General features: G+C 52.5%; 5 protein-coding genes across 18 annotated transcripts in view; 3 read left to right on the top strand and 2 right to left on the bottom strand.

Annotated features, from left to right (window-relative positions):
- The first annotated feature begins 10,576 nt into the window (after window positions 1–10,576).
- On the top strand, window positions 10,577–15,561 carry LOC146337384 (uncharacterized). 4 transcript variants are annotated; one of them, XM_084814540.1, is made up of 4 exons: window positions 10,577–11,085; window positions 11,985–12,201; window positions 13,546–13,724; window positions 14,431–15,561. In XM_084814540.1, the coding sequence occupies exons 1-4, from the start codon at window positions 11,056–11,058 to the stop codon at window positions 14,521–14,523; spliced, it is 519 nt and encodes a 172-aa protein (XP_084670666.1). In that variant the 5' UTR covers window positions 10,577–11,055; the 3' UTR covers window positions 14,524–15,561. The 4 variants fall into 4 exon arrangements, with proteins under 4 accessions (XP_084670666.1, XP_084670665.1, XP_084670668.1 ...); XM_084814542.1 differs by lacking the exon at window positions 10,577–11,085 and adding an exon at window positions 11,507–11,694; XM_084814539.1 differs by lacking the exon at window positions 10,577–11,085 and having other exon boundaries at window positions 11,202–12,201.
- On the bottom strand, window positions 12,966–39,330 carry SAE1 (SUMO1 activating enzyme subunit 1). 9 transcript variants are annotated; one of them, XR_014784957.1, is made up of 9 exons: window positions 39,089–39,330; window positions 29,663–29,774; window positions 27,515–27,688; window positions 27,048–27,190; window positions 26,638–26,731; window positions 24,632–24,737; window positions 18,497–18,672; window positions 17,205–17,274; window positions 12,966–16,112 (listed from the first exon to the last, which is right to left on the bottom strand). XR_014784957.1 is itself a non-coding variant. In XM_084814529.1 (9 exons), the coding sequence occupies exons 1-9, from the start codon at window positions 39,214–39,216 to the stop codon at window positions 16,077–16,079; spliced, it is 1,008 nt and encodes a 335-aa protein (XP_084670655.1). In that variant the 5' UTR covers window positions 39,217–39,330; the 3' UTR covers window positions 12,966–16,076. The 9 variants fall into 9 exon arrangements, 4 of the variants coding, with proteins under 4 accessions (XP_084670655.1, XP_084670654.1, XP_084670657.1 ...); XR_014784956.1 differs by having other exon boundaries at window positions 12,966–16,169; XR_014784954.1 differs by having other exon boundaries at window positions 12,966–16,169; window positions 18,497–18,641; window positions 26,396–26,731.
- Window positions 39,331–39,483: 153 nt separating this feature from the next.
- On the top strand, window positions 39,484–77,212 carry ZC3H4 (zinc finger CCCH-type containing 4). The gene is made up of 14 exons (XM_084814519.1): window positions 39,484–39,945; window positions 50,132–50,348; window positions 50,996–51,106; window positions 51,478–51,694; window positions 53,760–53,902; window positions 53,989–54,085; window positions 54,297–54,433; window positions 64,204–64,320; window positions 69,073–69,184; window positions 69,750–69,859; window positions 70,003–70,370; window positions 70,754–71,028; window positions 71,280–71,531; window positions 72,405–77,212. Exons 1-14 carry the CDS (start codon window positions 39,761–39,763, stop codon window positions 73,898–73,900), a joined length of 3,837 nt encoding a protein of 1,278 aa, XP_084670645.1. The 5' UTR covers window positions 39,484–39,760; the 3' UTR covers window positions 73,901–77,212.
- Window positions 77,213–110,261: 33,049 nt separating this feature from the next.
- PPP1R14A (protein phosphatase 1 regulatory inhibitor subunit 14A) lies at window positions 110,262–125,436 on the bottom strand. 3 transcript variants are annotated; one of them, XM_084814471.1, is made up of 5 exons: window positions 124,981–125,436; window positions 124,099–124,274; window positions 112,841–112,921; window positions 111,720–111,752; window positions 110,262–111,097 (listed from the first exon to the last, which is right to left on the bottom strand). In XM_084814471.1, the coding sequence occupies exons 1-5, from the start codon at window positions 124,985–124,987 to the stop codon at window positions 110,975–110,977; spliced, it is 420 nt and encodes a 139-aa protein (XP_084670597.1). In that variant the 5' UTR covers window positions 124,988–125,436; the 3' UTR covers window positions 110,262–110,974. The 3 variants fall into 3 exon arrangements, with proteins under 3 accessions (XP_084670597.1, XP_084670598.1, XP_084670596.1); XM_084814472.1 differs by lacking the exon at window positions 124,099–124,274; XM_084814470.1 differs by lacking the exons at window positions 124,099–124,274; window positions 124,981–125,436 and adding an exon at window positions 116,276–116,512.
- Window positions 125,437–125,501: 65 nt separating this feature from the next.
- Window positions 125,502–131,048, top strand: part of SPINT2 (serine peptidase inhibitor, Kunitz type 2) — a 16,086-nt gene continuing 10,539 nt past the window's right edge. The window contains exon 1 of the mRNA XM_084814469.1: window positions 125,502–125,689. Coding sequence (XP_084670595.1) covers window positions 125,599–125,689 — 91 coding nt within the window. The 5' untranslated portion in view covers window positions 125,502–125,598. The remainder of the gene's footprint in view (window positions 125,690–131,048) is intronic.

Genomic DNA, 131,048 nt, shown 5'->3' on the forward strand with positions numbered 1-131,048 from the left:
CATCGAGTCCAACCTCCTGCCCAATGCAGGAATCCAAGTCAGATTCTCAGGGTGAGGGACATCCCTGTTGTATGGCAATATACAGCTGGAAGCCATTTATGACAGGCTTTGGCGATGTATTGGTGCGGATTTCTGGTGGTTTTGCCCCTGCCCCTTGGCATATCAGCCCTTCGCGTGAGTGTTCAAGGCCTCCTTTGGGATGGTGGGCCAGGCTGCTACTTCCCACCGCAGGAGGTGCTGGCCTGCTGCCACCTAGTCCTGTGGCTGGAGTGTCACGGCAGTGGGCTGGCATGCACAGCCTGCTTCCAGATCCCTCCCCTGCCACTATCTCTCCCTGTTGCCTTTGCAGCGGGTGCAGTTCCCATCTGCAAAAGGCAGACGAGCAGTGGCCCACCTTGCAGGGTTGTCTCTGGAATTAAAAGGAGTGATCGGAAGAGGGAACTCGCTGCCACAGGAGCGTCAGGCGGCCAGTAGCTTCAACGTCTCTCATGAGAGTTCAGTGCATTCCTGGAAGATGAGGAGCGTGTCCACGAGCACATGCTGTGACGGCTCTAGCGACCCCCAGCTACAGGGGCTGCAGGGTACCTTTGAATACCAGCTGCTGGAGGGCAACAGGGGTGGGGGGCGATTGCTTCATCCCATTTGTGGGCTCCCAGAGGCATCCAGCTGTCCCAGGGTGGAGAACAGGATGCCAAGCTAGATCGACCATGCGTCTGATCAGCAGCCAGGCTCTCCTTATGAGGACCACTTCCCTAGAGAAATGATTAACTGCAGCAGCAAAATACCGGATCTGGGAAAATTGGCTTTATGGCTCCTGTCTTAACTTTTCCATGTCAAAATCAGCCATGTGCAGGTGTTGGGCTGAGAAAGAGGGAGGAACAGAGGAAGCGTCCTTATATCAAGCCAGCGCCCCCTTGGCCTATCTAGGCCAAGGAGGGAGCATGGCCAGGCTGGGGTCCTTCCAGCCCTACCTGGAAGTGCCGCCAAGGATTGAGCCGGGGAGCTTCTGCATGCCAAGCAGAGGCTCTGCCACTGAGCCACGGCCCCTCCCTGTGAGCTGGGCAGGGATCTGACCCTGAGTCTGGCAGCCAGTGAGGGCTGCGCTCAGCGGGGATTTGCCCTGCCCCCCTCAGGTCTTCAGTGCCCAACCCTGGCCATGCACTATGGGAAGCACAAGAAAGGCCTGGGGCCTGTGGGCTTGGGCAGGGTGTCCACGCTAGCCCAGCCTACACAGCAGGGATCTGGGAGATGGTTCCAGGCCAGCTTCTGCCCAGCACCCAGCACTGATTGGAACCAAGCTGAGGCCCTCGTGGTGGTTGCTGAGCCCCTGAAAAGTTTTGCAGGCTCTGACAGAGCACCACGTGTGCCCCCCCCCGCCCCCGGGCTGGTGCAGCTGCCAGGGACTGAGTGCCCAGATGAGCCCCCGCCAGCCTTCTGGGCACTTGCTTGGCGCAGAGGCGGCGGCGAAGGCGGTGCTGGTTGCCTGCACCCTGAGTCAGTGATGCTGTTTCCATGGCAGTTGCTTTTCCTGCTGGGACTGCGAGCCCGGATTGGCTGTGGCTGCTGGAGCGGAAGAGATGGTTGGAGGGGCCGTGCCCAAACACTGCAGCGCGTCTGCTGTCGCTGCAATGGGGCGAAGGCAAAAGAGCGTCTTTGGGGCGGGCTCCTGTGCTCGCTCTCGCTCATGAAATGTGTTTTTCTGGAGCTTTTATTTATTTATTTGCATCTAGGAGGAGAAAACTTTACTTTTGGCTCTTTGTGGGTACCGTCAGTCTGCTGAGGAGGGAAAGCAGAGGACAGGCTGGCTGGGGGCACAGATAAGAGGAATCCCCTGGCTGAGATCAGGGAATTTCCCTCTGGCCCCCTGAATGGATCGTAATCCCTTGGGTCCATCCCCCCGCCTGCCCCCAGCCTGCTGCACTGGGCCCATCTGGGGGGTGAGACCAAAGGAGGCCCCACCTCCCCCACATACACACACGCACAGTTCCGAGTGACAGTCCCAGTGCCCCAATCCCTTGGGGGTGCTGCACCCCCAGGGCCGCCTGGACACCAGCCAACCTGGAGGGGCAGCACTGGGCTCTCTTGAAGCCACACTCTACCCCCACCAGCAGCTGCAGGGATAGAGGAGCCTGCTGTGTCCCCAGGCCTGGCACAGGAGTGGCTGCCCAGAGGCATGCAGCCTCCAGCCAAGGGAATGCTGGAGAGAGGTGCTGAGCAGGAGCTGGAACCCAGGCAGTCCAAAGAGTCTCCAGGGGAGGGAGGGTCCCTTTGCATGAAGCCTGGCTCCCACCCGTCCTGGGCTGGGGCCTCTGGCTCAGGGGCTGATCCTGCAAACTCCCAAAGCTGGAGGGAGCTTGGGGGCCCACACCGAGTAGCCTATGCATGAAGTCGAGAGCCGGAGCATCCCACAAGATGGTTGTCCAGCCTCTGCTTGAAGACGCCCCCTCTGCTCTCTCAGAGCTCCTCCCCAGGGCTCAGCTTGGGGACAGTGGACATTTCCGTCTCAGCCTGCCCTACACAACAAGTGGGCAGCCATTCCCCATTCATTTGTCTCATTTCTATGCTGCCCAACAGCCAAGGCTCTCTGGGCAGTTCACAGCATCATAAAACAGAATGTAAAACCTTTAACATTCAAGAATTTGAAACAGTTTACAAGCAGTTTAATACATTAGCAATAAAACTACCAGGACCCAATAAAAAAACTAAAAAGTCCCATCATATCCTGTGATGTGCCTGGGAGTAGAGGAAAGTCCTAATCTAGCACTGAAAAGATGACAATGTTGGTGCCAGATGGACCTTGCTGGGGGAGCGTTCCACAGTCGGGGGGGCGCGCCACTGAGAAGGCCCTCTTGCTGCCATCCTCTGAAGCTCTCTTGGAGGAGACACTCAGCGTGCCTCTAGTGTGCAGGGAGGTTATTTAGTATTTACTTCTTAGCAATACTTACATACCACTTCTCATTTGAAACAAATCCCCAAAGGACATACTGGAAGAGGAGCTCCGTCAGGCATCTTGGTCCCAAGCCGTGTAAGGCTTTATACGCCACGATCAGCACCATGAAGATAAGAAGAGCTGGGCTGGATCAGACCAAGGGTCCATCTAGTCCAGCATGCTGTTCGCGCAGTGGCCAACCAGCTGTCGACCAGGGACCCACAAGCAGGACACGAGTGCAACAGCACCCTCCCACCCATGTTCCCCAGCATCTGGGGTTCATAGGCTCGCTGCCTCTGGTACTGGAGGGAGAACAGAGCGTTCAAGCCTAGTAGCCACCGATACCTTCTCCAGGAATTTGTCCACCCCCCTTCTAAAGCCATCCAAGTTGGTGGCCATCACTACATCTTGAGGTAGCAAATTCCATAGTTTGACTATGCGCTGTGTGAAGACGTCCTTCCTTTTATCTATCCCGAATCTCATAGAATCATAGAATAGTAGGGTTGGAAGAGGCCTACAAGGCCATCGCATCCAACCCCCTGCTTAATGCAGGAATCCAAGTCAGAGCATCCCTGACAGATGGCTGTCCAGCCTCGTCTTGAACACCTCCAGTGTGGGAGAGCCCACCGCCTCCCTAGGGAATGGGTCCCATTGTCGTATTGCTCTTACAGTCAGGAAGTTTTTCCTGATGTTCAGCCGGAATCTGGCTTCCTGTCACTTGAGTCCATGATTCCGTGTCCTGCACTCTGGGATGATCAAGAAGAGATCCTGGCCTTCCTGTCTGTGACAACCTTTCAAGTACTTGAAGAGCGTATCATATCTCCCCTCAGTCTTCTCTTCTCAAGGCTAAACATGCCCAGTGCTTTCAGTCTCTCCTCATAGGGCTTTGTTTCCATCCCCTGATCATCCTTGTTGCCCTCCTCTGAACCCTCTCCAGTTTGTCTGCATCCTTCTTAAAGTGTGGTGCCCAGAACTGGACACAGTACTCCATCTCCCACCAATCAGCTTCACAGGGTGACCCCACTGGGTTCTAGTATTTTGAGAGAAGGAGAAAAATGTCTCCCTGTCCACTTTCTCCACACCAGGCATAACGTTGTACACCTCCATCATGTCTCCCCTGACCCCCCTTTTTCCCAAGCTAAACAATCCCAGCTGTTGTAGCCTTCTCTCATAGAGGAGAGGCTCCAGCCCCTTGATCATTTTAGTTGCCCTGTTCTGCACCTTTTCCAGTGCTACAATATCTTTTTTTAAAGTATTGTGACCAGAACTGGCCACAGTATTCCAAGTGTGGCCACACCATAGATTTGCATAGGGGAAGTAAGGTGTTGGCAGTTTTATTCTCAATCCCTTTTCTAATCATGCCTAACATGGAGTTTGCCTTTTTTACAGCGGCCACACACTGGCTTGACATCTTCAGTGACCTGTCCACCACAACTCCAAGATCTTTTCTTGGTCAGTCACTGCTAGCTCAGATCCCATCAGGCTATACTTGAAGTTGGGATTTTTTGCCCCAATGTGCATCACTTTACTTTCCACTGGGCTTGGAAACATACAGGCAGGCAGTGCAATTGGGCGAGATATGGTGTTCTAGGCTCAGACCTGGTCTCTGTTATCAATCTGGCTGCTGCGTTTCGGACAAGCTGCAGCTGGGCCATGTAGTACTCTGGACATCTCCGCTGGTGGCCTTGCTGGGCATCTGTTTGGTTGCCCTTCCCCCCACTCCCTCCTCCCTGCCAAACAGGTTCCATAGACATATCTGTGGCGCAGTGGAATGGGAGGCAGTGCGGTGCAGAGGTTAGAGCACAGGATTTGCCCCCACGGAGCCTTGGGCTCCAGTCCCTGTTCAGCTAGAAACTCACCTGTTGGACTAGAATTACAGAATAGTAGGGTTGGGAGGGGCCTGAGCCCATCGCGTCCAGCCCCCTGCTCAGTGCAGGAATCCCGGTCAGAGCATCCCCGACAGAGGGCTGTCCAGCCTCGTCCTGAACGCCTCCACGGGCGACTTCCGCGCGCTCTGCCTCGGTCCACCATGTAAAATGGAACAAGTCAGCTGCCCCGTGGGAAGGGCCGCAGAACTGCCTGGTCCAGCTCCCCCTGTCCTCCCCCGCCCCGCCTTCCTCTCGGCCCAGAGAAGCCGCTTCCCGGGAGGGCGGCTGCGGCAGGCCAAGGAGGAGGCGCCTGGGCCTGGGCCACCAGGGGAGCCGCTGCGGCCAGCCCAGCCCGCCCCTCCTCCTGCAGCGCTGCGCTGCGCTGCGCTGCGCTGCCTGCCCTGCCCTTGACCGCGCAGGCCGCCGCAGGGGCTGCGGACACCGCGCCCGCCCGCGGCGTTGCCGCGGCTCCGGCCAGCGCGGCTGGCGCGTTCCTCTGGAAACAGGCGCCTGCCGGCCGCTGAGTGGCTGCGCGCCGCCCCCGGAGCCAATGGCAGCGCCGCATGCCCGCCGCGGGGAGGGGAGGGGAGCGGAGCGGAGCGGAGGGGCCCAGGCGGCCGCGCGCGGCGCGCCGCTGCGCCTCGCCACGCTGCGCCGCCCGCTGCCGAAGCCGCGCGGAGGACGAGCGCGAGGACGCCCCCGCGCCGGGCTGGGTGCCGCCGGGGGCCACCCTCCCAAGGGCCCCGCTCGCCGGGGCCGCGGCTGCCGGGCTCGCCTGCTGGCCTGCGGCGGGGGGCAGGAAGCAGCCTCCCGCCTCCCCGCGCCTGCCCGCTGCAGCGGGCCTGGAGACGGGCGCGCCGTGTTTCCGGGCGCGAAAAGCAGCCCAGCCTCCTCGTTGCTGCTGCCCGGTCAGCCGGTGGGGCCTGGCCCCGGGGGGCTGCGGGCCCGAGAAGGGAATCTCTGCGCCCCTTTCTCCAGGGAGGCGGCGGCGGCTATTCCCCCCATTTCCCCGACGGAGGACGGAGGCCGAGAGACAGCTAGGGGCGCGCTCCAGGCGACACGGGCTCCTGAAGGCAGGAGAGGAGGCGGCTCGACCAGGCAGATCTTGGGCCGACCCCCTGCCCACGCTGGCCGGCTGTCGCTCCGCTGCCCGGGGCGAAGATCGCAAAGCTCGTCGCTGCCTGAACGCGCTCTGGGAAAGAGCAACTCCGATGGTCGGAGATGTTCCGGTGGGGCGAGCGGGGACGGCTGCCCAGTATCAGTTCTGTAGTGCTGGAGCCTGTGGTGGCTTCTCACCTCCTGGCAGTGTTGGATGATGCTGATGATTATTTGGCCCCATCCCTGTCTAGGTTCAGGCTTGGCTTTGGGATGGAAACAGCCTTGGTTGCCTTAACAGATGGCTTATGCCAGGGAATGGACCAGGGAGCACCACCCTGTTGGTTCCCGTGGACAAATCAGGGGCTTTCATAGAATCATGGAATAGCAGGGTTGGGAGGGGCCCACAAGGCCATCGAGTCCAGCCCCCTGCTCAGGGCAGGAATCCAGGTCAGAGCACCCCTGGCAGGCAGCTGTCCAGCCTCGCCTTTCTATGCCATAGGCTATGGTCTCCTTCTGCATAGGGTGCTACAGTGTGCTACAGTGTCTCCAGCCCTTCCTGGATGAGCCATCCCAGAAGGTGGTGCTGGGAGGTGTATGATCCACCCCATGGCCATTGGTCTATGGGGCACCACAAGGTTACATCCCGTCCTCCATGCTCTTCAACATCAACATAAAACCTCTGGGGGAAGCTATGCAGAGGTTGAGGCTGAAATGCCATCAACATGCAGATGATGCTTAAAGCTTCCATGTAACGATCCTGGGGAGGCTGTTGAATGCTGAAAGCCATGCTTGGAGGGGTGTGTGTGTGGAATAGATGAGGGCAAACAAGCTGAGATGTAATCCAGACAAGATGGAGGGAAAGTTGGGAAACTGACCACTACAGCTGGATAGAGAAATACATCTGGCCTTAGATGGGGCTGTACTCCCCAGAAGGACCAAGTGGGCAGTTTGGACTCGGCACGAATGGGGGAGGCTCAGGTGGCGTGGGTGGCAAGGGGCACTTTTACCAGCTTAGGGTGATTCACCAACTGCCCTGTCTGGAGAGGGAAGGTCTTGCCTTGGTCATTCATGCTCTGGTGACATCCAGGCTACTGTCATGTGCACTACACGGGGCTGCCTTTGGAGACAGTTTGGAAACTGCAGTTGGTGCAGGATGCAGCTGCCCAGATACTGGTGCGGACGGGGCAGTCAGATCATATGACACTGTTACTGCGCCAGCGGCATTAGTTGCCAGTGTGTTTCCAAGCCCAATTTAAAGTGTTGGTTTTAATCTTTAAACCCTTAAATGGCTTGGGCCCAATGTACATGAAGGACCCGCCTGCCTGCACTCTCAGGTCACCAGCAGAGGCCTTTCTCATTTGCCAGGGGCAGTTAGGCTGTGAGTACAAAGGAGGGGTCTTCTTGGCACTGCCCTAACACCTCTGGAATCGGCTCCCATCGGGTTCCTCAGGCCCCTTCTTTGCATAAGAACATCAGACAAGCCCTGAGGCCGGATCACACCCAGGGCCCACCTCATCCAGAATTCTGTTCACGCAGTGGCCAACCAGCTGCCCACAGGAAACCCACAAGCAGGACACAAGCATAGCAGCACCCTCCTGCCCATGTTCCCCAGTGTGTACGTAGGCTCACTGCCTCTGGTACTGGAGGGAGCACATGGCTATCAGTACTGGTAGCCACTGACAGCCTTCTCCAGGAATTGGCTCAATCCCCTTCTGAAGCCACCCAAAGTGGTGGTGATTACTATACCTGGTGGTAGCGAATTCCATAGTTTAACCGGCCTTCCCATAATCTCTGGACTGCAGCTTTTATTGACGTAATGTTTTTATAGCATTTTATTGGATGTTTACTTGTGGCCTATTTATGCACGGCTGTACGGTGTTTTATCCCGCAGGCCACCATGGGAGGGTTCGGCCCTTGAAGGCGGCCCAAAAGTCGCGTTACGAGCTTGAGCCCGCTCCAGCACGCCCCGGGAGAGCGCGCAGGGCAGGGGCCTGGCGGGCTGCGGTCGGGGGGTCCCGAAGAGGCGGACACGACGGGACAAAACGTCACGTCAGACAAACAAGTAAGGCCGAGCCCTGGCTACCCGGGCTTCCCAGAGCTCCGGGCGGAACGGCGGGGCGCCTGACCCGCCGAGCGAGGCTCCCTGGCCCGCCGGCCGACGCTCTGCGCTCGCCCGCCGCGCGGCTGAGCGAGCGGCCGGAGCCCGCGGCAAGCACGGCGCCTGCCGGGAGAGGCGAAGCCAGGGGACCCGGGCCGCGGCTCCTCCGCGCCAGCCAGGCGGCGCCGGGACTTCGGGCGGCCGCCGGGGCGAGCCCGGCCGCCGCCTCTCCCGCGACCGGCCTCGGAAGGCGGGCCCAGCGGCGGCCGCCTCGGCTGGACGCGCGGCGCCCCGCGGCGCCTGCGCGGGCCGCCCGCGGACCCCTCGCTCGGCCTCCCGCCTCGGCGCCCCGCCCCGCCCCGCCCCGCGGTGACATCATCGCGAGGCGGGCAGGTGCGGGGCGGCTGTCGCCGGGCAAACTCGCCTCGCGCCGCCGCGCCCCGCGCAGCGTTGCTCACGCCGCGCCGGGCGCATGTGCCGCCCCGCCCCGCCCGGGAGGGATCAGCAGCCAGTGACGTCAGCGCGGGGCGCTCGCGGCCCCTCCGCCTCGCGCTGCCATTGGCCGCGGCCGGCCTGCCGGTCCCGGCGACGGAGCGCTCGTTGGCTCGGCGGCGCCGCTGCTCAGCCAGCCACGCGGCGGCCGCCCCCCATCCGCCGGGGGCGCGGGCGGGGCGCGCGCGCGAGCAGCCGCAGCGCGGAAAGGCGCCGGCGCCCGGGCTGCGCGAGGGGCCGGCCGACAGCGCCCCATCGGCGCCTGCTCGTTCTCCCCAGCGAGGCGGATGCCTTGCGGGCGGCCAGCCCGGTCTCTCCTCCGAGTGGTTGCGCTTATTCGGCGGGCGGAACAGACGCTCTCCACACGCTCAAAAGCACTGTCTTCATCGTGATGCGAATGCAGTATATTGCCTTGTGCGCGGCAACATAACAGAAAGCACTCCGGCCCCGGGGAGCTTACAGTGGGGAAGGGGGAGGCGGGAGCGGAGGGAGAGGCGAAACTCCCAAGGACACGAATGCGAGCGCGTGCAGCTGCAGCTACGTAGGCTTCCTTGCAGCGGGGGGGGGTCGTCACCACTGCCCACCCCTGCTGCATCCCCCTCCCCCAGCAGCCAGGGAGTGGGGGCTGTGGGCAGGATCAAGCTAGGCTGGCACAAACAGCCCTCCCGCACGCACAGTGGCCAACAAGAGCCACGGGAATGTTGGGGCACCAATGTCCGGGCAAAGGCCACTGGACTGAGGACAGCTAGCCCTCAAGCCTCCTCCGGGAAGGTGTGCACACCCAGGTGGGCGCATGCAGCGCTGCCAAGCCAGGCGCCCGCGCGTTGGCCACCAGGGCAAAAGGGGCAGCAACACCCCAGCCTCCTCCCGCCCACCCGCTGACCCAGAGCCAGGCGCCGAGGCCCTTCGACGGGGAAGAGGCCCCGCACCAGAGCAACGCCGCTGGAAATCCCCCACTGGCTTGGCTCAGCAAAGGCTGCCCCAGCTCAGCCTGCCCATAAGCCCTCGTCCCGCCCCCGCCCCACCTGGTGGACCGGGGCTTGGGCAGCCTCGAGGCGTTGCCAAGTTCCTGCTCCGGCTCTGTCCCGGGTAGCTGACTCTGAAGGGAGGGCTCTGATGCAGGTGGTTGGGGGCTATTTGCTCAACTTGCCCGTGTGCAGAGGCAGTCGTGTGCAGGGAGGCTAATGGTACACGCAGAACTCTGGTGATCGTGCGGGAAGTGCTCAGCCTGTTCTCACTGGGGCCGTGTGACCCCCCCCCCCCAAGCATCAGGCCCACAGCTTCTTGTGGTCGCGCAGGCAGCTGCAGTGCCCAGGAGTGCCTTTTGCCAATTCCATCTGGTTTACCAACTGTGCTCTTTCTGAGAGAAATCAGACCTCGTCTCAGTAGTTCATGCCCTCATCACTTCCAGGCTGGATTACTATAATGCTCTCTACATAGGGCTGCCCTTGAAGACAGCCAAGAAATGCCAATTGGTTCAGAATGCTGCAGCCAGACTTCCGCCTGGGGTTGTCCACAAGATGGGCCATATTAGCCCAAATCTCTTGCAGCGTCATTGGCTTCCAATTTCCTCCTCAGCTGAGAGGTGCTGGCTTTAGCTGTTAAAGCCCTCAATGGCCTGGGACTCAGGAATTGCCCCTCATAGGAGACTGCTTAAAATGTGCACTCTGCACCTACTGAGGCCCTCCTGGCCCTCAGTGGTACCATTACAGCCACAGAGTCCGCCCCCCCACCCCCGCAGAGACCCATCATCAGCACTTGGCGTGGCATCCTGGCGCTGCAGCCTCCACAACATCCCTTAAAAAGAGAGAGGGAGAAAATGAGGGGGGGGGAATGAAGTGCTGCCTTAAAGCAGCTCCGCTGCCCACCACATTCCTTTCCCAGAATGCCCCTGGGCCCACTGAGGCAGCCTTGGCCAGCACTTGGCTGAGCAGTGCCCCATCCACCACTCCCTGTAACATGCAAAGGGGCTCCCTTCCTGCCTGCTAAGCTCAGGGGTGGGGTAGGGAGAGCACAGCGACCATAGCAGCACAGGGGAGAAAGTGGGGTGATGGGAGGCTGAGGAGAGGAAGTGGTGGGGTGGGGTGGGGTGCAGAGCAGCTGGGGGTGCAGCTGCTTGACCAGGCCACTCTGCAACCCTGGCTACCCTCCCTTTGCTGTTGGTGGGATGTCAGGAGCTACCTGACCCCTAGCCAGACAATAGGCCCATTGAGCACAGCACTGTCTGCTGGGGGAGGGCAGGAGGGGACCTGCGGCCCTCCAGATGCTGCTGGACTCCAGCTCCCCCAACCCTGACCATTGGTCCTGCTGGTTGAGGCTGACGGGAGTTGCAGTCCAACAATATCTGGAGGACCATACATTCCCCACCCCTGGTCTCCACAGGTTGGCACCAGCTCCCCCCGCCCCCGGCCTTGGGCAGAGAAGGGGCCTTTCTGGCCCTAGGCCTGCACCTGCCAGCCCTGTGTGGCTGCGATGGGAGAAGGGGGCGAGAAGAGCGGGGTCCCCGCAGTGGTGGCTCGACTGGCCCACGGGACATTCCAGCTGTCACCTTTTCCTTGCTGCCTCTCAGGATGTTCCTGGTTGCTGAAATAACTCTCGCGGTGTGTATTTGCTTCTATCGTTCAGAACGTTTTCCATTTTGTGTACTGTATATTGTCGTTCGCAGGCCAGCTGGATTTTCGCCTACAAAGGTGGCTAAACAAACAAGACCCGAGCAAGGAGCCGCCGCCGCGCAGGACCAAATCGGGTCCGGGACGCGCTTCGCCCCTCCGGCTGCTGCAGCCAGAACCACCGCGGCAGCGACGCGCCCAGAGGGGGTCAGCGCGGTGGTAGCGAGACCCGCCCCCCAGGCCTCAGTGGGTCGCGCCGCCCGCGGGACGGGGATCCCCGCGTGGCCCCGAAGCGCCGCCGCCCGGGGGAGAGGGGGCCGCGCGCCGGCGGGGCCCCCGGGGGGAGGCCGGAGCGCCCCTCCCGCGGGGGATCCCCGGCCCCGCACAAGCCCGAACTTGCCTGCGGAGGGGCGGGGCCGGTGACGTCACGGAGGGCGGGGCTCGCCGGGGCTCGGCAGCCGCCCGGCCGCGCGCGCCGGCCCGCCCGGCTCCAGCGAGGTTGTTGCCGCGCTCCAGCTCGCTCGCGACCCGCCGTCCCGTCGGAGCCTCCGCGCTGCCCAGCGACCCCCGAGCCGCCCCCGGAGGGTTCATGCAGCTGCAGTAAGTGCGGCGGCGGCGGCGGCGGCGGCGGCGGCGGGTCCGCTTGGAGGGACCGCGTCCCGGGGGGGTGGAAGGGGGCAGCCGGGAGCACGTGGGTGCAGCGCAGCCGGGGCGAGCGGGCGGGATCGGGGCGGGGCGACCCCGGCGAGGCGCGGCGCGGCGCGGCGGGCCGGCTGGCACTGCTGGGTTTGTTTACAAACACGGCGCCCGCCCCTCGGCCGTGTCGCGGAGCTCCCGGGCGCCCGGCGGGCTGCGTCTTCCGGCGCCTTGACCGCCTCCTCGCCCGGCAGATCCCCCCGAGCGCCATGGCCAGACCACTGCAGGACCGGAGCCGCGCCGAGCCGCCAGCAGCTGTGTCTGGGAGCCCAGCCTGCCCTGTGGGGGGGACGGTGGCCCTGCCGCCCCCCGTCTGCCGGCCCCCGCTCGCCTGGCCTCCCGGGGTGAACTGCATCTATCGCTGCGGGCGGGGGCCGGAGCCCCCCAGGAGCCGCTCCAGCGGCGCGCGCGGTGAGTGGCGCTCCGCGTGCGGGTGGGCTGGACGCAACAGCGGTCGCCGCGGTCTCCTCGGCCCCGGAACGGGAGGAACCCCCGAGTGCTTCTGACCATGCACAGAGGGCCCTTCCCTCGAACTGGGAGTAGGCGTAGAAAGCGCCGCCGCGGATGGCGCGATTTGTCCCCGGGAAGGCTTGAGCCCGGCAGCGCAGCGCAGCGCAGCGCGCTTGCAGGCGCTCCCCACAGCTCTTCTCGAGTCCTAACGCCGCCGTGGATCGGGCCCTTATTCCCGGGTCTCTCCGCGCGATCGCGGTTGGTAGCAGCAGCTTTTCCGCAAGGAAAGGTTGAGCTAGTCCGGGTGGCGAGAGGAGGGCAGAGCGCCGCGCCCCGCGACAGGTGCCCGCGGCAGGGTGGCCCTGATCGCAGCCCACCTGCCAAACGGGCGAGCAGGAGCCTTTGTGTTTTAGGGGCCGGCCTGCCGGCCGCGTCCTCCCCCCCTCCGGAGCGCCGCGACTCGCGGGAACCCACAGCGGCCGAGGCTGGGCGCTGGGCGCAAGAGCCCGTTCTGGTGAGGCCCGGCCCCTGCAGCCCGGGCCAGTCCCTTCCCGCGCTCATGCTGGCCCCACCCGCGCCGTGCAGCGCCCAGCATCTTCCTCCCGTGCTGAAGGCCCAGGGCGAGCACATGTGCGGCGAGGCAGGGCACCGGTGGCGCTGGCCACCTTCGGGGGTGGGGTGGGGTGGGGGCAGGAATCTGCAGGGACTAGTTTTTCCCCCCTGCCCCACTGCCCTTTGTGCTGCTCACCCAGTGTGCGTGCATGTGGTGGGGGGGACACCTCTCAGTGCAGTGTGGGACACCCCTCCCTTCTGCCCTTTCTCTCATAGGGCAGCCCTTGTAAATGATGAGTCAAATGGGGTGGTGGGGTGGGGAAAACAGCTAGGCTGGACACCAGCCAGCCCATCCCCAGCGAAAGGCTGCACGTGAGCAACATGACGGATGCTCCTACAAAATGGCAGCAAGCCAGGCCTCTGTTGGCAGTTAAGGGGAGCTGGGGCAATGTTGCCCCAAATATACACATCGTGCAGTGTGTGGGGCTAAAACATGGGGGGAGGGAGGAGAACCCAGAGAGTGAGGCGGGCTGAGCTGCAAGTGGGAGAGAGCGGGGAAGCTGTGCGGCGACAGAGGGGCTGTGTCCTGAAATGATCTTTCAGCTGCAACAGGCAGCAGTTGCCAAGGATACAGGAAATGGCGCTCTCATGCTCCCCCCCCTCGCATCTCCTGCTGCTCCGTCCCCAACCTGTCATCTCTGGGGAGAGGACCATTTGCCTCTTTGCACTGACCTCCCTTCCCTTCCTTTGCAGGGAACGTGCAGCCTGCAACCGCCAGCGGCGAGAGGGAGGCAGCCCCAGTGCAGCCTGAGCAGGGGGCAGCACAGTCCAACGGGCACCTTCTTCGCGGGAGCCCGCCCAGCCTGGAGCAGGCCATCGGGGCCCGCCTCCGGCACATGGGGGACCAGTTCCACCACGACCACGAGCAAAGGGTGAGCCTCCTGGGGCAGCTGCAAGGAGGGATTCGGAGCAGTGAGCATGAAACCAGACGCAAGGGGCCTCTCTGGTCCTGCAACCTGGGGCCAACGGCCACCCGGATACCCATAAGCCAGATATGAGGGCAAGAGCACCCTCTTGTGCACGCTCCCCAGCAACTGGTAGCGAGAGGCATGCTGCCTTGGAGCCTAGAAGCAGAATATAGCCTGGTAGCTATAGCCAATGATTGGTAGCCATTGATAGCCATCTCCTCCATGAAGTAAAGAGCATGGGAGGGAGAGGAGCCTTCTCGCTGCCTGCTGCACAAAGGCCTACTGGAGCCCCATGTTACTCGGCTGCATGCAGGACTCCCTCCATGGGGGGCCAGAAGCCCTCTCCTGCCTCCCCCTAGCCCACAAAGACCCCAGCTGGGCCCCCTCGCCCTCCAACGTGTTTGCTCAGCGAGCTGGGCAGGGCCCAGCCGCTGACTCATGGCCTATAAATAGCCCTGGGATATAAGGCAGGGCACAGCGTGTGGAGCGGGCGGCAGGCGGAGCAGGGCTGTGGAGGCTGCAGTGTGGGACCAGCAGCTCTGGCGGAGTCCTCCTGCTTAGTCAAGCAGTGAAACGGGGGGTGGAAGTGGCGACGGAGAGGCATGGACGGGATTTCAGTGCCATGAGCCCCACTTCTCAGTCACCCCCCTCCTTCTCCCCCTCCCTGCAGGAACTCAGGCTGCATGGTGTCCTTTGGGGCCACTTCTACCACTTCGTCTTCCATCTGCTGGGCATCCTGTACAACCTGCCTGCAAGAGGGTAGCAGGTCTTGCGCTGGGCGGTCGCCTGCGGCGGGGCTGGCGTTCTCTTCCTGCTGGCCAGGAGGAAGACTAGCCACACCTGGACTGGAGACACGCCTTGGAGCAGCCAGCACCAACGCTGCTCCCGCCCCAGCCTGCTGGGTCCTTGGACTGCCTGCTCTGGGTGGGCGTGTGGCATACTGCAAGAGGGGCGGGCGGGCGGGCATTGCTCTGCTCTGCCCCCAGCCCAGCAGTGCCTTATGGAGAGCTGCTCACTGGGGTGGGGGTGAGGGGCACGCTAGCACTATGTGAATACTGTTAATTGAGCCTGTATAGGTGGGATGGGGTGGGGGAGAAAATTGCACATGGGACCTGTTGGCTGTTGGGGCAGGCCAAGCAGCGTCCGCTGTAAATAGGGATGTGACTGGGCCTTGGGGGGAAGGGCAGGCGAGAGCTGCACAGTGGTGGTGCAGCAGCTGCTGTATGTATGTATACTGGGATCTCTGTGCTTGTACATAGGACAACTTGGTGCTGCCTGTACATACTTGAGGGGATCGGTTGCTTGTACCTTGGGGGTGGGGGAGAGAGGGAAAGGATTTTGTATGTTTCCTTTTCAATAAAAACTGGACTAAGGCAGCAACCGCTATTCACTCATGTATGACTGGGCAGAGGAATAGAGGAGGCTGCCAGCTGAGGAGCCTGGCTTCTGCCACAGAGCCATCCGATGCGATGGTCAAAAGGCGCCTCTGCAGCTGGCGGGGGGAGCTGGAATAGGACCCAGCGGCCCAGAGCCTTTCAGGCAGCAGCCCATGCTGCGTGAAGCCAGGCTGCCCCGAACAGGCCATGTAGCTCCACCCATGGTGGGGTCAGCCAAAGCCAAATGCCTTCAAGCTGTGTGCCGTGATCCCCGCCACACAGCTGCATCTCTCTCCAAAGGGCTCGTGCTGTGGAGGGGCCCAGGTAGGCCTGCCTTGCTCCCCAAAGGCTCTCCACGCAGGGAGAGACGCTTCCCTGGGAGACTGTCCAACCCTCAGCTGCTGAGGCATGCAGGAGGGGCCCGCAGGCTCACGCCGGCCTCCCCGGCACTCCCAACAGCTGCAGGGCAGGCTCTGCACTGACCCTCCGTTGGGCCACGGGCCACACAACTACAGAAGCAGGCAGCCAAGGAGGCACCGGGCAGGGCTGCAGCACTCTCCTCCAACAAGCCACGGAGCGGCAGTGACAGCCCCAGCAGCTGCTGGACCTTGCCCATTCCCTCGTCCCACCAATCTCCTACTTCCAGGCAAGCAAGAAGGGCCCACGGCGCCCTGGGCAACAACAAGCGGATATGATGTTCCACCCCTTCACATAGGACCCCACAGCCGAGACTCACTGCAGGAGAGGCACATTACTAAAAGAGGATTTTATTGAGTGCTAAGGAAAGGGGGAGGGTTGACTGCTCAGCCTCCACACGCTCGCCTGGGCTTGCTCGCCTGGACCCAAGCCCGTGTGCCAGGCCATGGGATGCCGCAGAGGGAGTTTGACAAAAGGCCACTTGGCTGCAGGCTGTCCAGGGACTGACAGTCATGGCCCAAGCTCAGCTGGGGGCCAGGCGCTCCACGATCCCGTTGCCCTTCAGGCCATCAAAGAAGAAGAAATTGTTGAGGGGAGGATCTCGCTGAGACAGGGCCTAGAAACAGGAGGGGGGGGGTGAGCAGAGATGCACACCCCTGGGAGGAAGGAAGGGATAGGCAACTTCCCCCACTTGCAAGTAGGAGGCAGAAGAGGACCCTTTTAACACTTGCACTGCCAGCCACTCAGGACAGGGCAAGGAGGCATTTTGTTTATCACCACCACCACCCTGCCTTTTTCCCTGTCCTGGGACACAAGGCGGCTTACAAACATTAAAACATATACAATTAAAACATATGAAAATACACAAAAGCTAAAACATAATTAAACAATAGTTAAAATTATATTAAACCATTATTTTAAAACAGCATTTTAGCAGCTTACCCCCAGGTTCCAACTATGTCCCAAAGGCCTGCTGAAATAAGAATGTTTTGGCCTGCCTCCAGAAACACATCAAAGAGGGAGCCATCCTAGCCTCCCTGGAAAGGGCATTCTACAGCTGTGGGGCAGCCACTGAGAAGGCCCTCTCCCAGGTTCCCACCAAACATGCCTGTGACAGTGGTGGGACTGAGAGAAGGGCCTCCTCAGAGGATCTCGGGACATGGGCAGGTTCATAAGGGAGGATTCGGTCTTTCAGATAACCTGGACTGGTGCCGTATAGGGCTTTATAGGTCATAGCCAGCACTTTGAATTGTGCCCGGAAACAGACTGGAAGCCAGTGAAGCTGTCTTAACAAGGGAGTTGCATACTCCCTGTGGCCAGCCCCAGTCAACAGTCTGGCAGCAGCTCTTTGGACCAGCTGCAGTTTCTGAACACTCTTCATAGGCAGCCCCTTCTCTAGAGGCCAAGATCCCCCACACCCTTCCCCAGGAATGCTCAGCTTGTGTGTGTGTGTGTGTGTGTGTGTGTGTGTGTGTAGGGGGAGATGAGATACAAGATATAGCTTGCAGCTGTGCTGATGGGTGGACCACAAACAAGAACCACACTCTGTAGAAACTCACCATCCACAGAAAAGAGCCCCCATCATCCCTCAAATCCAGTTCCAGGCCTTAACCCAGGGAGACATACTTAGGACAAGGAGAACACTCCTTACCTTGACAACCTCCTGGCTGAGCACTCCTCCAACCACAGCACAGACAGGAGCCATTTCTGAGAAGCAGCAGCTAAGTGACATAAAGAAGGAACTGTCAGAAATTGCGCACACTGGGGACGGGGGGGGGGGGGTATTGACAGCTAAGGGAATTGCCTCTTTGTGGAGCCAGCAGAAACACAGAAGGGTGCCCTGCATAAGGATGCACCCCGTATCCTGGTCCAGAGGACCAATATAGGGACACCTTGAGTGGGGAGGCAGGGCCAGGAGCATCCTTGATCCACTGTAGCCTGGGCAACAAAAGCCTGTCTGGTGTTATCCACCGTGCACCTGCCTAGCAGGCATTCCACACAGTCCAGTGTGGCCTGGACAGGGTGCCCCCACATGCTCCAGACAGCTTTGCTAAACATAGCCCCCAGCCGCTCAGCCCCATGGCAGGCCCACATTCCCTCCCCCCCCACACACCCTGTCCAGGCCCCAGCTGAGTGATGTACAGCAACATGCCAACAGAAGGGGCTGTCAAGTCTAGCCAGTCCCCAGATGGGCACAGGAGGGCCTGCTGCCACACACCTACACGCCCCTGCTCCCTCCAGGAAGGGAGCAGCAGCAGCTGCCCCTCCACCCTCCCTGAAGCAAGGCTTTCCAAGGGCAAGGAGCTGCCGCTGGCACTCCCCCAGGAAGCTTCTGCACAAGACTGAGTGCTGCACAACACAACTCCTGGGTTCCTCAGCGAGTGCCAAAGATTAAGTATTAATGCCTGACCTTGGGGCAGTGGGTGGGGGAAGGGGGCTGAGCTCTTGCCAGCAGACAAGCTGCCCACATCGTGATCGGAAGCGGAACAGCCAGCACACAGGAGAGCAGCTTGGCCAGGCAGACTGAGGCAGGACAGGTAGAGAGATCACTAGCCATGCAGAAATCCCTCCTGCCTGCTTCTTCAGCGTCTCCAGCCCAGGCTCCGAGAGGGGGATGCAGTCCTGTCAGTTCACTCCGACACCTTCCCACCTTGGTACCCTGAGCCAGCTTCCTTCCCCAAATACTGGCACCTCAAGTCTCCCCAGCTGAAAAAGGCCCACTGCAGCCTTGACACACAAGGACTCAAAAGCCCAGAGAGCCTCTTGGCACACGACTGACTAGGTGTGCCATGGCACTATGGGCCAACCCAGCATGTGCTGAAGACAAGGCAGCAAAGCCTAGCAGCGGCCTGGAATGCTGGGCTTGGCCCAAGCAGGCAGAGGCTGTCCCCGCCGGAGTGAAGAGACATGCCTCTGAGGAACAGAACCAAAGCAGGCACCCACCTGACGAAGTCATCAGGCAGCAGGTCACTCCCAGCACCCAGGGAGGCCAGCACATCGGTGCGCATCTGCAGGAGCCTCTCTGCGTCCTCTGCGTAGCTCTGCAGGGAAGGTTCTCGACCCTTTTCGGCCCGGAATTTCAGAAGCACTGCAGGAGAAGGTGGCAGCGACAGGATGAGCTGCACAAAAAGGAGCAGACCATACCAAGACCCCTGGACTGATGTGGCCTCCAAGATGGCCCAACCCAGATCATACTCATATCTGGCAGTCTGCTGGTGCTCCGGGTGCGCTGGGCCCTTGAACCTGTTGAGGACTCCTGGAAGTGGGTTGCGGAGTTCTCACTGCCTGCCACTGGCTCCCATGGGCAACAGGAGCTTCTCCCAGACGTCCCCCAGTGCTCTCCACACTGCGCAGCACATATCCGCAGCCGCGCACTGCTCTCCATCATACACGCGCAGACATGAAGGCGCAAAGGAGACAAATGCTCTTGGGGCGGATCTCATCTGTACAGGCTGGCTCATGCACGCGCACAAGTGGACTTGCCCAGCTGCCCCCTGCGGTTAAGCCCCTTCTGCCTGAGCCAGCTGCTGAAGAGAGCCCCCAAGCAGGGCTGGTTTCCGCAGGGCTCATTTCTAACACCCAAGAACTGATGGGGCTCACAGGATCGGGGAAGAGAACGCAATAAAAGACAGCAGTCCCTTTCAAAATGGCTTCCAACCTTCAGATGGTCTCCTGTGGTTCAGGCATCAGCCTGTGTGGGGGAGGGGAGGGATGGCAAGGCCGATCCCAGCCTCCTCTTCTAGGCCCACCCACAGGCAACCTTTTCTGCAAGAATCCACTACACCCCAAGCCCTCCTTCTCCAGCATGCCCCCTGATCAAACAAACCAACACACCTGCAAATTACCTCACTGGCTCGCAGCAAAATTCGGTGGTCATAAAAGATTTTTTTCTTGAAACTCTTTTGACACTGTGCTTGCAGTCACTGCTTTGGGCGAGAGTCTGGAAGCAGGACCAGCTGTTTCAGTTAGACCTGGTCTCAGAGAAGGCCTCACCCTCTGGCAACCAGCCTCCTTGCCCAGCCCCACTTGCCTTCCCAGAACTAGAATCCCCCAGCACTGACAGGTCAAAAGAAGCTGCATGATGGCACCAATTATGTCTTGGGTCCAGAACATGATAAACACCCGAGACCCAAGTATGTCGCGAAGACCCGTGGACTCGCCAGGTATGTTGTCTCCCGGGAGGACGGATTAGAGACGTGACTGAAAGGTTGCCTGCACTCATAAAGCCCACTGACAGGTATCCCTTTCCTCTCATCCATGTGGGAACAAATGATACTGCCAAGCGGAGCTATGAAGAAATCACGTCTGACTTTGAAGCTTTGGGAAGGAAACTCAAGAAATTTGGAGCCAGATAGTTTTCTCATCCATACCAGTAGTTAGAAGAGGGACAGAAAGGGAACAAAAAATACTCCGGGTGAATGACTGGCTACGAAGGTGGTGCCGACGAGAGAGATTTGGATTCTGGGACCACGGGCTATACTTCCTGGAAGATGGGCTGTTGGCTAGGGATGGGTTGCACCTCACAAAGGAGGGGAAGAATGTGTTTGGCCACAGCATGAAGAACTTCTTCAGGAGGGCTTTAAACTGAATCCTACGGGGAAGGGAGATGTAAAGTTGGGGGTAACAATGGATGTAGGCGCATGCACTCCAACGGAGAGAACAGCTCGGATAGCGTCCAATAATAGTCTTCAGACACATGTAGGAAGAAAGCCAGACTATGAAGCATGTGGTCTTCGATATCTATATACTAATGCCCAGAGTATGGGAAACAAACAGAACGAACTTGAACTCTTAATACACGAGGGAAATTATGACTTGCTAGGTATAACTGAGACTTGGTGGGATGACTCTCATGACTGGAATACAGCAATTGAAGGATATAACTTGTTCCAAAAGAACAGGAGGAACAGAAAGGGAGGTGGGGTTGCACTGTATGTGAAAAATACATATCTCTGCACAGAAATACAGGAGGAGGAGCTTGGTAGCCCCATCGAGAGCATCTGGATCAAAATAAATGGAGCGAAGAATAAAAGGAACCTGGTGGTCGGAGTCTACTACCAGCCACCCAATCAAGGAGAAGACAAGGATGACACTTTGGAAAAACAAATAGCCAAAGTTTCAAGGAAGCATGATGTAGTAGTAATGGGGGACTTCAATTTCCCCGATATTTGTTGGGAGACAAATTCTGCAAAACATGGCCCCTCCAGGAAATTCCTGACTTGTGTGGCGGATAACTTCCTCCTACAGAAAGTAGAGGAAGGAACTAGAGGATCGGCTATCCTTGACTTGATCCTAACCAACAGAGATGACTTAGTGGATAAAGTAGCAGTTACAGGAACTCTGGGGGAAAGCGACCATGTTGTACTTGAGTTCTTGGTTCTAAGGGAAGCAAAAGCCGAGTGTACTCAAACGCGTACCCTGGATTTTAGGAAAGCTGATTTTAATAAACTCAGAACAATGATCAGTAAGGTCCCATGGCAAGCAATGCTAGCGAGAAAAGGAGTCCAAGATGGGTGGGAACTTTTAAAAAAGGAAATTCTCAAGGCACAATCACAAACAATTCCAACAAGAAGAAAAGGTGGAAGACAACAGAAGAAGCCAATGTGGCTTCACAAAAAGCTTAGGGATGACCTGAAAACAAAAAAGGACACATATAGGAAGTGGAAAGAAGGCCAAGTAACAAAGGAAGAGTACAGGCAGGTAGCACAGAATTGCAGGGATGGCGTCAGGAAGGCTAAAGCGGAGAACGAGGTGAGGTTAGCGAGGGATGCTAAAAACAACAAAAAGGCTTTCTTCAGCTACGTGCATAGTAAAAGGCAGAGGAAAGAAATGGTTGTTCAGCTATTAAATAAGGATGGCAAAATGATAACAGAGGACAAAGAAAAGGCAGAGGTGCTCAATTCCTACTTTGGCTCAGTCTTCTCCCAAAAGAGGGTCTATGACCCCCCTGGCAAAGGCGAAGTACAGGCTGAAGGGGCAGGATTGCAGCTTGAGATCGACAGGCATATGGTCAAGGAACACCTCATTACTTTGAATGAGTTCAAATCTCCAGGGCCAGATGAACTGCATCCTAGAGTCATAAAGGAACTGGCAGAAGAACTCTCAGAACCTCTGTCTGTTCTCTTTGAGAAATCATGGAGGACGGGGGAAGTGCCAGATGACTGGAGGAGGGCTAATGTTGTCCCTATCTTCAAAAAGGGAAAAAAGGAGGAACCTGGGAACTACAGACCAGTCAGTCTGACATCAGTCCCTGGGAAAAGTCTGGAGCAGATTCTAAAGCAATCCATCTGGGGGCACCTTGAAAACAATGCAGTGATTACTCAAAGCCAACATGGATTTGTCAAAAACAAGTCCTGCCAGACAAATCTGATCTCATTTTTTGATCAAGTAACCTCCCTTGTGGACCGTGGGAATGCTGTAGACATCATATACCTCGACTTCAGCAAAGCTTTCGACAAAGTGCCCCATGATCTCCTGATGAGCAAACTAGCTCAAAGTGGGCTAGATGAAACAATGATCTGGTGGATCCACAGTTGGCTACAGAATCGGACTCAAAGAGTGCTTCTCAATGGGACCTTCTCAAGCTGGGGAGAGGTAACGAGTGGGGTACCGCAGGGCTCAGTCCTGGGCCCAGTGCTCTTCAACATTTTTATGAATGACTTGGAGGAGGAGGTGCAGGGAATGCTGATCAGATTTGCAGATGACACCAAATTGGGCGGGATAGCTAAGACTTTGGAAGACAGAAACAAAATTCAAATTGATCTGGATAGACTGGAGCGCTGGGCAGAAAACAACAGAATGACATTTCATAGGGATAAATGCCAACTTCTGCACCTAGGAAAAAGAAACCAAATGCAGAGTTACAAGATGGGGGATATGTGGCTCAACAACACTACAAGCGAGAAGGATCTTGGAATTGTTGTCGATCACAAGCTGAATATGAGTCAACAATGTGATGTGGCTGCAAAAAAGGCCAATGCTGTTTTGGGCTGCATTCATAGAAAGCATAGCTTCCAAATCCTGGGAAGTACTAGTCCCCCTCTACTCAGCACTGCTTAGGCCTCATCTGGAGTACTGTGTCCAGTTCTGGGCACCACAGTTGAAGAAGGATGCAGACAAGCTGGAGAGGGTTCAGAGGAGGGCAACAAAGAGGATCAGGGGACTGGAAACAAAGCCCTATGAAGAGAGTCTGAATGAACTGGGCATGTTTAGCCTTGAGAAGAGAAGACTGAGGGGAGATATGATAGCGCTCTTCAAATACTTGAAAGGTTGTCACAGAGAGGAAGGCCAGCATCTCTTCTCGATCATCCCAGAGTGCAGAACACGGAATAATGGGCTCAAGTTACAGGAAGCCAGATTCCGGCTGAACACCAGGAAAAACTTCCTGACTGTTAGAGCAATACGACTATGGAACCAATTACCTAAGGAGGTAATGGGCTCTCCCACACTGGTGGAGTTCAAGACGAGGCTGGACAGCCATCTATCAGGGATGCTCTGACTTGGATTCCTGCAATGAACAGGGGGTTGGATTCGATGGCCTTGTAGGCCCCTTCCAACCCTACTATTCCATGATTCTATGACCCCCCAACACAAGCACCAGGGAGAAAGAAGCTGACAGATGCAACAGAAAACACACACACCCAGCCACTCTGCATGGCACCCCAGAAACAGAAGCCACATTCCACACTGGCACAGGGTGGACACAGCTGCCCCAAAGGGCATTTTTAGCCAGCTGCTGCTATCCTCAATTTTCTCAAGCCTAAAAACAAGGAAAGGTTGGAGCCAGCATCCATCGCCCAGCATAGGAAGTGGTCTGCCTGTGGACTCCCTGTCCCTCATGCTCTGCCCAGGTGCACAGGTGAGCAGGCAGCAGCACCTCCCAGCCCAAAGGAGACGGCAGCACAGTCCATGCAAGCAGCCAACGGAGTGCTTCCTGGGCTCAGCTTAGGCTAATCTCTCAGCTGCTCTGTGAGCAGCAGCAAATATTGCCTTCAACCCTTGTGGGGCTCCATCCCTGTTACCAGACCCCACAGAATCATTCAGAATTCAGCACCTCCATGAAGGTGTACACCAGGAGCCAGGAAGTGCAATGCACTGAAGCCAGACAGTAATGAAACCGCCTGAGGAACAGTCAGAGGGCACCACAGAAGTTAGGTCCAGCATGCCCAGTCTTCTCAATGTAGCTCTTGCCAAAACATCCAAGACTTGCCATCTCAGGAGCCCTCTTGCAAAAACCCCTATTGAGGAACTTTCTTTCATGGTGATATTGTTGGCAACCCTTTCCCTGGAAGTGTCCATGCAGTTCCATCCTCCCCCTTTGTGAAAGCTGATGGGAAAAAATCTCCAAGGTTGATTTCTCGCTCCTGCGCACAGACACACAGGCTTTAACTCTCTTCCCATGGGATGGGAAAGGAGGAATAACCAACTAGGAAGAAGGAGAAAGTTGAGCTCCCAGAGTTACTATGATCTGCACAAGATCAAGATATAAACGTTATATTATAAAGCATCTGCTCGCTTTCTACAGGCCACAGTTGCACTTGAACTGGACTCCTGTCATCAAGAAGAAAACGCATGATGTGAACCCTCTTGTTGGCCAGTGGTGCATCTCTTCATTAAAAGAATGGAACAATTCTGCCTTGGAGACCCAAATTCTGGCAATGTGCCTGCTGCTTTGCAGCCCTGCAGCTTTGCCATGGATTAGGGAAACTGGCACATATCAGGTACAGCCCACCCTCCTCATGCTAGGCCCACGTGCACACATGCACACCACCCACCCGTATCCAGGGAAGAGAGCTGGGTCCTTGTGTCACCAAGCAGAAGCATCTGAGGGATGAATGCCTGGCCTGTTCCACGGACAGTCCCACAAGCCCCTTTGCCTGCCTCAGCTGCGCCTGTACAGAACTGCCCTGCTGCTTCTTGGGCCCGCAAGGAGCTCACGTGCTTGCCAGCTGGACACAGCTCCATTGTCCGCTATGGTCAGGAGTCAGATGATCCTAAGAGCTGTGTCATGTGACACACTGCAGCATTGCCCTCCTGCTCCCAGCACATGCTCACTCGGGCCTCCAAGTGGTGTCTTACCTTGGAGCAGAAAGTAATCTGGTGCGGTGCGCTTCAGGGCCACCTTGGCCTTCTCACTGCTCCAGCTGACCGCCAGGGCCTCTTTCAGGAGGCAGAAAGCCACACGCTGGGGAAGGAAAGGACAAGGAATGAATGGAAGCATGTGGGCTCAGACCTAGGCCAGCTGCCCTCTGTGTGAACTGACAACTGCCCTCCCATTCCAAGCAAGAAACGACAGCACAAGAGCTCATGAGCAACCATCTTTCCAGGGAACCACTGCAAGGGGGAACTTCAGGCCTGGTCAAACTGTGGACCCCCCACACACTTGGAATGAGTCCAGATGTGTTGTTTTCATCTTTTGGGGTAAACTTTACTTGCTATCTTTCTGACCAGAGGTACAACACAGCTGCTCAGGGGTGACTCTGAATAAAATGCACACCTGGGAGTGGGGGAAGTTTTGAAGGCCAGGCGGGGCTGGGTTGGCCACATTTGGGGAGCATTATTACCCCATCTGCACTGTCCCAGTGCAAGCCATGCAAGACCAGATGTCTCAGCCAAGAATCCAGGGCTGCAAACAAATCAAGCAGCATTCTCATCCACGTGAAGACACCCTCTCCAAGGCAGGACACAAACATTAACTGGAACCATTACTACCCAGTGGAATCCAATTGCCAGGAATGAGCCAATTCCTATTTTTCATCCCAATAGGAAACAGGGACAATTTTTCTAAAGCTTTATCAGAGGCATGCCCATTCTTTTTTTTTTTTAAAAAAAAGAACACTTAACTGGTTGACTTAGCTACTGGCACCTGGCAGCCTACACGGTAGTGGCCAATTGCATGGCTGGTGGTTTGTCAAACAAGCACAGAAACTGGCATCCAAAAAGGTTGCAGTCTCCATTATTTTAAAAAATAGAGAACCAGTCAGCTGGTTTCTAGTTCTCTCAGTTGAAAAAATAAAGCCCAGGAATTCAAGGCTCAGATACTAGGAATGGGGCATCCAGTGACTGATAGTCCCCATGCCCAGACACTGTCCACATGTTCCTGAGCTTACTTTTTTTTACTAACAGAAAGCTATAAATAAAACAAATAAATCTCCCAATTCTTTAGATGCAAACTTGTACATCCACTGCAGCTCTATCCCTCTCATGCAACCTCCATTTTCTGTTGTCACATCCTATCCTCAACCAGTAACGGCCAACATAAGCCAGTTTCCGTGGCCTGCCCTCCTCCCTCTGTCCCCACAGCTCCTTGAGGAAGAATCCCAAAGGTCCTTGAAGACACTGAACTCTGAAAGCACAACCATATAGGACAGACAGGTCCACTCTGCACGTGTTCTCTGTTCCAGTCTGGGGATCCTTGGCACAGGATCTCTGCAGCCTTAACAGAAATGCAGTTTCTCATAGCAACTAGTCCTTATATGGCGATTAGTGTTCAGAAGACCCTTGCTCTTGTCCACCTAAAGAACAAGCCTACAAGCACAGCCTTGAGGTCTTGGCCTTTGTTTTACAGAAGCGAAGAGACAGATCAGCTCAAAGCAGGGCTCAGCTGATGTTACAGTGGAGGTCATCTCACCACTCTGAATGGGTTGAACTGTTCCTTCTCACTTCTGCATCATTTAGTGTTCTGAGGCATGCCATGGAGCCATAACCCAACTCTTATATGAAAGGGAAGGGCCAGGTCTGCAGATGGGTCTAGAGGCTAAGCACAGGATGAGACACATGTGACTGATGCTGCTGCTACTGCGCTGGGGGAGGGGGGCTCCAGGAGGACAAGGGCAGACTTGCCTGACGGCAGGAGGAGGAAGGTGCAGCTCAAGGGCATACTTGAGATGAAGACCAGGAAACAGCACACTGCTGTATGTGCCTAATGCGGAAGAGAGGGAAGGGAAGAGGGGAAGCCGCCTCCGACAGAAGCGGCCTAGCACCGCCTTCTCCTTGAGCAGCGAAGCCTTGCCGGTGCAGGCACAGATCCTCGTGCTTCTGTTCCAAAGGGCCACTGGGCTCCTCAGAGGCAGCCTCCCACGCACCTTCTTCACCAGGGTGGTCTCCATGAAATCCAGCTTGGCCTTCTTGGCGTCAGGTCCGTCCCCCACGCCCTGGCTGGCAATCTTCATCTTCTCTCTGCAAGACACAGAGAGATTAACACCAGAGCACGCGCCCTTCCCTGCAGCCTGTCGCGGGCTCTTTTACAACAACACCCTCACGTTCACCAGGGCAAGAGCAGGCAGGAGGAGCGACGAAGAACACAGACAGGCAGGATGGCTCTCCAGCTCCCTCCAGTGGCCACGCTCCAGAGAGGCGGTTTGGTGAGTTTGCTCTCAAAGCACCTGCTTCCAGACCTAGAAGCCCTGTGTGTGGAAGCCTCGGAGCCAATTCAGGCGTGTTTTCCAGCAAGCCCCCAATTCCAGCCTCACTCCCCAACCCCAGACAGACTCACTCCACAAATTCATGCTCGCCTAGGTTGGCAAACATGTAGCCATGGTAACCAAAGACATCTCCCATGAAGAACTTGATGTGGTTCTTGTGGCAAATTTGGTCGACCTTCACAAGGATCTCCCGGGAGCAGCATGTCAGGCACACCTGCAAGGCAAGAGCCACCCAGGCCAGACATCAACTCCCTGCAAGCTGTGGAAGCACAGAGCGGTCAAACAGTCTCCCCACCAACACACCCAGGGGGGCGCGGACCTTCTATTAAAGAAGGCACTTCATTGCCCCTTGCCTCCCCTCTGACTTGTTGGATGGACAATCAGAAGCGGAGGCAGCTCTCAGGCACTAGAGCGAGCAACCTGGAGTCACAGCCATGGTGGGAATGTTGGGCTCTTTTCCCTCCTACAACTCTCAGCAAGGTTTGTGGGAGATGGCATGCAAGGCAGAGTCTCCCGTTATGCTCCTGTTGGAACTCACCACATCAAAATGAGTGAAGAATTCTTCTGCCTTCTGCTCAACATTCTCAGGGTCTGCTTTCACATCGACCATGGGATTGAGGTCCTGAGCACGCTCCAGCGAGGCTTCCGCCCTGTTCTTTCCCGATGAACCTACAGGGATCAGGAACTGTGCTTGCGTATCTTCTGGCAATACCTAGGTAGCAGAGAGGGAGCCATCTCACACCTTTTCCTTGGAACAGGATCACACTTGGGGACAGGGATGAAATCAGAGCTGGAGAAAATCCCAGGTACCCAGACAGAAAAATAATAGCACCAGGACAGCTGGTAGGTCTGGCATTTTATTCCTGGTGAACAGAAGCATGCAAGAGAGGGGCCAATGAGGGTTCTGTGTCCAACCCCTCAACACTTTGCCTGACACACCTTGCTGCAAATACAGAGGAAATACATATTTCCAAAGGAAACCGTTGCTCTGCTTGGTCACTCATTTCGGCTACAAAATTTTGCTTTCAATTTATCATGTAAGGCATGTTTATCCTACCCTTTCTTCAAGGAACTCAGGGTGGCATGTAGGGTTCCCATCTCCATTTTATCCTCAGAACAGTCCTGTGAGGTAGATTACACTGAGAGACGGTAACTAGTCCAAGGTCCCCCAATAGACTTCATGGAAAAGCAGGGATTTGGACCCAGGCCTCCCTGACTGTAATTTGGCATTCCAGCCCTTCACCACGTTTACATACTTGCATGCTGCTTTTATGTCAAAGTACTCAGGTAGTGGTTTATATTTTATAATAATGGCTTACAATCTAAGAGACATACAACATAAAAGCAAAAAGGAATAGAGAAAGTTTAGTTTAGCTCAGTTCACTAGGTCCACAGAACAGAGATCCAATTAAAATATCACCAAATACAGCTGGGCTGTTTGGGTATAAGCCTGCCAGGAATCCCACTAGTACTACTTAAATTATTCTAAATTAAAGTAGTTTAGGAACATTAGAAGCTGCCTGAGACCAAGTCAGACCATTTGGTTCATCTAGCCCAGTACTGTCAACACTGACTGGCAGCAGCGGCTCTCTAGGGTTTCAGGCAAGTGTTTTTCCAGCCCCACCTGGAGATGCTGGGGATCAAACCTGGGACCTTCTGCATGCAAAGCAGGGGCTCTGCCACAGAGCCACAGCCTCTAGTTTAAGAGCATGTGAAAGCAATGATCAACTTGAGGTAGTTGTTTTTCTGCCAGGGCTCTTCTGTGCCTTTAACAGTTGCTTGACATGCAGAAAGGCAACAGATTTAGCTTTCATATGGAGATGTAATGGGGAAACATCAGGCTGCTGAGAATTCTATCAGGCAGCTGTCAAAATAACAGGAGCCCAGCCTAAAAAAAAGTTGGCAACATTGCACAGGTGTGAGCCAACTAAAGGGCAATAATAAATTTATCATTGCCTAAGCAATAGAAGGAGCAGGCACGCTCTTTTGCTTCTTTCTCTGAGAAAGCACACATGGGCTGTACGTCTTTGCTCTCCCACCCAGATCCTCCTGCATTCCCTTTCTTGCAAACTCTTGCTCATCTCCTCACTATAAGGCCTGCTGTAAGCTCAAGAAAGAAAAGAAAAAGATCCACCTTGTGGCCCAAAAGCCACATGCTGCAGTGCAGTCAGAAAATTAAACCTGCTTTCCTCTTTCCACATCTAACTCTTATCTAAATAAAATACGATTCCCCTCCCCCGTACTACTTCTATCTGAGCAAGAACACCCACAAGGGAAGATCAGCTTAGCCTCAACTAGATATGCCTGTTTACAACGTGCCACATTGTCAAACTGATCTGCCTCCTCTACCTTTTCCCTCGACTCCCCTTCTCTTGTTTTCCTTGCATTAAGCCTGACAGCAGGGCAGGTGTCATTTTCATTTACATACGGTGCCTGACACCAGCACCATGCTGAATTCTTGACAGATGCAAGACATTTTTTTGCCTGAAAAGTAGGATAAAATAAATAAGTAGGATTGTCTGGGCCAGTAGGCGGATGCACCCCCACGAACTAGCTTGATGTTGCCCTCATATGACCAAGTCCGCCACTCCAGGATCAGAGGATGCTCAGGTACGCAATGTGAACGGATTCTCATAACTACAGGAAGCCCGCTAGGACTTGCTCTGCATGACAGAAGAACACCCACCTGCTGATGGTCAAGCATAGTCAGGGCTTTGACTCCTGCCAGGATGAGGTTCTTAGCCACTTCCGCTCCCAGACCCTTCATGCCCACCAGCAGCACCCGAGACGCCCGGAGGCTGCAGAGCAAAAGAGGCAGACATCAATGCCCTGATCTCAGTACCTGAGCCAATGACAGGCGGCATCTATGCAATTCAATCTAGAAAAGAACTGCCAACAAAAAACAATTGGTCACAAATGTGAGTGCCAGGGTGTTATCTGGGGTCAGCAGACCAGATCGTATACCAACGTAGTATTAACCAGTAAAGCTAGTAATCTGCTCAACTCAATTTAGGGTGCCACTCTTGACCTTTCAAGCCCTAAAAAGGCCTGAGATTTAAAGCAGTCTCTCAAGAATTACTTCTTTCCATGCAAACCTGCCCAAGACCTTTGTTCAGTTTCTAAGGTCTTTCTCTCCCTGCCCACCCAGCCCAGGTAAATTTGCAGTGGGCATGAGACAGGGTCTCTTCAGTTGTGGTGCCCAGAATGTAGAACACATGGCCCTTTCACTGCCTGCTTTTAGACAAGGAGTTCAAGATTAGCCTGTTTTTTATTTCAGTGGGCATTTTTCAAGATATTGTCTATTTGCTTTTAACCTACAGTGGTGAGAAAAAGTTTGTTAACCCCTTAGGATTGTCACATATTTCCAACCTAAAATGTTAGTAGATCTTAATCTAACCCCATAATCCTAAATAAAGAATAGATAACCTGAGTAAACAAATGACACACAAACATGATGCCTTTTCAACATTTATTTATCCACAACTGATTCAACATTCAATAGCTATGTGTGAAAATGTGAACCTTTAGATTCAGTACCTGGTGGCACCTCCTTGAACAGCACTGACTGCAAGTAAACGTTTCCTGTAGCTGTCTGTCAGTCTCTCACATCGGTTTTGAGAAATTTTGGCCCATTCCTCCTTACAGAATTGCTTCATCTCAGTGGCATTTGAGGGCTTCCTTGCATGAACAGCTCGCTTCAGGTCCTGCCACATTTCAATGGGGTTTAGCTCTGGACTTTGACTAGGCCATTCTAAAACATGGAATTCCTTCTTCCGCAGCCATTCTGTCATAGATCTGCTTGTATGTTAAGGATCACTGTCATGTTGCACGACCCACTTTGGGTTCAGCTTCAGCTCACAGATGGATGGCCTGATATTCTCCTCTAGAAACTTCTGATACACTGCAAAATTCACAGTGGTATCAAAGATGGCAAGTCGTCCAGGTCCTGATGCAGCAAAGCAGGCCCAAACCATCACACTATGCTTGATGGTTGGGATGAGGTTCTTCTGTTGGAACTCAGTGTTTTTCACTAAACATGATGTTTCTCACTGAGGGCAAAAAGTTTTACATTTAACTCGTCTGTCCAGAGAACATTCTTCCAGAAGTCTTGGGGATCATCTATGTGATCTTTAGCGAACTTCAGATGGGCAGCAATGTTCAGAGAACATTGTTTTCCTCCTGGCTATCCTCCCGTGAACACCATTCTTGTTCCAAATTTTTCTGATTGTTGAGTCATGAACACTCACATTAGTCAAGGCGAGAGCGGCCTGCGGATCCTTGGATGTTACTCTGGGGTTCTTTTTGACTTCCTGGATGATGTGCCAGTTTGTTCTTGGAGAGATTTTGGTAGGACTACTGCTCCTGGGTAGAGCGACTGTGGTCTTGAACCTTCTTTATTTGTAGACTGTCTGTCTGACAGAGGATTGGTGGAACGCCGAATCCTTAGAAATGGTTTCTAGACTGATAAGCACCAATAACTGCTTTCCTGAGGTCCTCAGAGATGTCTTTTTATTGTGGCATGACGTGTTTCCACATAACCATATGGTGAAGACCAAACTCAAGTTTCTGATACTTTTTAGGGTGGGGTTCCCTTTAACTGAGCTGATACAACTAGGGGTTTGTTTACTTTTGCACATACTCTGACTCTTAAGTACTCATTGTTTACATAATTTATACATAATTTTATTTCACAAGACACAGAATTGGTTAATATAAACCCTATTGGATATTTAGAAAAGGACTGGTTTTGACTCATGAAGGCTATCATGGTAAAACTATGGAATTTCCATAATTATCATTAGGGTTCACAAACTTTTTTCTCACCATTGTATTTCTACTTTTTCAAAGACTTTTTAAAATTGTTTCAGATTTGATGTTTTTACTGTTTGTTGTGGCGAAGGGGCTTGCGTAACTCAGTGAAGCCATAAGCTATGCCGTGCAGGGCCACCCAAGACGGACAGGTCATGGCAGAGAGTTCTGACAAAATGTGGTCCACTGGAGAAGGAAATGGCAACCCACTCCAGTATTCTTGCCAAGAAAACCCCATGGAACGTATCACAAGGCTAAAAGATATGATGCCGGAAGATGAGCCCCTCAGGTCGGAAGGTGTCCAATATGCTACTGGGGAAGAGCAGAGGGTATTTCCAAGTAGCGCCAGAAAGAGTGAAGCAGCTGGGCCAAACCCGAAAGGACACTCAGCTGTGGATGTGTCTGGTGGTGAAAAGAAAATCCGATGCTGTAAAGAACAATATTGTTTAGGAACCTGGAATGTCAGATCAATGAATCAAGGTAAGCTGGAGGTGGTCAAACATGAGATGGCAAGATTGAACATCGACATCTTGGGAATCAGCGAACTAAAATGGACAGGCGTGGGCGAATTTAATTCAGGTGACCATCATATCTACTATTGTGGGCAAGAATCCCTTAGAAGAAATGGAGTAGCACTCATAGTCAACAAAAGGGTGGGAAAAGCAGTACTGGGGTACAATCTTAAAAATGATAGAATGATCTCAGTACGAATCCAAGGCAAACCATTCAACATCACAGTAATTCAAGTCTATGCCCCAACCACTGAGGCCGAAGAAGCTGAGGTTGATCGGTTCTATGAAGACCTACAACACCTTCTAGAACTAACACCAAAAAAAGATGTCCTCTTCATCATAGGGGATTGGAATGCTAAAGTAGGAAGTCAAGAAATCACCGGGATAACAGGCAGGCATGGCCTTGGTGTACAAAATGAAGCAGGACAAAAGCTAATAGAGTTTTGCCAAGAGAACATGCTGATCATAGCAAACACTCTTTTCCAACAGCACAAGAGGCGACTCTACACATGGACGTCACCAGATGGTCAATATCGAAATCAGATTGATTATCTCCTTTGCAGCCAAAGATGGAGAAGCTCCATAGAGTCAGTAAAAACAAGACCTGGAGCTGACTGTGGCTCAGATCATGAGCTGCTTCTTGCAAAATTTCGGCTTAAATTGAAGAACGTCGGGAAAACCACTAAACCGTTCAGGTATGACCTAAATCATATCCCTGATGAATATACAGTGGAGGTGAGGAATAGATTTCAGGGATTAGACCTGATAGACAGAGTGCCTGAGGAACTATGGACGGAGGTCCGTAACATTGTTCAGGAGGCAGCAACTCAATCCATCCCAAAGAAAAAGAAATGCAAGAAAGCCAAGTGGCTGTCTGATGACGCTTTACAAGTAGCTGAGGAAAGAAGGGAAGCGAAAAGCAAGGGAGAAAGGGGAAGATATAGCCAACTGAATGCAGAGTTCCAGAGAATAGCAAGGAGAGACAAGAAGGCCTTCTTAAATGAACAATGCAGAGAAATCGAGGAAAACAACAGAATGGGAAAGACTAGAGATCTCTTCAAGAAAATTGGAGATCTCAAGGGAACGTTTTGTGCAAAGACGGGCATGATAAAGGACAAAGAAGGCAGGGACCTAACAGAAGCAGATGAGATTAAGAAGAGGTGGCAAGAATACACAGAAGAACTATACAGGAAAGATCTGAATGTCCCTGATAGCCATGATAGTGCGGTCACTGAACTTGAGCCGGACATCCTCGAGAGTGAAGTCAAGTGGGCCTTAGGAAGCATTAGTAACAACAAAGCTAGCGGAGATGACAGTATTCCAGCCGAGCTATTTAAAATCCTAAAAGATGATGCTGTTAAAGTGCTGCATTCAATATGCCAACAAATCTGGAACACTCAACAGTGGCCACAAGACTGGAAAAGGTCAGTTTACATTCCAATTCCAAAGAAGGGCAATGCCAAAGAGTGTTCAAACTACTGTACAATTGCGCTCATTTCACATGCCAGCAAGGTGATGCTCAAAATCCTACAAGCTAGGCTTCTGCAGTATGCGAACCGAGAACTACCGGAAGTACAAGCTGGGTTTCGAAGAGGCAGAGGAACTAGAGATCAAATCGCCAACATTCGCTGCATCATGGAGAAAGCAAGAGAATTCCAGAAAAACGTCTATTTCTGCTTCATTGACTACGCTAAAGCCTTTGATTGTGTGGATCACAACAAACTGTGGCAAATTCTTAAAGTGATGGGAGTACCAGACCACCTTACCTGTCTCCTGAGAAACCTGTACGAGGGTCAAGAAGCAACAGTAAGAACCAGACATGGAACAACCGATTGGTTCAAAATTGGGAAAGGAGTACGACAAGGCTGCATATTGTCACCCTGCTTATTTAACTTATATGCAGAGTACATCATGAGAAATGCCGGGTTGGATGAATCACAGGTCGGAATTGAGATTGCTGGGAGAATTATCAACAACCTCCGATATGCAGACGATACCACCCTAATGGCAGAAAGCGAAGAGGATCTCAAGAGCCTCTTGTTGAGGGTGAAAGAGGAGAGTGCAAAAGCTGGGTTGAAACTCAACATTAAAAAAACGAAGATCATGGCATCTGGCCCCATCACTTCCTGGCATATAGATGGGGAAGAAATGGAAGCAGTGACAGATTTTACTTTCTTGGGCTCCAAGATCACCGCAGACGGTGACTGTAGCCATGAAATTAAAAGACGCTTGCTCCTTGGGAGGAAAGCTATGGCCAACCTAGACAGCATAGTAAGAAGCAGAGACATCACCTTGCCGACAAAGGTCCGTCTAATCAAAGCTATGGTTTTCCCAGTAGTAATGTATGGCTGTGAGAGCTGGACTATAAGGAAGGCTGAGCACCGAAGAATTGATGCTTTCGAACTGTGGTGCTGGAGAAGACTCTTACGAGTCCCCTGGACTGCAAGGAGGTCAAATCAGTCCATCCTAAAGGAAATCAACCCTGAGTGCTCATTGGAAGGACAGATACTGAAGCTGAAGCTCCAATATTTTGGCCACCTAATGCGAAGAGAAAACTCCCTGGAAAAGACCCTGATGCTGGGAAAGACTGAAGGCAAAAGGAGAAGGGGACGGCAGAGGATGAGATGGCTAGATAGCATCACGGATGCAATGAATATGAACTTGAGCACGCTCCGGGAGAGAGCGCAGGACAGGAAGGCCTGGCGTGCTATGGTCCATGGGGTCACGAAGAGTCGGACACGACTGAACAACAACAATGCTGAAGTCAGTTACAGAAATAAATATTTATTTAAAGTATTTCTAACCTACCTTGCAGGGTGCCCTGCCCTCATAAGGCAGCTTACAATATAAAAACATGTACAAATTACAATGAAACACACACACACCCCAGTACAGCTAATGAGTTTTAAGCACCAAACACAGACTGGAATAAATGTGTCTTCAGGTTCTTGTTTTTAAAAAGCCAGCCATGATGAGGCCATATGTGTTTCCCTAGGAAGGGTGATCCAAAGGTGTGGGGCAACTTCTGAGAAATATGAAGATTTTCCAGGGGATTAGTTGATGCATCAGTGAATCCCACAATTTCCCGTCTGCCTATATGAAACTGTCTGTTAAGATCCAAGACAGAGGCCCTGATCTCTGTGCTGCCACTTTCAGAGAAGTAGGTGGCAACCACAGAGGAGGCGCCCCAATCATGGGCACTCAACTGCAACTTATTTGTTGTCTTGAACTGGTGCCAGAAAGCCAGTTTTATTCTCCCAGGCTTTTAAGGGAGAATTTTATTTCTGCTACTCCTTATTTTTCTTGCAGCTTTTATATCTGTCTTTGGCTAGCTTTTATTGCTGGTGGGGATTTTAAGATGTTTTAATGTTAGATCTTTTACATGTTATTATCATTAGCTGCCTAGAAATCTTCAGCTCAAAGGCAGCCTAGAAATCTTTTCAATAAATAATTTTCTATTATGCTTTACTCTCCAGAGTAAAATAGCGGCATTTTCAACCCTTTCCATGCATACTTTGGATTGAAATGTAGATTCTATCCAAATTAATAGTTTTCTGTGTGAAAGCTGGGCATGTGTTGCTTACTACAGGTATTATTTATTGTTGTTGTTCAGTCGTTAAGTCGTGTCCGACTCTTCGTGACCCCATGGACCACAGCACGCCAGGCCTTCCTGTCCTCCGCTCTCTCCCAGAGTGTGCTCAAGTTCATATTCATTGCATCCGTGATGCTATCTAGCCATCTCATCCTCTGCTGTCCCCTTCTCCTTTTGCCTTCAATCTTTCCCAGCATCAGGGTCTTTTCCAGAGTTTTCTCTTCGCATTAGGTGGCCAAAATATTTGAGCTTCAGCTTCAGTATCTGTCTTTCCAATGAGCAGTCAGGGCTGATTTCCTTTAGGATAGACTGATCTGACCTCCTTGCAGTCCAGGGGAGTCGTAAGAGTCTTCTCCAGCACCACAGTTCGAAAGCATCAATTCTTCGGTGCTCAGCCTTCCTTATAGTCCAGCTCCCACAGCCATACGTTGCTACTGGGAAAACCATAGCTTTGATTAGACGGACCTTTGTCGGCAAGGTGATGTCTCTGCTTCTGACCATGCTGTCTAGGTTTGCCACAGCTTTCCTCCCAAGGAGCAAGCATCTTTTAATTTCATGGCTAGTCACCGTTTGTGGTGATCCTGGAGCCCAAGAAAGTAAAATCTGTCACTGCTTCCATTTCTTCCCCTTCTATATGCCAGGAAGTGATGGGGCCAGATGCCATGATCTTCGTTTTTTTAATGTTGAGTTTCAAACCAGCTTTTGCACTTTCCTCTTTCACCCTCAACAAGAGGCTCTTGAGATCCTCTTCGCTTTCTGCCATTAGGGTGGTATCATCTGCGTATCTGAGGTTGTTGATAATTCTCCCAGCAATCTTAATTCCGACCTGTGATTCATCCAACCCGGCGTTTCTCATGATGTACTCTGCATATAAGTTAAATAAGCAGGGTGACAATATGCAGCCTTGTCGTACTCCTTTCCCAATTTTGAACCACTCGGTTGTTCCATGTCCGGTTCTTACTGTTGCTTCTTGGCCCTTGTACAGGTTTCTCAGGAGACAGGTAAGGTGGTCTGGTACCCCCATCTCTTTCAGAATTTGCCAGTTTGTTGTGATCCACACAATCAAAGGCTTTAGCGTAGTCAATGAAGCAGAAATAGACGTTTTTCTGGAATTCTCTTGCTTTCTTCATGATCCAGCGAATGTTGGCGATTTGATCTCTAGTTCCTCTGCCTCTTTGAAACCCAGCTTGTACTTCCGGTAGTTCTTGGTTCACATACTGCTGAAGCCTAGCTTGTAGGATTTTGAGCATAACCATGCTGGCATGTGAAATGAGCGCAATTGTACGGTAGTTCGAACACTCTTTGGCATTGCCCTTCTTATTTATTAGCAATATTTATATGCAGCTTCTCATTTGAAACAAATCCTGGAGCAGTTTACAAAAGAATAAAACAAACAAAACCATCCACCCACAAAATAATATCATGAGGCTGGTTCAGATAGTTCACAGCTGGGGGAGAAAGCCAAAGTAAACAGCCATATTCTCACGAAACATCTAAAAGACGCCAGTGCTGAGGCTTGACAGACCTCAGTGGGGAGATCATTCCACAGGGCAGGCACCACTGCAGAGAAGGCCCATCTCCATGTCACCACCAAAGGCTGGTGGTGCCCAGGTGGGAGCCTATACCAGGCTCCGACCTGGGAGCTTGGTATAGGGGGAGGCTTCCTTGAGGTAACCTAGTCCTGACTTGTATACGTCACATTTATCATTAAGTATCTAAACGACTGCGTTCATAAGCCCCACAAGAAAGCCATCTTGCTTATGTGGCATTGGAATAATTGTGGTGAGGTATTGTGGGGCAGACAGCGAGGGAGCGAAATGGGAGCCCTGGCAAGGTGAGGCAGCTCCAAGCTGGCCCCCAAAGACTCTGAGGCAACTGTAAGCTGGAAGGGGGAGAGGCAGCTGACTGAGGCCCAGAAGGGGAGGGGGTAGCCCTTGTGGGGCTTAGGAGAGAGGGAGCCTTGGGCACCACTGGAGGCAGCGGCTGTGGGCCAGCTTTGGTGGCCCTTGCTGAGGAGACGGCATGTTGGGCCTGGAAGGTTCCATGGCAGTTGGCCAGTAGCAGCTGGGGGTCTCTGGGACAGACGGGGCAGCCATTGGCATCGGGGGAGGATTGGGACAGTGGCTGAAGGACTAGAAGGCAGGGAGGGCTCCTCGTAAGGGCAGGTGTTTTCCGGCAAGGGCGCAGCGATGGCCCTTCTGAGAGGACCACTGGGAACTTGGCGGGGGGGGGGGGCTGCTGTGAGGTACCCTCCCTGCTGAGGGCCAAGGACCTTCCAGGGCCGTCATCCATCTCTGCCTATGGTGGCAAAATATTGGGGAACATGGGAGACAGCAGCTTTGGGGGGGAGAGGGGAGAAAAGAGGGCAGTCTGAACGGGCACACGCGGGTGGAGAACTCAGAACCATCCCAGGATAGCCCGGAGCCCAGGGAGGCTGTAGCTGCCCCGGGCCCTAGGGCGGGCGGGCGGCCGGTCCAGCCGCCAGCGGGCGGGGGGGAGCGGCAGAGTCAAGCTGCCATCAAGCGCCTGCGCCACTGCGGGCAGCCTGCACGCGCACAGGGGGAGGCACGCCGGGCCTGGCGGGGGCTCGCGGCAAAGGCCGCTTGAGCTGGGGGGCGCCCCGGCCAGCCTCAGAGGTCCAGGCGGGCACGGCGGAAGCGGGGAAGGGCACGGGGGCCTCCGCGGGCGGGCGGGCGGCGGCGACACTCCGCCACCAGCCCCAGCCCCTCGCCGCCCCGCCCCGCCCCAGCCTGCCTGCGGGGCGAGGGGCGCCCTGGGGCAGGCGGGGCCGCGGCGGAGGAGCCTGGCGGCTGCGCGCCGCCCGCCCGCCCGCGGAGGCCCCCGTGGCCTTCCCCGCTTCCGCCGCGCCTGTCGGCTGCCCCCGGCCCGCGCGGGGCTTTCTGGGTCCCCAGCAGGGCCTGGCGCCCTAGTGGCGGCGACGGCGGCCTCCCGGGCTGCCCCCCAGGGGCCTCCCGCCCGGCCGTCGTGGCCCGGAGGACGGGCGGGCGCCTCACGCCCTGCAGCGGCGGCTCGGCCTCTCCGCCGGCGCCCCGCGGAGGCGGGAGCGCGCCAGCAGCCCTGCGAGGGAGGCCAGGCCAGGCCGGGAAAGCGAGACCCGGGGCGCGGCGCGCTCTCCGCGGGGGCCTTCGCCCGCGCAGGCCGGCCGGCCGGCGCGTGGGCTCGCCGCGCTCCTCGTTACCGTTTCTGCGCTTCCAGCCCCCAGAGGCGGATCTGGCGGTCATACTGTGCCGCTTCCTCCTCGCTGATGGCGGCGGCGGCGGCGGCGCCGCCGGCGGGCGCGGGCGCCGCCGCCTCCTTCTCCACCATGCTGGCCGGCCGGCGCCCCCCCGCTGCCGGGCGTCGGGCTTTGAATCGCGGCCCGGGGCGGGCGGGCCGGCCGGCCGTCCGCTCGCTCGCTCGCTCCCTCCCCCGCGACGCAGCGGCGCTCTCCCGCGCGGCGCCCTGACGTCGCGTCCGCCCCCGCCCGGCTCGGCAGTTTCCGCCGGCGCTCGGGCGCTTCCGCCGCCGCGGCCTGCCCTCCTCGCTGGCTGCCTCTCGGGTGTGGCCGCGTGCGCCGCGCGCTGGCTGGCTGGCGGAGCGCGAGAGAGCGGCGCGAGCGCGCGGGCCGAGTGTCGCTATCAGGCGGGCGGCGGGCGCCATTTTGTGTGGTGCAGCCTCGGAGCCAGCCAGCCAGCCGGCGAGCGGAGCGCGGCGCCTCAGGCCCGCCCTGTACAGTGACTGTGCCCCGTCCCGTCCGCCTCTCCCGCCGCCGCCGCCTCCTACTCCTGCTCCGCTCGCTCTCCCCCGCCCCGCCCCAGGCAGCCCCGCTCCCCTTCTCCGCCCGCCTGGCCCGGCCCGGCCCTCGACCCCCATGGCCGTGGAGAGCCCGAGCGTGCCCCCGCCCCGTAGCCCGCACTCGAGCCCCCCGTCCCCTTCTCCGGCCGCCGCCGCCCTCCACGGCCACCACCACCACCACCACCACGGCAGCCTGGGCCTCGGCGGCGCCAGCGCCCGGCCGCTCCAACAACACCACCACGGGCCCGGCCCGGACGAAAGGTCCAGTACCCGCCTCTCTCTCTCTCTCTCTCTCTCTCTTCCTCTTATGGCGGGGGGGGGGGCAGGAGGGTAGCGCGAGGGGGGAGGCAGGCAGGCAGGTAGACCAAGGCCGGGGGGGGGGAGGGGAGGGGAGGTGCCACCCCCTCCCCGCGACGGCTGTGCCTGGAACAAGCCCCGGCCGGGGCTGGGGGGGAGATAGGGATAGTGGCTGTGCACGTGCGAAGTGGGGGAGGAGGAGGAGGAAGGGGCCTTAGAGAGGGATCTGCGTATCTCCCCCCCATCTCTCCATCAGCCCTTTGTCTTTAGGCCCTGCGCTTGGCAAGCAAGGTGAGTGGGTCCCCCTCTGTCCGTCCTTCCTTCCCTTCCTATGGGGAGGCAGAATGTTCTCCCCCCTCCCCCGCAGCACTGCTGAGACTAGCCTAAGCCCGCTAAGAGGGAGAGCGGGGGGGGGGGCTGCTGCGTGTATCAGAGAGGGCGAGAGTCACCTGGTCCCGTCCCCTCTTCTCCCCCCCACTCCCTTGGGCACAGGTGGGCAGTGCAGAGTGGCTGCTGATACACCTTTAGTGTTGTGTGTGTGGGCGGCCTCACTCCCTGAGGAGTTCTCTCTTTCATGTGATGCGGGGGTTGGGTTGGTAAGTAATCTCTTTTATTGAATAATTCAGTTTGTACCTTGTTCCTTTCTTTCCCTGCCACAAACAAAGGCCAGAAGTCAGTAAGCATTTCATTTAAGGAAACAAGCAGAATTGTGTCCCTTTCTGTTGAGCTGATTGGTGCGCCTTCCTTCTATGTGTGACATTAACTTAAGGAAGTACTCACAAAAGCACACACTCATCTATCTATCTGTATATATATGTATATATGTGTGTGTGTGTGTGTGTGTGTGTGTATAATCCCAAATTTCTGCTGTAAAGTTTGCAGGGTGAACCCCCCTATACAGCTCCAGCTTGGATTCCACATAGACACTTTGCCTACGAACTCCATCGTCACTCCATTACATGGAAAGTGGACACATACTACTGCACTTGGTGCAGGTTTGCTCAGAAAAACAGCAAAGTTGTTTCCAAAAAACGATAAGCAGTTCCAAAGTGTAACAAATCACGGTGCCCCCAAAGTCATCACACACTCTTCTGCCCTCTCCCTCAATTATGGGTTTCTTTGGTGAGCAGTAGACATGTACAGTGCAAGCACTTTATTAGCAACCTTTTTCTTCCTGTTTTCATTGTCCTTTGGTTAGTCACATGTACTGTGAAAAGTTCATGTTTGTTCTTCACACAAAATAAGTGAATCCAACTTAGAATACCTTCCTGTTGTGTACATTAGACTGCTTCCCGGCCCCCAACCTAGTCAAATCCTATCACTCCTGTTCCTTGTGTAAAACAAGGATATGCACTTTGGCCCATAGTGCAGTATTCTCTTTATTCTGAACTGGTCGGGGGGACAGGACAGTTTATAAAGGCCGGACATTCATTTATGTGGAATAATTTTGGCTTGTTCCTCTCTCACTGTGCTTTCCTCTGCTACCAGAATACTAATTTTGTATACATGTGCTAGAAAACATGATTTACAAAACAAGGAAATGTACGCTTGGGGAATTTAAAAAAAAAAATTCAACATACTAGCACCCACACCCTGTGTTATGCCATTACTCATATACTTTTTCTTTACCGGCCTGCATGGTTTGGCTATATTCACACTGCAGAAACAGTGGCAAAGTTATTATTGTTAATAGTTTGGCTGGAATTTCCCAGATTCCGTTTTTAGTCACCAGCCCAGCTCTGGTGGCCAGAATAGGTTCAGTCATCTGGCCAATATGTTTTTAGCCCTGAGAGAAGATAGAATTTATTGCACCCAGAGAATTCATTTTTTATAATAAAATTAATTTTAAAGCAGAATTCATCCATAACTATTATAAAAGCCCACCCTTCCACAAATTAAAAACTGGGCAGTTTTATGTTTGCTTCTACTGATCTTCCAGCAAACTCTGAGTTTACTTTTTGCTAATATTGTCATGAGCAGCCTGAATCCATGAGGTTAAGATGGCTGAGTGAAACAGAGAAAAGGTAGCAGTACTGCATGCAGGTCTGATATGATACCAAAAGTTGCAGGGGATTTGAATAAACGCTCATGTAAACTTCACTGCTGAGACTTCATCATCCTCAATAATCATAAGTATCTATATAGAACTTTCCTTCAGTGCTTAAAGTGCTTCACCCACATTATGTCTGCTTTTGGGGTAGGAAGGCAGGCTGTCAAGTCAGTGCTTTCTAAGGTCTTCTAGAGTTGTGAAGTGGGGCTTGTAAGATTTTAGATTCTTCCTCCAGGCAGCTGTTGACAGAATTAGGCAGGGAGTTGCAGAGAGAGAGAGAGAGAGACACACACACACACACACACACACACACACGATGAGAACATGTACAAAGCTGCCTTCAGTGTTTCACAAAAGAGGGCAAACTACTTGGAAAGTACATGTTCTTTATACCCTAGGCGCTGACCATTTGTCTGGCAACTATGTATGATACTAATTGAAAAGTAATTAGAATATGAATCCCAAATCAGCATCTTATGCTGGTATGCTTGACAAATTCAATACAGAACATGCTCTTGAGCCTTCAGTAGTTCTCCAGAAAGAAAGGGAGAGTATAGCAGGCAGAGTGTCTTATCCCAGGCAAAGACCGAGCGGGCACCTGCTTTATTGCCAGTTCTGTTGGAGACCTAGGAGTCCTGTCCCCTGTTGAATCTGGGAAGTGCATTCTTGGGTTAATGACATCAGCTTAGAATACCATGAGTCAGCGTTATGACCAGCAGGAAGGATGGGGAAAAGCTAGCTGTTCAAATACAAATGACTTAATTAGCTGGCAGTTTAAAGACAACCATTACAAAGCTAGATGGTATACTAAATCCTTTGTAAAAGTAGAGCCCAGCCCCAGGAATGCTGCTTTATCTTAAATATGCAGCAATTGCATGGTGCTTAACATGACTGGTGGTAGAGAGAGCAAGATTCAAATGAGGAGAGGGTTGTTGACTGCTGTCTCTTGAGATTTTCTGCTGGGTGCGTGTGCTAAAAAGTAGTTTGGGTAGCAGGAGAAAGTAGCTGGATTACTTGTGGAGTTCTTCAGAAGGGATGTCTTGTATTTGTCAGTGGTTGCTCTCTTGAAGCAGAATCTTTTTAATAGCAAAGCAGGTTCCACCTTCTGTGGTACTCCCTTGTACTTCAGTCGGTTCATCATTGTGTAGCAACAGGCTGTGTTGGATATTGTGTTTCCTAAGCGGGTGCAAAGATAACTCAGAGATAAAAGGGCTATTTTTGCATTAGGGAAGGACATTGTAGTTGTTCCACCAACTGGTTTCTCCCCAGTAATAACTGCTAGTTGGGGTTTTCAGAGAGGGCCAAGAGAACTACGTGACTGAATCCCAACCATAGTTGGTTCTTGGCCTTATGGTGGATGCTTCCAACATTAAGGAAATTAAGGTAATGTTATAGGCGCCAATGATGTGGTATATCTGCACGTGAAATTCTCTGTAAAAGGCTTCAGGTGTCCTCGCCATGATGCCATGGTAAAGGAACTCCTGCTAAAACTATGTCATGATATGCAGTTATGATGGAGTGTAAGCGCCACTGAATTCGGTGGGGCTAAGTCCTACCCTGCTACCCCCTTACGTACAGGAGACGCCCCACTAATTTGTTTCAGTGGTGATTAACTGCTTAGCTTAGTGTTCTTCATGAGCAGCCTTTCCATTTTTCAGGTGTCCAGATTCTTTAGTGAGATCCTCGCGAGTTAGTAATTTTGCCAGCCTTAAAGATGCATCATAGTTTTATACAATGCCAGAGATTATGCTTTTGCCTGTTGCATAAAGTGCATTTATAATGTAAGGTGGGGGAAAGTATGATTTTGCTTTTGTGGCATAATCTCTTCAGGAAATGTCATGATTCAATTTGAATAGAGCAGGCCAGTTCCTCTGTGGCTGTGACCCAGCCGCCTTCTTATATAATTTTCATTCCCTGGATAATTATAACCCAGTGTTCTCTGCACCAGAGTCTTGTGGACCAGTGTCTCAGGCCTGGCTGGGTCATTGTTTCGCTGTGGATCAGCAGTCTGTACAGATCTTAGTAGATGCCGTAGGATGCTTCTTTAATCCCAGGTTCTAACTGTAAGATATCTCTCACTCATGGGCATGCACAAAGGCAGTGCAGGAGGAGAGAAATCCCTTCTCCATTTCATTTCATTGCAACACAGGCTAGTCCAGCAGGGTGGAGTTTCCTTGGCTTTTGCCTTTTGCCCCATCAGAGGGCAGCAGAGATCTCTTGATTTTCCACAAAAAAGCTCTTTGTGTTAAGTTTCAGGCACAAAGTTGAAAGGTAGAAACTATTCTCACAAAGATAGCATATATATTTTGACTGCTGTGATTAAATACGAGCTTGATTCTTGCACATTCAATCAAGTCAAGTAAAACCACAAGCATTCACCACTTGCCTGGTGGCCTTTTCTCCTTCCTCGATCAGTTCAAAACATTATGCTAAAATGATCTTCCTTTCCCATTGTCATGATAGTGTTGCCCCTCTCATTCAGCCTGTGCACTGGATCCCTATGATTTTCATTCAAAATTATATTTAAAGCTTGTGTCTTCCTTTTAGTTTCTATCTTGTTTTCTCTTCAAGTTCACTACTTGTTCCCTTTTCCTGTTCCCCCCTTTTGGCCTTTCCCTGTGCAGCTCCCTATGCCTGGAGGAGCTCCCTGCACCCCATGGCTGTTGAGCCACCTCTCACTCTTTCCCTAGACATCCATAACATGACTTCTTGTGCTGACCTCTGCCACCGCTTAACCAATCTTCATTGTTTGCCCTGGCTGTCTTCTTTGTCTTGTGTTCTTGGCCCTAACCACATGTCATAGTAGTTATTCCTTGCAGTCAGCATGCATGGCTCCCTATATTGGCCTCCAGTGGGAGAGGTCTTTCTGCTCCTCTGCTCCAGGTCTTGGAGAGTTCCATTCCCTTGCATGCTTGCTACAACATGCATGTGATCATGTGATCTGTGAGGTCATAGCAGGTGACTGTGAAGTCATATTTTGCATGAAGCTCAGCATTCTGCAGAGTTAGCAAGAGGGCTGGGTACTGTGGTGAGCCAGCCACAAGGCTAGTGATTCCCCCCAGTATCAGTGTTATCCTCTGAAAGTCTCATACCCCCATGGCAACCACGCCGCTTTGCTCTATAGCCAGAGTGAACACGTATGGCAAGCTCTACGATGAAGTTGGCCTCCAACTTTCAGTAATAATAATTTTACTCAGAATTGCTGATTAATAACTTGTCACACAGCCTTAGGCCACCAGGCTTTAGATCACCTTCATGTTTTCATTTTGACTTGTGTCAAGAGCCAGCATAATAAGGCTGCAATCCTAAAAACACTTACTAGAGAGTAAGCCCCAGTGAACACAGTAGAACTTACCTCTGAGTAAGCATGTATAGGAGTGTGCTGTAAGTCTGCAGTGCCTTCCAAGCAGAAGCTTTCAGGGCATTTTTTATTACCAAATGCTTGTGAAGGCAGAATGTGTGTATTTATGCCCAAGTGGAGATGTTTAGGTGAAGGGACTGGTGCTACCACAGGAAAGAAGGGGGAGGCAGTGACACGATCCAGCAGACTGAAACTCATGGATTATTCTTCTCTACCCTAAAACACCTTAATGCTGTTCAGATTCCCTCTCTCCAAAGCATTCATTCATAGGGATATGAAGTGTTGGATGTTCTTTTTGAATTGTTTCAAGAGTTGAACAGTTAGAGCTGTTAAATTGTCTTACAAGATTCGGTTCTGTTTAGGTGTTAGAAATTACAGTTGCACACTTTTCCATTTGTGGGAGGTTTCTACCAGCTTTAACCCATTCCCTGTCTGAAGTGGAACATGCCCTCTGGAAATGGTGGCGACACATCACAGCCCATAGGCAGCATACTGTGTCTTGAGAGGTGTTTGTGTGAGGACAGCAGAGGAACTGAATTCTGTGCAGGGCTCCAGCAACACGCTGGCAAGCTCTTTGGGAGAAAGCCAGTGGCACCCCTTGAGCCAAACAGCTCCTGTGTTGTGGGGCAGCCTGTGGAGGATTTGCAGTACAGCACCAAGTCTTTAAAAGTGTGAGCAGGAGAGTAGATGCTGTAGTAGTGAGGCATGAGACATTAATACACCTGAAGGGCAACCAAACCTCATCTGAGTCTCAGCTTGGCTTCCTCCTCACGCCCCCCCGCTCAAAAAAACAATTCCATCAGTAACATAATAGGGCCATTTCTGTGGTGGCCCCCACTCTGTGGAACTCCCTCCCTAGGGAACCCCGTCATGCCCCCTCTTTAATGAGCTTCCGTCGTGCGTTAAAAACGTGGTTGTTCAGGCAGGCATTTGGGGTGGGTTAGGGTATTTTAGAAAATGTTTTTATGGTAGAATTTTATTGTTTTAAACTGTTTTATTGTATGTTGTACATCGCCCAGAGTGGCTGGGTGACCAGCCAGATGGGCGATTAATAAATTTAATAATAAATAAATAATAAATAAATAATAGCAGGAGAGCAGATCTCGGCTCTTGCAATACTACGGTAGTTCCAGTGACTACCTGCAAGTATGTTGTGTTACACCAGAAAGGATGTGGGCATGTGTGGGTGTGCTACCCTTGGTACATCTCCATTTTATGGAGCTGGGCATTTCCTCAAGTGCCTATTGTAAACACAGGAAGCCAGATTGAAAAGCCAAGCTCAAGATCCACTGGGCTCAGTGTATTAGCACAACCCGCCCAGCAACTATTGACTGTTGTAGGATAAGCAGATGAGGCTGGTTCCTCATGTGAAATACCCCAATGTGAAATTTAGCAGCCACCTGATAGTATTCTGTTTTTAATGGAAAGTGCCTGGCACAGGGGTGTGGAGATGGTAAGGCCAAACCTCTGAAGCTTCCAGACTGGTAATAGTGGCATGGGGCATTGCTATAATTTCCACAGGTGGCTGCCTGTGCAGGTATGCGCTTCGGAGCATAGGAAGCTACCTTAGACTGAGGCAGACCCTTGGTCCATCTAGCCCAATATTGTTGACACTGACTGGCAGTGATGTGGGTTTTCCTGAAAATTTTGAATCTGAAAATTTTCCAATGCAAAATAAAGTCATTTGCATATGCATCAGAACATTTTCAGTTTGCATCAGAAGATGTTCTGATGCCCTAGATGAGGAATGGGCCAGTTGTGACCCTCCAGACATTTTGGCCTACAATTCCCTTCATCCCTCACCATTGGCTATGCTGGCTAGAGCTGATGGGAGCTGTAGGCCAAAACCTCTGGAAGGTCATAAGTTGCACATCCCTGCCCTAGAGAGATCAAACTTTGCATGTGTATTTGACTTGTGCTTAGTTAACAAAACATTAAAGAAGTACTCCATGTTAATTTTTTGTCCCAACACACCCAAGTATTTGAGTTGAAATATTTGAGAGAAAAAATTAAAGCATGCTTAATATGATCTAAATGTTCTATTATATAGAGATTTTTATTGAAATACTTGTAAAAATTTAAAGACAATAGCATGTGCTTCTCTTAGGTTGTTTAAATTTAAGGCAAAAACGAAAGGTGCTGAAAACTATTGACACCCTAATTAATTTTAGCAACTGAAAGATATGTGCATGATATGTTGACAACCATTCATCTATTTGGAGGGAGTTCAGTTCTATTTCAGTAAGGTTGTTGGGGCACCTTCAGTTTTGCTATCACTGTTTATTAGTTCCATTTTACACTGAGACATACATGTATTACAGTGACATAGATGTATTCTCTCACATATGTGTTGAAGATAATCACCTGAAAAACATTAATTTCAACTATGAAACTGCCAAGCTTGCCTCATATTGTATTTGCAATTGACATACGTTTATTATTATTATTATTTATTAGATTTCTATACCGCCCAATAGCTGGAGCTCTCTGGGCGGTTTATAAAGATTAATTGTTACTAATCATTGTTACTAATGAACTAATGAAACGGAAAATTCTCCATGGAAACGCTAGAATTTTCTGTCCCACATCACTGCTGACTGGCTGCAGCTCTCCATGGTTTCAGGCAGAAGTCTCCCCCAGCCCGACCCGGAGTTGCCGGAGATTGAACTTGGGACCATCTGCTTGCAAAGCAGGGGCCCTGCCACTGAGCTGCAGTCCTTCCCCGTGCTTCTTTGCTTGTACAGAGGTTCACCTCTGTTAAAAATGTCATGTGTGAAGCAGTCCCAGTGTCATCTTTGTATCTTGTGCTGGAGTTTAGCTGCCTCGGAGCTCAGTTTCTTTGGGTTTCACCGTTGTGCCGTTCGGCTCAAAAGTACTGGAACACCACATGTTATTTTGCCACAGTTTTTAAAACGTGATCCACTTGCTGCTGGCCTTTCAGAACTCCGTAATTGTGCAGACCTTGGGTTGAATTTAGACTTAGTCATACTTCGAGTAGACCCATTGAAATCAAAGGGATTTAAGTTGGTCATAACTAACTAATGTCCCATTGCTTGTTGTCAAAAATGATGCCAGGCTTGGATTCTAAGAGAGTATATCAGGGTACATTCTTGGACGAATAATAGCTGATGCCATCTGTTCTTTATGGACACCTAAGGCTGCAGTCCTAGTCACACTTACTAGGGAGTAAATCCCTTTGAACTCAATGGGATTTATATCTGAGTAGGATTGTGCTGCAAGAAGCTTCTTGTGCCTCTTTGCATTTAGGCTGCTGTCCTTGAGAGATGCCTTGTGGCAGAGCAGAAGTGAGTGCCTGTGCCAGCCTTTAGCAGGAGCCCCACAATGAAGCAGATTTCCTTTCCATGAATATTTGACTCTCTAGCCTGCATTGGTTGTCCCATAGGTTTGTAGGCCAGCAAAACCTCAAGTGGCTGAGAGGGTCAGCCTATTAGTTTCACTTTCAGAGGAGAAATCAGCGAATTTCTCCTCTGGTGCCTGTTGTGTGTATCTGTTGTCGTGGGATAACAACAGTGGGCAGAGTGGTGGACTGAGACATCTGCTGGCCTTTTCCCATTAAGGAAAACAGGCCTTTTCCCTGTTGTGGTCATCTGTGGGAGAACACCAGGACGCAGTGAGTGAAGAAGGGACTGTGTGTGCTTCTAGGCCCACTTCGCCAAACCTGTGTAGGAGACAGTCCCACTCGTTTTCCCAATGAAGGGCTCGGGCATATGCCTGCTGTGAGCAAATGTTCAGAAGATTTTAGATTAACTTTAAAAACAAAATTCTGATGCTATGTTTGTCACCATGTAGAGAAAGACTGAGCTACTGTAGCAGAGCGATGGTGAACATGAGTGGAATCCTTTAGCCAGGGGCTCAGTGTCAGGCCTTGTTTGCTTTCCTGGCTTTTCCTCCTCCCCAGTGTCTGTAAGATGGCGATAATGAAAATGTCAAATCTTTTACAACTAAAAGGGTGAGCTGCTTCCTCAGTAAATGCTTTTCTGGCTTTGGATTGAGGATGGAAGTGCTGGGCAGTTCTAGTACTTACTATGTTTAGAAGGCACAGAGAGGAAATGGTAGTTCAGCCGTAGCCTAAAGCAACCTTCCCCAACCTGGTGCCCCTTGGATGTGTTGGCCTACAACTCCCATCATCCTCGGCCAGCATGGGCTGTGTTGATGGGGTGATGGGAGCTGTAGTACCAACACATCTGGAGACATCAGTTTGGGGAAGGCTGGGCTAAAAGAAAGGCTTTTTCTCTCCTAGCACACCACTTTTCTGTTTGCTCTTGAAGGCGTCCCTTTAAAACTTATTCTGTGGTGGCAACCAAAGGATTATAATGAAGGTAAACCCCAATTTCTATTTAGATAATTAACTGTTGAAGAGGACACTGTCTCAAATTGCTTTAACACAGATACTTCCAATCACAGATGTGTTTACACAGTCAGAGAAGCAGCATTTGATGGCTGCATTTGTTGGTATGTCTGTGCGCATGTGTTTGTGTCCTCTCCCAGGAATATAGTCTTGGGGCTAGAGCCATATTCTTTTTAATGTGTGTCCAGCAGAGTGGGGACCTGTTCTGGGAAGTGGCCCTGGTTAATTCTTTTCCAGTGATCTGCTCAGATTGTAAGATTTGAAAAGCAAGTGACGCTTGGTATTTAACATAGTTTTCAACTTTGAAACTTACCTGGGTTGCCTGACTTGCTTCTTTCTGCCGAGTAATTCTGATTGTGTGTCTTTTCAGGGAGGATGGGGAGCTGGAAGAAGGGGAACTGGAAGATGATGGAGGCGAGGAGCCCCACGATGCTTCAGAGTCACATGAGAAAAGTCGGAAGGAAAAAAATGAGAAGCATCACACTGACTCAGATGAAGAAAAGACTCACCGGAGGAAAAGGAAGCGTCGGAAAGAGCGAGAGAAAGAGAAGCGGAGATCAAAAAAGAAAAGGAAATCCAAGCATAAGGTGAGCGCGGTAAAGTGAGCATCAAGAGTACTGAGTTTAGCCTCTGCTTTGTCCTGTCCTTTCATGCTTGCTCAGATCTGGGGGCACTCGGGGAAGGCCAAGCACAGGCTGCCGTCCTGCGTTAAGCCTCTGCGAGGATTTCAGGGGTCCCAACATCTGCTGTGCAAACGGAATCCTGGTCATAGAAATCACGACAAAGGGGAGTAGTGCATGTGCTCTAGGAAGGTCCAGGAGCAGTGGAGGCACATGAATAAGGTGGAGCTGTTGAACTAGAAAGAAATACTGCAGAGAGTGACTAAAAGGTATATGATACTAGAAGAGAACTTCCTTGATTAGAAACAACTACTAATTCACACTTGGCCCTGGAGAAAATGTACAGATGATATGAGGAGCCAAAAGTGTTCGTCAGATTTTCATGTAGAAAAACCAAATGGTTTGTAAAACTGTGGAAACTATTCTAGGAGTCCCAATTTCCAGTAGCATTTTTTGCCTGAGTGCTGTTGAAATCTGCCTGTTTTCCTCCTGTGGCTCTGGGATCTGATAGTTGCTCAGAGGGACTGGAGCAACTTCCAAGCCTTAACCGGAACTGTATAAATAAAATGGGGGTGGAGTATGATGGTCTGTAACAGCCTTTCCCTTCCTTGCAGCGCCATGCCTCTTCAAGTGAAGATTTCTCAGACTACAGCGAGGACTCAGATTTCAGCCCAAGTGAAAAGGGGCACCGGAAGTACAGGGAGTACAGCCCCATCTACTCGTCTGTAAGTACCGGGTGCCAGAAATACATTTGACTGTGGCTAAGGAATCCGGCCTAGTACAGGCTGTGGTGCCACAGGCACTGTGTCTCTGGCTGTGGACGCCACTCCCTCCCCGTAGCTAGGCAAAGGTTCCTACACAACAGGAGCCAGAGTTTAATGTGTTGGAGATGATGCTGTTTGGGCCTCTGTGTTGGAGCGAAAAAGGTGCCAGAGTGATTGTGCCTGGTCTTGCTAATTGCTTGAAACGGATGGTTTGGGAGAGGATGTTGGTTTATAAGGTATATCGGGGGCCTGTTTGTACTTCAGAGGCTCATGTTCAGCTTATGCACCATCGTTCATTCATTCTACATAACCACTTGTGTGTTTGCCTGCAGTCCCACCAACAGTACTCATCATCTCACAGTGCCCCAAAGAAAGGATATTCCAAAATGGAGAGCAAGAACTACCCCATGTACGAGGAATATGAGAATGAGGGTTACTGTGACTATGAGGGAGAGGATGATGAAGACATGGGGAAAGAAGAGTATGATGACTTCACGAAGGAGCTGAACCAATACCGGCGGGCAAAGGAGGGATCGCACAGGGGGCGAGGTATAGCTGTCTTCCATAACTCGCAACCCAGGTTTTACAGGGCACCCAAAATGCTGCTTGGTGGCTATTTGGCACAGAGGTTGAAGCAGTATTTATGGAGTGTCTGTACTCTGTTAATTCAGTTTGACCCCAGAACAAAAATAGATACACATCCAGAAAGTCAGCAGTCATCTGCCATTCAGAGGAATTAGACTTTCCTTTTTAAATGTTATTCATTTATTCATTTATTAAATTTCTTAATCGCCCATCTGGCCAGTCACCTGGCCACTCTGGGTGATGTACAATAATACAACAGTTTAAACCAATAAAATTCCACATTAAAATATATTTCTGAAAATACCCTAACCCACCCCAAATGCCTGCCTGAACAACCACATTTTTAATGCGTGGTGGAAGCTCATCAAAGAGGGAGCATGGTGGAGTTCCCTAGGGAGGGAGTTCCACAGAGTGGGGGCCACCACAGAGTAGGGCCCTCTCCCACATCCTCACCAGCCTAGCTGTCCTGGCTGATGGGACGGAGAGAAGGCCATCCGAGGCTGATCTTGTTGAGCAGCCTCTCTGGTGTTGCTGGAGGTGCTCCTTGAGATAGGCTGGGCTGGAACCATATAGGGTTTTAAAGGTCAAAACCAACACCTTGAATTTGGCCTGGAAAACAACTGGTAACCAGTGCAACTCCTTCAGCACCAGAGTGATGTGATCACACCGCCAGCTGCCTTTAATCAGGCAAGCCTCCGCATTCTGCACCAGCTGCAGCTTCCAAACCATCTTCAAGGGTAACTCCATGTATGGCGCATTAAAGTAGTCTAGATGAGAGGAGACCAGGGCATGTACTACCGATGGGAGCAGATGGTCAGGAAAGTAGGGTCGCAGCCGCCATATCAGATGGAGTTGGTACAGCGCTGTCCGGCTCACAGCTGACACCTGAGCCTCCATGGACAGCTGGGAGTCTAAAATGACCCCCAGGCTGCAGACCTGGTCTTCCAAGGGTAGCCGTACCCCATTCAACACCAGGTCAGCATCCCCCAACCTCCTCTTGTCTCCCACCAAAAGAACCTCGGTCTTGTCAGGATTCAGCTTCAGCTTATTCCTCCCCATCCAGCCACTCACCGTCTCCAGACATTTGGGCAGGGATTCTACGGCCAACCTTGGTGAAGATTTGAACGAGAGGTGGAGCTGCGTGTCATCCTCGTATTGATGACACCGCACCCCAAACCTCCTGATGGTAGCCCCCAGCGGTTTCACATAGCTGTTAAATAGCATCACGGAGAGGATGGAACCCTGTGGCCATGGGTCCGAATCCTCCTCTCCCGGTGCTACCCTCTGGTACCTGCTGGAGAGGAAGGACCAGAACCACCATAATACAGTGTCTCCAACGCCCAACCCCTCCACGCGGTCCAGGAGGGTACCGTGGTCGACGATATCAAAAGCTGCTGAGAGGTTGAGGAGAACAAGGAAGGAGCACCCACCTGTATCCAAAGCCCTTTTTAAATGGCCAGCAGCACTGACTTTCAGGATGAGTGCAGGTTCTGGGGCAAAAAAACCCAGAGTGCAGAGGGCTGGGCTGGGCTGGGCTGGAATCAGGTTTGTAGTCCTGCTTCCTTCCATCATGAGTGAGGAATTGTGTGGCTGCTGCCTGTCGGGCTCCTATTGAGCTGCCTCCAGAAGAGCCCTTGGATGCTCGTTTTGGTGCATCTAGATTCAGATTGGCTTTGGTACCAAAGGTGCATTAGCCTCTTGAGTCCCCAGTATTCTCAATGGAGGTCCATTGTCACAGCAGTGCTGCTTTTATTTCCTTTTCCTTTGAAAGCTTAGTCCTAGGAAGACAGGCGTACACATCCCTCTTGTATTGTGTCTACTGGTTCATGGAGCCCAGACTCGTGGAGACATGCCCGTGTGCCATTGCAGGACAGTTTTTCTGTTCTCAGTAGATAGAAAGAGATGCAAAATGCTTTTGTGATATTTCCTGTGTGTAGCAAGCCCTGTTAGTGTGTTTCACACAATATCTAGTTATGTGCTGGGGTCTCATCTGTTTTTGTTTTCCACCTTGTTTGATTTGTGTCAACAGGGGGTCGTGGCCGAGGGCGAGGCTACCGTGGGCGTGGAAGAGGAGGGATGAGAGGAAGAGGCATGGGTCGAGGTGGCCGTGGCAGGGGAAGAGGAGAGCACCCTGAGGAGGAGGAGGAAGAAATGTATGAAGAGGAAATGGAGGTGAGCTGAAACATTGGGCCCTTGCACCCAGCCCAGTTTCCTGTTGTGATCCGGCCATGTTGATTTCTCCTCTTTCTGAATGGCAGTACTGTGAAGGAGAAGAGCCCGTGGGTGAGGAGGAATACGATGATTATTCCAAAGAGCTGAACCAGTATCGCAGAAGCAAGGAAGGGAGGGGCAGAGGTATGTGGTCGTGACAGGCTGAGGCTCCAGCCATGTCAGGTGAGCCATAGGCTTCCCAGATGTGGGTTGCTCTGTGGGGTGTCCTGGCCCTGTGTGTAGACTCAGCTTTTGTTTATGCCACCACAGTTGGGTTCAGCAGCATAGTGGCCTGTCTGGGCCTAAACGCACTATGCACCACCAGTTCTCATGTAAGAAAATGGCCTTGTTTCAGGCATGGGTCGTGGCCGAGGTCGTGGTTCTAGGGGGCGAGGAGGCAAGGGCATGGGCCGAGGAAGAGGCCACCGAGGAAGAGGAGGCAAAGGAGGTGGAATGAACGAAGAGGACGACTACTATGAGGACGACATGGGGGTGAGTAGAATCATAGAATACTAGGGTTGGAAGGGGCCTCCAAGGCCATCGAGTCCAGCCCCCTGCTCAATGCAGGAATCCAAGTCAGAGCATCCCCAACAGATGGCTGTCCAGCCTCGTCTGGAACGCCTCCAGTGTGGGAGAGCCCACCGCCTCCCTAGGGAATTGGTTCCATTGTTGTATTGCTGAGTGACAGCCTTCAGCCTTCCTAGTCTCATTGTATGCCTAACTTGAGCCCTGTGGGGTAGGTGCTCCTCTTGTTTCTTTGCTGCCTGAGAACTAGCAAACGGACCCAGCTTCGCACAGGTTGGGAAGAGCCCTCAGTCTGATACAACAAAGCCTTACACACTTCTCGGAGTTGAAGACATTGTGCCTGCCCCATCTGAGTGAAGCCACACCCACTGGCACTTCTAGGCATGGCCTGTGCTGCGGAGCACCCCAGATGACATTCAGTTATGGCATTAGCAGAAAAGAAAAGAAAAACTTGTATAGAAAGCTCCAAGTGGAACATCTCAATCAAGAAAAGAGACTGAGGGAAGAGGATGAAATGTGCCGATGGCAGGGGGCAGAATGTAATAATGGGTGGAGTTAGTGTCAATTGGGAACGTCAGTTAATGAGTAGGAGCTGAGGCAGTTGCTTGGATAGAAGAGAAAGCGAATTAGTTGAGTTAGAGGTGGGAGCTGACAGGGATAGCTGTTAGTGAGATCACAAAAGTTAGGTGAGGCTAGTGGGAACCATTGGTTTTTATTCTTTTTCAGATGACTACTTGCTCTGGATGTAGTTTGATACAGCAAAGCCTTCAGGCAAAGTTACACGGAGTTACTGCCAGAGTTGGACACATTATGCCTGGCCTGGCCACTAGGCATAGCCCCTGCCATGGTGAACTCCATAGCCCCTTGAGGGAGGGGTCTGTCCATTTCATTCCCCTGAAGAGGGGGGGCTGCCCAGCAGAAGAAGGGAGTGGGCAGCCATATAACTCTTTCCCTCAGACTTCTCCCTCCTGCCTTCAAACTGTCTGAACTGCAGAACTATGTTCTGGTGAAGAAAGTCTGTCATGTACTGCCTGAATATGGTACCGCAGGCTTCAATCTCACAGACACATTTAAATTAATTATAAATAATGTGTTTTAAGAAACAAAAAAACCCTGAGGTGTACACCCATAAGGTCCCCTTAGTCTGCATGGCAAGTTTCAGGTGTCTCGGTTTCATGGTTTTGGAGCTTCAGGTTTCTAGGTTTCATGGTCTTGGAGGACATACAAACAGTTACATTTAAGCAATACATCTTTAAAAATTTTGATTGATGGCCATTTTGTTTCAAGATGGCAGTCAAAATGTTCACTATGCCTAAAGCCATCCCAGATAGAGATAGAACAAATCCTGAAAGTTTCATAGCAATCGGACATAAGGTTTTCAAGTCCACTGAGGACATACAAACACTTCCTTTTATATACAGATATATAAGATATAAGATAAGAAGAACAGATGAGGGCTTAGTCCCCACAAGGCAGAGAATGCTGTCAGTAGATGGTTTATCTCGGGTGAGCAGAAGGTAGATTTTTGGACTTCAACTCCCAGAAGCCCCTGCCAGCTTGGACAGTGGTCAGGAATGCTGGGAGTTGAAGTCCAAAACATCTAGAGATCTGCCTTCTACCTTCCTCTGATTTATCTGACCCAGGAGGTAGTGGCTGGCCTATTGGGGTTGGGATTGCAGTCACCCTTGAAAGATCAGATACGCATTCTGAGGGTGGTTATAGATTCAGTCCTATTTTTGAAGGCCCGTGCAGCTCCTCTCACCTGCTAAGCCACTGTGTCAGCTACAAGCCTGGCTGCTTTTATAAATGTTCTGGTAACCTCTGATCTGGATTACTGCAGTGCATTATGCCAGGGGCTGCCTTTGAATATGATTCAGAAATGTCAGGTAGTGCAAAATGCATCTACCAGCTGGGCCCAGGAACATATTCTCCCCCTCTCATAATACTAGAACCCAGGGCATCCCATGAAGCTGATTGTTGGGACAGGTAAAAGGAAGTAGTTCTTCACACAGCACATAGTTAAACTGTTGCAGAACCCAGAGTCAGAGAGACCACGGAGTGAAGGAAAAAGAGATTCTTTATTTAACGCGTGGGCTTAAGGCTGGAATCTTTCCCAAAGAGCCAGAAGCCCCGCAATACATCAGCAAATTGTTTTTATAGACATTGTGACACATATGAAACGGCTCCTCCTCCCCCTCCCGTGTGGGGTTGCAGTCCTCAACATTTCTTCTCCTAGCACCATTGTTTATAATACAAGAACTGGGTTATAGGGTAGCCATGATAAGGAGAGAACAGAAGAGAACAGCAGAGAACAAGATATACAATTGTATGACCTTTGACAAGATAAGGAATTCCTGTGTCTCGTCAGCTTACAACAATATATTCAAGGGAGAAAGAGCTCAGCAAGAACATGAAGCATGAGACTGCATGAGGCTACTTAGTCTGACCCCCGATATGGCTGCTACATTCCCCCCTTAAATGCATAATTTCATTACAATTATAGCATTTCTGATAACTATACAAAGCTTTTTGTGACATACATATTACTTAGCCTCTTGTTGGGCTATTAGAGCGCAGAGGGCAGCAGTTTTACTAGCTGAGACATAAAACAGATTGGTTAAACAGCGCATAAGACAAGGAACGCAGAGACATAACAGTATCTCTATGAACAACACTGGTAGAATTAGGATGAACAATGCTTTTAAGCCAGCTAAGATTTGGAAGCCAAGGGGTTAACTAATTGAGCTAATTGTTTTGTCTTATTGTTTTGTTAGCTACTATATTATTGTGCAGCTTGTTGATCTGTTCATCTACAGCATTGCCATTATCAGTTAAGTTAAAACAACAGAGCTTTTGGTGTGTCTTACAACTTAAATGATGAAGAAGGAAGAGGTAATCTATACCAGCTCTATTTTCTAGAACTGCACCTCTTAGATCACGCAACTCTTTATTTAACAATGACAATGCTCGTGAGGTGGCATGTATGCTTTTGGCTAAGCTGCAAGCTAACCGGTTGATCTTTAGACCATTAGCCAAGGCTAAACCTGGAACCCCAACCAGTGACATTGCTAAGGCCAATTTTTCCGAGTCAGAATATAACTGCACATGACTATTACAATTTTTAGTTAGTTGGAGTGCTCGAGGCCGCCGTCGACGGATTTTCTCGGGCCACAGGGGAAGAATTGGCACCAGTTCAATTGGCGGCTGAGGCAACATGGGTGGTTATTAGACAAGTTGGCAGGAATGAATGACCAAGTGCGGGAACTACATGTCTAAAACCATCTATGAGGCAAAAGTATGTGGGCATCATTAAAAGATATGTTTTGAATTTTATTACAGTGGAAGGGGGCCAGGGATAGCTTTATATTTTCTGGAAAACTTTTGACAATTAAGCATTCGTGCACACGTAGCATTTGTTTCAGCAATGATGGGGGTGTGTAGAGTGAACTCTGTAGGGGTAGGATCTTTGCAACCACGCCCCAATTAGCATTTTGGGAATAAGTTAAACTTACACCATAAACTCTTAACATTGTATCTTTTTGAATTTTCCCAGGATGTCTACAGACAGGTATTAGGCAAAAGCTAATAAGCCTGTTTGCAGGTATACCTCTTGGCAAACAAAAATGTTTTACTCTCGTGATGTTAGCCAGGTGAAGCCAGTAATTATCAGCAAATCACTGGGACAAACTTCTTCCAGGGGCAGACCCCCCTTTTTGCACCTTATTAAGGAGACACAATGCAACACTACTAACACTACAACACGCATGTTTGATCTTCTTTGGGATCTGACCGTACGCCGGGCAGCTATTCACCTGGCAAGCTGCAGTAGGGTCTAGTCCCCTTCTTCAATTCTCCAGTTGCAAGTCTGACCGTACACAGGGGGACAGTCTCCCGGTGTGTCCACAGTAAGGTCTAGCCTGAGTCTTCTTACTGCTTTTTCAGAATGATTTTTAAAGGATTTTCAGGATTTCTGTTTACAGTCTACTCTCCCCCTCTCGCTTTCTTGACTTGTGTCTAATGTATCCAGGGTTTAACTCCAGCTGCTTTCATAGCTGCGGGGGTGGAAAGTATGAGAGTTTTCAGTCCTCTCCATCTGGGAGTCAAAGGGTTATTTTTCTCTCTTTAACTCATACTTTAACTCTTGGTTGGAAAGGATGAATTTCTGTGATGGGAATGGCTTATTTTCTAAGACAAAGCGACGCTGGGCTTGAAGAACTGTGCTCAGTGTTTGGACTTCTTGTTTAAGGCTAAGGTTTGCTTGCTTTTGATGCCGCTCCAGTGTCAATCATGAAGTCAATGTCACGGCCCCTCTCAAGCTGTCTCCCTCTTCGCCCATTCTGGCCCCTTTGGTTTTCTCCTTTGTGTATTTGATTTATTTTATTTGGGCATTCATGCCACTAATGTCCATCTTGTCCACACTGGGCACACTGGTTCTTTGTTAAGAATTTTTTGCCTCTGCCGGGTCTTCTTCTTTTCTTCTTTCGTCCACGTCTTCTTGGGCCTCTGGGTTGAGGGGGGTATACTGGCGATAGGCATTTGAAAGACGCTCCATGTACGCTCTGGGGCCTCGGTGGCACCTTGCAGCACTTTAGACACTTTGGTCATATTAATTGACTTCTTCATACCTGCTTTCATGGCTTCTAACAGCAGGGTTTGATAAAGGGTGAGGCGCTGTAGCCCCACTTGTGTTTTGGGATTCCAGCGGGGGTGGGGGGGTTTACTTACAAGGAGACTTTATTGGGTAACTTACAGCACACAGGCGTACTTAATGGCTGGATCAGACAGCTTCTCTGAACCACGAGCTATTGGGCTAAATGGGTTTTTATACCATACATGTTACCCATGAGGCAGCACAACACTAGCAAGCATTTTCAGCATAGGCTAGAAGTGTTTGGTTCTCAGGAACAGCTTCCTGTAAACAACTTCGCTTCCCAAAGTGCTTGATAACACTTCTATTCATTAGTATGGGAAGACAAATTTTTTCTCTTTCTTTTGCTTTCTTTTTCTTTGCTGATCTGTCTGTATTGCAGATCATGTTTCAAACTTTTTATATAAAACTTTCTGCTCCATGCACCAGCCTTGTCTCTTTATTTGTCTTTTTCAAGTTAAACTCACTTACTTAAACCTTTCTGCCTTACACTAGTCCCAATGACACACATTTGGGATAGGCTCTTCTTCTCTTTCTAGTTACATTTTCTTCATCTTAAAGAACTATTACATTATTGTGGCTACTTTACCCCAGGTAATAAGCTCCAGGCACAATCAGCTGCTTTTAATTTACCCTGGGTGCAACTATGGCCACGCTTCTTCTCTACAAATGTTTTTTTTCTTTGCCTCTTGCCTTTTCTTTCTTTTTTTTCCTCCCTTCTCTATCTGTCTTCTACTTTCTCTATTCCTTTTCTACTTGCTTTTGTCTTTTTTTCTTGTCATCCATTGGGAACCACACTTAGTATCATTTGGAGTTGCAACTAACACTAATCTGCAAATATCACATATATTTTATGATATTTAAGAAATCATAAAATATACACAACAAACTTTTTCTGCAATTTAACACAATGAATGGAAAGCACTTTTAGCATGGTAAGGCATGATGGAGCAGATCCAGCAATCATACTGCTCTTCTGGCTGAAAGCTCAGGGCCCATTAAAATCAAGGGACGGGCATACTTACACATGCAAAGAGTTCTAGGTCACCATTTTTGCATCGGCAACTCTATGCTGCATGAGTTCTGGCAGAAGGAAATCTAAAAGTCATAGATCAAACTCAGCCTGCTATACACTGAGCTGACTACAAACACAGACACACGGTCCACAGCGATGAGAGTTCAAGTTTATCCAAAGCTTCACAGCACTGTCCATGGCAAGTCGTTGACAATTTAAAATTTTAGTCCATGTGCAGAGTGTCTCTAAAAATTGATGGAGACATTGATGGAGGCAAACAGAGAAGGCTCTGGGCAATGAAGATGCGATGTTTCCAGCAAAGGCTCTCCACTTTTGCATCAGTTTAAAAAGGGAAAGTGTGGCCCTACACCCCTTCTGACAGACAAGGGCCTTTAACTTTTTAGCAAAGCCTCTGTCTAAACAGAGCGGCACAGCTCAGCTCTCTAGCCGTGACGCTTTAACTTGGGCAACTCTTCTGTAAATTTTATTCTACTTCTGTCAGGTTCTCACAGACATTTTAAAAACTTACTCTTTTTTTTTTCTTCTAACCTGGTACACGAAAGCACTGAAACACTGAGTGCCGAAACTCAGGACGCTGGGGGGTGATGGGCATCGCCTTATACTTGCATTTTTCAGGCAGCCATTAATCTTCGGGGAGGCGGTGGGGTGATTTGCAGGACTTCAAAGGCAAGCTTCTCAGTTTGTTTGTATTTGTAAATCCCAAGCTCAAAACAGGACACGATGAGGTACAGGGCAGCCAAATTCTTGCTTTGGCACGGGCAACAAATAACTCGGGTCAGCTTTCTTCGCTGGGGTCTCTTCAGCACACACACTTAGGCAGTGTAACACTGGACAGTGAGATTTCTTCATTGCAGGGAATCCCACGGCAAAAGCTTAATGGTTACGCTCTTCAGAAATCATATAGCCGATGGTCAGTAGCTACAGGCTCTATGCAATTCTAACACAGTTCAAAGCTAAACACGGTTACCTTGACAGAGATCTTCAACATGGTCTCTCCGCTTCATTCTGCTTTGGGACAGTCTTATGGCACACTTTTCATTCGAAGAGGGGTCTAGCCTGTGCTCTGGGGGCTGATTCTTCATCTTTATTTTCTATTTTGCCTTCATCTTCTGGGTCTTCATTTTCAGTTTCCATTTCTTAGGGATTTCATCTCAATTAGGTGAGGTGATGATGTTGCACAACTCAGAACGTTGTGGGCAATTTTCCTGCCCCCCCTCTCTCGGCGCGCTAGGCTAACAGCTACTTCTTCGGCCTTACACTCTCATGCTCCCACGCTTTGTTAAAAGCCAGACTGTCCTGCAACATTTCTCTAATTAACAGCCTCAGATCTTGTTTTTTTTCCCCTCTCAGCTCGACCTTGAGCTTTTTGCTGTTTTCTCTTTCTATTCTGAATCTTTTTAAAAAAACCTTTTTCCTTCTTTGTTTGACATACATCTCGACGGGGTGCAAGTCTTGAGCAGTAGACGAGCTCGCCTCCTCTTTTTTTTTTTTTTTGTGAGAACACATCTTTTTAAGGGTCACTGCCGATTTTATTAAATCTTCTGCCCAACACTTCAATTTTTCAGTTTCTTTTATTAATGCTGATTGAGGTGTAAGAGGGGAACCTCCCGATTCCGTAGAGATGAAAGTCTCGGCAGACAATATCTGGGAGTTGAGGACCATAGCTGAAATCGGCGAATTACTGCCGGTGGGGCTTGAAACTGATGGCGACAGTTAAGTCAAAGCAAGGGGCAATGCCTCTGTAGGGGGGATGGCAGGGGCTCAGGAGCCACAGGATCTGGATCTCGACGGGGCGGTCTCACAGTAACATGGGCCCGTGGTGGAAGCCGGGCATAAGCAGGTGGAAACGCCGTTAGCTCTGCCAGATCTTCACACGGGGCTTCTAACACTGGTTGTAATTTCTTTTTGGCCAATTTTTCTTTTCTGAGCACCAAAACTTTTGCCTGGGATTCTAGGCATTTCTTTAGCCATGGAGGAGAAGCGCGGACTATGGAATCTCACGAGTTTATGTAGGGAAATTGGTCGGGGTGCCCAGGTCTCCCAACCACAATGGCATATACACGGCTGATTTTGCTGGGCTCTAAAGAGCCTTTAGTAGGCCATCCTACACCAAAAGACGGCCACTCTATTTCACACAAAGTCTGCAACCGTTGAGGATTCATGGGGGGGTCCCCATAATCTCTACTAAAACCTTTCTTAAAAGTTGCTAGCATACATCCTAAGGGGGTGCAAGGTTTGCTTCTCCCACCACCCATAGCCTCCCTCCTAAATTGAAGACAGACACAATTAGGGAATGGGATTTGGTCAGTGAGTAAGGGGTCTCACTGGCCGACACAAGAGGATTTTATACACCACGCACTTTGCTACTCGCCTGGGCACCCGGAGGGTCAACGGTATGCGTCAGAAACCGCAGTAGCCACTCACACAATCATCAATCTCTCCACTGCATCCATATGTCCCTGCCACCCACTTTTCCCACTTTTTACCAGAGCGGAAAGCGGCTTCCCCAGCTTCCTCAGCTTCCTACTGAGTACTGGCGTGCTGGGTACTGGCGCCCACTCGGGGGTGTGATCAGGCCCCCCTTCTACCCGCAAGGAGTAGGTTCTTTTTGTATACGTATACCACCAACACTGACCTTCTTCACAAGGCGGGGCCCTCTTTTTTTCTTCCCAGTGGCCTTTCTCCCTAAAGGCGGGGCCCTCTTTTTCCCATATACTTGCCTTTCTCCTGAAGGCTTCCAATGTGGGTTTCAACTCAATTGCAGCTGCGATACAGGCAGGGCTCAAGTTCCTTCCTCCGCTTCCCAAGGTTCTCTTGCCGCTCGCTGCCGTTTGGGCGATCCCAGTGCAGGCATTCTCCCATTCACTCGACAAAAAGGTCGGTGGCGCCAAGAAAGGGAGGCATGCGCCGAGCTCGTCTTCCCGGTGCGGCGATCAAGAGCAGGCAGATGCCACCTGTCTGGCTCAGAGCCTGCCACATCTGAGTCACGGCACCATTTATGTTGCAGAACCCAGAGTCAGAGAGACCACGGAGTGAAGGAAAAAGAGATGCTTTATTTAACGCGCGGGCTTAAGGCTGGAATCTTTCCCAAAGAGCCAGAAGCCCCGCAATACATCAGCACATTGTTTTTATAGACATTGTGACACATATGAAACGGCTCCTCCTCTCCCTCCCGTGTGGGGTTGCAGTCCTCAACATTTCTTCTCCTAGCACCATTGTTTATAATACAAGAACTGGGTTATAGGGTAGCCATGATAAGGAGAGAACAGAAGAGAACAGCAGAGAACAAGATATACAATTGTATGACCTTTGACAAGATAAGGAATTCCTGTGTCTCGTCAGCTTACAACAATATATTCAAGGGAGAAAGAGCTCAGCAAGAACATGAAGCATGAGACTGCATGAGGCTACTTAGTCTGACCCCCGATATGGCTGCTACAAAACTATGGAATTCACTCACAAAATGTGGGGATGGTCACTAATTTGGATGGCTTCAAAAGGGGGTTAGACAAATTCATGGAGGAGAAGGCTACCAATGGCTACTAGTCCTGATGGCTCTATGCTTCCTCCAGTATCAGAGGTGGTATGCCTATTGCTGGGGAACATGGACAGGAGGGTGCTGTTGCACCCATGTCTTGCTATGGGTCTTCCGTCAACAGCTGGTTGGCCACTGTGTGAATATAATGCTGGACTAGATGGACCCTTGGTCTGATCCAGCATGGCTTTTCTTACGTTCTTATGATCACATTTCATCAGTCATAAAATAATTAAATTGGCTCCCAGTTTGGGCCCAATTCTAGGTGCTGATCTTAATCTTTTAAGCTCTAACTGGCTAGAGTCCAGGGTACCTCAAGGACAGCCTCCTCCCACATAAGCCTGCCTGGCTACTAGGTTCTGCCTCAGAAGTCCTTCAGTGGGCCCCTCTGCTCTCCATGGTGAGGCAGGTAACCTGTGATAGGGCCTTTTCAGTTGTAGCATCCCAGCTTTGGCCTGCTTAGAAACCAGCGATATATGAATAACATAGATAAATAAAATCTCTTGTGATTCCCACAGGATGGAGGTGGCGGCAGTGGGAATTACAGGCGGAATGACCATGATAAGTCTCACCAGCAATCGGATAAGAAAGGGAAAGTCATCTGCAAATACTTTGTGGAGGGAAGGTGCACCTGGGTAAGTGTCCAGCTGGTTTTCCTTTATTGTTGTTAAATGATGTGGTGAATGAAATGCACAAGATATGGAATGTAATGGTGGGATGGAGAGCAGGCTCCCAGTCCAGTAAGAGCCTTGGTTTAGGAATTGGAAGAGAAATGGGCAGCACCCCAAACGGCAGCAGCTGGCTTGCCGCTGCAGGTTTTGCTGTGGGCCTTGCTTGTTGCCTACATTGCCCTGGGTGTGGAGAACTCATTTGCCTTTGCATCTGTTAGAGGACTGCCAGGTTGGCCATGGCTACAGCCAAGAGAGACATGGGGATAGTCATGAGTAGGGCTGTGCATGGACCCCCCAATCTGACTCAGAAGCTGCTTCGGTGGTGGGCTTCATTCGGCTTGGGCTGATTTCGGGGGGCCCGACCTACCTCAGCCTACGAAGCCAAAGTGGGATTCAGACCTCCAAATCATGCTTCGGCCCAGCCCCCAGCTCCTTACCTAGGCCCTTGTTCCGGGGGTGGGGGGCATCGCCAGGGGAGCCGCCACTGCTGCTGGTGCCACCAAGGAAGCTGCTGCTGCTCCTGCCAGGGAAGGTGCTGCCGGGAAAAACGCTGCCCATCACAGCCCTCCAACCGCCAACAGGCATGAGGGCAGAAATCGCCCTCCAACTGTGCTCTCTCCCTTCCTTGGAAGGAGGGAAGGGCGCCCGGTTGGAGGATGACTCTTGCCTCTGCTCAAGCCTTCATGGGTTCCTTGCTTGTGAGGAGCCTGTGAAGGCCTGAGTCAGGCGGCGGAGGCAGGAGTTGCCCTCCAACTGTACTCTCCCTTCCTTGGGAGGGTGCCCAGTTGGAGGTTGACTCCTGCCAATGAGGGCAGGCCTCTGCCGCCACCAGCTACCAGCCATCTTGTTCCAGGGAATGGGGGGAGCCCTTTTTCCCTGTTCTTGCGCCATGGCTGCAGCCACACGTGGCAGATCCATGATTTTTCTAGTTTAGTCCATGGCTGCAGATGTGCTCTGTGATTGGATGGTGGTTTGGGGGATTTGCTCTACAAAAATCATATGAAATCAAGAGGATCCCTGCCAAGGATCCATGTTTTTGTGCTGTGGCTGCACCCATGAGTGGCAGATCCGTGATTTTTCTGGTTCAGTCAATGGAGGCAGATATACTTTGTGATTGGATGGTGGTTTGGGGGGCTCTCCCCTTTAAAAATAACATGAAATCATGAAGCTCCGTCTTTGATTTTATGGATCCTCGTTTTACCTAGTCCCCATAGCACACGCTTTCTTCTTGGCTTTGTTCTGCCAAAGAAGAGTGGGAAGGGTTAAGGCTTCCTGTGCCATGCCTGGTAGAGACTGGGGTAGTTGCTCCCAGCGGCTAGGATTGGAGCGGAGAGAGAAATGCCATGGAGCTTCCCTCCCATCTCCCATCCTATCCTGCTGCCACCACTGCCACCATCATTGTATGCAATGGCAGCTTGTCAGGTGTCTTGCACACTCTGATGGATCGTCTTGTGTGTCCCCTGGGGTATGTGCACCCCAGTCTGGAGACCACTGCTCTAACCAAATAACTTTCAGACAGTCCTCTCCTCCCCAGTAACACCACCTCTCACAATGAGCAAACGGAGGCTGACTCACAGCAAAGCTCACATCCTCTTCCTCCTCCCTCTCCTCTCCCGTTCCCCCACCTCTCCCAGTGGCCGGATCCCTGTGATATATATTTGGCACCTCCGCATCCTCTCGCCTTCCCCCATCCCTCCTCCTGCCCCTCCACATGATCTTGCAGAAGTTGTTACGCTTTGGAGACAGCCTGTCTAGGCTGCTCAGAAGGTATAAGCTCTGAATATAAGAGCCGGACAAAGTGCCTCATGGAGGAGCTGCTTCACTTTGGGGCATCTTGGTACCGGTCTGATCCACTTTGTATCACAACGAGGCACCTCCAAATCAGCCCGCCCCGCCTCGTTATTCGGGCTTTGAGCTAAGGTGGTGCACAGCCCTAGTAAATGGCAGCAGTTGGAAATAGTCCCTGCGCCTCAGTGTTCAGTAGATTATGCATGTTACTAGTTAGGTATTGTCCCAGTCCTCACACCTCAGCCCCACTCACCCACTTGGTTGTGCCCCTAATGTCCACGTGTGGTCATGGCATAGGGTAGAGTTGGCGTGAAGGCTATGCTCATCCACTGCATGTATGCAGTTGCCCTGGATCCCTGTCTCAGCAGCTGTGTGGCCTGGTCTTTGCCCTGGCTCTGATCCTGTAAGGAAAAGGGGGCCACAAGTGTTTGGCCAGCAGTAGCAGCAGCTGGAGTGGAGTGCCTGCTGTGCTCCCCACAGCCTTCACTAGTGCATTGTGGGAGCTTTCCTGTATTGGGTTGGGGGGTGGGGGCTTCTGCATAATGCCTCTAGTAGCTTGGTGTGTGCGAGACACGGGTACTAACTGCTGAGGGAGGGAAAATTGTTCCACCGGTACATTGTTCTCCCTATATTTTGCAAGGGGTGAGAGAGTGTGTCAGATTGGACTATCGGAGTCCTGCTTTGAGGCACAGACTCCCCCTTTCGGCAGGTCAGACTTGCCAGAAGCTTTGCCCTTACAACCCCAGTGACAGCACTGGATAGGAAGTTCTTTTTGGACATTTGTATCTTCAGATAGAATACTTGCCCAAGGGTTCTGAAAAGACAAGGCATATTCATCAAACCTTCCTGCTCGTTTTGTGATTGGTCCTGGATGTTTCCACAAAGCGCCCCTGCACCAGGGTTGTTTGTTTGTTTATTGATTAAGGCTGCAATCCTATATACGCTGATGAGGGAGAAAGGCACATTGAACTCAGTGAGGCTTACTTCTGAGTAAACATGCATAGGGTTGAGCTGCAAGTGCTTTAAACTATTTTATTTATTTATTAATTATCTATCTAGCATATTTATTTACCACTTCTTAGACAACTCCACGATGCAGTTTACATGAAATATAAAAATAGTAAAGATGAATAAACCAATATAATTAACGGTAAAGACAAGCTACAGAAAAGGGCTATTCTCCCCTCAAAGCAAGATGGTCCTTGAATAGCCTTGTGATGGCAGTGAGGGGAGGGGCCAACCCAGCTGGAAGGAACATTGGGAATTAGACAGCAGCCCCTCCCTTGTCAGGCTCTTCTATAGCAGAAATACAGAGGGGAGCTAAAGCACATGGCTGATTCAGTATCACATCAGTCACTGAAACAAGTTACGGGTTTCATAAAATCATAGAATAATAGGGTTGGAAGGGGCCTACAAGGCCATCAAGTCCAACCCCCTGCTCAATGCAGGAATCCAAGTCAGAGCATCCCTGACAGATGGCTGTCCAGCCTCGTCTTGAAGGCCTCCAGTGTGGGAGAGCCCACCACCTCCCCAGGTAATTGGTTCCATTGTCGTATTGCTCTAACAGTCAGGAAGTTTTTCCTGATGTTCAGCTGGAATCTGACTTCCTGTAACTTGAGCCCATTATTCCGTGTCCTGCACTCTGGGATGATCGAGAAGAGATCCTGGGATGATCGAGAAGAGAATCATATTCTATGATTCTATGATCCTGGCCTTCCTCTCTGTGACAACCTGTCAAATACTTGAAGAGCGCTATCGTATCTCCCCTCAGTCTTCTCTTCTCAAGGTTTCCCTTGCCTTTTTCCTCTACAGGAAAAAAAGTGTTTATTTTCAGTCTTACAACACGTCTTTACCATCAACAGACTTCACACATGGATGCCCTAAGTTCTCTAGGCAGGAGGACACAGCAGGATAGTCCTGGGGCCTGCGCCGTGATGTGCGCGAGAGGCGTGGTGCGTCATGTTTCACTGCAGAGTTGGTTGGAATCCTGTCCTCAGTTGTGGCTGTGGCAGCAGCAATCTCTGGCCCTCCATTGACCACAGGGGGAGTCATTGAGCTGGAAGTTGCCCTTGAGGCCATCAAGATCACCCCCTGCTCAGTGCAGGAGTCCAGTATGACGCATCCCTGGCAGATGGCTGCTCATTTGCTGCTTGAATCCCTCTAGTGACTGAGAGCCCACCATCTCCTTAGGCAGTTGGTTCCATTGTCTGACTCCTCTGACCTTAGGAGGTGTTTCCTGATGTTCAACTAAAATCTGCCTTCCTGTAACTTAAAACCGTTATTTCACATCCTACGGTCTTGGACAAGAGAGAACAGGTTGCAGCCCACTTCTGTGTAAAAGTGCTGTTATATCTCCCCTCAGACTTCTCAAGGCTAAACGTTAACCAATTCCTTCAGTCTCTCCTCATAGGACTTAGTTTCTAGCCTCCTGATCATTTTTGTTGTTGTTCTTCATGGGTCTGACCGCTTGCGGGAACTTGGGATTCAAAGTTTCCTGCCCTGCCTCCAACTCTTCCCATTTTGCCTCATGTGCTCATGGTCTATTGCTGATGTCACAGTTGCACTAGCACAGCCATGGGATAAGATTGGCACAGATCCATAACACTGGGGTATCTTTAGGTTGGCTTGGCACAGGGCGGCTTAGTAGTGAGCCTACCACAGGGACAGGATGGCACTGAGAGTTCCTCGGATAGCTGTTATTATTTCCAGGCCAGCCCTTCTTTCTGGTGGAGATTTTCATTGCTGGATTGTAGGACATGTTGGCTCATTGGGGGAGGGGAGGGGTGGTGTTTCTGGGTCGCAGGGATGAGCTGCTGAACATCGTTTGTAGTTGATGTCAAACTGTGTTTATCTGAGACCCAGAAAACCTCTCCTAGGACAATGTTCCCATTTGTGACTAAGCGGTGCCTTCTGCTTTGTTCCTGACAGGGGGAACACTGCAACTTCAGCCACGACATTGAGCTACCAAAGAAACGGGAACTGTGCAAGTTTTACATCACCGGTTACTGCGCCAGAGCTGAGAACTGCCCCTACATGCACGATATCCTTTCCAGTTGTGTCTGTGCAAGGCTTGAACATAAGAAGAGCCATGCTGGATCAGACCAAGGGTCCATCTAGTCCAGCATTCTGTTCACACAGTGGCCAACCAGCTGTTGACCAGGGACCCACAAGCAGGGCATGAGCCTAACAGCACCCTCCCACCCATGTTCCCCAGCATCTGGTGTTCATAGGCTCACTGCCTCTGGTACTGGAGGTAGCACATAGCCATCAAGACTTGGCTCTTAATTCCAGCACTTTTAGGTGAAGGCAAATAGCAGGGAAGATGTGGGAAAGTAATCTTTGTCCCCCATCTTCCTCTCATCACTTCAAACGCCAGCTAGCTTCAGGCATCTTGCCGGTAAAATGGTTGAGCTGGGTACACATGAGCTGTTGAGGCATCATCCAGTGTGCCCTGGACGTAGCTTCTGGCCACCAACTGCAGGGATGTTGGGATTGCTGGAGCAGGTGGCCGTGGGTGGTGGAACAGGAGAAGTGGGTCTTGCCAACTGGGTGTGCTTTGCTCCTTCTGCCCCTTGGAGTAATGTGCTTTCCTGAACGCCTTGCACGGGACTTCCCTTGTAAGCTGTTCCATACAACCGGGAATTGCATCAACGGGGATGACTGCATGTTCTCCCATGAGCCGCTCACTGACGAGACACGGGAGCTTCTAGACAAGGTACAGGGGCCTGGGTTGCTGCTGCTCCTAAGATCTGCTGGTCAAGGCTGGGAAGGCTCTGGCTAGCAAGGGAGGGGGGCGACCAGGGTAGAAGCTGTGCCCCCCCCCCCTTTGCACGTGGTTTTGTTTTGCTTATCCTGTAGATGTTGGCGGATGATGCTGAAGCAGGAGCAGAAGACGAGAAGGAAGTGGAGGAGCTGAAGAAACAGGGCATCAACCCCTTACCAAAGCCCCCTCCTGGGGTGGGACTGCTGCCAACCCCCCCTCGGCCCCCAGGGCCACCAGCCCCAGCATCTCCCAACGGACGGCCGATGCCTGGAGGCCCCCCCGCGCCTCCCCCAGGGCCACCGCCCTTGCCGCCCCCAGGGCCACCACAGCTGCCACCTCCACTCCATGAGCCCCTCTCGCCTCAGCAGCTGCAGCAGCAGCAGGACATGTACAAGAAGATCCCCTCGCTCTTCGAGATTGTGGTGAGGCCCACTGGGCAGCTGGCGGAGAAGCTGGGTGTGAGGTACGTTCCACCTCCCCTCAAGAATGAGGGGACACAGTGGGCTGGGCTTCTGGGAAGGGCAGAAAGACAGAGAGGGAGAGAAGGGCATTGGCAGGATTTCAGCAATACAGCCGCTGTGCATTTGGCCCCTCGAGGCAGCCAAAGTGCTTCACGTCCAGTACTGTATGTGGGCTAGCCACCCCCTCTGTCTTGCTAGCCAGAGACTTCCTAGGCCACGCTCCTAGACTCCGTGCTGCCTGGCAGAGAGGCATGGCCTGCCCATCCCTTAATGAAAAGGCTAGAGTGAGCCCCTTGGCTCCGCCCAGGGGTAGAAAGGCTCCACAGAGCTATTTTGTGCCAGTCTCAGTGGGACTCCCTGATTCTCGTCACTTCTTCCCCTCTAGGCACCCAGGTCCCTCTCCGCCTCGGTTCCCTGGGCATCCCGACATGCCCCCTGATATGCCTCCGGACATGCTTCCGGACATGCTTCCAGACATGTGTCCGGACATGCCAATGGGGCCAGGAATGAATCCTGGCCCTCCCATGGGCCCCGGGCCCCCAATGATGCCCTTTGGCCCTGAGGAGATGCCTCCCGGCCCACTGGCACAGGACTTCTACGACAATTTCTACCCACTTCAAGAAGGCTTGGAGATGGACCCCAGCCTGATGGGTGGCCCAGGTGAGTCTCGGTGGGGCAGCTGGAGGAGGTGGGGCTGGCAGGTTTGCGCACCGGCTTAGATTGGCATGCCTTCTCCAGAGGCTGTGTGTCTCTGCGATAAGTGGAAGGCTGCGCTGATGCCCTCGGACTCCCCAGCGCCAGGGGCTCGTTGTGGTGCTGACTAACCTCCCAGTGCCGTGACTGACGGACTAGCATCTCGGTGCTAATTTCCTCTGCTGTCACTGTCTTTTTGGTGGCGCTTTCTGAGGCAGAGGGCTACGGGAACTACGAGGAGATGCACGACTTGCCTGGGGAGAATATCTTCCCTGACCCCTCCCTGGAGCCTGATCCCTTTTGTGACGGAGGGGTCTCAAGACTACAGAAACCACCCAGCAATGTCCCCGACTTCCTGCCCTCCACTCAGAGAGCCCTGTACCTGCGTATCCAGCACAAGCAGCAGGAGGAAGAGGAGAGGGCCCGTCGGCAGGCAGAGGGCTGCAAGCAGGAGCGGGACCATGAGGAAGGCAAGTGGTTTCAGTGGCCCCAGGGTGGGGGTGGGGGTCCCTCCAGGCCTGTATCACCTCCAGCCTCACTTTCTTGAGTGGCTGGGCTAGACAACCTCCGTTGTCCACCTCTTGGAAGGGTTCAGCCTGCTCTGGTCATTCAGCTTCCTTCCTTCCTTAGTGTCTTCTTAGATCCACAGCCTGTACCTGGAAATTTTGTGGCAGCAGCATAGGCATAGTTTTCTTGAGCTCCAGCTGTTGAGAAAGTGGCAGTCTTTCATCTCGGTTGAGGACTCACCAACTGCCATTCATGCTTGACCCTGGCATAGTCCTCGCTGTGTCTGTACCACTTCAGACTGTAGGTGGGGGCTCACATGACTGAATGTTCCTGCATACCTGCCCTCCCAGTCTCTGCACATATAAAACTAGCATGTTGTGGGGAAAAGCTACACTAGAATCAAGTGCTTCTTGTGTGTAGAGTGCCCTCTTGGGCCCCCTTCACAGAGGTCAAGTTGACCTGTAAAGCCCCAGGCAGCCTGGGTTGTGCATACCTGAAGGAGGCTTTCCATTACATCGCAGCACAAGGGCTTGGGCCAAGAGTAAGTGGGAAATGGTTTCCAGTGGCTTTGTCAGAGCCTGCTGCAAATACCTGACCCTTGGGCTGATGATTTTCACTGAACAGGGCTTCGTTCTCTTTCTTAAATGTTGCTACATGCCTTCAGGGTTGTGGAGAGGGCAGAAATAAACTGCCACACTGAAATAAGTATTCCAGTACGCTTCTCTAAAGATGTCCTTACCTGTCAGTATGGCCTGATTTTTTTTTTTTTTTTGGGGGGGGGGGGGGGCTGTCAGCCTTGGGCCGCTGTTCAGTGCTATGCTCCCTCCCTCCCCCAGGTGATCCCGGCAATTGGTATTCCAGTGATGAGGATGATGGCAGCAGCAGCGTCAGCTCCATACTGAAGACACTGCGGCAGCAAAGCTCCAGCAGGCCCCATGAAGACCTGGCTGGCAGCACTGGCCCTGCCTTGGGCAGGACTGACCCTCGCCTCCAGAAAAGCCAGCCACCGGGGAGCAGCCGGCCAGCTGACCCTCGTCTTCTGCGTGACCCCAGACTTTCTCGGAACGTGGAGCCTTCCTCTCTGCCTAGCACTGGAGACGTGGGGCCCACTGACCCGAGACTGGCACGGCACATCCTCCCCTCTGCTTCCAAGCCGGATGCTCTGCATTCCAGCCCCACTGCTGGCCAGAAAGCTGTCCCAGTTCCTGAGGAGGAGGAAGGTGAGCGGGCTCTCAGGGACAAGCCGGTCACCATCCCTCTGGACGCGCTGCCCGGCCATGCCCTCAGGGACCCTCGCAGTCAGCTGCAGCAGTTCAGCCACATCAAGAAAGACGTTGTCCTCATCAAGCCCGGTTTTGCCCGCTTGGTCCTCTGGAGCCCTGAGGACCTGATCCCCCTGCCTGTCCCCAAGCAGGAGTTTGTCCCTGTCCCACCTGCTCTCCAGTCTCTGCCTGCTCTCGATCCACGCCTCAACCGGCCCCAAAACACCAGCCTCTCAGACCCCAGGCAACGGGCGGCAGCCCCAGCGGAACCCTCTGCCACCTCTGGTTCCAGCCTCCCAGACTTTGAGCTGCTCTCTAGGATATTAAAGACCGTCAACGCAGCTGGCAGCCCAGGCCAGAGCGACAAGCCAAGTGATCCCCGGACACGGAAAGTGCCTGCAGACCCCAGGCTGCTGAAAGCTTCTGAGCCTGCACCCTCAGGGGGGTCCTCAAAGCCCACTGATGCCAGTGCCCCATTGCCAGCTGGCCCTGTTACCTCTTCTGAGGCAGCACCCAGCATTGCTCCATATGACCCGCGGCTACTGACCGCAGGAGGGCTGAGCCGAGGCCCTGGCCAGAGCAGCGTTCTGAGCGGGATCAGCCTCTATGACCCAAGGACTCCCAGCTCAGGTGGCAAGACTGCAGAGTGTGCTAGCGAGGGGAGCCCAGCTGCAAAGGGCTCTGATGGAAGCAAAAGCAGCAGCAGCAGAGGAAAGGAGCCACTGTTTGTGCGTCGGTCGGCCCTGGATCAGCTGGAGACAGAGAAGCCCAGCACAGAACCTGCTACCGACCGGTACAACAGCTACAATCGGCCGCGGCCCAAGGCAGCTGCTGCCGCCACTGCTGCCGCCGCCACTGCCACAACTGCTACAGAGACTGCCACGCAGCCTGGTGTTCACAACCTCCCTGTGCCCCCAGTCTATGGCATGGTAAAGCAGGCAGCAAAGTCTGGAGCAGGAAGCCCATTTGCTGGGAACAGCCCTGCCCAGGAGGGTGACCTACAGGATGCTGGCTCCTTAAAGGATGTTTTTAAAGGCTTTGACCCTACAGCCTCCCCATTCTGCCAGTAGTATTAAAAGACTTGCACATGCAGCCTTGTGTCCAAGAGAAGCAGCAGTGTTCGCAACTTTTTTATTCCATTAACGCATCCCTTTGCCATATCACTTGTATATACTTCCTTCGGGTTTTGCTCAGTGCTGTAGCGTGTAATCTTCAAGCTACATTGTAAACAAATAATCAAAGTATCTCAAGTAGTACTAGACAGTATTGTGTGATGCCCCAAGAGTTCCTTGCTTGGACTTTTTTTAGGTCCGCCTGAAATCATTCAGTGTCTTCAAATCTTCTTTTGAAAACTGGGCCAGCTAGTCCCACCAACCCTGAGCCCTTTGTGTGCACAGTGGGCCATGTCTGAACCCCACCTGCTTCTCCTCAGGTATTGTCTGTGAGATGGAGGAGAGACTGGTGATAGAATGACAGTTCCTACCTGTAGCTTAAAGGGATGAAGCTGTCAGCCATGCTGATCTGTAGAATGTATGTATCTTCATTTCTGAACTGTAACAAAGTATGTGTATCATAGCCTTTTAAAAAAATTAGTGAAAATTGCCATGGAGAAGTAACCATGTTGGATTATTTTTGTAATTGTATTGGATTTTGTTTTAAGTACCTGTTTTCCTGCCATTTCCTTGAGGTTGCTGGATTATGATGAGATCCAGCTGGGCTAGAACAAGGCGGGTGCTACGCTTGGTGGGTGCTATGCCTGGTGGGTGACTTCCTGCATTCTACCAAAAAAGAGTTTGTAGTATTGAAATTAAATTATTAATATCCCTCTTGATTTTGTCTGTATGTCTTGTACGCTCCTCTAAATAAGCAGGGACTGCCAGTGCTCAAAAACTGTATGTAGATTATGTTATTCCCGTAAAGAACAGGTATTTTCTCAGATCTTCTATGGAGGTGGAATGGGGAACAATAAGCATGCCAGGTTGGCTCAGCATCAGTGTTGCAAAGTAGTTCACATAAAATCCAATCTGAGTACTTTGCAGGATTTGGTGTTGTATAAAAAGTGGAAATGTTGCTGAAAGTGAACTATCCTTTTGGTATAATCACAAGAACAGCTACCTGGGATTGATTTTTCCAAAGTAGTTGATGCAGACCAGAAGCAAAGTAGTTGTTTCTGTTCTTGAAGGGCTGTGTGCTCATTACAGCAGACAAATCATCTGACTCCGTTTTATTCCCAAGCAGAACCGATTTTCTAACTAAAAGGAGCCTGCAGCCTGCACTTGTTTTCATAATGCCCCCCACTCCTGTCCGGTGTAGCTCCTGGCCCTGGACTGCTACTCTCCTTGGAGCTGCCTCTTTGGAGGGCAGCATCTTGTTGTCTTTGTGCTCAAAATGCTTTGTGCTTTTTGCCCTGGCCCTGTCTGGAGAGAAGTGCATGCAGCCTCTCAGTGTTGTCTTTTCCAGGGCTAGGGAGCAGATGAGCTGCTGCTCTTCGTGTGCCTCCCCCTGATTTGTTCACATGCGCTTACAGGATCTCAAGACTGGAGGCATACAACATGTTTTGGAGGGGGTGGTCTGAAAAAGTATTTCACAACACGAGTGATAGCAGCTCTTTGGAAAGTAGGTTTTTTCCCTTTAAAAAACACACACCATAAGCTGTATCAGCTTGTCAAAGATGAGGTGCCCGTGCCCTTCCTGCACAAGAAACTTGCCCTCTAGTGTGTCTGCTCAGGTGACATAGAAAAGGTTGCTGAGTATTTGGAAAGGGTGCCAAGTGTTTCCCTCTGCTTTGATTGAGGCTGTCCTGGCTACCAAGTGGTTGTTGGACAAAGTGCACTTCAGAAATGCTGAGCTGCTCCTGGAAGTTCAAGCAGGTCAGTCTGAATGACGATGGCTTTAAATGGATTGTTCTGTGTGTGAGAGACGGGTAGAGAGTGTGGATTGGTTCACATGTAATGACAAGCAAGGGTTGTCATGGGTTGTCAGGGCTATGAGCAAGGGAACGAGTGCACTGACTCCTGTGCGCTTGTCCCTTCCATTTGAATCAGGTTTAATTAGCAACCCAGGAACACGTTTCTGGGTTATTTTATGTGACGTCTGAACCCAGCAGTCTGGGTTGTTTAGGGTTAAACTCTGGGTTGTTGTAGGGTTTAACAACCCAGAGCTTAACCCAACAACAAAGCATGGTTTAACCCTAAACAACCCAGACTGCTGGGTTCAGACGTCACACCAAACAATCCAGGAATGGGGCTGACTGGAAGCGGTAAGCACGTAGGAGGCAGTGTGCTTGCTCCCGTGCTCATGGTCCCACCAATCCATGGGTTGTTCAACCCATGAATTGACATTACGTGGAAACCAGGTCTGTGTCTTAGCTGTACGCATGTCTCCTACAGCAGTGTGTAAGGGCTTCTCGCTGGCTGTATTGGAAGTGGTGGGCTCATCTGACTCATCTCATTTGGAAAAAAAGTATTTAGCATTTGAAAAAACAGCTTTAAGGAGTTTGCATTGTTTGGGGGTGGGCTCCGGGATTGAGAGGAGCATTATTAATGCCCAGTCTTAGCAGTGTTCAGTTTTAAAAGACAAGGGGTCAAAACACTTTGTGGGTTGTTCATTTCCCCATACTGTGCCTTCACAATTTCTCCTATTTCAGCCAGATTAATTTAAAAGTAGTTTCTCTCTTGCTTGGGGAGCATAAATTCTACCGTGTATTGTAGAGACTGGTTTAAGAAAGGGAAGAAAGAGGTACATCTAACTGCAAACTTAGAACCAGTTTTCCTTGGGGGAGAGCCAGGTCAGTTGGCTACTTACAAACTTACAACAGTTTCACTGTTACAGCTCTGCACACACACACACACACACACTGAAGTCTGGCTGTTGTACTTCTGTGAAAGGGAAAAGAACCTAGAACAAAATTCCCAGCAGCCTCCCAAAACTATAGTTCCCATGGCTCTTTGCTGAAGCTATGACTCTTAAACTGGCGTGATGTTTGTGAGTGTAACTTTTAACGGGAGAGATTCTTTGTGAAGTATTCTGTCTTGTGAGCTTGCTTAGCTATAGATGCTCAGTGACATTTGTATAATAAATCTGATCTTTGTAAAAACAAAAAAAACCCTAAAATCCCTTCAGTAGACCGCAAATGGCAAAAGCTGAATCCTGTACTAATTGATGAAACCAGTCACCTGCCAGAGCTTTATAAAAATGCAATGAAATGTAAATATTATTTGAAAAGGGGTTTGTATATATTGTACTGGTATTTTTACAGTGAATTTTTGGTTGCATGGCTCTGTTTACCTTTTTTTATCACACATTTGTCTTCCAACAATGTCATCCAGACTCAAGTCTCCTATCATTGTACCGCTGACATTAAATGATGCAGTGATTTTAAAGGTTGCCGTCTGTCTGTCTCTGCTGTGGTGGGATCACTGAATGCTCCCTGTGGGAGGGAGATGCCAAAAACTGCCGACACTGCAGCTTTTCAGCCCAGGGATGTCCAGCAGAGAAAGAGACAGTGTCTTGGGTTGAGGGTGGCAGAATGGGACATCCTAGGAGTATTAATTGGTGCTGCAAGTGCTGTATGAGATCCTGAAACAGTTGGATTTGGTGAACGGGACTTTGGAGCCAGTCACTTATGGCATGCTGAATCCAAAGGACCTCCTACCAGTGGTGACTGCTTAGCACACATTTAGCATCTGTTCTTTTGTGCCTGGCTCTGCACAGTACGCAGGAGTGATTCCGTCTGTTCCTGGAGGCTTTGCAGAGGTCCTGGGACTGGGAATGAAGGAGGAGTGGAGAGCCGTCGGGCCTGAAGAAAAAGCATTGGGGCCAGGCAGGGAAGGAGGGCAAGTGAGGCCATGACTCAGGGGAAGACAGATGGGTCATAGAATCAGAATAGTAGGGTTGGAAGGGGCCTACAAGACCATCGAGTCCAACCCCCTGCTCAGTGCAGGAATCCAAGTCAGAGCAACCCTGACACATGGCTGTCCAGCCTCGTCTTGAACGCCTCCAGTGTGGGAGAGCCCACCACCTCCCCAGGTCATTGGTTCCATTGTCGTATTGCTCTAACAGTCAGGAAGATTTTCCTGATGTTCAGCCGGAATCTGGCTTCCTGTCACTTGAGCCCATTATTCCGTGTCCTGCACTCTGGGATGATCGAAAAGAGATCCTGGCCTTCCACTCTGTGACAACCTTTCAAGTACTCGAAGAGCGCTATCATATCTCCCCTCAGTCTTCTCAAGGCTAAACATGCCCAGTTCTTTCAGACTCTCTTCATAGGGCTTTGTTTTCAGTCCCTTGATCATCTTTGTTGCCCTCCTCTGAACCCTCTCCAGCTTGTCTGCATCCTTCTTAAAGCGTGGCGCCCAGAACTGGACACAGTACTCCAGATGAGGCCTAAGCAGTGCTGAGTAGAGGGGAACTAGGACTTCCCGGGACTTGGAAGCTATGCTTCTATGAATGCAGCCCAAAACAGCATTGGCCTTTTTTTGCAGCCACATCACATTGTTGGCTCATATTCAGCTGGTGATGGACAACAATTCCAAGATCCTTCTTGCTTGTAGTGTTGTTGAGCCACGTATCCCCCATCTTGTAACTGTGCATTTGGTTTCTTTTTCCTAGTGCAGAACTTGGCATTTATCCCTAGTAAATGTCATTCTGTTGTTTTCTGCCCAGTGCTCCAGTCTATCCAGATCACTTTGAATTTTGTTTCTGTCTTCCAAAGTCTTAGCTATCCCTCCCAATTTGGTGTCATCTGCAAATTTGATCAGCATTCCCTGCACCTCGTCCTCAAAGTCATTCATAAAAATGTTGAGCACTGGGTCCAGGACTGAGCCCTGCGGTACCCCACTCGTTACCTCTCCCCAGCTTGAGAAGGTCCCATTGATAAGCACTCTTTGAGTCCGATTCTGTACCCAACTGTGGATCCACTGGATCGTTGTTTCATCTAGCCCACTTTGAGCTCGTTTGCTCATCAGGATATCATGGGACACTTTGTCGAAAGCTTTGCTGAAGTCGAGGTATATGATGTCTACAGCATTCCCATGGTCCATAAGGGAGGTGACTTGATCAAAAAATGAGATCTAATTCGTCTGGCAGGATTTGTTCTTGACAAATCCATGTTGGCTTCGAGTAATCACTGCATTGTTTTCAAGGTGCTTCCAGATGGATTGCTTTTATCATCTGCTCCAGCATTTTCCCAGGGATTGATGTCAGACTGCCTGGTCTGTAGTTCCCAGGTTCCTCCTTTTTACCTTTTTTGAAGATAGGGACAACATTAGCCCTCCTCCAGTCATCTGGCACTTCCCCCGTCCTCCATGATTTCTCAAAGAGAATAGACAGCGGTTCTGAGAGTTCTTCTGCCAGTTCCTTTCTTACTCTCGGATGCAGTTCATCTGGCCCTGGAGATTTGAACTCATTCAAAGTAATGAGGTGTTCCTTGACCATATGCCTATCGATCTCAAGCTGCAATCCTGCCCCTTCAGCCTGTACTTCGCCTTTGCCAGGGGGGGTCATAGACCCTCTTTTGGGAGAAGACTGAGCCAAAGTAGGAATTGAGCACCTCTGCCTTTTCTTTGTCATCTGTTATCGTTTTGCCATCCTTATTTAATAGCTGAGCAACCATTTCTTTCCTCTGCCTTTTACTGTGCATGTAGCTGAAGAAAGCCTTTTTGTTGCACTTAGCATCCCTGGCTAACCTCAGCTCGTTCTCAGCTTTAGCCTTCCTGACGCCATCCCTGCAATTCTGTGCTACCTGCCTGTACTCTTCCTTTGTTGCTTGGCCTTCTTTCCACTTCCTATATGTGTCCTTTTTTGTTTTCAGGTCATCCCTAAGCATTTTGTGAGGCCACATTGGCTTCTTCTGTTGTCTTCCACCTTTTCTTCTTGTTGGAATTGCTTGTGATTGTGCCTTGAGAATTTCCTTTTTTAAAAGCTCCCACCCATCTTGGACTCCTTTTCTTGTTGGCATCGCTTGCCATGGGACCTTACTGATCATTGTTCTGAGTTTATTAAAATCAGCTTTCCCAAAATCCAGTGTACGCGTCTGACTACACTCGGCTTTTGCTTCCCTTAGAACCAAGAACTCGAATACAACATGGTCGCTTTCCCCCAGAGTTCCTGTAACTGCTACTTTCTCCACTAAGTCATCTCTGTTGGTTAGGATCAAGTCAAGGATAGCCGATCCTCTAGTTCCTTCCTCTACTTTCTGTGGGAGGAAGTTATCCACCACACAAGTCAGGAATTTCCTGGAGGGGCCCTGTTTTGCAGAATTTGTCTCCCAACAAATAGCGGGGAAATTGAAGTCCCCCATTACTACTACATCATGCTTCCTTAAAACATTGGCTATTGCTTTTCAAAAGTGTCATCCTCGTCTTCTCCTTGATTGGGTGGCCGGTAGTAGACTCCGACCACCAGGTTCCTTTTATTCTTTGCTCCATTTATTTTGATCCAGATGCTCTCGATGGGGCTACCAAGCTCCTCCTCCTGTATTTCTGTGCAGAGATATGTCTTTTTCACATACAGTGCAACCCCACCTCCCCATCTGTTCCTCCTGTTCTTTTGGAACAAGTTATATCCTTCAATTGCTGTATTCCAGTCATGAGAGTCATCCCACCAAGTCTCAGTTATACCTCTCAGGTCATAATTTCCCTCTTGTATTAAGAGTTCAAGTTCGTTCTGTTTGTTTCCCATACTCTGGGCATTAGTATATAGACATCGAAGACCATGTGCTTCATAGTCTGGCTTTCTTCCTACATGTGTCTGAAGACGATTATTGGGCGCTATCAGAGCTGTTCTCTCCGTTGCAGTGCATGCGCCTACGTCCATTGTTACCCCCAACATTACATCTCCCTTCCCCGTAGGATTCAGTTTAAAGCCCTCCTGATGAAGTTCTTCATGCTGTGGCCAAACACATTCTTCCCATCCTTCGTGAGGTGCAACCCTTCCCTTGCCAACAGCCCATCTTCCAGGAAGTATATGTCAAAGGCTCCTTGGAGGGCTCTCTCAGTCCAATCCAGTAGCTAAGTCCAGACACAGACCAAAAGTATAGCCCATGGTTATTGATTGATTGATTGATTGATTGCATTTATATCCTGCCTTTTTTTCTCTTGCAAGGAACCCAAGGCGGCTTACATTATCCTCCTCTCCATTTTATCCTCACAACAACCCTGTGTGGCAGGTTGGCTGAGGGTCTGTGACTGGCCCAAAGTCACACAGTGAGCTTCCATGGCCAAGTGGGGACTAGAACCCGGATCTTCCAGCTCCCAGTCTGTTATTTTCACCACTACACTACAATGGCTCTTATAGCTCGTTCTCAGCTTTAGCCTCCCTGACACCGTCCCTGCAGTTCTGTGCTACCTGCCTGTCCCTTCCCCAAAGCCCCTGTTAGCCTGAGAGAGGCTGCTGTGAGGGAGGCAAGCATGGAACTCCAGTGCCTGGCTAGTGGCTACAGTCCTGGGTTGGGGACTGCAGCTCAGTCAAGCCATCAAGTATGTTCTGTTGCCCATGGCTGGGTAACCAAGTTTTATCCTTACAGTCACTGCATGAGGTACATTGTGCTGAGCAGAAGGGTGGCTGTAGCAGGGGGGTGAGGGTGGGGAGTTTTCAGGGGGGCTTCAGCAGGTGGGGGCTCACCAGACCCTGCCCTTCAGCTTGTGATAGTTGGCTGGGAGGGGCCCTTCCTTCAGGACAGGAGTGTGGGGGACACCACCAATGATGTTAAGAGTGCAACTCTGCTGTTGGGAAAGAGCTCCGGCAGGCACCCAGGCTGGTTCTGAGGGATGCTGGCCAGGCAGACAAGGTCTGGTCATGCTCCTCTCTCACTGGCAATGGCCGTCAGGTGGCACTCCAACCTCAGAGTCTCCTAGCCCACAGCTCTGCTGTGTCAGTAAGTGGCTGGCCTGGCATTGGGCTTTCCTTCTTGCATGCTGCTGCTCTGCATGTGCCCGGTTGCAGAACAAAGCAAGGCGTGTGGGGGCTGATTGATCAGCACCCATCTGACCTGTAAACCCTATGACACCTCCTAGAAGTCTGCTGCAGGATGGCGGGCGGGGGGGGGGGGTCTGCCTCTGCAGGGAGCTGCAGAGGCCCTGGTGAAGCTGTGTGGTCTGCCACCTCTTTTGCCAGGGACACGGTCCATTTGTGGGTGATCTCGTTAGCAGAATTGAGCCACGCGTGGGAGGGGTGTCTGCTATAAATAGCCCTTGATCTGCTTATGGTGAAAATGGGTCAGGAACTTAATGAAGCTTAGTGCCTGGGGCTGATTAGCACAGGTCCGTTTGTTCTAGGGAATGTGCTCCATGAGCAGCTCTTCCTGCAAAGGTGAGGTGCAGCTGGCCACTGGCCGTTGGGGAGGATTGGGCCATGAGTGCCTCCCCACCCATAGTCTTGTGGCCCACGGAGGGCCTCGCAGCTTCCCTTGCCCCTTGCACACAGCAACGCCCTGCTCCTTGGCAAATCTGCCCCAAGCCTCAGCAGTTTTGTTTGTCTTTCGCAAAATTTATTTCATGCAAAATTAATAACATACAAAACGGTTAACATCAACACGTTACCATTTCAAGTGAGTTAGTGTAGCTATAGATTTATAACCATGTATATACTGCTCTAAAAAAATTTTCCCCCCAAAGCAGACAAATCAAGCCACAATAAAACAGCAATTTAAATCAATCACAGATAAATTAAGTACCAAACTATTTCAGTACAATCTGCCTCCTTTTAGAGTCCCAAGGCCAGGAAAGGGGAGCTGAGCAGGACCCAGCACAGCACTGCATCGGACTGGGGCTGGGGGCAGCTCCACAGGCTGCGTTGCACGAGCCTAGCTAGCAGGGGCTGGACTGGCCCTGGTCCCCCGCGGAGGGAGAAGAGGAGACTCGCAGGGGTGGCGGAGCTCCCACAGGCCCCCCGGCCCCCGTGGGGAGAGGGAGCCGCCCGCTGCTGCCTCGGCGCTTCCGCCCGCGGATGGCCGCGCCCCCTCCCATCCCGACCCCCTCCGCATAGGCACGCATTTCATACACGCGCGCGCGCGCGCGGACGGAGGGAGGGAGGGAGGGAGGGAGGGAGGGTCTGCGTCCCGTCTCCGCCCCCTGGTCCTGATCGGAGGCGGTCTGCATCTCGTTCCCATGCAAATTCCCAAATGCAGGGTGACAACATGAATTAGTTTTCAGTGGCTAATGCTGCATTTTGTGGGCCAGTTATCCAATCAAACCTGCACAGGGCTGTTCTCCGCGATCTGCAGCCTCCTGTTTCAGCTTCCATCAAGGACGGTACACCAAGCCGGCTGCTGCCCTCGGCCTGCCAGGGGGCCGTGGCTCAGCGGCAGAGCAGCGGCTGCTCTGGTTTCAGCTCCCAGCACGTCCTGTTCAAAGATGCTGTAGTAGCAGGGCTGCGGAAGAGCCCTGCCTGACCTGACCTCTCGGGAAGTTGCCACCAATGCAAGTGGATGCAACTGGGCTCTTTCTGTCTATTGTGCCCTCAGTGGGCAGGGCAGGGCTTCCAGACGGAGAGTTGGGGCCTTCGAGGCCATCTGGTCGAGCCCCCTGCCTGATGCAGGACATTCAGAGCGAGACCCACAGAGGGCTGTCCAGCCTCTTCTTGAAGACCGTCAGGGGAGAGCCTCCCTCCCCCTGGTAATTACCCCTCTGCCCACCACCACCAGCAACCAACACAGACGAGGCAGCAGGGAGGCCACACAGACGAGGGAGAATGGGCTTCTCTTTCAAAGAATCATAGAACAGTAGGGTTGGAAGGGGCCTACAAGGCCATCGAGTCCAACCCCCTGCTCAATGCTGGAATCCAAGTCAGAGCATCCCTGACACATGGCTGTCCAGCCTCAACTTTTTTTAAAAAAAATATTTTTATTTATTTTATCTTTATAAATGAAATAAACAATACCAAAAATACCAACAACCTGATCAATACTACAGTTTCCCAACAATACAATATTCTGATGAGGACACCACAATAACAAAAAGAGAAGCAAAGAGAAAAAAGAAAAAAAGGAAAAGGGAGGAGGAAAGGAAGTGAAGAAAAAAGAAGATTGTTTCCCCCTCCCTCCTCCTCTCCCTCTCCCTCCCCCTTAAAGAATTAAGTTTAAACTCCAATACCCCCTGGCCTCCGATGCCATTCTATTTTAAAAACTATATAACCTTAACAGTCTTACAGTTTAATAAACAACCTTACATTTCAATATCATATTATTATTATTATTTATTTCATTTCTATACCACCCAATAGCCGAAGATATCATCAATCTTATATCAAAGAAACAGGTCTACAATTCATTCCCAGTACCCTATATTATTAATAATAATAAATATAGTGTTATATAATAATAAAACTTAAAATAAACATTCAACAGTAATATATTTTATACTAGATATATAAGTACACAATATACCCTCAAACAATAAATTTAAATACAGCATACCATATCTATTTTGAAATAAAAAATATAAAGAAAAGCAAGAAAAAACAAAAGATAAAAGAGAATGAACAAATATATATATATAATCATTTATCTTCTGACCTAGCCTGGATCATGTAGACTAAACACAAACAGTTAACAAATCTTGTTTAAAGATTCCAGTTCATGGGGTTGTAACAGAAATCTCACTCATTTTTATGTTCAGCCATGCCTCTGCCATTTCATGATTTAGAAACTTCTTCATCTGACCTTCAGACACAATACAAAATGTAGCAGGATATTTTAAGTAATATTGTAAGTTCATTTGTTTTGCCATATTTTTTGCTTTGATAAATTGCCTTCTTTTATTCGCCACCTCTTTGATGTAATCTGGAAATAACATAACTTTATTGTGTTTCCAGGAAAGGCTCCCAGCCTCCCTTGCCAAACGCAGGATATAATTCTTTGTGGCGACTTTCGCAAATTGAGCTATGGTCGTGTAATCAGTCCCTTTAGCATTTGGCACATGAAATGCCTGCTCAATATCAAGTAAATAATCAGTTGGGATAGGGAGTCATAGGGAGTCATTTTGTATCTCATGCAAAAGTTTATCCACAAAAATAGGCAATTTTACATCATTAGACAGATTTTTAATCCCAATAATACATACATTGGATCTTCTCGTGAAGGCCTCCAGTTGAGAAATTCTATCAGAGGCATTTTTAAAACAAATTTGTGTTGTAGTTTCATTTCCTGCCACTCAATCTTCTAGCTCGTTAATTTTCGTCTCCATTTTTTGCCATGATGCATTAATTAAATCCACAGCTCCTTGCAAGGAGGTGATGGAATTTTGGATTAAATCCAACCTTTTGGTTTGCTCCATAAATTGCGAAGATAAAGTCTTTATCAGAGTAAATAATTCCCCTACATCTTATAGTCTGTTTCCCGCCTCCCAGCTGAGCAGAGCAGAGCAGAGCAAGCTGCTCCAGCTGGTCCAGGGACTACAGAAGCAGGCAAGCTCCCAGAGAGCGAGCGACCAGAGCGAGCAACCAGGGGGAGCAAACAGGAGTTGGCCAAGGGAGTTTGGCAGAGGAGGTCAAGGGGGAGGCCCCTAATTTTAAACAAAAAAAAACCTTTTTTCTTTTTTCTTTTTTAACAAACTTTTTTTTTCATTGATTTGTCTTGTAACACACACTACCACACCAGTGGGACTCTGCTTTTAACCTCTACTGAGTAGAGGAGCAGGCACAGGCTAGTCTAGAACAATCATACCAGAGTGCAGGACATCATCCCAGAGTGCAGGACACGGAATAATGGGCTCAAGTTACAGGAAGCCAGATTCCGACTGAACATCAGGAAAAACTTCCTGAGTGTCAGAGCAATACGGCAATGGAACCAATTACCTGGGGAGGTGGTGGGCTCTCCCACACTGGAGGCCTTCAAGACGAGGCTGGACAGCCATTTGTCAGGGATGCTCTGACTTGGATTCCTGCATTGAGCAGGGGGTTGGACTCGATGGCCTTGTAGGCCCCTTCCAACCCTACTATTCTATGATTCTATGAATCCCAAAGCTAGACACAAAAAGGGAAAAGAGGCAATGGAAGGACAGGATTCTCCAGTGGTGGTGACCTGCAAGGTGTGTGCAATGTTTGTTTTCTTGCCTGCGAACAACATGGCCTACACCTGCAACAAGTCCAGTTGATCACGCTGCTGGAAGAAAAAGTAAGTGGACTGGAGCGGTGACTGTCGACCCTCCGGGGAATAAGAGAACACGAAGAGTTCTTGGACAGAATGGTGGAACTACAGCAGCAAAGGGAAGACCAGAAGCCTGAAGAGCAACAGCAAGATGAGGCAGAAGTGGGCAATGTTAAGGTGAGGAAAAATGGAGTAGAGGATACTTCTTGGAAAAGGGTGACAGTTAGGAGGAGAAGAACTAGACGCCACTCTGCACCAGTGGAAGCAGTGGAGCTGCGGAACCGATTCCAGGTACTTGCGGATGAGACTGGAGGACACTCTGCACAGGAACTATCACAGGGGAACCTGCATGAGAGTGAGCAAGAGGCTGAAGGTCAGTCAAGCAGAGGCGATGAAACCCAGGCTTACAAGAAGAAGAAGAGAAGAGCAGTAGTAGCGGGAGACTCCTTGCTGCGTGGGATCGAGGCCCAAGTATGTTGCGAAGACCCGTGGACTCGCCAGGTATGTTGTCTCCCGGGAGGACAGATTAGAGACGTGACTGAAAGGTTGCCTGCACTCATAAAGCCCACTGACAGGTATTCCTTTCTTCTCATCCATGTGGGAACAAATGATACTGCCAAGCAGAGCTACGAAGAAATCACGTCAGACTCTGAAGCTTTGGGAAGGAAACTCAAGAACTTTGGGGCCCAGATAGTTTTCTCATCCATCCTTCCAGTAGTGAGAAGAGGGATAGAAAGGGAACGAAAAATACTCCGGGTGAATGACTGGCTACGAAGGTGGTGCTGACGAGAGAGATTTGGATTCTGGGACCACGGGCTATACTTCCTGGAAGATGGGCTGTTGGCAAGGGACGGGTTGCGCCTCACAAAGGCTGGGAAGAACGTGTTCGGCCACAGCATGAAGAACTTCATCAGAAGGGCTTTAAACTGAATCCTACGGGGAAGGGAGATGTAAAGTTGGGAGTAACAATGGACATAGGCGCATGCACTGCAACGGAGAGAACAGCTCTAATAGCGCCCAATAATAGTCTTCAGACACATGTAGGAAGAAAGCCAGACTATGAAGCACATGGTCTTCGATGTCTATATACTAATGCCCAGAGTATGGGAAACAAACAGAACGAACTTGAACTCTTAATACACGAGGGAAATTATGACTTGCTAGGTATAACTGAGACTTGGTGGGATGACTCTCATGACTGGAATACAGCAATTGAAGGATATAACTTGTTCCAAAAGAACAGGAGGAACAGATGGGGAGGTGGGGTTGCACTATATGTGAAAAATACATATCTCTGCACAGAAATACAGGAGGAGGAGCTTGGTAGCCCCATCGAGAGCATCTGGGTTAAAATAAATGGAGCAAAGAATAAAAGGAACCTGGTGGTCGGAGTCTGCTACCGGCCACCCAATCAAGGAGAAGACAAGGATGAAACGTTTGAAAAGCAAATAGCCAATGTTTTAAGGAAGCATGATGTAGTAGTAATGGGGGACTTCAATTTCCCCGCTATTTGTTGGGAGACAAATTCTGCAAAACATGGCCCCTCCAGGAAATTCCTGACTTGTGAGGCGGATAACTTCCTCCTACAGAAAGTAGAGGAAGGAACTAGAGGATCGGCTATCCTTGACTTGATCCTAACCAACAGAGATGACTTAGTGGAGAAAGTAGCAGTTACAGGAACTCTGGGGGAAAGCGACCATGTTGTATTCGAGTTCTTGGTTCTAAGGGAAGCAAAAGCCGAGTGTAGTCAGACGCGTACACTGGATTTTGGGAAAGCTGATTTTAATAAACTCAGAACAATGATCAGTAAGGTTCCATGGCAAGTAACTCTAATGAGAAAAGGAGTCCAAGATGGGTGGGAGCTTTTAAAAAAGGAAATTCTCAGGGCACAATTGCAAACAATTCCAACAAGAAGAAAAGGTGGAAGACAACAGAAGAAGCCAATGTGGCTTCACAAAAAGCTTAGAGGTGACCTGAAAACAAAAAAGGACACATATAGGAAGTGGAAAGAAGGCCAAGCAACAAAGGAAGAGTACAGGCAGGTAGCACAGAATTGCAGGGATGGCGTCAGGAAGGCTAAAGCTGAGAACGAGCTGCGGTTAGCCAGGGATGCTAAAAACAACAAAAAGGCTTTCTTCAGCTCCGTGCATAGTAAAAGGCAGAGGAAAGAAATGGTGGTTCAGCTATTAAATAAGGATGGTAAAATGATAACAGAGGACAAAGAAAAGGCAGAGATGCTCAATTCCTACTTTGGCTCAGTCTTCTCCCAAAAGAGGGTCTATGACCTCCACTGGCAAAGGCGAAGTATGGGCTGAAGGGGCAGGATTGCATCTTGAAATCGATAGGCATATGGTCAAGGAACACCTCATTACTTTGAATGAGTTCAAATCTCCAGGGCCAGATGGACTGCATCTGAGAGTAAGAAAGGAACTGGCAGAAGAACTCTCAGAACCGCTGTCTATTCTCTTTGAGAAATCATGGAGGACGCGGAAGTGCCAGATGACTGGAGGAGGGCTAATGTTGTCCCTATCTTCAAAAAGGGTAAAAAGGAGGAACCTGGGAACTACAGACCAGTCAGTCTGACATCAATGCCTGGGAAAATTCTGGAGCAGATCATAAAGCAATCCACCTGGAAGCACCTTGAAAACAATGCCGTGATTACTCGAAGCCAACATGGATTTGTCAAGAACAAATCCTGCCAGATGAATCTCATCTCATTTTTGGATCAGGTAACCTCCCTTGTGGACTGTGGGAATGCTGTAGACATCATATACCTCAACTTCAGCAAAGCTTTTGACAGAGTGCCCTATGATATCCTGATGAGCAAACGAGCTCAAAGTGGGCTAGATGAAACAACGATCTGGTGGATCCATAGTCGGCTACAGAATTGGACTCAAAGAGTGTTTATCAAGGGGACCTTCTCCAACTGGGGAGAGGTAACGAGTGGGGTACTGCAGGGCTCAGTCCTGGGCCCAGTGCTCTTCAACATTTTTATTAATTTCTTGGAGGAGGAGGTGCAGGGAATGCTGATTAAATTTGCATTTGCAAAACTGGGTGGGATAGCTAAGACTTTGGAAGACAGAAACAACATTCAAAGTGAACTGGATAGACTGGAGCACTGGGCAGAAAACAACAGAATGACATTTACTAGGGATAAATGCCAAGTTCTGCACCTCAGAAAAAGAAACCAAATGCACAGGTACAAGATGGGGGATACGAGGCGCAACAACACCACAAGTGAGAAGGATCTTGGAATTGTTGTCAATCACAAGCTGAATATTAGCCAACAATGGGATGTGGCTGCAAAAAAGGCCAATGCTCTTTTGGGCTGCGTTCATAGAAGCATAGCTTCCAAATCCCGGGAAGTCCTAGTTCCCCTCTACTCAGCACTGCTTAGGCCTCATCTGGAGTACTGTGTCCAGTTCTGGGCACCACACTTTAAGAACGATGCAGACAAACTGGAGAGGGTTCAGAGGAGGGCAACAAGGATGATCAGGGGACTGGAAACAAAGCCCTATGAGGAGAGACTGAAAGAACTGGGCATGTTTAGCTTGGAGAAGAGAAGACTGAGGGGAGATATGATGGCGTTCTTCAAGTCCTTGAAAGGTTGTCACAGAGAGGAAGGCCAAGCTCTCTTCTCGATCATCTCAAAGTGCAGGACACGGAATAATGGGCTCAAGTTACAGGAAGCCAGATTCTGACTGAACACCTGGAAAAATGTTCTATTAGAGCAATACGACAATGGAACCAATTCCCTGGGGAGGTCATGGGCTCTCCCACACTGGAGGCCTTCAAGACGAGGCTGGACAGCCATCTGTCAGGGATGCTCTGACTTGGAGTCCTGCATTGAGCAGGGGGTTGGACCCGATGGCCTTGTAGGCCCCTTCCAACCCTACTATTCTATAATTCTATGATCTATGTTCTATGATTCTGTTTTTGAAACTTCTGAATGGGGCGTGCGGGGAGAATTGATGCCCGCTCCTTTCTTCTCCTTGGTGCAGTCATGTTTCTCTCAAACAGATCTAGCAAGTCCTCAGATGTTCTCAAATATTGTTAATATTTCTTAAATCATCCTTTAGGAGTTGTGGATATTTCTTAAAGCATATATTATTATGGAACACGTAAGCCCTGTTTTCTCGTATGAAATAGGAGTCTCAGAACAGCTTTTTGCGTTGGTAAAGCTCTGGAGAGATAATCCTGGAATCCAGCCCCCCAAATCTCAGGGGGGGTTCTTTTCTCCAAGATGTTATCCAGATGTTGCCTTGCCCCCCCCTTTTAATTCCAGGGGGGAATGAAAAGGTTTTTAACCTTTTAAAAAGCTGTTTGAGAAAGGTCCCACAGACAGCCTGTGGGATGCTACCAGAGCGACATTGGTTCCAACGGAATTCAGCTGTCCGGCCTCGTCTTGAATGCCTCCAGTGTGGGAGAGCCCATTACCTCCCTAGGTAAAAGTTTCGGAGACAGGTGTTTAGGCTTCATTACTGGGGGGGGTGGCTTAAGGGGGGGTGCCGATGGGTCATTAGATGGACCAGTGGGCTGACGCAGTATGAGGAAGCTTTCCTGTCTCAAAAAGCATCATCTGAAGGCAAATGATCTTGGGAGGGTATGAACAGAAAGTGGAGGACTTGTTCAGAAGCCACCTTCCAGGGATTGCTTATAGCTAGGCCAGAGGTCCAGAGTAACATTTCACTTCACTTGTGCTACATGAATTTAAACATTTAAATCTGCCCACAACTAATGAATAATTAGAGAGCTTCGGCTATTGGGAGGTATAGAAATGAAATAAATAAAATAAATTAATTGAATGCTTTCAGCCACTCTAGAAGAATATTCATTGCCACGCCATGCTTTGTGGTTCTGTTCAAGTTCAAAGTTGCCCTGTTGCACCAAGCGCGTCCTCCTGGCGTCTGCGTGCGAGGGGGGAATGTTGCGGGGCCGCACCCTGCCCACATTCCTTGGCTGCGCACTGAATCCCACTGGGTTGTTTTGTTCACAGTCCTTTCCTGGCTCATTGGCACATGGTGGCGTGGGGCAACCATGTGCCACCTTTGTGGCCATCACCTTTCACCTGTTTCCCTGTATTTTGGGACACTGGTGCTGAAAGGGAGTCCCTTGGTTCCAGGCCAGCCCCACTGCACTTGCTCTTTCAGTACTCCAGCACTACGGATGCTACTAAACGTGGGCTTCTAATGAAACCTTCGCACTCTGTCTTGCCGAGAATGTGAACGGCGTCCTTGTGATGTTGCTTCTGGGCCTGGCTGTTGAAGCATCTCCTTCTACATTCCCACCACCACCACTTTATTTGTTTTGCTGGTTACAGGCAAAGGATCGGGGACAGGGGTGTCATCCTCAATAAGTATGATATACAAACATGGTATAGGAACGCCAGGAGAGCTGAAAAGAAAAAACAATCCCCTGGGCTGATCTGGGCCAGCTGGGCTCGAGGTTCCTGGGGCAGCTCTTGTCATCTGCCCGCCATGACATGGGGCGGCAGCACCCCAGCAGCACTGCCAAAGGCAGGGTCGCCCCTTTGGGGGAGGGGCAAGGGCAAGGGCCACCCCCCCACATCTGGCTGATCGACTTTGTAGCTCCATGCAGGGGGTTAGTTGCTCTCCAACAAAAACTTTGTTGTGTGCCTGGGGGGGAGGGTCTGGGGCCAAGTCAGGGGACCTGAGGGGCCCCATTAGCCTAGTTATGAGTCAGGGGAGAGGCGGTGTTGGGAGGAGGGCTAGCCAGTTTAGGGGCACATGGCCCAGACAGCTAACGGCTGTGCCGTGTTCCGGCCCTCCCCCACCTGCAGGCGTGGCGGCTGCCCTGCCAGCCTGCCCTCAGGCCTCTGGACACTGCTGTCAAACACCAGCTCGGTTCAGAATAAGACCCCCTTGTCCATGATCTGATAGTGGATGAGGCGGCCAATCTGGCATGCACAACCAAGACCCGGGTGGGTGAGCAGGGAGGAGTTGGTATCTCTCAGCTCTGCCCCCCAGGGCACTTGGTTCAGCGTCAGGGAAGACTCGAGGGCCGGGGAGGGGGGTTGCTGCGGTCTGTAGGAGCTCCATCTCCCCCTGCAGGCTCCCTGTCCATGTGACCACTGGTCTGGAGGGTTATCACCTTGTGTTGGGCCAGTGGGACAGACTGGGGACTCTGCTGGTGTATTGCCCACACCGCTGCTCAACAGACTCCCTAGCTGAGCTGACGGAGGTGGTTTCAGGTGTATTGTTGAGATCCCACAGTCTATTAGTTCTGTGGGATCTCAGTGATCATGCTGAGGGCACTTTGTCAGGGGCAGCTCAGGATTTCATGGTCTCCATGACAACCATGGGACTGTCCCAACATGTTATCGGCCCAACACATGTAGCGGGGCACATTCTAGACTTGGTTTTCTCAACTGGGCAGGGAGATGATGATCTGGAGGTGGGGGACTTTGCCTCTGTCCCTCTGTCATGGTCAGATCATTGCCTGCTGAAGTTTAGACTTATGGCAGCTTTCCCCCTCTGCAAGGGTGGGGGACCTATTAAGATGGTCTACCCCTGGAGGCTAATGGATCCAGATGGTTTCCAGAGGGTTCTGGGGAGCTTTCTGGCTGATATGGTGGCTCTCCTGTCAAAGCCCTGGTCCATCTGCGGAATGCAGAAATGACCAGGCAGCTGACATGACTGCTCCTGAGCGCCCTCCTGAGTAGAGCTCCTACTGCTCCATGGTGCGCCCCAGAGCTGAGAGCAGCGAAACAAAATAGGAGATGGACTGAGTACAGATGGAGAAGAACTCCTGGTGGGTGCATTTGAACCCTGGTGTGTGCCTATGGTAAGGTATACTCAGGGGCAGTGACGGCGGCAAAGAAACATTTCACTGTCTCCATTCAATCTTCTCTATGCCACCCAACGGAGCTTTTCAGGGTCGCTCGTGGCCTATTACATGCTGGCCCTAAGGAGACTGTAGACCCATCTGAGGCCCACTGCAATTCTTTTGCTAGGCATTTCCAGGATAAAATATCTTGCATCTGCTGGGACTTAGACTCCAGTCTTACAGTGGGTGAATCTGGTGAGGTGTCCAGAGCACAGTCTTGTCCTGTTTCCTTGGATGAGTTTCAGCTGGTACAGCTCAAGGATGTTGACAAGGTGCTTGGACTGCTTTGTGCAACCACTTCCATATGGGATCCTTGCCCCTCTAGGCTTATAAAAACTGGCAGGGAAGGAACAGCTGGCTGGACCAGGGAGGTGATAAATGCCTCCTTGGAAGAGGGAGTGGTCCCAGGCTGCCTCAAAGAGGCAGTGTTGAGACCACTCCTAAAGAAACCCTCCTTGGACCTCGAGAATCTTAATAATTTTAGGCCAGTGGCAAATGTTCCTTTCCTGGGCAAGGTTCTTGAATGGGTGGTTGCCAACCAGCTCCAAGCACTCTTGGATGAGACTGATGATCTAGATCCATTTCAGTTGGGGTTCAGGCCTGGTTTTCGCACAGAAACAGCCTTGGTTGCTCTGTATGATGACCTATGTCAGGAGAAAGACCAGGGGGAGGGTGACCTTGTTGATTCTCCTTGATCTCTTGGCAGCTTTCGATACCATCGACCGTGGTATCTTTCTGGGGCGATTGTCTGAGTTGGGAGTGCGAGGCACTGCATTGCAGTGGTTTCACTCCTACTTGGATGGTTGGCTCCAGAAGGTGGTGCTTGGGGGATATTGCTCAGCCCTGTGGACTCTCCAGTATGGGATTCCACAGGGGTCAGTTTTGTTCCCCACATTATTCAACATTTGCATGAAACCATTGAGTGCGGTCATCCAGAGTTTTGGAGTGTGCTGTCATCAGTATGCTGATGACACACAGCTCTATTTCTCCTGTTCATCTTCTTCAGGTGAAGCTGTGGATGTGCTAAATCAATGCCTGGCTGCAACAATAGACTGGATGAGGGCTAATAAACTGAAACTTAATCCAGATAAGACTGAGATGCTGTTAGTGGGTGGTTCTGCGGACTGGATGGAGGATACTCAACCTGTTCTGGATGGGGTTGCACTCCCCCTGAAGGAGCAGGTCCATAGCTTGGGGGTCCTCCTGGAGCCGTCTTTGTCACTTGTGGCTCAAGTAGCCTCAGTGGCACGGAGCGCCTTCTACCAGCTTTGGTTGGTGGCCCAGCTACACCCCTATTTGGACAGGGATAGCCTGGCTTCAGTTGTCTATGCTCTGGTAACCTCCAAGTTAGATTACCGCAATGCACGTTACGTGGGGCTGCCTTTGAAGACAGTTCAGAAGCTGCAGCTTGTGCAAAATGTGGCAGCCAGACTGACGACGTGGACCAGAAGGACTGAACATATAAAATCAATTCTGGCCTGCTTGCACTGGCTGCCTATACGCTTCCGAGCCTAATTCAAAGTGCTGGTTTTGACCTATAAAGCCCTACACGGCTCGGGACCACAGTACCTGACAGAACGCCTCTCCTGGCATGAACTGACCCATACACTACACTCTGCATCTAAGGCCGTCCTCCCGGAGCCTCCTCCAAGGGAGGCTTGGAGGGTGGCAACGAGAGGGCCTTTTTGATGATGGCTCCCTATTTATGGAATAATCTCCCTGACGAGGCCTGCCTGGTGCCAACATTGTCATCTTTTCGGCACCGGGTTAAAACCGCCCTCTTCTCTCAGGCATTTGGCAGTGTATTTGGCAGTCTCTGATTGTCTCTGGCTGATTGTTTTAAATTGTTTTAGATATATGTTGTTGTTTTGTGTTATTTTTAATGTCATTATGTGAATGGTTTTTATATTTTATATAATTATTTGAATGGTTTAGTTTTTGTGAACTGCCCAAAGAGCTTTGGCTATGGGGCGGTATAGAAATATAATAAATGAAATGAGAGATGTTCCCACAGTGGCCAACCAGATGTCCCAGTGGGAAGCCCCCAAGCAGGACATAAACACAGGGCATAAGCAGCTCATGGGAAGCACCCACCCACCCTCCCACTTGGGTTGCCAAGCAACTGCTCTAAAAAGGCACCCTGCCTCTGGCACTGTGGCCATCATGACTAGGAGCCATTGCTATCCTCTTTGAATTTGTCTAATACCCCTTTAAAACTCTCCAGGTTAGTGGCCATCACTACATGCAATAGTAGCAACTGTCATTAACTTTCCAGCCTCCTGGAGCCATGCAGTATGAGGTATGTGTGTGTCTGCATGTTGTGTCTTCCAAGGAAGGCCCTGGGGCCATCTCTGCAACTGGAACTACCTGCCCACTTGCCCCTCTAGGGACCTGTTATAGCAGGGGTGTTGAACCTCCAGCTTGTGGGCCCAACCCACCCTGTCCACCCCTGTGGGGTTGCCCAGATGGCCTTTTCCCAACCATGGATCGTTAGAGGTCTCCCACTTTTTGCACCCCCCCCCCATTATAAAAGGCTTCATTAGTGGCAGTGAGAGCTTTAAGCTCGCTGGCCCTGCCCCTTTTCACTTTGGCCACACCCACCCCTGGAATGTGCCCCCCCCAGCTTTTTTGAAATGGAATTCGGCCCTCAGATAGAAAGAGGTTCAGCACCCCTGAACTGCAGATTTCTGCCTCTTGATCCATCTCCGCCAGAGCTCATGGAACTGCAACATGGACCATATGTGGTCTGCAAGATCCTTTCTTGTGGTCCATGGAAAGGTTGCAGAACAGTGGAGAATATTTGTCCTTGGCCCTTTGTTGCATTTATTTTATCCAATGACAAACGTGGAGGCCGGCTAGTCCCTGGCCAGTGGCCCATGATTTTCAGAATACGACGCTGGGGCAGCCTACTCCTGTTTCCTTAGAGGTTTCCCAGCTCAGGGCCCTTTGCCACTGGCCTTGGGCCACGCTGTTCATCAGGTAGCCCTGTTGTGACAATGGTGCTGATGCTAAAGAACTGCGGGTATTGAACGAGGCGCGTGATTGGCCTTGTGCAACAGAGCAACTGTTTTATGCGCGGTGGTCTCTGGACGGATCCTGTCTACTGCGGGGCAGTGGCGCAGACCTCCACCCGCACCACCAAAGGAGGCCGCACTTCCTCGGGGGGAGCGGGCTGGGGCAGGCAGGGCCATCCCAGTGCCAAGCCGCCGCACCTATTTGTGCTCTAAAGCCCTGACGTCTTCGGCGCGAGGCTGCTTGCCATCATCATCATGGCGATCACTTGTGACCGAGTAAGATTGTCTCCCAAAGATAGATTCTATATAGATAACTCTTAAAAAGGGTTAGACAGATTCATAGAAGATAGGTCAATCAACACATTAATCTCTAGCAGTGGGTCCGCAGGTGGCTGTGAAGGCTGATTCTGGATCCACACAGCCTCCCACAGTGAGGACATTGGTTTCCAGGGGGAAGGTGGTCACGGCAAGGGTTTGCTTGACGTGCCTTCCGCTGAGCTCGTTTCTCCCTTTCGCCCCGGACTCATGCTTCTTCAAAGTCCACAGCGCCTTTAATATCGGCTGACCTCCAGTTGGAGCGCTCATGGGTTACAGCTTCCCAGTTCTCAATGCTTGTGTTACATGTTTTTAGATTAGCTTTGAGAACATCTTTAAATTTCTTTTGCTGTCCACCAATATTCCGTTTTCCATTCATAAGCTGGGAATAAAGTAGCTGCTTTGGGAGACGATGATCAGGCATTCGAACAACATGGCCGGTCCAGCGAAGTTGATGTTGGAGAATCATTGTTTCAATGCTGGTGGTCTTTGCTTCTTCCAGTATGCTGACATTAGTCCGTCTGTCTTCCCAAGTAATTTGCAGAATTTTTCAGAGGCAGCGTTGGTGGAATTTTTCGAGAAGTTGGGAGTGACGTTTATAGATGATCCATGTTTCACAGGCGTACAGCAAGGTCGGTAGCACAATGGCTTTGTAAACAAGTATTTTAGTCTCCCTGCGAATGTCCTGATCCTCGAACACTCTACGCTTCATTTGGGAAAATGCTACACTCGCAGAGCTCAGGCAACGCTGAATTTCAGCTTTTGTGGAGAGATGGCTGCCAAGATAAGAAAAGTGATCAACATTTTCCAGCATCACACCGTTAAGCTGGATTGATGGCCCTATAGAGGGATTGGTTTGTGCTTGCTGGCAAAGCACTTTGGTTTTTTTGATGTTAAGCGAGAGGCCGAGCTTTTCATATGCTTCTGCAAAGATGTTTAGGATAGTTTGGAGATCTTCCTCTGAATGTGCGCAGATTACGTTATCATCAGCATATTGAAGTTCTATGACAGAGGCTGTAATTACCTTACTTTTTGCTTTCAGCCTACTGAGATTAAAAAGTTTTCCATCTGTTCGATATATGATTTCTACACCAGTGGGAAGTTTCCCTTCAACAAGGTGTAGAATCATAGCAATGAAGATAGTGAATAAGGTTGGAGCAATGACACGTCCCTGTTTGACGCCTGATCCCACTTTGAATGGATCACTTTGAGAGCCGTTGTTATCCAAGATTGTTGCCGTCATGGAGGAGCTGCAAGATGTTCACAAATTTATTAGGGCACCCGGTTTTCAGAAGGATGGTCCAGAGAGCAGTTCGGTTTACAGTGTGGAAGGCCTTAGTCAGATCAATGAACACCATATACAAAGGCTGGTTTTGCTCCCTGCATTTTTCTTGGAGCTGTCGTGCGGTGAAGATCATATCCACTGTCCCCCTGGAGGGGCGGAAGCCATTTTGGGATTCAGGGAGGATATCTTCTGAGATAGATAGAAGGCGGTCTGCGAGGATCCTTGCCAGGATTTTGCCTGCCGTAGCTAGAAGGGAGATGCCTCGATACTTTCCACAATCTGTTCTATCACCCTTTTTAAAAAGAGTGATAATAATGGCATCCCTGAAGTCTACTGGGATCTCCTCCCTCATCCAGATTTTTTCGATGAGCTTGTGAAGCTGCTGTGTAGCTTCAGGCCCACCTTCTTTAAAGACTTCAGTAGGGATCCCATTGGGTCCACTAGCTTTGTTATTTTTCATTTGGTTAATGGCTTTACTGACTTCCTCCAGACTAGGGGATACTGCAAGCTCATCTCTGGTTTGTTTTTGTGGGATTTGCGAGAAAACCTCATCAGCCACAATAGAGTTACGGTTAAGGAGGTTGTGGTAATGCTCTTTCCAACGCAGTGCAATAGACTCTTTGTCCTTTAGAAGTTCGCCACCATCTATTGAGCTTAAGGGGTTTGTACCATGGTTTGTTGGTCCGTAGATGGCCTTTGTGGCATTAAAAAAGTCCTGTGCATCATGGGCATCTGCAAAATGCTGGATTTCTTGAGCTTTCTTTATCCACCAGGTGTTCTTAAGTTCTCTAGTTCTTCTTTGGACCTCAGCCTTTGCACTGGCATAATTTTTTTCTTAGCAGCACAGTTGATGTCTTTTTGCCATATTTGGAAAGCTTTCCTTTTCTTATCACTAATATGTTCAATCTTCCTATCATTCTCATCAAACCAGTCCTGATGTTTCTTAGTTTGGTATCTGATAGTTTGTTCACAGGCTGTAATAATGGAAGTCTTCAGTTTATTCCAGTGTTCAACATTTTCAGGGGTTTCCATAAGGAGATGTTCCTTGCAGGTTGTTTGAAAGCAGGCTCACTTAATAGGGTCTTGAAGGGCCTGGGTGTTCATTTTATGCCTTGGTTTTCTTCCTTGCAGCCTACGTTGAGGGACAATCTTAATGGCCATCATGGAACAAATTAATCAGTGGTCTGTCCAGCAGTTGTCAGCACTTGTCATGACTCTAGTGAGGAGTACATCGCAGCAATCTCTGGCACGGACAATGACATAATCTAGAAGATGCCAATGCTTCGACTGAGGGTGCTTCCGTGATGTTTTAAATTTATTTTTCTGATGAAAAAGTGTGTTGGTAATGAGAAGATTATGCTCTGCACATTTAGTCAGAAGTAGAATTCCATTCCGGTTGCTATTGCCGACTCCTTCTTTCCCAATGGTCCCTGGCCACAAATCAAAATCACGCCCAACTCTTGCATTGAAATCGCCCAAGAGCAGGATTTTATCCTCCTTAGGTATCTCTGATAAGATGGTGTCCAATTGGGAGTAAAAATTTTCTTTGATGTCTTCATCAGCATCTAATGTTGGTGCATAGGCACTTAGAGTAGTTGCCTGCTGGTTTTTGGCGAGTTTTATTCGGAGGGTTGAGAGTCGTTAGTTAATGCCAGTAGGAACTTCTGACAAGAGCTTCATAAGATCATTTTTAATAGCAAAGCCTACTCCATGTATTCGTCATTCTTGTTCAGGCAGTCTTTTCCAGAAGAAGGTGTAACCACCTTTTTCTTCCTTCAATTGTCCCTCTCCTGCTCTTCGAGTTTCTTGGCGTGCTGCTATGTCAATGTTAAAACATCTCAGCTCCCTTGCAATGATGGCAGTCCTGCATTCAGGGCGTTCACTGCATTCACCAGCAGTGTCTGTATATTCCATGTTCCAAAGTTCATTTGTCTTTTGCAACCGCTAAATGGTGATCCCGCTGGATGCGATAATCCAGTCAGGGAGAAGATGAGGCACACTATGTTTAGGGCACCTTTTCTAGCACCCTCCCCATATGGGGTGAGCAGAGGGGATCCTGAATAGGACTGCTCGGTTGTGGATACAGCTGTCGAACTACTCAACTGCCTCAGTCCTTGAGTCAGGACGACTGATTCTGTATCCACCGCCCATGCGCCGGTCCATGACTTCCAGATTTCAGTCCTGCCCCCGTTGCCATTCGCGGATCACCAACGACTTTTGGTTGGTTGGGTTTAGATTGGAAGATGCCTGTGCGTGAATTTGTTTTATGTGTGGAGATCAGTGCACAATGATCAACACAGTCTTTGCAGAAAAGGCTCTAATCCAATGGCATGAATATCATGACAATTGGTCCTTTATCTGCTGCAGCCGTCATCTGCCTTCTCAGCTGTTGTAACATACACCTTGTGATCTTCTGCCTGTTCTGCCGTTGTGGACTTTCTTGGATCGTTCTTTGTCTGGTTCCTCCCCCTTGACCTTGCTGCCATGGGTGACCCTGCTGGGAGTACATGACTCCAGAGGGCTTTGCTCACAGGGTTCATTGGAACACACAAGCCCACTCACCACAGCAAGGTGGCGATCCAGCCAGGAGGTACACTGCTTGCACCACTGCCCTGATCGCACAGCTGCACTCGTGCCACGTTGCACATGTGGGCCAGGCCGGGCCCTCTCCCGCCCATCCAGAAAGCGGGCGTGGAGCGCCAGCTGGGCTCCGGCTGCTTGCCGGCCAGAGGCCGCCTCCTCCGCCGCCTCCTCCAGGCAGGGCTCGCGCTGGCTGTTCTCACGGGGCCCCTGGCGTGCTGCTGGGCACAGCAGCTGCTGGGCACAGCAGCTGCAGGCGAGCGGGGTCCTGGTAAGGTAGGGGTGGCGCAAGAAGCGGGGGCGAGACCTGGGGAGGGCAGCCCCGGAAGGGGCCGGGGCACTGGCAGCCGGGCCAGCCAGCGGGAGGAGAGGCTGTGCCCAGACCAGGGTGCCGCCTCGGGGCAGCCGGAGGGGGCGAGGCGCGGATTCGGCTCGACCGCGCAGGGTTGGCAGGCGGGGGCAGAACACCGGAGCGAGGGCTGGAGGTGCCTGTCGCGGGCTCCGCTCGCGTCCTCTGCGGGGAGTTTAGCTGACGGGGCGGGGGCCCGAATGTGCGTGATCGGCATGCCACGTCCCTGCGCGCACGGGGAGTCTGCCCCTGTGGGGGGGGGGGCAGCGGGAGCCCGGGCCCGAAGCAAGAGCGGCGGCGGAAAGGGAGCGGCGGCGACTCCCGCAGCGTGCCGGCGAGCCTGGCGCCGCCGTCGCGCCCGTCTCCGCCCGCCGGCAGGCGCGGGGTTCAGGGGCCGCGGCTGTGCGCGCGAGGCGGGCCCCTGGGTCGCGGCGGCTCGCGGGCAGCCTCTTCCGCGGCCGCGTCTCCTGGGCGTCCGCGGACCAGCCTCGCTGCGCCGGGGAAGCGGCGGCGCTTTGCGCAGGAGTCCGCGTCGGGGCCGGAGCCCCTCCGGTGAGCCTGCGCTCATGCTCGGATGGGGCCAGCAGAGGCCCCGCTCTGCCTGCTCCTGGGGACGCGGCGCCCGCGCTGCGGAGCCGCGCTCCCGGGTGGGCTCCCCGGGGCGGGCCGAGCGATGAGGAGGAAACGAACGGGAGCCGCCCGCCGTGGCCCCCTCGGCTCTCCTCCGGCTCGCCAGCCCGTTGGCCTCTGGGGCACCGCGCAACCCGTCGGAGCCAGGGGCCCTCCGCCGCCCGCGGGATCCGGCAGGGGGCGGCCGGCGGAGGAAGGGCGCCAGCCGGCCACGTGAGCGGAGCGAGGCCTCTGCGCGGAGGCTGCCCCCGCTCCGGCCAGGAGGCAGCCCGAGCCCTGGTGTGGATGCTGGCTGGCCGAGGGAGGTGCGGGCCGTGCCTTTGGGCTGGCTCCCTGCGAGCCTGGCCTGCCATGTGCGGGCGAGGGCCCACTCTGACCCCCTGCTGCTGCCCTCCGCGGCCTCCTTTGCTGTGCCCCCACCGGAGGACTGTTTTGTGGGAGTGAGCGGCTACCACATGGACAGCCGGAGTGCCCCTGCCCCTGTGGCCCAGAACGGCCTCGTTCGGAGTCTCTGCTGAAGCGGGATCTCGACGTGGGCCCCTCGATTTTGGACGATGTCCTGTGCATCGTGGAGCAATACCAAGAGCCTGCGCCCAAAGCCCTGTAGAGTGTCCCCTCCCCTTCCCCCAGCTGCAGTCCATCCAGGGTCTCCGGCACTGGTGATGGGTACAAGGGGGCTGCTGGACAGGTGACGCCCCAGAGAGCTCTGGGTGATGGAGGGCTCCCCCACCCCAGCTGTCTTCCCAGGTCCCGCCAGGCAGCATCGAGGAGTGTGGATGGCTTGGCTCTGTGCCACCCTAATCCCGCCAGGAGTGGAATGGGGTCCTGTTGTCACCCTCCGCTGTCCCACGTGGTCTTTGCTGGAAGCAAGATGGGAGGGGGCTTCCTGCGGCACCAGAGACATCACTTCCTCGAGACAATCGCTTGGATGTGAGCTGATGCCAGCCTTGCCCCAGCAGCCCCCTTTGCCAAGAAAAGGTGGGCTGTGCCCACCTTCAGGACACACGAGGAGCCCCCTGCTGTGCAGCTGACTCAGGCCAAGGTGGGCCTGCCTGCACCAGCAGCCTGTTTCTAGTCTCCAGGCGTAAAGCGCAACTAAAGCCCATTGCTGTAATTAATTTGCTAGGCACTTAGAGGAGAAAGTTGCTCATATTCGCTCAGAACTTGACACCACAGTTATCACAGAGACTGGGGAGGTTTCCAGAGTTTGGTTGTGTTTCCTGGGATCAGTTTCAGTTGCTGTAGCCTGATGTGGACAAGATGCTTGAATCGGTCTGTCCCGCTGCATGTAAGCTTGGCCCTACGCACCTTGGCTGATATGATCCAGCAGGGTGGATGGATTGGGTGGGTCCCGGGGGTGGTGAATGCCTCACTGTCAGGGGGCGGCGCCTGCCACCTCGAGAGAGGCTGCAGCGCGCCCTGTCCTGAAGAGGCCCCCCTGGACCCAGAGGGGTGTGAGAACCGTCGCCCCATTGCCACTGTCCCCTTTGGGGCGAGGCGCTTGAGCGTGTGGTGGCTGGGCAGCTTCAGATGTTCTTGGAGGAAACTGATTACCTGGACCCATTTCAGTCTGGTTTCAGGCCAGGGTATGGCACTGAAATGGCCTCCGACTGATGACCTACTCTGGGTGAAGGACAGGGGGAGTGCCACCCTGTTGCGCCTCCTGGACCTCTCAGCGGCTTTGATACCATTGATCATGGTGTCTTACTGGTGGGCACTGGGGGCTCTACAAGGTGGGCACTGGGGGCACGGTGCTACAGTGGCTCTGCTCCCAGCTGCAGGGCCAATTCCAGAATGTGGTATGGGGGACTCCTGTTCTACCCCAGGGCTATTAAGCTGTGGGGTGCCACAGGGTCTGTTCTATCCCCCATGCCATTCAACGTCTATATGAAGCCGTTGGGTGAGGTCACCAGGAGTTCTGGGGTGGGGCGTCACCAGTACACTGATGATGCTCAGCTCCACTTCTCCTTGTCGTCAGAATCAGCAGAGGCGGTGAGGATGCTGGACCCGTGCCTGGAGGCTGTAATGGGCTGGATGAGGGCCAAGAAACTGAAGCTGAATCCTGAGAAGATGGAAGCTCTGCAGATTGGTGGTTCCCCGAGTCTGGGAATTGGGTAAGCGGCCTGTCCTGGACGGGGTTGTGCTCCCCCGGAAGGAGCAGGTGCGTAGCTTGGGAGTACTCCTAGATCCATCCCTGTCACTGGAGCCCCAGGTGGACTCCGTGGCCCAGAGCACTTGGGGCCAGCTTTGGCTGATCCGCCAGCTATGGCCTTTCCTGGACAGGGATAACCTAGCCACAGTAGTACATTCACTGGTAACTTCCCGATTAGACTAGTGCAATGCACTTTACGTGGGGCTGCCCTTGAAGACGACTTCGGAGTTGCAGCTAGTGCAAAATGCAGCAGCTAGACTGCTGACCAGAACATTATGTAAAACTCATATAACATAAGTTTAAAGGAAATGCACTGGTTGACAGTATGCTTCCGGTAGGAATTCAAGGGTTTGGTGATGACATTTAAAGCCCTAAGTGGCTTGGGACCTCGATATCTGAGGGAGCACCTCCTCCTATATATGCCTGCCCAAGGACTGAGATCTGTTGGAGGGGCCCTCCTCTGCATCCCACCAATGCAAGACATACACTGTGGTGGGTTGTGGGAGAGGGTCTTCTCTGCTGTGGCACCCTGGTTGTGGAATGACTGCTCCTTGGAGGCCTGACTGGCACAGACATTGGTTTCATTTCAGTGCCAAGTAAAAATGTGGCTTTTTACCAAAGCCTTTGAGGGCTAAATGTATTCCCTAAAGTAGCACACTGTTTTAACGGTTTTAGATTTTAATTGGTATTGCTTGTTTAATGTTTAATATGTTTTTAGGTGTTTAAATTATTTATTTATTACACTGTTTAAATCAATTTTATCCGTACGCCACCCTGAGATCTTAATGATATAGGGCATTAAGGGCAGGATATAGGGCAGGATATAAATGGTTCAAATGAATCATAGAATCATAGAATAGTGGGGTTGGGAGGAGCCTACAAGGCCATCGAGTCCAACCCCCTGCTCAATGCAGGAATCCAAGTCAGAGCATCCCTGACAGGTGGCTGTCCAGCCTCGTCTTGAAGGCCTCCAGTGTGGGAGAGCCCACCGCCTCCCTAGGGAATTGGTTCCATTGTCCTATTGCTCTGACAGTCAGGAAGTTTTTCCTCATGTTCCCTGGTGTTCCTTTACAAATAAAGTCCTACTTAGAGTAGACCCATTAAAATGAGTGGACTAAGTCATGACATAATACTATTCATTTCAATGGGTCTACTCCAAGTAGGCTTTTAGTTGGATTCTACCCCAGGAATCCCACAAACAGGCTACGGGGAGACAGCCACCACCACCACCACCACCAGCATCTGGCATGCAGAGATAGACTACCTCTGAATGTGGATGCTGCTGCCCGCCATCATGGCTGCAGCCGCTTCACAGAGCTCCTCTTTCTCCTCGGATTGTATTTTCAAGGCATCTAAGGTGGTGGATAGAACTACGTTTTGCAGCAAGGAATTCCAGGAATTGTGTGAAGACAGACCTCCTTTAACTTGTCCTGAATCTCCTGCCAATCAATTTGATTGGATAACCCCTCTGAGTTCTAGTATTATGAGAACAATGTTGTTGCCTGGTTTCTCCACACTGTGCATAATTTTATAAACCTCTTCCATGTCTTGCCTTAGCTGCCTTTTTTCTTAGCTGAAAAGCCACATCTGTTGTCACTGTTCTTGTAGAGGAGTTGCTCCTTCCCCTGTTCATTTTGGTTGCCCTCTTCTGCATCTTTTCCAGCTCCACAGTATCTTTTTTGAGATACAGCAACTTTTTTGAGATGTACACAATATTCTGTCTGTGGCTACACATTAGATTTGTATAAAGGTATTATAATACTGGCGGTTTATTTTCAGTCCCTTTCTGAATTATTCCTAGCATTAAATTTGACATTTTCACAGCTGCTGCACCCAGGACTGACTTTTTTTCTTTCAGCCCTGCACCACAGCTCCATGTTCCCCTTTCTAGTAAGCCACCACCCCTTAACCCCCATCAATGTATATGTGAAGCCAGGATGTCCTGACCCCGTGCACCTCACTTTATGCATACATTGAATTGCTCATTTGTTACCCATTTCTGCAGTTTGGAGAGATCCTTTTGGAGCGTTTCTCAGTCTGCTTTCCAAATCCCTGAATAATTTGGTGGTGTTTGCAAACTTGACCACCTTTCTGTTCACCCTGGTTTATTATTTTTAGCCATGGTCCCTATACCAATCTATGGGGCACCCCGCCCACTTGCTTCCCAGTACTGGGAGAACCAGCCAGTGCTTCCTGTTTAACCAGTTACCAATCCATAAGAGTGCCAGTCCTCATATCCTATTCCTATAAGAATATGAGAAGAGCCCTGCTGGGTCAGACCAAGGGTCCATCTAGTCCAGCATTCTGTTTGCACAGTGGCCAGCCAGCTGTTGACTGGGAACCCACGAGCAGGCATGAGTGCAACAGCACCCTCCCGCCCATGTTCCCCAGCAGCTGGCTCACTGCCTCTGGTACTGGAGGAAGCACAGAGCCATCAAGACTAGTAGCCATTGATAGCTTTTTCCTCCAGGAATGTGTCCAACCCCATTTTAAAGCCATTCAGATTGGTGGCCATCACTACACAGCATCTTCACTGAGTTGTCCACCACAACCCCAAGATCTCTTTCCTGGTCAGTCACTGCTACCTCAGATTCCATCAGGCTATATGTGAAGTTGGGATTTTTTTGCCTCAACGTGCATCACTTTACACTTGCTAACAGTGAACCATATTTGCCATTTAGACCCCCATTCTCCCAGTTTGGGGAGATCCTTTTGGAGCTCTTCACAATCCCTTTTTGTTTTAACCACCCTAAATCATTTGGTGTCATCAGCAAACTTGGCCACTTCACTGCTCACTCCTAATTCCAGATCAAGCCTTTTGGAAGTCCAAGTAAACAATGTCTACTGGATCATGCCATCTACATGTTTATTGACACTCTCAAAGAACCCTAAAAAGTTAGTGAAACAGGACTTACCTCTGTGGAAGCCATGTTGATTCTTTTTTCAGCAGGTTTTGTCCTCCTACATGCTTGCTAATGTTATCTTTAATAATGCCTTCAACCAATTTACCTGGAACAGATGTTAAGCTAATGGGCCTGTAATTTCCTGGATCTCCCCGGATCTCTTTTTGAAAATTGGTGGCCATCTTCCAGTCCTCTGGTATAGAGGCTGATGTTAAATATTTTGGTTAGAAGATCAACAAGCTCAAATTCTCCTCCAAGAATTTGTCTAACTCCCTTTTAAAGCCATGCAAATTGGTGGCCATCACTACATCCTGTGGTAGCAAATTCCATACTTGAACTCTGTGCTGTGTGAAGAAGGCCTTCCTTTGATCTATGCTGAATCTCGCCCCAATCAGGTTCATGGGATGGCCCCGGGTTCTAGTATTATGGGAGAGGGAGAAAAGTGTCTCCCTATCCACATTCTCCACACCAGGCATAATTTTGTACACCTCTATCAAGTCTCCCCTTACATGCCTCCCCCCCCCCAAGCTAAATAATCCAAGCTGTTTTAATCTTCCCTCATAGGGGAGTTGCTCCAGCCCCATGATAATTTTAGCTGCCCCTTTCTGCCCTTTTTCCAGCTCTACAATATTTTTTAGGTGTGACCAGAACTATACACATATTCTGATTGCACCATAGATTTATATAGAGGCAGGATGATATTGGCACTTTTATTTTCAGTCCCCTTCCAAATGATGCCTAACATGGGGTTTGTCTTTTTTGCAGCAGTTGCACACTGGCTTGACATTTTAATCGAGCACTCCACTATACCAGAGGACTGGAAGATGGCCACCAACACCACATTCTCTGAAAGTTGGGATTTTTTGCCCCAGCGCGCATCACTTTACACTTGCTCACATTGCACTGCATTTGCCATTTAGACGCCCATGCTCCCAGTCTGGAGAGATCCTTTTGGAGCTCTTCACAATCCCTTTTTGTTTTAACCACCCTAAATAATTTTGTGTCATTGGCAAACTTGATGTGACTACTCAGGGCCAACGTACAGAGATGTTATGTTTTTGCATCTAATGTTTGTCGGGCACAGGGGTTTTTAAAGTGCAAATTGCATCTGTGTGTGTGTGGGAGTGGAGGGGGAATTTAACTTTCTTTCCCCGGGTGAGAGGTTTTTCAAAAAGCAAATACTGGATTCAGGTGTGGAATTTTCCTCAGTAGCGCAGCAGGGGAGCCATGGGTGAGCCCCTCTCCTCCGTGCCTGCTCCATTATCAGCCCCCATGTGAAGCTATTCGCTTTTTAAAAACCTGCGCAGACGCAAAGCCTCGCTTAACTTGGCGCAGTTGCCCGCAAATGTACTCGGGTCGCTTTAGCGGAGAAAGGGCTGGCGCCGCTCGCTTCGCAGGCTCTGCCTTCGCCTCGGCCGCGACGGACAGCGCCCTCGCACACGCCGCCCGGGGGCGCTGCCGCGGCCCGTCTCGCGCCTGAGCCCGGGACGGGCGAGGCCGGCGGCGGCGTGCGGCGACGTGGCGAGCGCCCTGCAGCCGCCGGGGGAGCAGCTGGCCGGTGAGCCCGCGGGGCTTCCACTCTTCCGGCGGCCAAGAGGCGCCCCCCCCCCCGGCATGCAGCTCCGGCGGGAAATGGAGGGGGCCGGATCCCACGGGGCTGATGGCGAGACCAGCTCGCGAGCCTCCCGCATCTGGGAAGACCGCTCCTTCCCCCACGCGCCGCTGCCTGCGCTCCGGCGGTGCGGAGGGCCAGCAAGGAGGAGGCCAGGGCGCCTCCCTCGCTGGGGGCCAGAGCCCGGCCTTCCCCGCCCAGGCCGGAGCGCGCTCTGCAGGGAGGTCGGACTGCGGCCCCGCGCCGCAGGTGGGGGGCTGGCCTGGCAGAGCTCTCCCGGGCTGCAGGAGGGCGCCCCCTGCGCTGGGAGAGGCGCCGGGTCTGTTGGGGCGGACTCGCCCCCAAGGAGTGGGCGCCGGCTGCTCCGCTGGGAGCACCCCTCCCAGCCGCAAAGCCGCCTTCGGAGAGGGGGTCTCCCCCTGCTGTGCCTCCCCTGTCAGCCGCGGGCGGGGGGCGCCCCACCTCCCGGCCCATCTCCAGCCGCCCTCGCATGCGGCCTCCCTCCTCTCCGGCCCTTCCGCCTCCTCGCCCCCCGGCCCGGCCCGGCCCGGCCCGGCCCGCACAGCTGGCGGTGGCGTGAGAGGGCTGCGCCTGGCACCCCTGCTGGGACCGGCCCCGCCCTCCCGGGCTGGCCCTCCCCTCCACGCCCAGAGGTCACTCGGGGCATCGGCCCGGCCGGGGGCTCTGCCTCCTCCCCGCCGACAGCTTAGGCAGGCCCTGCTGGAGGCAGGCGGGCGGGCAAGGGACCCCCTCCCCCTCCCCTCGCTTGTTCCCAAATAAGGGCATGAGCCAGTCTCCCGTGGGAGCCAGCTGCTGGGAAGAGAAGGCTGGGGGGGGGGGGCTTTGCCCACCGAGACACAAAAGAGCTGTTGCTTGGGGTAGCACAACAAGGGACAAGCCCGTGGGGGGGCACAGAAGAGGCAGCATTTGCATCTCCCCCTCGTGGATTCCAGCAGGGCTGGGAGGGGGCCATTTCTTCAGCTGCCAGAGCAGCCCAGCCGCGGCTGGTACAGGTTGGCAGGGCAGACAGAGACCCGTTGATGGAAAGGGCGACCATGGGCAAGGCAGGGTGGGGAGACACACTGGGATGCACCAACAGCCCAGTGCATGGCCCCACAGAACTCTGAAGGCAAGCAAGCAAAGGGCCCAGGCCCCAGGCAGCTCTCAGCTCTGGCTGCCCCCACCCACTGAGCAGAGGGCAGCCCATGCCAGGCAAGGGGCCAGCAGAGGTTAATTAAGGGCTTGTAAAAATACAATCCTCATAACATTTCTTTTTCGGTCCCTAAACTTGGGTGTTTACGTGGTGGTAGAAGCAGCCAGTTTGGGGCCATGTAGCTCGTGCTGACAAGGGCCTGCTTGGAAGGGCTCAAAGCCCAGAGGAGGCTGGGGCCCTGAGCAACCCTCACCCACCCTGAAACTTTGCAGCTGTAATGCTCCTTCTGTGAGCCGGGCAGGGGAAAAGGGCAGGCAGGCAGCCCCCACCCCCGCCAGTGATGCCACAAGCCCCTCGCAGACCCACAGTGCCCTTGCATCCGGGGCCCACCAGTCCTAAGGGAATGGGGGACATTCCTAGCAAGGGTGGCCACCTGAGACAAGCTCTTCCCGGCCTTCAAATTACATCCCAGCCTCAACAGACAGGAATCCGGGAAGCTGCTCACCTCCCTTGAGGGCCAAGATGAATCCAGGACAAGGCAGAGCTGCGTGCAGCTGTTGATCCTGTGCTGTAAACAAGGGCTGGTGGGAGGGGCTGCTGGGAGCTGGCCACTCTGCCCACGCACCACGAGATCCCACCACTGAGCAGAGGGACAGGGCTGCGCACACACTCTCCCCACTCCATTCCCAAACCCCAACGATAACAAGCCCTGCTCGCTGTCCCCAGATGGGCCCACTCTGGCCTAAAGCTGGGCTTGCATCAGGAACTGCAGCTGCTCCAAGGGGGGGTTCCTGGGAGAGGCCGGCAGGCTGGCAGCTCTCCCAAAGTAGCTGCTTGTCCACGTGGGCATGGGATCACAGGAATGCCCAAAGCAGCCATGGACTGAGTCTGGCCCATCTGGTCCCCTCCTGCCGGCACCACCTGGCAGCCATGGCTCCCCCCTAGGGTTCAGGCTGGAGTTCTCCTAGCCTTACCTGGAGATGCTGCTGGGGGCTGAACCCCGGCTCCTCCACTGAGTTGCAGCCCCTCCCTGGAGCTTGAGTTGGTGGCCCCTAAACTGCCCTTTGGCTCTTGGGGAGGGCATGGCCCCTCCAGCTCTCCTTTCAGGGTGGAGGGGCACATGGAGCTGGGGGGGACATTTGGGGCATCTAGGAGCCTGGAGAAGGGCGTGGCAGGGGGCAGCATGCCTCTCTCTTACCCAACCATGTGGTGAAGAGAACGAAAAGGGCAGCAGCGCCAGGGAGACCCTGGGGCTGAGCGTCACAGAAGGGGTGGGGGGCAGGGGGTGCTCTAGCAGCTCCTGGCAGTTAGGAGGGAGATGGGAGGGCGCTCACTGGGGAGGGGCACATGCTGCAGGCAAGCAAAGCATTCTCCAGCACGTTGTGGCATAATGGGAAGCAGGGGCATATTCCAGAGGAGGGCATAAGCCACGGCAACCTGGCCAGTCACAGTGGGTGGCTCCTCCTGGGCTGGCTGAGCCGGGCTGCTCAGCTAGAGCACTCTGCTCTGAAGAGGGCATTTTATTTATTTATTTATTTATTTATTATTGCATTTATATCCCGCCTTTATTCCTCTTGCAAGGAACCCAAGGCAGCTTACATTATCCTCCTCCTCTCCATTTTATCCTCACAACAACAACCCTGTGAGGTAGGTTGGGCTGAGAGTGTGTGACTGGCCCAAAGTCACCCAGTGAGCTTCCATGGCCAAGTGGGGACTAGAACCCGGATCTCCCAGCTCCCAGTCCAACACTCTTGCCACTACACCACACTGGCACATGCTGGGCTTGGTGCCTGGAGAAAAGCACTCAGTGCAGGCAGCCAGATGGGGCTGCAGCCCTGGGTGGCCTTGGAGGCGGCACCAGTGGCCAGCTGGCCTTCCCAAGGCACCATTGTCGCCTGCAGGGGAGTTGCAGGCATCCCTCCCCAACACCCGCACGGCTGGGGCAGCAGCTGAGCCACGAGCGGAGAGGGAGGGAGAGCACTTTATTACAGGAGGAAGCCACAGCGGAGAACCCCGTGTGCTACACAGAGAGGTACGCAACGTGGGGGGGGGGGTCTGAAAAAGCTGCCGAGGGAGAGGGACCGGAATGCGGTTCAGCTGGCGACCATCTCGGCCATCTGGGATCTGCATAGCCAAGAGCAGCACCAGCCGAGCCAGGCACCTCCCCGGTGTGGAAATGAGTCCATCCCACATGCCCCATTGGGTCTTTGGCTGCCCAGCTTCACACCTGCTCCTGGGCTTCCGCACCTGGCTCTGTGTCCCGCCGGCTGTTGGGGCTCAGCCGTCGGAGGACGTGCTCTGTCCGGAGGCCTCTCAGCTTCCCAAGCAGCTCCTTGATGAAGCCCTGTGGGAGGGAGCGGGGGTGAGTCCTGCCTTCCCCTGCCAGGAACAGGGGGACCTGGGCATGGGGCAGGCAACCCAGGAGAGCCTCCAGCAGGGAGTCAGGTCTCCCCACTCCCCAGACACCCTGGGAGTGCCCACCTCTCTGCCATCAGCGGGTCACCATTCCAAGAGCAGCCAGCCCTACCCAGACTGGATATGGATAGGACCAGGGCAGCGGTTGCTCAGCACTCCCCAGCAGAAGCAATCACAAGCCAGATTTTGGGAAAGGGGGGATGGGGAGGCGGGGGCAACAGAGGCCCTCTGGAATGACCCGCTGTGATTGGAATGCCAGGAATCTGGGGGGAGGCATCCTTGGGGACTCTGAGCACCAGCCACCAGAGGGAGGGGGGAGGGGACCAGTGGTGCCTGGAGAGATGCAGCGGGCGGGCATGTTCATGCCTGGAACAGGAGCTCCCTCCTCCACAGAACATCAGGCAGCCACAACCGAGGAGCAGCTAGAACTGGCAATGGCCCTTGTGGGACACAGTGACTCCTCTCCTCTCCCCCCGCCCCCAAACCCACATGCACACATGCTTCACAGGGCCCAGACAGAAGCCAGAGAGCACTGATACTGAAGCACCCACCTGTGCGTCGTGGTGGCATGACTCCAAGATGCCCTGGAAAGAGAAAAGAATGAGGAACAGCCCAGGGGTGGCAGCAGGGTGTGTGTGTGTGCCAGATAGTCCCTAATTTGGTCTGGTTTCCCTATGCTTTGCCCCTGAAATTAGGGGTGGGGTGTCTGACTTCGCTGTGGAAACTAGCCTCCAAGAGAAGCCTCCCCAATGCCAGAGTGCCCATTCTCAGAGCCTGGCACAAGCTCACAACAAGAGGCCTTTCCCTTTGGTCTGTTGTCTGTTTTGAAAAACTGCCTGGTGTCTTTGCACATTTTTGTTTTACATTTCTAGCAGTCCACACTGTATTTGTAGCCAGATGTGGAAAAATGGCACATGTGTATCTTAATGACACATTCATTACATTTGTGCATTAATTCACTAACAAACACCTGTCAGGCACTGCTTCCAGGGCCTGGGACCTTGTGCCAGTTCTCTGCAGATGAGAGGCCCAACTCATCCACCTGGGTATCTTTGCAGGAACCCTTCCTCCTTGGCACTGGCCCTGGGGTCTCCAAACTGCAAGCCCTAGAACAGGTTGGGCAACTTGTAGGCCAAATCATCTGGAGGGCCATGACTCCCATCAGCCCTTTCCAGCATAGCCAATAGCGAGGGATGATGGGAGTCGTGGGCCAAAAGATCTGGAGAGCCACAAGTCCCCCCCCCCCCGCCCGCCAGCTCCAGAGGGTTTCCTCCATCATCGCTCGGCCTGTTGCTTATTTTTTATCATTGTGTTTATATCCTGCCATTTGTCCTCTTGCAAGGAGCCCAAGGCAGCTTACATGGCCCTCCTCCTCTCCATTCTATCCTCACAACAACCCTGTGGAGAAGGTTAGGCTGAGAGTCAGTGAGCTTCATGGCTAAGCAAGGACTAGAATACAGGCTTCCCGAGTCCCAGTCCAACATTCTAACCACTACACCATACTGTTCTAATGCTGCTTCTGAACAGCCCGTATAGATACAGGGAAATAAGTGAGCACAAACATCCTCAAGATCTACAAGTCGACCCCAACGTTTCCTTCATGGTAACGGCACCCAGTAAACTGTGCCCATTTTGGATCCCGCCCCTGAACTGTCCCGAAGCAGCTGCCCACCTGCAGTTTCTTGTCCCTCTCCTCATCCGTGGCCATTTCCAGGAGGTCATCAATGTTGACTTCATCAGGCATTTCAGCTTCCTGCAACCAGAGCAAGAGGATTAGGCTAAGGGGTTCTCTGGGACCAGACCACAGGGAGACATCATGGGTGTTGGGAAGGGGAAGCCCCACGCGGCCTCAGCAGGGCTCGCAGGAAGGGGCTGTGGCTCCGCGGCAGAGCCCCTGCTTGGCCCGCGGAAGGTCCTCGGCTTGGCCCCTGGCCGCATCTCCAGCGAGGGCTGGGAAAGCACCTGTCCGAGCCCCGGTGGGAGGGAGGGAGGGCGAGCTTTGGCTGCCCGTTGGCGTCAGTCACACTGGGCTAGATGGACAAAAGGCCTGCCCCAGTTGAAGGCGGCTCCCGAGGCTCCTGTGACCATGGCCTGCAGTATGTGGCGAGCCTGCCACGTTGCACCATCTCCTAAGGCATTTGAAGACGTGCATGGCTGTGTTTGCGCTGCCTGCAAATGGACACTGGATTATCCTAGTGACAGGACCTTCTGCACTCCAGGAAGGCAGGGCTGGGTTTCAGGGGCCAAGCCCAGCTTGTAGACACAGGCTTCATCAACTGGGGGGAGTGGTGCAAAAGGCCTGCCCAGCAGCCCCTCCAAGCGCTCTCTAGACAGCATCTGCTCAGAGGCCTGGCTCGTCCTGCCCTCCCAGATGGGGGTGATCCAGGAGCAGCTGCTGCCCCCTTGGCCCATCAGTGCTCCTTCTCGAGAGGAGGCAAGCCACTCCCTCCTTCCACAAACTCTGGACCAACTAGAGGGGTCCCACACAGGGGGCTATTCAAGGGCCAGGTGACAGGGAGGTGCAAGCTGCAGGGACAGACCCGGTTCCACATGTGCCGTGTTGTCCAACAACAGCAGGCTGGCGGGGGGCCAGGCAGCACCCCTCCCACTTGGGCCACGGAGCCATTGCTCCAGAGCCTGGAAGCATCCGGGCCTGTGCGAGGTGTCCGGGGAGAGGTCTGCATGCATGCAAGGGAGGCGCAGCCCGGAGTTGCACCCATGGGGCCTTGCTAGGCTGACGCAGAACTGGCCCGCCAGCTGAGCCCCCCCCCCCCCCCCGCCACTAGAAACTCCCCTGGGATGAGGAAAGACAGCCAGGCTGGGAACTGTCTCCTTTCATGGAAGGGTTGGAGACGCCACTGTTACAGAGTGGCCTGTAGGCTTTCCTCCCTCACCCCTCTCCCTGCAGGAATCCTCTCTGGGTGGTGAACATGGCAGGCTGCTTGCTACACAGCCAGAAAAGAGGGTGCACTGACCTGCCTCCAGGCAGGCCACCCAGCTGCCTGCCCCCTCCCTGCAGCCTCCCTGGGCCCTATCCACACACTCTCTCTGCGACCCCCAAGGGACCAGCCTGGGCAGTCTGTGCCTCTCGCAGCCCAAGATGCACACTGTGAAGCAGCCACAGGGCAGCCCCTCCAGGGTGGAGGCAGCGGCAGCAGCCCGTCACTCAGGTGCAGGCCAGACACCTCCAGCACAATGCTGCTAAGGGACAGGAGGCAGCTCCCCCCTCCCTAGCCTGCTTTTGAGTGTGGCTGCCAAGGGGCTGGAGTTTGACCCAGCAATGCAGTTTCTGCTCCCGTTGTTCAGGAATACGGGGGGGGGGGGGTGTGCCACCGAAAGGCACCAAGAACAACCAGGGAGCAACAGGTGTTTCCAACTGCAACTGGGTGGGGGAGAGATGGGACAAGAGGTAGAGGTGGGCAAGCAACACAAGCAAAGGCTGCAGCAGTGGGGATGAGCAAAGGCCTGGGGATGAAAGGAGGACCCCCAAGGCAAGGAGCTTCAGGTTTTTCGGAAGGGGGCAGACGCCTGTGGCCAATGAGAATGGAAGAAGATTCCCCAGGACAGTCCACAGCATCTCCCCAACTGAGTGCCCTCCAGACGTTTTAGTCTTCAGTTCCCATCAGCCCCAGCCAGCATGACCAATAGTCAGGAATGCTGGGAGTTGTAGTCCAAAGCACTGGGGTGGTGCATCAGGATGGGGAAGGCTGCTTTACACTGACAGAGCAGCTCTCAGGGTCTCTGGCAGGGGAGGGTCTTTCCCAGTCTGGACCAAAGCTGCTGAAGGGGGCCTCTGGCTCTCCTGCGCCCAGTGCTGCCAGCTGGCTGTGGAGCCTGGGCTTCCCCCTTCTCACTTCAGGGCACCAGGGAAAGCTGCTCTTGGGCCCACCTCAGCCCTGCCCAGTCCGGGGTTCAGAAAAACGAAGGTTGAGATTTGCCAAGAAAAAAAATGGGGGGGCATGAGAGGGAAGCTGGCACCACCCTTGCAAGACTCCAGAGCAGCCAAGGCAAGGATGGAGAGCTGGTTTCCAGCTGACCTGAGCCAACTTCAAGGGCCCCCGCCCTGGGCAGAGGCATCGGGAGGGGAGGGGGGAAGCAAGGGGGGGGCTTTCCCACCTCCAGTTCTATCGCAGGCCTAGCTCTGCCGCACAGCCGGAGATGGGAGCTAGAGGTCGGGTCAGAGAGCACAGAAGGACCGTGCTGCTGGTCAGGATGCTCAGCTCCATCCGCCGGGCACCAGTGCCTGGCAGTCGCGGGCTACCAGGGTGAAGGGCCACCAACAGCTGTGCCCTCGCCAGTAAATCCCGCCCCCCTCGTAGCCAGTAGCTAAGAGTTCCATCGGATCCTTTAGGGCTCATCTAAAGTATGCTGGCCAGCGGCCCGCCCCCCCCCCCGCAGCGGAGCTCTGCCCGGCTACTTCTTCAGGCCACCCGGGATGGTCTGGAGCTCCGCATCTGCCCCTGCCTCGCACCCCAAGGGGAAACTACCCCAACCATTTCGGCGCTCCCCGCCTCCGCCCCTCCTCTGGCCCTGGGCGCCTTGGAAGTCCGCCTCCTCGCACTGAGCGCCTTTGGCTCCGCGGTGGACAGGCCGAGGGCCCGGCCGGGCGCAGCGGCGCCTCCGCTCTCTTCCCGCCGCCTGAGGCTCACGCCAGATGCGCTCCCCGGCGGGGCAGATGGCAGCACCGGAGCCCTCCCCGGGGGCAGCCCTGCGGGAGGGAGGGCCGGAGGGCGGCAGCTGGGCCGGAGGAGCGGGGCTAGGGTTAACCCCGTGTCTGCTGGGAAAAACTGCAGAGGAGCCCGGAGGCTGGGGACAGGCGGGCGCCCCCCGCACGCCCAGAGCAGGACAGGTCCAGCCGCCGAGGCTCGAGGCGAGCCGGCTCCCGCTGTCGGGGGCGCAAGGAAGCCGCTCGCGTCCCCCAAGCATCTGCCTGGCCTTTGCTGGTCCCCGCGAGACCCCCTCACGCGCAAGACTCCTGGGCGCCCCTCGCCCACGGCCAGCTCTGCCACCGCCGCCTTCCCAGGAAGGCTTCCGCGTCCCAGCCCTCGCCCCTGAGCTCTTGCGCCTTCCGGCGGGGCGGACGGCAGCAACCCGCCCTCCCGCTCACCTGCCCCCTGTAGAGCTCCTCGAGGCGGCCGTCGATCCACTTCTCCGTGTCGAGGCGCCGCTGGAGCTCCCGCCGGTCGTACTTGACAGTGACCCGCGCCTGGCGCCGCTGAATGCCCGGGCTGGGCGTCCGCTCCGCGCGGGCCCCCACCGGAGACAGCCCGGCAGAGCGCGCCGGCGAAGCCCTCCCCAGGCGCCTCCCCACTCGGTGCGCCGCCATCCTTCGTCCCTGCTAGACGGCGCGCCCGCGGCCTGCCAGCGCCTTTTAACGGCGGGGGAGGGGCCTCCGGGGCGGGCGGGGCTCAAAGTCGCGGCCCGTCCGTCGCCCCCACCGGCTGAGGCGCCCCCGAGAGCCTGGGCGGAGGCGGCGGCAGCGGCAGCTGGCGGTACGGCTCCCGAGCGCCCCCGCCCGGCCGCCCCGTCCAGGCAAGCAGCAGCGCAAGGAGGACGCCCCGCCCGTTATCCAAGCGAAGCCTGCCCCGGGCTCCGAAGGGCGCCCCCCCGATCAGCCCAGCCCCCCCCCGCCTCCTGGCAGCGTCTCCTTGCCCCCCCGCTGTGCGAGTCTTGCAGCCAGACGCGGGCCCGCGAACGGCAGAGGATCCTGGATCTCCTCCGGCTTGTCAGAATGGCGTTGTTGGCGCAGACAGGGGTCCATCTAGGCTAGCCTTCCGCAAAGGAGCCAGCCAGATGCTGCCGGGAAACCGCCCCCCCGCAGCAGAAGCCAAAGGTGGCAGCAACAGCCCCCTCCTACTGTCCCCCCCCCCCCAATCCATAGGTAGACTGTGTCTGAATCTGCTGCCAGCTAACTTCCCTGAAGTTCGGACAGCCTTTTCTTTCTGCCCACCCTCCACACTCATTATGGGAACAGAAACAGAATCAAAGTGAGGGAGGGTCCCCAACTTCTTGACTTCTGAGACAGCAGCCCAGCCAGCCCCATGGCGACTGGAGGAGAGGGGGTCACCTCGTGACCACTCTCCACCTCAGCCAAAAGGAGCCTCCCCACGCACCTCTGCATATCTCACAGCCAGCCTGGCCCCTCTAAGCTGGGCGCCCAGAGCCTGGGGTGGTTGCCACCAAGGAGGACTGGGGCAGTTGGTTCCATGGTGGCTGGTTGACTCAGACAATAATGCTGGGCCAAGGATGACTGCAGAGGAGTTACGGGCGGAGATGAGGTGGTGCTGGTGTCTTCAGGACAGGCGCGGGGCAAGAGCCTTTTGGGCTGAAGAGTGGAGTTAAAATGCTTCAAAGAAATACGTTCACAGGCTCATAAAATCTTGGATTAGTAGAGCTGGAGAAGTCCAAAGAGAAGGTCTCCCTGTCCCACAGCCCCCAAACCAGAAGTCCACCAATATAGGTTTTCAGAAGAGAATCCCCGGGGGGGGGGGGAGCAGGAGGAGGAGATGGGGGCTTCTGCAGGCCTACTGTGGAGCTTGAGGACTAGGCAAGATGGGTTCCACTGACCCAGGTCTGAATCACAAATCCCTCCCATGGCTCAGCAAAAAGCGAAACAGGCAGATGGGGGGGAGGGAGGGAGGAAGGACGCAACATTTCCTCTGTTTTTTCCAGAGAAAAAGTGACATCCACTGCGGGCTGGACTCTCTCCATGTGTGGAAGATGCTTTGGCCAGCAAGGGAGTCCTTTACAGGGCTTGGATCCCCCTCCCAAGGGGCTGCAGCTGGACCTTCCTCCTTTGCACCAGGAAAGAGCCTTTTGGGGAGCAGGCTCTTGATGGCCTGCAGACTCATTCCTGCCTTTGAAATGAGAATCATAGAATAGTAGGGATGGAAGGGGCCTACAAGGCCATCGAGTCCAACCCCCTGCTCAGGGCAGGAATCCAAGTCAGAGCATCCCTGACAGGTGGCTGTCCAGCCTCGTCTTGAATGCCTCTGGTGTGGGAGAGCCCACCATCTCCCTAAGTAATTGGTTCCACTGTCGTATTGCTCTAACAGTCAGGAAGTTTTTCCTGATGTTCAGCCGGAATCTGGCTTCCTGTAACTTGAACCCATTATTCTGCCACCTGCATTCTGGGATGATCGAGAAGAGATGCTGGCCTTCCTCTCTGTGACAACCTTTCAAGGACTTGAAGAGCACTGTCATATCTCCCCTCAGTCTTCTCTTCTCAAGGCTAAACATGCCCAGTTCTTTCAGTCTCTCCTCATAGGGCTTGATTCCAGTCCCCTGATCATCCTTGTTGCCCTCCTCTGAACCCTCTCCAGCTTGTCTGCATCCTTCTTAAAGTGCGGTGCCCAGAACTGGACACCGTACTCCAGATGAGGCCTAAGCAGTGCTAAGTAGAGGGGAACTAGTACTTCCCGGGATTTGGAAGATATGCTTCTATGAATGCAGCCCAAAAGAGCATTGGCCTTTTTTGCAGCCACATCACATTGTTGGCTCATATTCTGCTTGTGATCAACAATTCCAAGATCTTTCTCGCTTGCAGTGTTGTTGAGCCACGTACCCCCCATCTTGTAACTGTGCATTTGGTTTCTTCTTCTGAGGTGCAGAACTTGGCATTTATCCCTATGAAATGTCATTCTGTTGTTTTCTGCCTAGTGCTCCAGTCTATCCAGTTCACTTTGAATGTTGTTTCTGTCTTTGAAAGTCTTAGCTATCCCACCCAGTTTTGCAAATGCAAATTTAATCAGCATTCCCTGCACCTCCTCCTCCAAGAAATTAATAAAAATGTTGAAGAGCACTGGGCCCAGGACTGAGCCCTGCAGTACCCCACTCGTTACCTCTCCCCAGTTGGAGAAGGTCCCCTTGATAAGCACTCTTTGAGTCCAATTCTGTAGCCGACTATGGATCCACCAGATCGTTGTTTCATCTAGCCCACTTTGAGCTCGTTTGCTCATCAGGATATCATAGGGCACTCTGTCAAAAGCTTTGCTGAAGTTGAGGTATATGATGTCTACAGCATTCCCACAGTCCACAAGGGAGGTTACCTGATCCAAAAATGAGATGAGATTCATCTGGCAGGATTTGTTCTTGACAAATCCATGTTGGCTTCGAGTAATCACTGCATCATTTTCAAGGTCCTTACAGATGGATTGTGTTAGAATCTGCTCCAGAATTTTCCCAGGGACTGATGTCAGACTGACTGGTCTGTAGTTCCCAGGTTCTTCCTTTTTGCCTTTTTTGAAGATAGGGACAACATTAGCCCTCCTCCAGTCATCTGGCACTTCACCTGTCCTCCATGATTTCTCAAAGAGAATAGTGGTTCTGAGAGTTCTTCTGCCAGTTCCTTTATTACTTTAGGATGCAGTTCATCTGGCCCTGGAGATCTGAACTCATTCAAAGTAATTAGGTGTTCCTTGACCATATGCCTATCGATCTCAAGAAGCAATCCTGCCCCTTCAGCCTGTACTTTTGCCTTTGCCAGAGGTGTCATAGACCCCCTTTTGGGAGAAGACTGAGCCAAAGTAGGGATTGAGCATCTCTGCCTTTTCTTTGTCCTCTGTTATCATTTTGCCATCCTTATTTAATAGCTGAACCACCATTTCTTTCCTCTGCCTTTTACTATGCACATAGCTGAAGAAAATTTTTTGGTTGCTTTTAGCATCCCTCACTAACCTCAGCTCATTCTCAGATTTAGCCTTCCTGACGCCATTCCTGAGATTCTGTTCTACCTGCCTGTACTCTTCCTTTGTTGCTTGGCCTTCCTTCCACTTCTTATATGTGTACTTTTTTGTTTTCAGGTCATCTCTAAGCTTTTTGTGAAGCCACATTGGCTTCTTCTGTTGTTTTCCACCTTTTCTTCTTGTTGGAATTGTTTGTAATTGTGCCTTGAGAATTTCCTTTAAAAACTCCCACCCATCTTGGACTCCTTTTCTCATTAGAGTTACTTGCCATGGAACCTTACTGATCATTGTTCTGAGTTTATTAAAATCAGCTTTCCTAAAATCCAGGGTACGGGTTTGGCTACACTCAGCTTTTGCTTCCCTTAGAACCAAGAACTCAAGTACAACATGGTCGCTTTCCCCCAGAGTTCCTGTAACTGCTACTTTATCCACTAAGTCATCTCTGTTGGTTAGGATCAAGTCAAGGATAGCCGATCCTCTAGTTCCTTCCTCTACTTTCTGTAGGAGGAAGTTATCCACCACATAAGTCAGGAATTTCCTGGAGGGACCATGTTCTGCAGAATTTGTCCCCCAACAAATATCGGGGAAATTGAGTCCCCCATTACTACTACATCATGCTTCCTTGAAACACTGGCTATTTGCTTTTCCAAAGTTTCATCCTCGTCTTCTCCTTCATTGGGTGGCCGGTAGTAGACTCCAACCACCAGGTTCCTTTTATTCTTTGCGCCATTTATTTTAACCCAGATGCTCTCAATGGGGCTACTAAGCTCCTCCTCCTGTATTTCTGTGCAGAGATATGTCTTTTTCACATACAGTACAACCCCACCTCCCTTTCTGTTCCTCCTGTTCTTTTTGAACAAGTTATATCCTTCAATTGCTGTATTCCAGTCATGAGAGTCATCCCACCAAGTCTCAGTTATACCTATCAAGTCATAATTTCCCTCCTGGATTAAGAGTTCAAGTTCGTTCTGTTTGTTTCCCATACTCTGGGCATTAGTATATAGACATCGAAGACCATGTGCTTCATAGTCTGGCTTTCTTCCTACATGTGTCTGAAGACTATTATTGGGCGCTATCAGAGCTGTTCTCTCCAATGCAGTGCGTGAGCCTTCGTCTATTGTTACCCCCAACTTTACGTCTCCCTTCCACGTAGCATTCAGTTTAAAGCCCTCCTGAAGTTCTTCATGCTGTGGCCAAACACATTTTCCCCAGCTTTTGTGAGGTGCAACCCATCCCTTGCCAACAGCCCATCTTCCAGGAAGTATAGCCCGTGGTCCCAGAATCCAAATCTCTCACGTCGCATCACCTTCGTAGCCAGTCATTCACCCGGAGTATTTTTCTTTCCCCTTCTATCCCTCTTCTACCTACTGGAAGGATGGATGAGAAAACTATCTGGGCCCCAAAGTTCTTGAGTTTCCTTCCCAAAGCTTCAGAGTCTGACATGATCTCTTCGTAGCTCCGCTTGGCGGTATCATTTGTTCCCACATGGATGAGAAGAAAGGGATACCTGTCAGTGGGCTTTATGAGTGCAGGCAACCCTTCAGTCATGTCTCTAATCCGTCCTCCCGGGAGACAATATACCGGCGAGTCCACAGGTCTTCGCAACATACTTGGGTCTTGATCCCACGCAGCAAGGAGTCTCCCACTACTACCACTCTTCTCTTCTTGTCGTTGTAGGCCTGGGTTTCATCGCCTCTGTTTGACTGACCTTCAGCCTCTTGCTCACTCTCATGTAGGTTCCCCTGTGATTCTTCCTCTGCAGGCAACATCCTCTCCAGTCTCATCCACAAGTACCTGGAATCGGTTCCACAGCTCCACTGCTTCCACTGGTGCAAAGTGGCATCTAGTTCTTCTTCTCCTGTCACCCTTTTCCAAGGAGTATCCTCTACTCCATTTTTTCTCACCTCAGCAGTTTCCTCTTCTGCCTCAGCTTGCTGTTGCTCTTCTAACTCCTGTACTTCACTTTGCTGCTGTAGTTCCACTGTTCTGTCCAAGAACTCTTCGTGTCCTCTTATTTCCCGGAGGGCCAAAGGTTGCCGCTTCAGTACTCTTTCTTTCAGCAGCGTGATCAATGCACTTGTTGCAGGTGTAGGCCATGTTGCTCTCAGGGAAGAAAACAAACCTTGCACACACCTTGCAGGTCACCACCACTGGAGAGTCCTGTCCTTCCATAGTCTCTTTTCCCTTTTTGTGTGTAGCTTCCTGGTTGTTCTAGAGTAGCCTGTGCCTGGTCCTCTACTCACTGCAGGTTAAAAACTGGTATGGAAGTGCGTGTAACAAGACAAATAAATTTAAAAAAATGAAAAAAGTTAATAATAATAATAATAAAATCAAAATTAAAAAAATGTTAGGGGGGCCTCCCCCTTGACCTCCCCTGGCCAACTCCTGTTTGCTCCCCATTTGCTCGCTCTGGTCACTCGCTCTCTGGGAGCTTGCTTGCTTCTATAGTCCCAAGACCAGCTGGAGCAGCTTCCTCTGCTCTGCTCAGCTGGAAGGCGGGAAACAGACTGAAGCTTCCTGCCCATAGCTGCTGGGAGTACTCAGGCTACACCCCCCCAATTCAGTTGGAGCTCTCAGGAGTACCTGGGGAACTCACAGCCACTCAGAAGGAAAAGGACAGCCCTCTGGGCTTCCTCCAGCCCACTTACCTCTTTGCCTTTGTCTCTTCTGCCACTGCAACTCCCCTGGCCAACTCCTGTTTGCTCCCCGTTTGCTCGCTCTCTGGGAGCTTGCTTTCTTCTATACTCCCAAGACCAACTGGAGCAGCTTCCTGTGCTCTGCTGAGGGGTCTGGAGGCCAAGGCCGCTCCAAATGCCCCCAGCTTTCGGGGGAGGGGGAGAGTCCCACAGCACGGGCATACTTCCAAGTATTGCTGGCTCCCGGAGCACCCCCTCACCCCCCACACATGTGCCTCACGCTGCACCCCATCCTCCCAAAGCCAGCCCTGGGAACCAACACAGCAATAATTAACAGGGCATTTTGGCATTTCCTGCCCATTTTGACCTCATTGTGCAATTCCCAGCCACGTCTGAACTGCAGACCCACTCACCTCCAAGACTGCTCAGAGGGGTGGGGGCTCCCTTTCCCCTCCTGGGGTCTTCTTATTTGTTTGGTAGATTGTTATGCTGCTCTTCATCCAATGATCTCAGGGCAGTTTACATTAATCAAAATAGTAAAAGACGTACACACACAAAAACACCCTTTTAAAAAGGATTAAAAACGGCAGCATGGAGAGTGATCACAAAGGCAAACTCTAAAATACACAGAATGCCAAAGGCCTGGGAGAGCAGAAACATCTTTGCCTGGCACCTAAAGCACAGCAAAGGCGGCCCCAGGCAAACCCCTGTAGAGGGGAGTTCCACCGGTGGGCGCATGGCTGAGAGGGCCGCTCTTGGGGCGCCACTACCTCACTCCCCACAGCAGAGGCTGAGCCAGTCTCCTAGGCAGACTGGGATGGGAGCAGGTGGCAGGCACTGCTGTCCCAGGGGTCCCAACCCTACATGGCTTCCCAGGCCAGCCCCTTGAAGTGGGGTTGGAAAGAAACAAAACTCTCAGCATGGGAGAAATGTTTCCACTGGCCACCCCAGTTAAAAGTCTGGAATGATGCCTGCATTCTGCCACAGCTGCACCTTCCAAGGCAGGAGTGGGAGCCTGAGGCTCTCCAGATGTTACTGGACTGCCACTCCCATCAGCTCTGGCCAGCAAAGCCAACGGTGAGGCATAATGGGAGTTGCAGTCCAACATCTGGTGGGCCACACGTTCCCTATCCCCATTCCAAGGGCAGCCCCACATAGGATGCCTTGCAGGAGTCTAATCAAGAGGTTACCAGAGTGCAGACAACCATGGCATGCAGCTCTTGTGAAAGAAATCCATAGGCTATCCGTTGCTGCTCAATGGGACCCGGTCCTTTCTTCTGCCCTCCTTGAAGTTGGGAGTGTCGCACCCAAGGGCACGGACGGCCAACCGTGCCCCGAGGGCTGGCATCTCCGCAGTGCTGCTCCGGCCCACAAAGGCCTTTCCCCTGGCCCTGCTGGGTCTCCCAGGGGACTGGCCCCCAGGCCTCTGTGCCCCTGCTGGCCACCCAGGGTGGAGCCTTTGACATTCAAGGAGCCCTGGAGACTGGCGGGAGAATTTGGCTGAGAAGCAGCATCTGCCTCGGAAAGTAGGCTAGCGGGAGCGACATACAGGGTATGTGCTGAACTGGGTGGGACAGTCCATGCCCAGTCAAAGGGTCCTGGCCCTTCACCTCAGAAGATGACTGCCAGGAGGGATTTCGCCAACAGCTTGGCAGCTGCCAGGGATCTGGGGAGTGAATAGATTTTGGCGGCCAAGAACTCCAGGAAATCCTGTTGCTGGTTGGCGGCTGGGCATCGTGTGCAGGCTCCTCATCCAAGGACTCCAGGGAAGAGCCGGCCCTGGGGGCTGGGAGCAAAGAGGGACCCAACTCAGGCCCCTGAACTGTCTTCAGGCCCCTGATCCTGCCTGGAAACCAGAGGCTCACCCCACCCCCCAGACACACTGAGGTGCAGGGTTGGCATCTTAACACATCTGTTCTTCAGGGCCCAACTAGACATGGCCTTCACTACATGAACATTGTGACTGGCAGGCACTCCCTAAAATGCAAATGGCTCCTGCGGGGATGCGCAGGATCGGCAATTTCTTATTAAGTGGAGGTCAGTGGAGTGGGTAGCTGTAGCAGGCAGGCAGCCTTCTTGCAGGGTTCAGAACCCTTAGCTGTTTCTTTTAAATTTGAAATAAATGGCATGCTTTCAAACTGGAGTCAAGTCATCATGGGGGAGGGGGAATTGGGGGGTCCCTGGAACTTCCAACTCCTTGCTAATCCCCCCCTTTTTTTTACCTCCACCAGTTTCTCTTTTTCTCTCTTACTTTTTGTTCCTGTTCCTGGGAGCATAGGAGCAATTGTGGGGAGAGGCCCAGCACGCCTTGCTGTTTCCCCTCATTTCCCCTTTTCTTTCCTCCCCGCTATTTTTCAGTCTGCTTTGCCCTCGTGGTCTCGCAGTTCCTTGCCTTCTTTGCAGCCGGCAGCCATGTGGGCTCAGGGGGCCGCATGTGGTTGCTGTAAGGCTCAGAGCCCCCCCGCGCTCGAGACTCGTGGTCGCGAAGTTACCTGGCATGCCCCGGTTTGCCCTGGCTGGGTGATGTGCTCCTTCCGCGGAACAGACCTCTGGGCTCCGCCACGGTTCGCTGCGCTGCGCTGCGCTGCCAGACGGCGCGGAGGCACGCGGGAGGGCGCTTCACCCGTCCCACGAACCCCGCCCATTGCCCCCGAAGCTCCCCGCCTGCCCCGTCAGGAAGGGTGCCAGAGGGGCCCGGCAGGAAGGCAGGCCGGCGGCCTCTCGCCACCGACTGGGGAGGAGAAAAGGAATCTGCGGCAGGGCGCCCCGTCGCGGAAGAGGCCCAGGCGAGCGGCGCGGGAGGCTCGCCCCAGCCCCAGCCCGAGCCTCTCCCGAGCGCGCAGGAGGAGGACGGCGCCCCCACCCCGGCCCGGTCGGGCTGCTCGGCCGCCGGGTCTCCCCAGGCGGGCAGCCGGCCGCCCGCTCTTCGCGCACGCCGCGCCCGCCCCGCCGACGAAGGGCGCGCGGCCTGCCCCGCGCAGGTGCGGCGGGGGGCGGGGCGCCGTCCCGCTGTGACGTCGGCGGCGCGACTGGGCGCGGCTCACCTGCGGGTCTCGCGCGGCGGCGGCGGCGGCGGCCGCGCATTCCTCCCGCGGGCGCTGCCGGCTGCGATGGGGCGAGGAGCGCGCGCGCGGGGCGCCGCGGTGGCGCTGGCCCTGGCCGCCGCGCTGGTGCTGGGCGCCGCAGCGCGGTCGCTGCCAGGTGAGCGGGGCCCGCCCGGCCCAGATCCCCTCGGCCCCGGCCTCCGTGGGGCCGGGCAGGCTCGCCCTGCGCCGCCCCCCGAAGTGCCCCCTCCTGCGGGGGGGCTCGGCCCGCCGAGCCCGTGGTGGCCGCGCTGCGGGGGAGGGGTCCGCGCCCCCGCCCCTGCCCGCGGTGGGCGCAGCGGTGCCTTGGCTGGCCGCGAGGGCTTGGTTGCCCGCCGGCCTTGGCCCGCCGCGGAGCCGTAGAAGCCGCGGGAGGCGGTGCGGATCCCCCCAGGTGAAAGACCAGGGCGGGCGCCACTTCGGGCGGCCCCCCGGCCCCCTCCCTGGGCGGCGGGGCGGCGCGGCGCGGCGCGGCCCTTCCTGGGGCTGCCCGCGCTTCTGTGGCGCGCAGGCGGCTGGGGGCGAGCGCCGGCCCCTTGCCAGTCGAGGGCCGCCTTCGTTCCGGGGCGCAGCATCCGCCCTCCGCACAGGCGGAGCGCAGGCCGGGCAGCCGCAGAGCCTCCGCTCGGGCGTGGCGGTGCCCGGGTGCGCGCCGGCGGCAGGCCGCTGTTCTCCTGGCTGGCACCTGGCAAGGCGGAGCGGGCGGGCGGGCTGTCTGGGCCAGGCGGGCAGCCCTGGGGGTGGCGGCAGTTGGCCTGGCACCAGGGCCCGGCCACGGGGGCCAGGTCCGTGGCGTGTGTGCCGGGCAGGGCCTCGGGGGCTGGTGCCCGGAGGTGGCTGGGCCCTGGCCTGGCGCTTCCTGGAAGGGTCTGCTCTGAGGGGGCCTCGGGGGCCCCCCTCCAGAGCGCTCCGAATAGCCGTAGCTCTGCTGCTTTGTTCTGCGGAGTTCCAGGGAAGCTGAGGCGCCGTTGCCCCCCCCCCCCCCACGCACACTGCAGCAAGCGGTCCATTGCTGCTGGTCCAGAGGCCCCATGTGGGCACCCTGGCAGTGATGCTAGGTTGCCAGTGGGAAGCTTGTGTGGTGCATGGAGGGGGCAGCGAGGGAGCTGGGAAGAGGGGCCCCCGTATCCTGCTGGCCAAGCCAAGACTGCCAGCGCTGCCTGGCCCGCCATGCCCCAGCTTGGGGCGAGGAGGAGCCCGTGCCAGGGAAGTGAGCCAGCCGCCCAGCGGCGGCTCCAGGAGCTTGGGTGCTGCCCAGGCTGTGCCCGAGGACGCCTTCCGTGTTTACCCTCAGCTCCAGGTGTGTGTGTGGAGATGGGGGCACAGACAAAGGTCCAAGGCGAGGCATGGCACCCATCCCGTCCAGAACGGGCATGGCTCCTGCTGTGCTGGCAGGCTCCACTGGCATGCCAGAGTCGCCATGGCAGCTTGGCATGGGGGTGGGGGGCAGGGGCCCAGTCCTTGTGAATGGGCTGTTTTAATGGGGACACTTCCCCACGTCAGCCCCCCCCCCCCCGTTCCAAGACCGAAGTGAGGCTGTGCTTTCTGGAGCCAAGGGGGCAAGATCCCCTTTGCTGTGGGGCTGGGAACAGCAGGGGCTTGGGCCCGGCGATCAAGAGGGCTTTGTTTTGCTGGGAGCCAGGGAGGGAGCATCTTTGAGCACCAGGCCTGGCTTGAGGGGCCCCTCCGCAGGGCCGTGGGGGCAAGGGGGCACGTTCTGGGGTCAGGGAAGGTGGTGGTTGCGCCAGCCGGCCTGCCAAACTGGCAGTGATGGGATGTTGAGTGAAACCTGATCTAACTGGGTTCTCCTGGGTTGGGCAACCTGCCCCAAACTGGTTCAACCTGTTTGGGGTGATGTCACCATGGCTGCTTGTCCCTGACTCACTCGCCAGCCACCAGGACTTCCTCGTAGAGGTGTGGTGTCTGCCTGTGTGTGGCACCCCTTCTCCCGCCCCTCTGCATCCCGCTTTGTCTCTTCACCCCCCCCCCCCAATCTTGCAGGAGGCAGAGCTGGGCTCTCTCCCCTCCACACCCAGCACTGCTGTGCTTAGAAGGGCAGCATGGCTGCAGGAACACACTGAGCTAGCAAAGCGCCAGGGACATGCGCTGAGAGGCGCAGCATGTGGCGGATGCTCCCCTGTCGTGTGGCTGTGGCTGGAGGAGTCGGGCCTGGTTGGCTTTTCCTCTTGGCCTGCTGGACTGTGTGGTGTGGAAGGAGGGAACCAAATCCCCTCCATAGTCCCTTGCCTGGCCCTGCTCTTTGAGGTCAGGGTGGGGGCCATCTCCCGATGTCCAGAAAGGCTCTGTTGCCATTTCCCAGCAAGCCTCTGGCCCAAACAGCGGTGGGCAGCTGTGCCTTTGCCCACTGAGGAGTTTTCAAGTGCTCTGGAACGATGAAGAAGAGTAAAAGTGCGCTGGGGGGGATTTGCTGCTGCTCCGTCACCCGCTGTGTTTGTTGATGGATAGGGAGGCTGGACAGGGTTAGTGCCAGTGTGGACTGTATGTTAGGGTGTGAGGGTTTTGCCCTGTCTCAGAAATTCTCCTGGACTCTCACTGTTTACTCAGTGCTGATGGAAGGCACCCTTGCCCATGTCCAGAGGCACACTTTTTTTTCCTCCAGAGCAAAGCTTTGGTGAACCTTTTTCCTCTACACTTCCTTTATTATAGTTTTAGCAGGGCACATTTTTAAACCCTGCATAAGATAACAGATTAATTCAAAAGCACGATAAAATAACAGTAACCTAAACAAATAAAATGATTTGGTCCTGCTATTTTTCAGAAAGATGGATTCAATAGTTACCGGAAGCCAGATTCCGGCTGAACATCAGGAAAAACGTCCTGACTGTTAGAGCAATACGACATTGGAACCAATTACCTAGAGAGGTGGTGGGCTCTCCCACACTGGAGGCCTTCAAGACGAGGCTGGACAGCTGTCTGTCAGGGATGCTCTGACCTGGAGTCCTGCACTGAGCAGGGGGTTGGACTCGATGGCCTTGTAGGCCTCTTCCAACCCTACTATTCTATGATTCTATGAATAACAGAGGAAAATGGAATGAGATGTAATCCACCTAGTAACAAGTAATATTATACAGTTGCCAGTGATCAATACACGCTCTTTGGCCAGCTTCCTAATGTGTGGCCAGCTTCTGCCCCCTTTCCTCTGCCCCCTGTTAACTGGGGCAGTCCCATCCTTTTCACTCTCTACTGTGGGGAGACTGAGCATGAGCATCGCCCCTTTCTGAATGTCAGTTGGTCAAATGCCAAAGTCAGTTGGCGTCTGGCAGTTGGAGAGAACAACCTGGGTGTCCTGGGATTTTTGTAACCCTTAAATAAAGCTGTTTGTTAAGTTGTTAAGTCTTTCCAAAAACAGCAATTCTGTGTCACCTTAAAGACTAACAGATCTATTGTGATGATGTGAGCTTTTGTGGGCTGGAGCCCGCTTCATCGCGAAAGACGCGTTCAGCCCTGGTGAGTCTACTGGCCTTTGAGATGCTGAGGGACTTTTGTTTTTGGTGCAACAAATGAGCTTTTCCTCCTGGAAGTTATTGATGTAACTTGAGCAAAAGAGCAGCAACCTGCTGGAGTTGTTTTAGACCCCAAATATCAAGTGAAAGTGGAGTAATCTCAGACTGTATCTTGATAAGTTTGGGATGTTGGTCTATGTGATCGGAAGTATATTTACTTATTTATTAATATTTAGAGCCCATCTTGCAATCCAAATGGGCTACAAGGCAGTGTACAAAAGAAAAAGCACTAAAACATTCAAAACAACAAACCAGATTGACAGCATAGCTTCCATTAAAACCTACGAGAGCAGGATCAATCCCATATTAAAAACCACTGGAAATTAAATGAAACAAAAATGTCTTTACTGCCTGCCTGAAACTGAGCAAACATGGGGCTGGTTTCACCTCTGGGGGTGGGGGGATTCCACACTCAGGGTGCTGCCATGGAGAAGTCCCCAGAATATGGTCCCTACCCACCTTTCCTTTGTTGGTGGAGAGGCAGAAGGGCATCCAAAGAAGACTGTAAACTACGGCAGGTTCATGTGGGAGGTGTCTGCCCCCAGGTACCCTGACCCTGAACCGTTGAGGGCAGGGATGGGGAGCTTGTGGCCTTCCAGATATTGTTGAACCACAACTCCCATCGTCCATCCTCATTGGTTAGGCTGGCTGGGGCTGATGCAAATTGAGGCCGAAGAGCACCTGGAGAGCCACGCATCCCCCAGCCTTGATTTGCGGCTTTATGGGTAAGAGCAGCACCTTGATTTATGCCAAGAGATAAATGGGAAGCCAGTGCAATTGATGCAAGCCTGGTGCAATATGGTCTCTAAAATGCCCACCAGAAAACCCTTGGGGTGCAGAACACTCTTCAAGGGCAGCCCCCATAAAGCAAGTTGCCTTTCCAGAGGGTGAGGTGTCTTGTGGCACCTTAAAGATGAACTTTTTTTTTCTGCCATGCATTTTGTGGACACTCCCCTTCATCAAATGGACAGTGTCCATAGAATCATAGAATAGTAGGGTTGGAAGGGGCCTACAAGGCCATCGAGTCCAACCCCCTGCTCAGGGCAGGAATCCAAGTCAGAGCATCCCTGACAGGTGGCTGTCCGGCCTCGTCTTGAACGCCTCCAGTGTGGGAGAGCCCACCACCTCCCCAGGTAATTGGTTCCATTGTCGTATTGCTCTTGCAGTCAGGAAGTTTTTCCTGATGTTCAGCCGGAATCTGACTTCCTGTAACTTGAGCCCATTATTCCGTGTCCTGCACTCTGGGATGATCAAGAAGAGATCCTGGCCTTCTTCTCTGTGACAACCTTTCAAGTCCTTGAAGAGCGCTATCCTATCTCCCCTCAGTCTTCTCTTCCCAAGGCTAAACATGCCCAGTTCTTTCAGTCTCTCTTCATAGGGCTTTGTTTCCCGTCCCCTGATCATCTGTTGCCCTCCTCTGAACCCTCTCCAGTTTGTCTGCATTCTTCTTCAAGTGTGGTGCCCAGAACTGGACACAGTACTCCAGATGAGGCCTAACCAGTGCTGAGTAGAGGGGAACTAGTATTTCCCGGGATTTGGAAGATATGCTTCTATGAATGCAGCCCAAAATAGCATTTGCCTTTTTTGCAGCCAACATTGTTGGCTCATATTCAGCTTGTGATCGACAACAATTCCAAGATCCTTCTCGCTTGTAGTGTGGTTGAGCCACATATCCCCCATCTTGTAACTGTGCATTTGGTTTCTTTTTCCTAGGTGCAGAACTTGGCATTTATCCCTATGAAATGTCATTCTGTTGTTTTCTGCCCAGCACTCCAGTCTATCAAGATCACCATGAAAGCTTATATCTGTGGGCAGATCTGCCTTCTCCAGGGAAAGCACAACTGGCGCACCAGCCCAAGCTGGGCGAAGGCTGTCCTGGCCACAGCGGCCACTGGACTGTTCAGGGGCAGTGCTGGGCCCAGAAGCACCCCAAGCTGCAGGCTGATCCTTCCG

This window comes from Heloderma suspectum, chromosome 10, assembly GCF_057233095.1.
Source record: "Heloderma suspectum isolate Gila_16-S chromosome 10, 16-S_ref, whole genome shotgun sequence".
NCBI lineage: Eukaryota > Metazoa > Chordata > Lepidosauria > Squamata > Helodermatidae > Heloderma > Heloderma suspectum.

What these genes read in the sequence shown, in the direction of transcription:
- LOC146337384 (XM_084814540.1), top strand. Translation starts at nt 11,056, where the DNA reads ATGTTCCTGGTTGCTGAAATAACTCTCGCG. An exon ending in TTGCTGAAATAACTCTCGCG is followed by an intron (nt 11,086 to 11,984) that starts GTGTGTATTTGC and finishes CTCGCCCGGCAG; the next exon opens with ATCCCCCCGAGCGCCATGGC. An exon ending in ACCACGACCACGAGCAAAGG is followed by an intron (nt 13,725 to 14,430) that starts GTGAGCCTCCTG and finishes CCCTCCCTGCAG; the next exon opens with GAACTCAGGCTGCATGGTGT.
- SAE1 (XM_084814531.1), bottom strand. Translation starts at nt 30,767, where the DNA reads ATGACAGAATGGCTGCGGAAGAAGGAATTCCATGTTTTAGAATGGCCT. An exon ending in AGATTACTTTCTGCTCCAAG is followed by an intron (nt 18,642 to 24,631) that starts GTAAGACACCAC and finishes CTTCTCCTGCAG; the next exon opens with TGCTTCTGAAATTCCGGGCC. An exon ending in TCAGCCAGGAGGTTGTCAAG is followed by an intron (nt 16,170 to 17,204) that starts GTAAGGAGTGTT and finishes TCCTGTTTCTAG; the next exon opens with GCCCTGTCTCAGCGAGATCC.
- ZC3H4 (XM_084814519.1), top strand. Translation starts at nt 39,761, where the DNA reads ATGGCCGTGGAGAGCCCGAGCGTGCCCCCGCCCCGTAGCCCGCACTCG. An exon ending in ACAGCCCCATCTACTCGTCT is followed by an intron (nt 51,107 to 51,477) that starts GTAAGTACCGGG and finishes GTTTGCCTGCAG; the next exon opens with TCCCACCAACAGTACTCATC. An exon ending in GGAGCGGGACCATGAGGAAG is followed by an intron (nt 71,532 to 72,404) that starts GCAAGTGGTTTC and finishes TCCCTCCCCCAG; the next exon opens with GTGATCCCGGCAATTGGTAT.
- PPP1R14A (XM_084814470.1), bottom strand. Translation starts at nt 116,494, where the DNA reads ATGGCGGCGCACCGAGTGGGGAGGCGCCTGGGGAGGGCTTCGCCGGCG. An exon ending in AGAGGGACAAGAAACTGCAG is followed by an intron (nt 111,753 to 112,840) that starts GTGGGCAGCTGC and finishes TTCTCTTTCCAG; the next exon opens with GGCATCTTGGAGTCATGCCA. An exon ending in CATGCCACCACGACGCACAG is followed by an intron (nt 111,098 to 111,719) that starts GTGGGTGCTTCA and finishes TCCCTCCCACAG; the next exon opens with GGCTTCATCAAGGAGCTGCT.